The following is a 144,179-nucleotide window of genomic DNA, read 5'->3' on the forward strand; positions in this document are numbered from 1 at the left end:
CTTACCTAATTCCACTCACTTTGCAAACAAAATACTACCCTCCTTGAGTTGAGTTAGAGATAAGAAAGCTGTCAAAGCAAAAACACAGTTCTCACTTCAGAGGTAAGAGCTTGCTCACTTGCCTCCCCCCCCCCCCATTTCCTCTCTTCCTCCCTTGCTCCCTTTCCTGTACTAGTGTTTTGTCTGCATGTTAAGTATGTACACTTCACATGTATGCAGTGCCCTCAGAGGCAGAAGAGGGCATTGGACTCCTGGAACTATCGTTCCGGGCAGTTGTGAGCTGTCACGTGGGTGCTAGGAATCAAACCTGGACCCTGTGGAAGAGCAGCCAGATCGCTTAATGGCTGAGCCATCTATGCAGCCAGAGATAGCTTATACTTGTTATGTAAGTAACCTTAGTCCATGTTTCTAGTTCTTATGAATATGAATGGTGATGATCTAGAAAAAAGGATTGAAGTTGTCACCAAAGACATGTTCTGCAATGGAATGGGGTACATGAAATTTTATTACTTACATAACAAAGACCAAATTAAGGCATATACCAGATACACTGGCACATGATAGCAAAACAGGCAAACCATTACAAGTGTCAAATGCTGTCTGGTGCCATTCTTAGGAGTAGTAGAAGTTTGTGGTCTGTTAAGAAAGCATTCTAATGGTTTTGAGAACGACAATGATGTTAGGTCAGATATAGGTGTGGTTGTTAAATGGCTTTCAAATGAGCTAAAAATGGCCAAGATAATTTTTTTCTGGTCTATAACATTTAAGGTCTCTACAATCAAGAAGTTCATCATTTGACCTGTAGAGTCTGACATAGTTGTGACTTTTTTTTTCTGAAAATTTCCCCTGTTGGCTAATCACATTATATGTATGTAGGAGCCAGTCTTTTATGTCTCATGGTGCTGAAAAGGCTCACTCTTAGAGTTTGATTTAAAAAAAAAAAAATGGAGCTGGGTAGGCAGCAAAGCAGTCTTCAGGAGAGAGAAACAGTTGCCTAAGTCGTGTAGGAATAAATCCCTGGATCATATCAAATTTATGAGCTATTATAGTAGGGTCTGATTTTTCTTTTTCCTGTCCTCTGTATCTGAATTAACATTCACCTGTGACATCATAGGAATACTAGGCCTAAAGTAATCAAGAAACAGTATTACCTAAAGAAGTAAAAAGTAAAAAGGGGTATGTCTCCACTTGTGTCTACAGTTATTTGTATTCTGTAAAATATTTTATTTGATGTTAGGAAGATATGCTGTTATCTTTTAATTCCTACTTTTCTCCTAGCTAGTTCGATTCCATAGCTATACTCTTCTGTGATGGTTAGTTCTAATTTTAGGATAGATTTTAAAAATAAAAATATTATCAGAACTCCAATGGTTCACAGTCTAAGATCAAGAATTGATAAACGGGACCTCATGAAACTGTACCTTCTGTAAAGCAAAGGACATAGTCAATAGGACAAATCGGCAATCTACAGATTGGAAAAAAATTCTTCACGAATCCCACATCCAATACAGGGCTAATATTCAAAATATATAAAGAACTCAAGAAGATAACCACCAAAAAAACCCAAACAACCCAATCAAAAACTGGGATATAGAACTAAACAGGAGGAATAACAATGGAGGAATCTGGAAGGGCTGAGAAGCACTTAAAGAAATGTTCAAAGTTCTTAGTGATCAGGGAAATGGAAATAAAAATGACCCTGAGATTCCATCTCACATCAAACAGAATGGCTAAGATCAAAACCTCTGTGACAACAAGCTTTGGCAAGGATGTAGAGAAAGAGGAACACTCCTCCATTGCTGGTGGAATTGCAAACTGGTACAACCACTCTGGAAATCAATCTGGAGATTCCTCAGAAAATTGGAAATACATCTACCTGAAGACTCAGCAATACCACTCTTGGGAATATACCCAAAAGATGTCCCACCATACCACAGGGGCACGTGCTCCACTATGTTCATAGCAGCCTTGTTTGTGATGGCCAGAAGCTGGAAACAACCCAGATGTCCCACAACAGAAGAATGGATACAGAAAATGTGGTTCATTTACACAATGGGATATTATTCAGCTATTAAGAAGTAGGATGTCATGAGTTTTGCAGGCAAATGGATGGAAGTAGAAAATATCACCCTGGATAAGGTAACTCAGACCCAAAAGGACATGTAGGGTATGTACTCACTAATAAGTGGATATTAGTCAAAAAAGTACAAAATACCCAGGATACAGTCCACAGAACTCAAAAGGTTAACAAGCCAAAGGGCCCAAGGGGGGAGGGAGGGAGGGAGGAAACTAGGTGGGAAAGGGGACAGGGAGGGGAAGAGGGGAACAAGATTAGGTATTGGGCGTTGGGGGGAGGGGAGAAAGGACTGAAGTCCTGAGGGCCAGAAGAAAGAATGAAAATAGGCAACCTTGGGAGGTAGGAGGTGGGGGTGACCCTCCAGAATGTGCCAGAGACCTGGAAGATGAGAGATTCCCAGGACTCAAAGGGAGGGACCTTAGATGAAATGCCCAACAGTGGGGAGAGGGACTTGTAGAGTCCACCTCCAGCAGAAAGCCAGGGTATCAAGTGAGGGATGGTGTTGTGTTGCCAACCCACAGTCAGAAACTCTGACCCATAACTGTTCCTTTCTGAAAGAACTGTAGGGATGGAAATGGAGAAGAGCTTGAGGAAAGGAAGGTCCAGTGATAGGCCCAAAGTGGGATCCAGCTCAAGGGAGACCCCAAGACTGACACTATGACTGAGGCTATGGAGTGCTCACAAAAAAGGGACCTATCATGACTGCCCTCCGAAAGACCCAACAAGCAACTGAAAGAGTCAGATGCAGATATATATGCCCAACCAAATGAACAGAAGCTGTTGACCCCTGTGGTTGAATTAGGGAAAAGCTGGAAGAAGCTGAGGAGGAGGGCGACCCTGTAGGAGGACCAGCAGTCTCAATTAACTTGGATCCCCAAGATCTCTCAAACACTAAACCACCAACCAGGCAGCATACACTAGCTGATATGAGGCGCCCCCCACCCCCCAACACATATACAGCAGAGGACTGGTGGGTTTGGGTTCAGTCAGAAAAGATTCACCTAACCCTCAAGAAACTGGAGGTTCCAGGGAGTGGAGAGGTCTGATGGGGTGAGGGGTGTGTGTGGGGGACATCCTTGTGGAGACAGGGACAGGGGGTTGGTGGGTGGAGGGGGTAGGAGGTATGGGATGTGGAACAAAGAGTGGACCAGGAGGGGGATAAAATCTGGACTGTAAAAAAAGATAAAATAAAAATTTAAAAATTATAACTTCTTGTGACACATAATTTTGTAACAAACTATTATTCTGTTATCATATTAGGTTCCTGTTTGGGAATGTAAATGGATAGTAACATTACAGAAGAAATCAGAAATCGACCGGGCAGTGGTGGCACACACCTTTAATCCCAGCACTTGGGAGGCAGAGGCAGGCAGTTCCTGTTTGGGAATGTAAATGGATAGTAACATTACAGAAGAAATCAGAAATCGACCGGGCAGTGGTGGCACACGCCTTTAATCCCAGCACTTGGGAGGCAGAGGCAGGCAGATTTCTAAATTCAAGGCCAGCCTGGTCTATAGAGTGAGTTCCAGGACAGTCAGGACTACACAGAGAAACCCTGTCTTGAAAAACAAAAACAAAAACAAAAAACAAAAAAACCCAACAACAACAACAACAAAAGAAATCAGAAATCCTAGTAGCACTTTAAAAATTTTAACATAGAATTATCCGTTCCCAGATATCAAATAGTGACAGAGATGAAAAGATTAAACTTGTGAGAAGTCAGGTTTTTCCATAGATTTTGTGAACATAGCCAAATCATATTTCTTTTTTTATATTTAGAAAAGAAACTGGAACCACAATAGAAGTAATTTTGTAATATTGCCATTTATTTTCATTGGCAAAACATAAATATTATTCAATTAAAAGTTCTGGGTAACTGTGACACTCTAATGACTCGATCAAGAAACATGAACTCTTACAAAGTAAAAAAACACAATGAGATTTGTTATCACTGGAGACTTTTTATACAACTGAAATAAAAGGGGTCAACCCAGAGCTGGAGAAGTTTCAGTAGTAGGAGTTCTTGAAGCTTTTGTTAAATCTAACATTTTAATATGCATAGTGACACAGTTAAGCACTTAGTTGGACCCAGATATTCTATTTCTTTTTTTATTAGCAGGAAGTAGTGCTTTACCCCCTCTGCACATTTGTATTTAAAATAAAGATATCCCCAAAATGGCGTTCCTTTTGGAAACTTTAAGGTCTCAACCATTTAAAATGATTTATTAAAGTCCAAATCATACTGTATGATGAGAAAATTACTTTATGAAGGCAGTGATATTTGAACCATTTAAAAATGAATTTTTGAGTTAAGTAAAACAAGATCTTGGTAAGCTGTCCCAGAAAACCACGATTAACGAAAGGGCATACCACTATCATTTTTAGTTTTACCAAAAGCACCATTACTTCTTACAATAGAAAAACATACCAAGAAAAAATTTAAAGATCTCATTTAAAACATAACTAAATTTAAAAGGTTTTAGAGACATATAAGGTGAGTGTTAGTGGTGAAGTATGAGTTCATGTGGATATGCTTTCACAAGTTGGCACAAGTTTGAGATAAGAAATCTAAGTTTATATACTTCAGTTTTATAGCAAAGGGGGTAGTCAGATGTACCCAATAAAATTCTTTTCCTCCAGGCTGAAGAGATTTTTAAAAATTTTTTATTTAAAATTTAATTACTGTGTGTCTGCATGTTTGTGTGTACATGAGTGCAGGTGCTTGTGGAGGCCAGAAAAGGGTATTAAGCCGCTGGGAACCAGTTACAGGAGGCAGTTTTAACAGCCTGACATAGGTGTTGGAAACTGAATTATGGTGTTAACTGATTTTTAATATCTATCTCTATATATACACATACATGCATGCATATATATACATATGCATGTATGTGTATATATGTGTATGTATGCTTTTTTTTCACAACAGGGTTTTTCTGTGTAGCCCTGGCTAACCAGAAACTGATTCTGTAGACCAGGCTGGCCTCGAACTCAGAGATCTGCCTGCCTTTGTCTCTGGAGTGCTGAGATTAAAGGTGTGTGCTATCATAGCCAAGTTGACTTTTAATTTTTTTTTAGTTTTTATTTTTATTTATCCTTCTCTCATAACATTGCAAAGTTTCCCCTCCCTTCTCTCATTCCAGTTTCTCCTCCCCAAACCTTCCATTTTCCTGAATTTTAATATTTTTAACTATGGTAAACTAATATATGTATATCTTTCTACTAATCTTAGTCTTTTGTAAACCTTTTAATAACATAATTAATCTTTTAGTTTTGTTTTTACCCTTTTCTGTTAAAAACCCTTTTACTTTAGGAAAGAAAATTTACCGTAGAAACCTCCATATTAATACCACGAGACAAAGTAACATAAGAATATTTATTAACTTAATCCAGATTACATTTGTGGCACAAGGTAACAACCTAGGAAAACTGTTCACATACAGTTGAAAGCTCTTGTAGGACTTAGGCAGACTTCATTGCTGGTTAGGTTTTTTTATTTTTTACTTTTTATATTTTTAAATTTTACGTGTATGGATGTTTTGTCTTCATGATACATCACATGCATGTAGTGCCCACAGAGGGCAGAAGAGGACACTGGATTCTTAAGTCTGGATTTACAGACGGTTGTGAATTGCTATGTGGATGCTGGAAATTGAACCTGGACCCTCTGGAGGAGCACTCAGAGCACTTAACCACTAGCTCCTAGCTCCTGCCTAGATAAAAAAAAAAAAAAAAGAAAAAGAAAAAGAAAAAAGGAAAAAGAAAAAGAAAAAAAAAAAGAAAAAAGCCAAGATTCTTTACTTTTTTTTTTTTTTTTAAAATCTTTGAAGACCCTGAGAGTTACAGAACACAAAGTTCTAGGAGAGCCTAGCTGAGGTACCAGATGACTTTGAACAATTATTTTACTTTAGTAGAAAAGGCAGACAGAAAATACACAGCTAAATTTCTTCATGCTAACCCTTTAATTAGTTATGGATACAAAAGCTTCCTTTGGGGGGGGGGGAGGAGGTTCGAGACAGGGTTTCTCTGTGTAGCCCTGGCTGTCCTGGAACTCTGTAGACCAGGCTGGCCTCAAACTCAGAAATCTGCCTGCCTTTGCCTCCCAAGTGCTGGGATTAAAGGTGTGTGCCACCACAAAAGCTTTCTGTTCCTCTGAAAAACTAAGGGGGTTAGCAAATGGTTAGTTTCATTCTCTAGGCTAAACAGGAGTATCTGTTGAAAACACTGGATGCAGACCAGACCTACAATACTTGTATATTTATGTAGTTTTTTAAAAGCATATTTGAAAATTTGTATCGTATTCTGCAACATTACATCATGTTGAATATGTCAGAAACCCACTCATATAGCACTGTCTTACCTGCAACAGAAGAACATTTTCTGCTAAGACAAATATATATTTAACTTTTCAGACATTATTATTATTGTTATGCTATGTATGTGAGTGGGATATCAGAATGCCACTGTGCATGTGGGAGACATCTCTCCTTCCACTGTGCTTCTGGTGATAGAATTCAGGTGTCTCAGGCTCGCACAGCAAATGCTTTTATCTGCTGAGCTATCTCACCATCTGTAAAACATCAATATCGAATCTAATGACTTAATAGAGATTCTTAAATCTAATATTATTTTTTGTAAACAATATTAGTTTTACTTTGATAACTTTAGCATATAATATTCTCTAGCTATTAAAATATCTAATTTTATAACATTTATAATAGAATGCACTAACTCTTAAAAATGAATGTTGAGTAATGCTTTAGTTTGCTTACCATTTCTAAGATAAACAGCATGACCAAAAGATCTTGGAATGAAAAGGTATATTTCAGCCTGTATGTTGTTTTTATGTTTGTTTGGGGTTTTTGTTTTGTTTTTCATGTTTTTTTTTGAGGCAGGACTTCATTATGTAGTTTTTACTGTACTGTAATTAGCTATGTAGACCAGGCTGTTCTTGAACTTACAGAGAATTCTGCTTGCTTCTGCCTCTAAAAGGCTGGGATTATGTTTTAAAATGTGCATTACCATACTGGGTGGGTGGGCTTTAGCTTGTATTTTATAGTCCATCTCTGAGGGAAGCAGGCAGGAACTTGAGGCAGGAGCTACAGCAGAAGCTCTGAAAGAGAGCTGCCTATTGGCTTGTTCCTCACGGCTTGCTCAGTTTGCTTCATCATACAACCTTCCCAGCGAAGGCACTGCCCACCATAGGATGGGCCTTTTCATGTCAACTGTAAATCAAAAAAAAAAAAAAAAAAAAAAAAAAAAAAAAAAAAAAAAAAAAAAAAAAAAAAGAAAGAAAGAAAAAAAGCCCCATAGTCTTTTCTACAGGCAGTTTATAGAGGTAGTTTCTCAACAGAGGTTCTCTCTTCCCAGCTTGTATCATATGAGAAAAAAATAATAACCATGAGAGACAACTTTATCTTCCAAATAGCAAAAGTAGCAAGCTCAACCTTAAAAAAAAATGCATATTCCATATGTAAAGCCAGAAGCCATGTAAAAGTGTCTCTACATATAAGCTGGTTCCTTCATTTCTTTTTAAATCTTTTAAATTCCACCAAATCTAACCAGGCAGTGGTGGTACATACCTTTAATCCAGCACTTGGGAGGCAGAGGCAGGCGAATTTCTGAGTTTGAGGCCAACCTGGTCTACAGAGTGAGTTCCAGGACAGCCAGGGCTACACAGAGAAACCCTGTCTTGAAAACAAACAAACAAAAAAATCCACCAAATCTGACTCAGTTTTTCAGTCCAGATGTGCAAACTTAGGTTCCTTAGAATTTATCTTTAGTTTGATTGTCTATAGATTTTAGTTATTTACAATCCTTTTTTTTTTTTTTTTTTGATAGACTGACCTAACTCTCTTTGTAGACTTGACTAACCTCAAACTCAGAAATATGACTGCCTCTGTCTCCTGAACACGGGGATTAAAGGTGTGCGCTACCACTTCTGACCTCTTTTTAGGTTTTCCTAATGAATACCACAACATCTGTTCCTTTGACATAGATCTACTTCTGTCTGGCATCTCTAGAGAAGAGAGTGCAATGAGCTAGAGATGAACCAGCTCCAGGTTCGCTGCTGGAGGACAGGAAGACAGAAACAGGTGAACAGAAGATGTCTGAAAAATAATGCTCCTTACATTTTCTCTTTGACAGTTTATGAATTTTTATTTCTAATTTTTAAATATATTCCTTGAATTCTGGTAATTTTCTAAACTCATTAATCTCTTGTGAGCTGTCAACTTTTATCATTTCTTCTTGGATGCCCTTAAATTCTGAATAAAGCAGATTGCTCATTACCATCTATAACTTCACTACATATAACAAACTGCTCAGTTACCACCTATAACTCTATTACACAGGATAAAGCGACTGCTCACTTACCATCTATAATTCTAGTACACAGACCTGATTGTTTAGAGTGCAAACACCCAAACCAACCAGCCAAATGTAAAGAAAAAACTAGTTACAGAACAAGGAAAAGTATATATCAAAGCATGTACCAAAAGTACTTGTGGGGACAAGTGGCAAGTTACAGCAAAGGAGGGGAATCTGTGCTACTGATACACTATGTGGTACAATTCTTAGATTTTGGATTAGTGGAAGCTAATTTTAAAGGTCTTTTTTTGTTTGTTTTGTTTTTTGTTGTTTTTTTTTTTTTTTTTTTTTTTTTTTTTTTTTTTTTTTTTTTTTTTTTTTTTTTTTTTTTTTTTTTTTTCCGAGACAGGGTTTCTCTGTGTAGCCCTGGCTGTCCTGGAACTCACTCTGTAGACCAGGCTGGCCTCGAACTCAGAAATCCACCTGCCTCTGCCTCCCAAGTGTTAGGATTAAAGGCATGCGCCACCACTGCTCTGCTTTAAAGGTCTTAATTGTCACAAAAATGTTAGGTCAGACACAGAAGTGAATAATGAATGGCAAAGTACCTAAAATTAGCCCAGATAATTTCTCGGGTCTGCAACATTTTTACTCTCCATAATCAGTCATTTGGCCTTGACAAGTCTCTAGAACAGGTGCAGCTTCTAGTCAGTGTGTGTGTGGGGGGGACAGGGTGTGGGTGGGGTGGTGCTTCAGTTTATAAAACCCTAGGACTGGGATTACAAGTGAGTGCCACCACACCCAGTTCTCTTCTGTTCTTTTAAAAAACACAAAAGAATCAGAAAACTTCCTCTTGAGGTTTCCATAATCTTGTTACTTTTTCTATTAAACAGCTTTTCACTTAAATATTTTCAGGTATATACCAGGTAGCGTTCATTTTAGTGTAAAACAATAATATTATATAGGAAATGGTGTAAAAATAGGTTAAGTGCCAGTTGTAGGTATTGAATCCTGGGGCAGTCTAGGCTTTAGGGGTGAAAAAGTGTAATCATATAATGATTGTGTCAGAAATCTCAGAAAAGATCTTCCTGACAAAGTTAAATTTAAGCAAAGACCACAAAGAGGGCTAATAAGGGTAGGACAATATGTAACTTTAATTTTTTTTCAAATCCTATTTTTAATGATGGTTCTTAAATGCTTTAACCTCCCTTGTAGCCCACCACCTACCTGAGGTAGTGGAAAGGAAAGAATGGGGGTGGGTAGTGGACTTGTTTAGAAAGGTTCTTTGGAGCAACTCCTGTCTGTGTTGTCTGGAAGTCAGCAGTTCAGTTCATTGGAGTCATGTTAGCAACAGCGGTAGCGTGTTAACATGACCTAGCAGAGACGGCCAGCCAGGCCTTAGCTTCGGCTAGAGTCAACAGGAGGGACCCAAAGGAACACCAGGAGAAATTTTCAGCTGTACCTCTCTCAAGATCAGCGAAGACCCACAAGTGCTGCACAGCTAGCTGTACCAGCAAGCCATGAGGGCTCCTTAGTTCTTTTCTAGAATACTGTTTCACCCATGTCCTTCGAGCTACTTATCTGTGGTTCCTGCAAACCCAAAGAGAAAATCCCTATCTCTTACCTGGAGCTCCTTCCATGAAGGCTCTTCCAAACAAAAATGAGAATAGGAGGCAGAGGGAGAGGAGGGAGAAGGAGAGGGAAAGGAGGGGGAGAGAAAAGGAGATCCCTCTCTATGGAAGGTCCAATCATGTATAAGGCAGTCTCTAGCTCCTATTCAACACCCTTGGCAGGCTGAACCCTGTGACAGTGGTGGTGGTGCTAGTGGTAGGTGGTGCTTAGAGACAAGTCAGTAGGGGCTGAACCATTTTACCTTTAGGGTGGGGTAGCTTGAGGTCATCCTGTTGATTTTACCTCGGGTCATACATCAAAAATCACAAACAAGACCTCTCCTAAGCAACGTGCCTTAAAATAATCGGGAACTTTCCATCTTTTAACATTATCTATCTATGGAGGCTCTTAGAGCCACACCAGAATTGCATCTCTTCAGGATACACCTAACTGCATTTGACAAATGCAGCATCTATTTAAACTTCTATATTTTGCTAACAATTAGGTTTCTCTATGTAAAACAAACAAATATACTGTAACAGCAATAGTGCAAAAGTTCTGAGGCAGATATCTTCTTGGCATACTGAAGAAGTAGCGAGAACAATGTAAAGAAAAATGAATCACCGAGTAAAAAATCAAATCATGAAATGACAAGCCAGATGACACCAAGGTTACCTTCTGACATAGGAACCACTGGTGTGTTAGGTTTGGAGTGATACAAAGTTTTTGTTAGGTTTTTGAGACAAGTCTCACTATAAAGCTGAGGGTGGTTTAAAAATTTGCCATGTTATCTAGGCTGATCACATATTTATGATCCTGCTGTAGTCTATGTGCTGGGATTACAAGATGAACTGTGAAAACCAGGGCACTACATATACAGTGTTAAAGGACAGTCTACAGTATGAGGCATCAACTCCTGAGGCAGACAATGTTGTCAGGTATGCCATTCTCACATGTACATTGGTGCATGCTGATGTGGGGGTGACAAATTTTACTGTGTAAGTTTGCAAACACAATAACGAACATCATTGCTACATCTGGACATTTCCTCCATAGCGTTACCTCATCAGAAGGGAACAAGGAATAAGAATAATGATGCCAGTCTTTAGAATTTCTGTGCAAGAAATTCCCCCTCTTCCAACATGGTGTTTGGGACTGGACCAAAGGACCCTTACAGGAAAGATCTGACTATCCCCACCAAGGATATTTTAATTGCTTCTTGTGTTTAATCAGTGCTAAAAAAATGCTTATAATGATGTCTCCCTTTAGCCCTCCCCTGTCACTTCAGGCACCAATAACCTTTTTTCTTAGTTACTGAGAGCTTCCGTGGGCATTAAGCCGGATTTTACTAGTTGCCACAATAATCATCTTACTATTTGACAAGTGGATCTGACAAACCGACGCTGTCATGATTTAAAAATATTTTTCAACTATGATTTCAAGGTCTCTTCTCGTATTATGTACAATTAACACTATTTTAACTTTTTGGATACCAAATAGTCCTTTCGATGTTTTTTTTTTTTAAACCCTGAAGGGGTATTGTTGTTTTCCTTATGTGTTTTATCCTGCTCTCTATTTTGTTTACTGCAATCCCTCCTGTTAAGCCCATGTTCCAGTAAATAATAATAAACCAGTCGACTGCCACCAAGGAAAGATTGTCACTGATACGTTTCCTCCCCGGGTATCGCAAATAATTCATCTCAACCTCACTCACTACGCCGCACGCTTTCTTTGACACCGGTACTCTCGAAAGAATTTCCTTCCAGGGAGAGGATGAACTAGCAGGGACCCAGGAGTCGAGCTAGGAAGGCTCCGTGGCGCGGTGGTGCGGCCGGCCACTTACGTCGTCTGCAGGGCCGAGGCTAGTGGCACGGCGCACGCTCCGCGCTGGTGGGTGACAGCACCGGGCCGCCGTTCTGGGTTCTCCTGGCCGGCTGAGGGTGACTTCCGCCGCGGCCCGCCGAGGCTCCGCGACAACGGTCCGGGCCGCCCAATTAGGGGCTTTCCGACCCCCGCACAGAGCCGGAGGGGCGGGGGCCGCGGCCGCCTCGCGGAGAGCACCCCGCCCCCGCCGCCGTTGCGCCTCTGGGCGCACGCGCAGCTACCGCCGCTCCGCATTTAGTCCGAGATGGCGTCCCTCGCGCCCCACGGTTCTCCTCCCGAAGGCGGCTCCCACCCCGCGCAGCCCGGAGGCCCCGGGGCCCGCCTCACGCAGGCTCCCGAGCACGACTACCCCTAAAGTGGAACGGGAGTGGCCGGATTCGAGTGTGAGGCAAAGCAGCGACCGGAAGGGCTTGACGGGTCGCGGGGCTAAGGAGCCCAGGCCTCGGAGGAAGAGGAGGGCGGGAGCAAGCCGAGGTTTGCCGAAGGCGGCGTTCTCGAGCCGCGCGGGGTGGGGAGGAGGGGGTGTGGCGGAAACTGCCGAGCTTTCCCGAAGGCGGCCGCGTCCGAGTAGCCCGGATGTAGTTGGTGGAGCGGCGGCGGCTGTAGCAGCGGCAGGAGGCGGCGAGAAGGACCCGGCGGCGGCGGCGGGGGGAGGAGGGCAGGCGGCGGCGGAGCAGGAGGAGGGAAGGTGCTGGAGGCGTTCGCTCTCCGCGGGGACCGGAACACGGCCTCTCGCCCCCCTCCCCCCGGCTCGCGCTGCCGCCCTGTAGTTGGCACCTCTGCCCCGGCCGACCCTAAGCGGTAGTGACGGAGGGAGATGGCCCGGGACCGCCGGCGCCAGTAACGGGGAGGTGCCGCGAGCCGCCGAGGGTGCGCCGAGTCCTGGTGCCGGGGCTGCCCGCCGCCCGCCCGCCGCCCGCGCGCGCGCCCGCCCGCCTCGCGGCCGCTCTCCCCCCTCCCCGACACACACACACAGCCGGGCATTGATGGTAATGTATGCGAGGAAACAGCAGAGACTCAGTGATGGGTAAATCGTCTTTTCGTTTCGGGCCGGGCTGCGGCGGAGGGCGGGCGGGCGGGCGGGCGGGCGGGCTGGCTGGCGTCCTTATCGGGAGCTGGCCGCGCCGCCATTTTTGTTGTTAACCCTGATCGGGATCGGTCGGAGGAGGCGGCGGGCCGGGCCGGGCCGGGCAGACAGGCGGGCGCCCTGGGGATCTGGAGGGCTTGGCGAGCGGGCTGCGGTTGCGGCCCAAGTGCGAACCCGGGCCTCTGAGCCCCGGGAGCGTCCACGGCGCGCAGTTCCGCGCCGGTACGTTTGTCGCCGGCCCGTGGGGAGGGGCGGCCGGGGGACCCGCTTTCTTCCTTTCCCGCGATGTCTTACACGACGGTCCTTTACTGTTTTTCAGCTGTCACGACCGGAGGGGGGACTCTCAGCCTTTCCAGGTACCAGCCGATCCTGGGGTGGAGGGATTGAAGGGGCTGGAGGGGGAAGGGAGGGACTGCTACTCGAGCGCAGGCTTCAGAAGTCGCTACAGGCCCTTTGGTGCAACAAATCTGAAAGTAGCACCACTGGTCCGCTTAAAATTCGGTATTGGGTTTTATTAGCATTCCCCAAGCACATGTAAGAACTTATCTTGAGAGGCGACTAGAGGAAGTTCAGCATTTTGTTTTGTTTCGCCTTTTGTTTTTTTTTGATTGCTTGTTTGTTTTTAAGGAAAAAAAAAATACCCGAAGCGGGAAGACCTGTCTTGGTTTCGTTGTGAAGGAGTCACTTGAATCGTAGTGATAGGTGACTTCAGAGGCCCATTTACTTACTATCCTATTGGGGCGCTGAGAGATGAATGTGAAAGTTTTAAAAGTAGATGAACGGCTAAGAGAGAAGTAACTTGAGTTACTCTCAGTAATGATACTCTTGCCATTTTGTTTATTTTTAGTTCAGATTATTCTATTTCGAGGGAAAGGTTTTGTTTTTGCTAAAGTTAATTTAAACCTTCCTTTATTTAGTACTTCATGCTAATAGAAACGATTCTGGGTGTCTATTCCACTAAAAGTTTTGCAGGTGAAGTTTTAAAGGTTTGCTGAAGTGTCCTCAGGATACTGTCTGAAGACAACAGAAGTAAACACTTTATCCCCCTAATCACTTTTAAAAGAGAAAAGAATAGGAACAGGGCTGTGTCCCCTTCAAGGTTCTGTGGTCTAGGCTTGCTTCCAGTTTTACTCCTGTCTAGTCTTTTGAATGCTGGATCACACGTGGGAGCCACTGGCCTGGCAAGAGTGCAAGCAGGTTTCCAACCTGCTACTTGTTAACTTGTTACTTACTGTACAGGAGCTTCTGGGACGTGGGATATTTGCATCTGTCAAACATTAACCTCCCCCTTCCTCCCTCCCTCTGGGACTGATACAATGTGTTCATCTTCAGACACTGTATTGTAAAACTGTTTTTTGAAGGGCATTTAGAGTTATGCCTTCTTAGAAACACTGTTCATATATCAGTTTGTTTTGGCACATATTGTTACATTTTGAAAAGTATTTTATTCCTGAAAGAGTTTATAAATTAGGGATAGAGCTTTATTTGAATCAAAAAAGAGGAAAATATTTTTTTTAAAATACAGTTATTAAAATATGCTTATTTATAGATGTGCTTGGATGCATTAGTTGTAGAGATTAAATGGATAGTAATTTAAGCTGTCAAAAAGTGATTTTTAGTTTTGAAGTTTTTTTTTTTCCTGGAGGATCAGTATGCCAAAATACTGTTTAAAAAAAGTTTACATAATCGAATAGTTTTGTTCTTTCTTTTTTTGTGTGTTTTGTGGTTGCATTTGTTATTAGGGGTTGCAGGGTAACTGAGAGCGTTTACATCTTTGAATAAGGGAAGTACTGAAAATGGAAGTTTTGAGTTTTGATGTAAGGGAACTTGACTTACTAAAATTGGTAATTTAAATTGGGAATTGAATTTAAATTTTCAATTTTTCTCCCTCTTTGGGGGGGTGATGTTTTACAGGCACTTAAGTATTCGTCAAAGAGTCACCCCAGTAGTGGTGATCACAGACATGAAAAGATGCGAGACGCCGCAGATCCTTCACCACCAAACAAAATGTTGCGGAGATCTAATAGTCCTGAGAACAAATACAGTGACAGCACAGGTCACAATAAGGCCAAAAATGTGCACACTCAGAGAGTTAGAGAGAGGGAAGGTGGTAAGTAGCTCTGGCCTAAACTATCCTGTACTTTGAGAGTTAAAATAGTGCATTCAAGAAAGTCCCCATATGCTAGTGTTAGCACTTTGAATCCGTTTTGTTTTGTTTTATTTCTGAATTTAGCAGGCACTATGGGAGGTGTTAGTGTTAGCTCAGGCACACAGTGGTTTTTTTTTTTTTTTTTTTTTTTAAATTGGATATTTTATTTATTTACATTTCAATGTCCCCTTTCCCAGTTTCTCCTCCGGAATCCCCTATCCCATCCTTCCTCTCCCATCCCACCTACCCTCTCCCACCTCACCACCCTGGCATTCCTCTACACTGGGGCATTGAGCCTTCACAGGACCAAGGACCTCTCTTCCCATTGATGATCCACAAGGCCATCTGCTACATATGCAGCTGGAAGTCATGGGTCCCCTCATGTATACTCTTTGTTTGGTGGTTTAGTGCCTGAGAGCTCTGGGGGGATTGGGGCCTGGTTGGTTGATATTGTTCTTCCTATGGGTTGCAGATACCTTCAGCTCCTTCAGTCCTTTCTCTAACTCCTCCATTGGGGACCCCAGAGCACACATTGTTTGATAGTGCATTTACAGATACAGTCTTCTAAATGTTTACTAATGAATGGAGAGTTTCTTAACAGTTTCCCAAGAAAGAAACTTGAGTTAAGAATTTCGGTTTTAGTTTGAAATCATTGCTCCTTCAAATTATTTCCTAAGGTGTTCAGGCATTAATTGTAATTGTGAATTATACACTTAAAGAGGAGGTTTTTTTTTTTTTTTTTTTTTTTAAATCAAGATAGCTAACCATTAAAGGCTTTTTGAAATTCACGAAATTAGTTTTTGTTGTAACCATTTAAAATTTTATAACACCCCCCACCCCACCCCTCGCCTGTCCTGTTGATGTTTAGATGAAACACTCAGTCTTTTTTTTTTTTCAATTTTTATTTTGCCTTTTGTTTTGAGGCTGGCCTCAGATGAGCTCTACAACTGAGGAAGATGTAAGCTAGCCTTATTGTTTGTACAGTGCTGATATCTGCTTGCTACCTGCTCACAAACAGTGGTGGGGACTGGGAATAAGTACATTCTCGGGCTGACTTCGCTTACAGTTTATGAATGTAACATTTACTTATAAAGCCTACATTGCAGGATAAAATAATTTCTCTAAGGTAATTAAAAGCTGCATATTTTTCTTTGACAGTAAGACCTCATGTTGCTTAAGTAGATAACATTTACTCACAGTATTGCTTGAACACTGGAGGAGAATCACAGTAGACTGCCAGGGGCTTATTATTTTTGTTTATGACTAGTTCTAAATGTCTTTAATTTTTGAAAATATTTTGCATCTTCTGTTTCACTTTTTGTTTCTGTATTTTGCCGCTTAGGATAGAATTAGCTTTCCTCACTGTGATCATATATATTGAGAAACACTGGCCTCTGCATAATTAGTTACTGGATTGAGGAATTATTAATAATCAGAAGATTGCTTTGGGATGGAGTAATTGGAAGGGAGGAAGATGGTTGTATTGAATATAGATATCACTTTGTGGTGCTTATGCAGATAAACTTACATGCTTATAAGTGTAGCAGGTAGCACATTAAATGTTAGAAAACTCTGGGTACTAATATGATTGTCAGTTTTACGGGTGAATTTTCTGTAGTTTTTCATGCATCCTGGGGTGTTGAGGATAATATTTTAAAATCCAGTCTGGCTTGTTCATCTGGGGCCCCCATGTTCCCGACTAGACAAGGCCTGAGGCCAAGAGCGGCATGCTCTCTCTCTGCTGTCACCGAAGCTCAGGCCAGCCCTGCAGCACTGCCCCTGGCACCCATGGCCCCTGGCAGAGCCATCTCCCATGCTGTCTCCACAAAGCTTGGCTGAGCCCAGATGATACCTGCCATCCTGTGGTACCCAGTAGAATGAAGACTTAATGGCTATCCAATTGGTACATATATTTGGTAATGCTCAATTAACAAGATGCCCACACAATTAACGTTGTTACCCAATACCTTACCCAATACCTAACCTAGATATTATAGCTACCTCAGACTGCTAGAGACCCGTGCACATCCTCAGCCATCTTTTGCTCCTCCCTCGTTCCTCTTCCTTTCTCTCTCTTCCCACATTAGCTCCTCCCCAATCACCGTGCTTATTCCAAATCAAGTAGGAAATAACAACAGGAAACTATCCTGCTACACCGGGGTAGTACTATTTATTGATCAGTCACTCTTCTGTGTTTATTTTACTTGTTAACTAGTGGAAGACAAAACTAATTATACTTTTAGTGTGCTTTATATCGAGCCATTTTGGTAATTGACACAATAAGAAATGGTACTTGATCAGATAGACTCACAAGTTTTTATAACTTGACCCATTTAGGCCATCCATCCCGAAATTAAGGAAGAAATTATTTTTACGCACTCAATAAAGTTTCTGTAAATGATTTCATCTCCTTATAGTGAGGCAGTGAATTCCTTTAGAGTTGAAATAATCTTCATCAAATTCTGTTGTTTATTCTTTCAACAATTGTTGGATATATATTATGTGCCAAGAGTTGTGTGATATTCTTGGAAGTCAAGCTATGATGAGATCCTTTGCCCTGGAGCCTTCCTTAGCGTTTTTGACTTGACACTCAGGCCTAGTCTAGTGGTTTAGTTGCTTGCCTTCTGTGTTTTTTTTTTTTTCTTTATTCACTTTTTCATTCCCCTTCATAAATGAACTCAAATACTCATTGGCTTTTAAAAACTTTTTATTTGTGTCTTTGTTGATTAGTTCCATTTGCAAGCAGTTTGTTAGTAATTTTTCTCCCTAGTTACTTGCTAAATTCCTTACTTTGTAATTCACTTCCACTTTTTATCTGACTTCTCCTGGAGCATAACTGATACCGTAACTATTCTTTCATAGTCCTTTACAGCAGGAATGGAACATACCATAAAATAATCTTTTTTTTTTTTTTTTTTTTTAATTAAAATTTTTGTTTTTTTTTGAGTGTGACTCACTGGCTTGGAATTTGATACAGACCAGCCTGGCCCCAAATCCACAGAGGTTCATCTCCTTTTCATAAACTCAATCTTTAGTTCAGAGTACATCTTTGGAAGTTCATTATACATGTGTATATAGTGTATACTTTTTTTTCTTTCTTTGAGCTAGGGCTTTATGTGATTACCTTACTGCCTCAGCCTCCTCCTGAGTGCTGGGAGTTGAGTGATCCACAGTTTCTGGATCTGTTTTTGTTTTCATTGTGTTCAAAAACAAGAAAAAAAATCTTTGAGAGAATCCTTAAGAGTTTTAAGTAATTAAAAAAAAAAAACAAACCCTTAATGGTACAAATAACTTAGGGTATATTATCTTTGTAGTGATTCTATGAAACGTCACAGAACTTCAGTCTTAGAATATTCCTGTCTTCCATGAGTGAAAGTATATTTGGAGTCCTTGGTTAGATGAAATATGTACGTATGGATGTACATATGTATTTATGAATGTATGTATGTATATACCTACACGTGTGTGAACTTAGTAAAATTGCACAATTACATATTTTGTTCAAGTTGGAAATTGTTTTTAGTAGAAAGGAAAACTGCTTTAACGAGTAAGTTAAGTACTGCTTCTAAGGATTTGAAGTGCCTAGCTATATGTTCTGTTTATCCATCCCATCAGTTCTGGAAATGCTCTCATCTTATAATCTATTCAGTGTGTATGTTGAGCATGCTTCATCAGGAAATCTGAAATCCTTCTGGATGATGGTACATGCTCAGCTGGTAAACTCTAAAAAAGACTCCCCACACTTCAGAAGGTACTAGACATTTTGGGTAACATTCTAATATGTTGAAGAATTACTCACTACTGATCACTGGAAATTTTAAGTTTTCTAGTTGTAGTTTAATAATGTCTGTATCTTTTTATGAAATCCTATTCCATTTGATCCTATGTTCATCATGGTACGTTTTAGACAGCGTTTTCCATCATTAATAAAAAGCTCTGAGTTGTACTTGGGCCTCATTTTGACATTGGAAAGTACCACAAATAGTTTTTGCTATTTTTACAATTCTACAAAAAAGGAAATAAAACAGAAAACTATTGATAGGCATGTCTTGAAATTGTCTCTTTCTGCTGGTTCTAAACTCAGAAGTGAGACCAAATTAAAAATTTATTTGATAGTGTTTAATATGGAATAATAGGTTAGTTTAAAACTTGGCCTTTTATCATCTTTGTACCTTTGTTAAGCTTTTCTTAGTGGTTAGTTTTTACCTAATTTGTAATATCAAAGGTAGGACTGGACATTATAGTCCACTATACTTGTATAGCTCTAGGCTAAGTTGTTACATGCTAGTGTTTTCTATTTACCAAAAATTTCTGTAGGAAGAAACTATAGTTTGCCACCTGTGAATTAAGCTTGTTTTTCTTTTGCAGAGTGAGTTTGTCTAATGAAAACAACTTTTTCTTTCAAAAGCCATCTTATGTAGTATAGATAGAAATGTAGTCATTGAATCTTTTTAGGTGAGTTAAAAAAACACGAAATATTTTGTGATCAACAGAGTAAGGTTAAAAGGTAAGCAGTCTGATTTTTGTTTTTTTTCTTTTGGTGACATAGGGTTTCAATGTAGTACCCTTATCTAGTCTTGATGATCATGCATCAGCATCCCTACTTTTTTTTTTTTTAATTTGCATTCATATTCTTGTGTGGGGAGCATGTAAGAAGGTCAGAAATTCTTTCTCTCCTATTATGTGGAGCCTGGGGTTTGGACTCAAGCCAGGATTGGCAGCAAGCACCGCTATCCTGAGCCTTCTCATCAGCTCCTAATGTTTTTATTTTTTGATCATTTTGAAAAGGTGGCCCATGCTGGCCTTGAATTCCTGATTCTCCTGCCTACACTTTTGTAGTGCTGGAACATACCTGCAATCTACAGTCTCAATGTCTTACTGTTTCAACTCTGGTACTTTCCCCTTAATTTGAGAAAACACCCAACTGTGCTCTGTCAAAGCATGTGTGATTCTAAATCTTTTTTTTTTTTTTTTTTTTGGTTTTTTGAGACAGGGTTTCTCTGTGTAGCCCTGGCTGTCCTGGAACTAACTCTGTAGACCAGGCTGACCTCGAACTCAGAAATCCATCTGCCTCTGCCTCCCAAGTGCTGGGATTAAAGGCGTGCGCCACCACCACCCGGTGTGATTGTAAATCTTGATTAAAAAAATTATAACAAGTTATTTCTCTTACATTTTTTTTGTCATGTCATTGTTTTTCTCTTCTGCTTTACTTTTAAAAGCAATCACTATCTAGTGAGGGTTTTTTTGCATTTCTATTTCATAATATAAACATTTGGATGGTCCATTTTGACTGTTTAAGATAATCTCTTACTCAAACTAATCAATCTACTTAGCTGGTGTTAACACACCAGTGACTTTGGCTTTATAAGTTATAGGAAAGTTATGATTGTGTTGGCTGAAAATATACCTCTTCCTCTGTGTGTATGCAGTGTGGCTTTGGGGTAACATTTCAGTTAACTGATGCTAAAGAGAAGATGACATTGAGCTGGTACCTGTGAGACACTGTAACAAGTGATAGGACACTTACTCTCTATCATTCCAGAGCCTGGTATTTTAAGTTTATATGTTCATCTCTTTTAAGGACTTCTGTGATACCTTAATCTGAAATCAGTTCATAGTGTATCCTGGTGTGCTGATGAAATGAATTAAAACCTTAGGCCCTGCTGTTGAAAGCAGTAAGCTAGAGTTTTCCCTGTACATAAAACTTTATTTCTGCCCTCAGATTATACTTCAAGTGGAGTTCTCCTACTACTTAGAAGATGATTTTGTGCTCACTGCCACTTTCTGAGCCCCTGAGTGGTGTTTTTTCCTTTTTGTTAAATAGTTCTTTCCCATATAGGAAGTAGAGTCAATCTAGTTAAAGTGCTGTTACGCTCATGCTGCTCTGAGATTTAAGATTTTTTCAGCAACTTGAAATTCTTAGGCCTGCTCTTACTATTCTGAGAAGGCTTTTCAGTTTTTACTTGCTTGATTGCTTGTTTTTAAGATAGTGTCTTGTATGCCCAGGCTAGCCTCTGACTCATGGTAATTTGCCTGCCAGCTTCTGTGATGGGGTTATATGCCATGCACTCCTGAATACTTGAAAGTTAGTGTCAATATCAAAGAGCTAGAAAAAAAGGAGAGCGGTGGATAGTTGAATAAAGAGAGCTATAAGACAGACTGGAGAGACTGATAACGTTTGTTCACATCCATTGTGCCATTTGCAAATTTGGGTGGGGGTGTTGATAAATAAAAACCAGTGAGTGTGGAGAAATGGTAACCAAATGCTTGTCAGGATTGCAAGAAGAGCATGCTGCAGTTTATTTGATAACATCTGAATTACTCTAAGTCATAGGAGTTAGGAGCTGGAACCTAGAAAATTGAATTTTAAATAAAACTAGTTTAATGTATTTATAATATGAAGTTCTGGGGTTTCCAACTCTTGACAACGTGAGGAACCTGCATGTTAGAGTGATTATTTGCTAGGACATGTATTCTGCATACAGCTTAAGGACTTCTCTGTGTCACCTTCCTATATAAATGGATGGTATTGTAATTTGTATGCTTCTTAAATAACCAACTTAATGTCTAGTGGCAAAGGTATCTAGCTAATGTCTGCCAGTAGAGAGATTTCTAATTGGTATTAGCAACTGCATAGATCAGTGGATATACCAAATTTGGGTAATTGTAGCCACTGTTAAATTAGATAAAATTATTTTAAGCACTAGAACAGTTCAGTAGTAAATTTGAGTTCTTGCTGGTTTGAAAAACAAGCATATAGGTTAGCATATTTAGGTGCCAGCAATTCATATAATTTATTTATTGTATATTTGTGAGACATAAAATGAGACATCAGATCAAAGCACTTTATAGCACAAGCCAAACAACAAGGTTGATCCTGGGAACCCGTGGTAGAAAGAGCTCAATCTTGAAAGTTGTTCATTGACTGGTACACTTAAAGTGTAGTATGAACCTGAACTAAGTTATCTCACACACTGACCCACACATAAGCTTTCAAGGTAGTAGCACTTAAAGAATACTTCGGATATGTATGGTTGATAAATTAATAGGCCTAAATTTTAAAAAATTTGTGAGTTTTTAATTTGAATTTGTATGATGTAACATTTTCTGAAAAATTCTAACCTATTTTAACCTCATAGAACTTATCGGGTAATGATTAAAAACAATATTTGCAAAGTATGATCTTAGAATATTATGCCTAGTATGAGAAAAGGATGCATAAAATATTTTTTGCATTCAGCATTTGTGATTTATAACAATACATTTGAATCTTTATCAATACCAAAGAAAGCTGTGCCTGTTGGAGACAGTTGAGTTGTACAGACGCTTGAGCATTGTCCAGTAATAAAGAATGCTAATATTTTGGCATAATGAAAAAAGACATCATTTTTGTTTCATTTTGGTAATTGGAAATTTTCTTTATGTATCCCTGACTGTCCTCAAAGTTGCATTGTACTGGCTGGCCTTGAACTCAGATCTTTCTGCTTCTGCCTCCCAAGTGCTGGCAGTAAAAGCTTATTCCACCAGACCTGGCCATGTATTTAGTTTAGGTTTGTTTGTTTTGTGTTTGTTTTGTTTTTCTTTTCTTTTCTTTTCTTTTCTTTTCTTTTCTTTTCTTTTCTTTTCTTTCTTTTTTTGACAAAGTCTCAATATCTATCCTTGGCTGGCTTGAAACTTGCTGTGTAGAGCAGGCTGGTTTCAAACTCAAAGATCCCCTTGTCTCTGCCTCCAAGTGCTGAGATTAAAGGTGTATGCCACCACACCTGGCAGAGAACTTTCTTATATGATCGGTATATGTTGTGCTTTGAAAGCTGGTTGTGTTTTGAAAATTAACATATGTAGAATTAACATATGGGCTAAAAAAAAATTGGGGCTGAAGTTATTTTGAGACCTGATCTTAAAGTAGGCTAGAGTAACTTGTCTTGATTCCCTTTTCCCCCATATAATAGCTTTTATTGGAATATGTTAAATATGAAAGTGTTGCTGCTTTGTCTATATTGTATAGGCTTTGATTCAGAGTCCAAGGTTATCTTTTTTATTTGTATCTATGTGATTTCAGTTTGCTTTTTGACTTTTTTCGCCCATGTCTACATTGATTAGTTTGTCTTTTATTTATTTATTTATTTATTTATTTATTTATTTATTTTTGCCCTTGTCTACATGAATTCTAAATTGTCATTATTTAGTTTTCTTTTTATTAAGCTTTACTGGTACTTGCAATTAATGATTCTTTGCATATCATAGATTCTTTGCTATCCTAGATGCTTTTTATGTTTCATTATACTAGATACTTTTTGTGTTGGGAGTGAAACCCAGGCAGGGACTCATACTAGGCAGTCGCTGTACCACTGAATTACACCCTTCCTTAGAAATAATTTGATGTTTGAAAATATTTTTTCATTGCAAGGTTTTTTGTAAATAGATCAAGCTCTTTGCTAAGTATCTTTTGTATTAATTTGTATTTGATTCATGGGTTTCCTTACAGTGGGAAAATTGTACAGTTAGATTTCATTTCTCAGTTTTTAAACATTACTTATTTATTTTATACTTATGAGTACACTGTAGCAGATACACCAGAAGAGGGTGTCAGTTCCCATTACAGATGGTTGTGAGCCACCATGTGGTTGCTGGGAATTGAACCCAGGACCTCTGGAAGAGCGGTCAGTGCTCTCAACCTCTGAGCCATCTCTCCAGCCCCATTTCTCAGTTTTTAAGGCATATTTTGTCGTATGTATTCTGTCTTTGAGAATACATAGAACACAGAAGTCAAGCTTTTTTCCTGGATAGTAATGAGACTGCATATGAGGAAGGTCTTGTCATCAAGCTTTAAAAAATGAGTTGCTTAAGTTACATTAATCTTGTTTTAAAATTTTAATTAATGAGTTGATATTTTGAGCTTATTTGCTAGGTGTAGTTTTACTTAGCAATTCCTCTATGTAGACTAGGCTGCTCTTACCAATTGGGGTAATCCTTCTGTCTTTCAAGTGCTATGAGTACAGGTGTGTGCCAGTAAAATACTTATCAAGTTATTTTCTCCTACAGTGCAGATAAATCAATGATTGTGCATTGATACAAATGGGCGAAATCTGCTATTTAATGCAAATGGCCATTGACCCCAGTGTCTCCTTCTCAGATGGAAGTTAGGATTCTTGAGTTTAAATGAGTTTAAATTAAATTTTTAGTCCTTTGTAAGATTCTAGACATTATGTGTGCTTATGCTAAATGAAGCTCTTACTAGTTTCGTCCAACAGTAACAACACATCAGGAAGGACCACGCATACAAATTAAGGAATAGAGTTTTCCTACAGTCCTAGACTGTGTTTAGGACACTGAGAACAAGATATGCTCTTTGTGTGGGGAAACTAAGTGCCTTGTTGACCTACTAGCCAGCTTGGCTTTTAGGGTCAGGTTGCTGTTTGCTGTGAGTGCATGTAGGGGCCCTGGATTAACAATGATGTAAGCAAGAGACTGGATATTGCTAGAGTCTAGGACTGTCCTGAGCAGTCTGTCAGGCCATGATGTCAGTGCTTGCTCTGCTTTTTGCCTTTTCCAAATGTTCCTTTTCTGTCATCCTTCTCTAATTCACCTTATTAAAACTGCATATATAAGCCTGGTATGTGTTTTTATATTGTCCCTTTATCTTTATATCTTAAACTGTCATGCTGCAACTCCTGTCCGACTTGGCTAAGAAAATAATGTCTAGTTGGTTTTTTTTCCCTATGTTTATATCTGTTTGCCATGTCTGATTGTACAGAAGAGGAGGCCAGAAGAGAATGTCTGATTTTCTGCAGCTAGATTTAAAGATGGTTGTGCACATTGATAAGCCATTTAGCTTTATTATCTATGGCTGTGGGTTTCCATTGAGGGTTGAGAAGTTCACTTATATATGGGTATAAAGACAGTTAAATATACTTTGTGTATTCAGCTAAGCAATAAGAGGTTCTTGGGGTTGGGTCATGCCCTAGCCAGCTACTGTTTTAAAAGTAGTTGGTAACTCCCATAATATTTGTGTCACTATTACACTAGTGGGCATGTCTCTCCAGGTTAGTCATTATTGTAGCATACAAGGGTCCTAAAGCATACAGTGAAAGCCAGCCAGTTGGTACCACCTTGGTTTCTCCATGTCCTATGGCTCAAGTATGTGGTATCTTCAGTAGAGGTCTTAGCAGTGATGCTTAGAGGGCAAGAAGGGGTGTTGTTTATGGATCCCACTGATTAACAACTCAAAAAAAGGTAACTGGAAGCTATCACTGGGCTTTTTATTTGATAAGCTTTGGTTTGGAGGTGGGAAGAGACAATGTCTACAATTAAACTTCACATATAAAACTAGCATACAGTAGTTAGAACAACATGCAGTAATTTTTTTTTTTTTTCTTTTCTAGTTCTGGGTTACCTCTCTCAGAATGATAATTTCCAATTCATACATTTACTTGGAAATTCCATGATGTTTCCTTCTTTTTTAGATAATTCATTGTATAACGTGAACATGTCAGTGTATTTATAAGATATTTATATATGTATTAAGCTTATGTAAATTATTTTAGGAAGCTTCTGTGGTTTTCCATATGGTATTTTAAAATACATTTAGTGTCTTTCCCCTTTTATTTTGTTCCTCTTTATATCACATCCCCATCAACCTTACCATGAAGCCTTATTAGTTTCCTGCTTTTGGGTACTTCAACTTAACTAAACATACAAGGCTAGGTAGCATCTGTATGTGAGAGTAACTGCGGCTTTTTGTTTTTCTCATACTGAGTTACCTTCCTCAGAATGAGACTTTTTCAGTATCAAAAATTTACTTGGAAATTAGGTGAATAATACTCATAGTGTATATAAACCATATTTTCATTGTTCATTAGTAGATGGATATCTAGGTGGCTTCCATTTCCTGGCTATTGTGAATAGAGCAGCAGTGAACACAAATGAGCAAATAGCTGTGTAGTAGTATATAGAGTCCTTTGGAACACAGCTGGTATAATAACTATGCACAAGAACGGTTTTAAGCTGCATCTAAATGTGTCTCTAGATTCTTACGTCAAATGTATAGCTGCTGAAGTCTTTGGCCCCTCCCATTCTGTAAGCTGCCTTTTCACTCAAGTGACTGTATCCTTTGTTTATGGGGTCCCATTTGTCAGTTGTTGGTTTTAATACCTGGACTACCAATGTCCTGTTCAGATAGTCCTTTCTTGTGATGCACATTCCACATTTTCTTTAAGATTCAGGGATCAGGAATAAATGTTACATATTTTAAAGTTGAGTTTTGTGTAGCAGTCCTGTATCTTTAACGTGTTATGTACTTTAGCTTTTCATTTGGTATCATTTATGTTGGTGTCAGTGGAAGAGGACATGTATATGGAGTTCTTGGGTTTTAGAAGACTAATTAGTTGATCTGTGGGTCTGTAATGTACATGCTTGAGTATCAGTTAGGAACGAACAATGAAGAAGAAAATGTTGAAGGACTGAGGATCTAACTCAGTGCAACAATGCTTGTGTGATACTCTGTCCACAGTATTGAGGGCAGGAAAGTTGAACTCATATAGCCAGAAATCTTTGAGTCCTGACTGGATTCTGACATTGTGAAAAGAGTCCCTTTTGAGCTTGGCAATGTGTGTGGAGGTAAAGAATTAAGTGGAAAAAACATTAGGCAGGTTTTAATTAAAATTTGGAGGTTAACTGTTTGCTAGATTTTTAGCATTTTGATTGAACACGTAACCTCTTGGTTACTATTTAACAAAATACAGAATCAGATTGTAATGGATAATTACAAAACTCCCTTGTAAATAAATAAAAAAGTAAATCAGGAGAAACGAAACTTCTTTTGCTTGATTTTCTGCTTTACATGGTTTTGCTATATATCCCAACAGCACATGCTAACTAAAACTTGTAGCCAGAAGTATATAGTGTTTCTAGTGGTTATATCTTGGTTTTACTTGTGGGTGTGGAGATGTTTATGTAGTATTTTTAGTAGGTAATGAAATGAACAGCAGACACCAAAACAGATACCTTTGGTATTTTCAAGTTTAAATTGATGAAGACTTAAAGTTTCAAGAATACTGTAGACAGAATTCAGTTTAGGTTTTCCTATAGGTGCCAAGTAAACTTAAAAAGACTGAAAATATTCTGCTTTGGGATATACTTCTTTAATCCCAACAGTTAAGAGGCAAGGATAGGTGAGTAACATTACTTTAGTTCTATCAGTGTAACTTTTAGTTTGGCTTGTCTGTTAAGTTTAGTAATCATTTTCAAAAAGAGAGGTTTCTCAAGTCCCCAAGCTACCTCCCAAAACTAGAACCAACTGTTTCTCCTGGGCATACATCCAGAGGATTCTATTCTACCACAGAGATTGTTAAATTTGCCATTTGAAAAAAATTGAAATGTAATTGAATCATTATCTCTGTACTGTTTCAACCTCCAAACTCACAATAATGATATGGAGACTTTTTATTATTTGTGAAAGCTTAGGCTTTATATATACTAACGTATATAACCTAATAATGATTCTGTCTATACTAGACCCTGTTTGCCATGTGGTCCATTACCTCTCATTCTGTCCCCGAAAGTCCAAATTTCTCTGATCCTGATTCCTTCCCAGAGTTCCAGCTCTGCCTGGAAGTTGTTGTCAGCTCTTTATTAAAACCAGTCACAAAGTGCTGGAGAAGAATGTTTACAAAAGACTCAGGCAGGTATTGATCCAGTAAAAGTAACAATACCAAGGTCAACCCTGTACACAACTCTGACAGTTCAGAAATCAACATTTGAATAATACAGGGAACCTTTACATGGTGCACAAAATGATTATCTTAACAAATAATTTCTCCCTCTTACTCCTCTAACCATTCATTCATTGCCCACCCTTCACCCCCAACTCATTCATGTTCTTTAATTATTACAGTTATATTTATATGTCTGTCTATATACACACATACACATATATACATGCATACATAAATATATAGATAAAACCTGCTAAATCCATTTGGTGTTGCTTGTTTGTATGTTTTCAGGGCTTAGAATTGGATTTAGGGGCTCATCCCTGGGGAAGACTTAAATCTCCCTCAGTCAGCACAGAGCACTAACTCTAGGGGTGGGACCCATGAGATTTAGCATGTCTGGTGTCATCTTTCAGGTCTTGTTAGGCTATCATGTTGAGCCGCGGATACAGCTTCCCTGTCATTTCTAGGAAACCGTCTCACGGCAGACTTCCTGGTCCTCTGTTCCTAAAATCTTTTCTGCCCCATCTATAGATGTTCCTTGAGCCTTAGTTTGTGGCTCATCTTGTAAGTTCATACCATTTGGAGTTGAGTACCCCATCATCAGTTGTTTTCTTTTTATCAGTTGTGGCTTTTGGTAATGATTTTTACTCCTCAAAGAGAAGCTTTGATGAAGGATGAGAGCTGCGTTTCTGTTGCCACAGATTCTTGCACATTCATGTTCTGTTTAGAATCGTATGGAAATGGAATCATCTTCAGTGTAAATCAACTGATGAATGATGATAAATAAATGCTTCATGAGCATAATGGAATTTTATTCAGTCACAAAGTGAAGTTTCATAGAAAATGGATTAAGTGTAGAAATAATAAATGAAGTAACCCTGACTCTGGAAGTAAAATGCTACACGTTCTCTTTTATATAGTCATATATGTGTGTGTGTGTGTGTGTGTGTGTGTGTATGTATGTATGTATGTGTATATATATATACACACACACACACACATACATACATACATACATCCTAGGTTTTTGTATTTTTTTCATTGCCCTGGAATTCTAGTAGATTTTATTGGGTGGCCAGCACCTCATTTGTTCCTCCTAGTTGCATGATCAAAATCTCAGACCACCATGCCCACCTTCTTTTTAAATTGATTCTGAAGTAGAACTAAGGTCTTTTGCTTGTACAGCAAGTACTTTACTAGCCAAGCTATCTCCTTAGTTCCTAGATCCTAGCCTTTTATATATGTATTTGTATCAGTGACTGTGGCTATAGTTGGGTCATGAGCCTATAAGGGAGAAAGGAAATATAGCCTATAAGGAAGAAAGGGAATATAGGTCTCTTGAATGAGATTGAGAGGATCATAAAAGAATGCTGGTTACATGAAAACAGAGAAAGTCTTATTGGGGAAGGAAAGTCACAAACGGGTGAAAATGTGGGGCCAGGATTTTGAAAAACAACTTGTATTTTTAAAAACACTACAAAGAAACCTAATACTTGGCATGCCAATCAAAAAATACTTAATATCAGAATGAGTAGCTTTTACCCTCAAAAATTCTGGCTATTAATCACATACTAATTTTTGTTTCTCATAGGTTTAAGTTTAAACTCAAAATACTAGGGTGCTGGTGGTGGTTCAGAGGGTGGAGGCACTTGCCACCAAGCTTGAGATCCTAAGTTTTGTCTCTAGGATGTTTATTGTGAATGGAAGGATCTGACTGACAAGTTCTCCTCTGGCATCCTTAGGCACACACACATGTTATTGTAATATAAAAAAGTATAAGAAGGCATTATGCAGCTTTTATAAATTATTTTAATGGTTTTATACATGAGCATGCTATACTTGGATTGTTTCCATGGCTACCCCCTCCAGCTCCTTCAGTCTTCATGTAGGTTTTAGATTTTTATTTTGTGTGTATGAGGGTTTTGCCTGCATATGTTTATGTGCACCAGTTGTGTGCCATATTGGTGCTGGAGATCAAATCCATGTCCTTTGTAAGAACAAAAACAGCAACTGTCTTAATCTCTGTCACCTGTTTGGACCTAATCTTTCTATGTTTATTAAAATTAAAAAATTACTTGAGGATGTTGTATATGAATATACTGGGTTTGCATTATTTGTATCTCACTCTATTTAGTTCCTTCCATATTCTTCCAGCCACCCCTTTTCAGAGTTGTGATTTATTTCATTTGTGTTTGCTTTATATATACTTAACACACACATAACCTGAGTTCAGTTAAGTTGTCCTGATTGGCATGTGTGTTGGGCTGATCACTGAAGAGTGAGATAAGTTTCTTATCTTGTTATTCCTTGTTGTAAATATTAAAACCTAAATTTCATTATTGATTTTTAGAAATGGATATTTCAAATAGCTAGGATTAGTATAAGTTGCAGGCTTCTCTGTAACTCTTGAGTTGAGGGTACTGAGGTTTAACTTAGTTATCTTATCGTGTTATTGATGTTTGCTTAGCCAGATGTAACCGTCTGTATAGCTGAGGCTGGCCTTCAGTTCCTGATTCACAAGCTTCCACAGTTTAGACCTTGATTTTTGATGTCTTTATCTATCTTTGTCCATACCATTCACCACTGTTCTTACCTGTTTGATGTGTGCCATGTACTTTTCCCTTTGTTTTTGGCATGGTCAGTAATGTTATACAGTTGTTTTTTAAAGTTTGGTTTATGATTGCTTGAGTTATATAGAAATGGCCACTAGTTTAAGGCCAAGTGTGTGCAAAGTTGTGGGTGGTAGGAATTTGATGCATGCAGATTTATCATGCTTCCAAAATCACAGTGTTTCTTTCTCAGAGAAGTTTGCAAATTGCTTAGCATTCTTACGACACTAGGAATTATTGGAGTTCAGGAACTAAGTTAAATCTCATGGTGATTATTGGTGGGACATCTGAGATAGACATTAAATTAAAGCCTAAAAAATATTTAAATGTGTTTAAAACTATAGTTTAGATACTTGATGGTAAGAAAACATTGGCCCTTATTGTCCAGAGAAGTACAATAATCTTGGTCTTCCTGGGGATTTTGGTTCTGTGTTTCTCTCAGATTAGCGCCTTCCCTATTTTAAGTTCTTTATAGAAAATATATTTAGAATACTGTACACAGATCACTACAGAATATTGTTATGTATGTAGTGTAGTATAACATTGCTATGCAGTACAGTAAGCAGTTGCTATGCTGTACTGCTGAGGAAGTGGTAGCAAGAGAAAGTCTGTGTGCATGTTCAGTATGACTCCCAACTTTTAAAATGCTTATTTTGTGTGTATGATTGGAGTATGCTATGGTGTGTACATGTGACATTTACATTTAGGACAGCATTTAGGGAATTCTCCTTCCACTGGATTTTTTTTAGGTGCCTAGATAATGTGGTAAGCAGCTTTACCAGCTGACCATCTTACTGGTCCTGTTACCCCTCAATACTTCTGTGCTATGATTGGGTGAAGATAAGGAACCCCCAGATACTGAGGTCTGACTTGTATCCTCCTCTTTTTCCTTGTTATAAGCAATTCTAATTAGATCTAGACGGACCCATTTGACCCATTTGCAGTTCATTTGCCTTTTCATTCTTAGTGACATCCTGACTCCTGAATCATTTACCTTGGGGTAACATTTTGATTCAAATGATAGAAAGGTGCCTATGGTATTGTAAGATTGCTACAAACTCCACTCTCTAGGAAACACCCCTTGTTTATAGTCTTGAATAAACTGCTAAAACAATAGTTTTTAATTTAATTTTTTTAACTTGGGTGGGAAACTTCCTAGATTTGTAGTGTTTTTTTTTAAATATTAGATTTTTAGTAATAGCTGTCAGTTGTTAAATTTTAAATATTTAATTGGCCAACATGGAGTGTTTTAAAATTATCTAGTGTGATGATTTGATAAATGGTAGTTTATATAATATAGTTGAAAAATTAAGCCGGGCGGTGATGGTGCACACCTTTAATCACAGCACTTGGGAGGCAGAGCAGGCGGATATCTGAGTTCGAGGCCAGCCTGGTCTACAGAGTGAGTTCAGCCTAGTCTACAGAGTGAGTGAGTTCCAGGACAGCCAGGGCTACACAGAGAAACCCTGTCTCGGAAAAACCAAAAAAAAAAAAAGAAAAAAAGAAAAATTAATATGCTCATTACTGTGCTCTTGCATTAGACTCACAGAATTTATTACTGTTTTCAAAATGAAAGTTTGTGGTTTTTGACCAACCCCTTCTACAACCCGGCCCCACCCTGTTTTTTGTGTTCTATCAGTTTAGCTAAAGTTTCCACATGGAAATAGTATGTCATACATTATTTTTCTGTCTTTATATAGCAAAGTGGCCTTTAGGTTCATCTGTGTTCGTTCAAATGATAGTCTCTACCTTTGGCAAGTAGATGAATAATAATATTCTTTTGTATGTATGCACCACATTTAGTGACTACTTAGGACCATATATTCTGGCATTTGCAAGCAATGCATGAATAGTAGCTGAGGTATAGATAACCTGACTTGGTTTTCTCTGGTTGTTTGTACATATGTAAATAGAGATTCCTTACATATTGTAGATATTTGAGAGACTTTTATATATGAGTATTGTTTATTTCCACCCCATTCTCACCCCTTTCAACACTTCTCATATCCTGGACTCCCTTTCTAATTCATGACCTCTTTGTTGTTACATACATATGTGTATTTAACATACATACATATACACATGTGTATATATGCTCTGTAGCAGTTTTTGTTATATTGCTTTGTGTTTCTGGCCGGTCCCACACACACATCTACCTATGAGCTGTTTTGGATCTGTGAATAGAAAATGCACATGCACGTACACGCCAGTTATTCTTAAAATGCCTTGGCATTGAGTTCAGTGGGTACTCCTAAATCTTCCCCTGCTACCCCAGGCTCAGTCAGGGAAATGGTCAGAAGCCACTTACCAGAAAACTCAAATGGCTTGATGGCTTTTCTCTTGTCACTACTATGTCCCCTTCTCTCTCCAGTCCTCCCGATTCTGTCTGCCTGGTTATAATTTTGAACACAGGAAATAGATGGGATGGGTTGCTGAATTTTCTTAAACATTGTGTAGCCATAGTCTTACATTGGTAGAAATCTTTGTTAATTGATGTAAAAAAAAATTTTTTTTTTTTTCGTTTTTCCGTGTAGCCCTGGCTGTCCTGGAACTCACTCTGTAGACCAGGCTGGCCTCGAACTCAGAAATCCACCTGCCTCTGTCTTAATTGATGTAAAATTAAAGTTATAATCTCTTACATTGTTACAGAATTTATATATTGATATAAAATTAAGGATTTCATTAACATGAATCTGTATGTTGATACAAAATTTAAAATTAACATTGTTACTCTTTAACATTGTGCCTGTGCAACTCATTTAAGAACAAGATGATTAAATAACACAAGTTAAGGGTCAGATGTTAAACTCATGGTTAGATTAGATTCTAATTTAATTATAATAAGGTGCTTTCAATTTACTCAAATAGAAATGATTAAGAATAGCTAAGATTTAACAGTTCAAATATACATAAATACATAAAATATATAATCTTTAAAAACATCTGAAATCCACAACAATTAATCGTTTCATCATTATTAAGTTTTGACTAGAGACATGTCTCCTCCTGACAGCACTCCCTTCATAGATCAGAAAAGATAATGCACATCTTTACCTCCACTTTTTGTGGCAAGGTAGCCATGAAGCAAAAATTGCCTACTTCATCCACAAACAAAATAGTGCCCCAAATGAACACACTATGTGGAATAGTTGATTGATAGCTCTGTCTAGACAGGGTAAACAGTCCTTTAATTCTGCTTTACAAAGGTCTGTCATGAACCACGGCCAAAAGGCTCCAACGTTTTGAGGAATAGGAGACGCTCCAAGTAGTCAGCTGTCTGTCTCTACAATTGTTTACATTTGAGAAGCTATGTTTGGTGCTTCCTGTATACTCAGGTAATGTTTAATTCATTCTCAGATTTCTGACAGGGTTGAGGACTACTTACAGTCCCATAAACAAACTTAAATTGTTTACCATTAGAGACATTATATAGAGTAGAAAACATAGTTTTCAGATGGTGTTACAGGCTAAAATCTAAACATAATTGAGGGATAGAATAGTTAGGAATCATGGTAGACTACTTTAATTGACAAGTATGATAGACTGGATTTTAATTATATATCAGACTTTGTAGTTTACATGACTGTTATGGTTCTGCTCAGTTTATGTCTGAGAGGAGTTCTTTTAGTTGGATAGAAAGGGTAAGATGCAGAGGGGTGGTTCTGATGCTTTGATTTAATCGGGAATCTGTTTATTGATGAAAGTGGTTGCCAGTAGCCAATGGCTGAGCACAGGGTAGGACACCGAGAGTTGCAGGGCAATCAGAGACAGGGAAAATAGAAGGGGACACAGTAGCAAAGGAGATAAGGCCAATCAGCCACGTGAGTTTTTGGGTAAGTGGCCTCTGTCTACTTCTACTGGGTCTCTGGTAGCAGGGGAAGATTTAGGAGTTCCCAGTAATTGAGTTAGCCAAGAATTTTAAAAACAACTGTCCTGTGCACAGGCACGTGTGTGTGTGTGTGTGTGTGTGTGTGTGTGTGTGTGTGTGTGTGTGTGTGTGGTGTGTGTGTGTGTGTGGTGTGTGTATGTATGTGTATGTATGTGTATACGTATGTGTATGCATGTGTGCGAGTACACACCTGTAACAAATAGCTCCTGGGTGGGTGCACACGTGGGATTGGCCTGAAGCACCAAGCAGAGTAAGGAAACTATACACAGTGCTCTGTCCATTTAGGGTTTGTATGTGATGTCTTTAGGGCTTCTCATTTGTGATTGGATAGCCTATATATAGCCTATTAGGGCCTTGTTCCGGAAGAAGAATGACTCTCAGAGGCTATTAGTTGCTTGGAGCTCATCAAATAGGAGTGGGTCCTAAGATTTCTCTCTTTATTATTGGCATGTTATCTGGCATCGAGTGGGTCTTGTTTAGGAGCCTTATTGAGGCTTTATGAATGCAGTTTTTTTGTCATGTATAGAAGACATTGTTGTAGTGGCACCTTGGAACTCTGGCTATTAAAATCATTTCTGCTACCTCTTCTGCAGTGTCCTATGGTTGAGGAGGGTGAGCTCTATACTTACCTCTGCACATACAAGTACATATTTAGAGTGCAGTTAGAGAGCATACTGGTTTGGAAACTGCCAGTATATTAAGATTTCTTGAAGTCTGTAAAAAAAAAAAATCAGGTAGTGAACTGGATTTATATTACCAGGATAAATTATTTCTTTTTGAGAGTGCCTTAAGTCCAGTTAGACAGTTGGTGCTTAATCCAAGATATACTTGCTACTATTCCACCCCATGGGGGATTTCTTAAGTTTTCTGGTCATTGTTGTGCTTCATAGGCATCATGGCTGGTAGGACTATTTACTTTCTTCCTTGGCAGCTTGGACAGCACCTGTGGATATTGTGAGAGCTAGTTCTCAAGACAGGAGACTTCCAGGTTATTTTCAGCTTGATTCCTCTAAGTGCTGTGTTATAAGTGTGGCATCTTCAGCAGAGAGTCAACCAAGGGCGAGGGCAGAAGCCTATACACTATTTTGCTAGTTCTTCAAACCCCCTGATCAACTTGAAGGGAGGTTCCCCATGCCTGACACTGTGTTTTTATTATCTGGCTTCGTTTTTTGCATTTTGAGTCAAGTGGGGTAGTTTCTTTCAAAGTGCATGTATACTAAAATAAATGTGTTTAAAAATGTTTCCTTATATCTTTTCAAAGTCCTTAATGTTATTTATCGCACACTCATTTCTCTCCCTTTGGATTTCCCTGCTTTCCATATTTGCAGTTAAGATATTTTACTACACCCACCCCCTAATACCTACCCCCCCACCAGCCTAGTTTTTCCAGTTTCTCTCCTTCATAGAGCCTGTGTTCTACCATGCCTTCACTAGAGCTTCTTGTACCCCACTCTGTCTACAGGACTGTTGCACTTTCCTGGTTTCTGCAGGTAATCCATGTTTTGTACTCACATCAAGACTGCAGGCTGGAATCTATGAATAAGAGAACATTCTTCTGATCTGGTGTACTTGACTCTATATAATACATTCATCATATTTTATATGTTTGAATTTTATGAGGTACTTGACACAAAACCACTTGTTCCCATTTTGCGGGACAGCGTCTGCTGTTGCTGTCTCCGCCGCTGCCTCTGCACAGAGGGTGTTTTGTGCTGTGATCCCAGTGAATTTGTATGTTGTTTGTGTGCTCATGTCATACTCAAAATTATCACCAAGAGACGTTTCAATCAGTATTACTAACTTTTCACTTAAGTATTTAACTTTTTTGCATATGTTTTAAAATTTATTAGTTTCCTTCCTTCTTGCAGTTGTTTAGGATCTCCTGTTATTCATTGTTCCTTATAATGTATTTCTCAATGGCATTTGCTTTGTGTGTGTGGTTTTTTTTTTGTTTGTTTGTTTGTTTTTGTTTTTGTTTTTGTTTTTTTTTTTGTATATGTCTTAGTGGCAGACCCATACTAACTGGGTTACTATATTTTTGTTTTAAAGTTTTATAATTAAAAGTGTGATTACTGCTGTTTTCTTCGTTAAAAATGTTTATTTAGTATGTTTTATGAGTGCATTCAAATTTTAGAAGATTTTATTTTTTGAGAAAGGATAGTTAATGGCATATAAGGATGACTCAGATTGAGGTGATCTTTGTCTAATAAGCAGTTATTTCTTGCATGAAAATGGCCTTACATAGTCAATTATGATAAATAGCTAATAGGTTTATAGCTGATACTCACTTGTGACTACTGTGAATATGGCTTTTTGTGTCAGCGCCTCATCTGTGTCACTCCGTGTCCCCAGTCTATGAGGCTACATCCCAGAACTCAATGATGGAACAATCATCATCACTTCTGCCCAAGTCCTAGGAGTTAGAATGGCAGAGGCCTTCAGTGTCTCCGCAGCCTCCTTTACCCACTGCTTCTCTCCCCCTACTCCCACAGCCAGCTCACTGGCTGCAGTTCACTGGCCACGTTTTCCTTGTTCTTAAGAGCCAAGCAAGTAGGACAGCTCATGGTAGAGTTTACTCAGTGTCATCCTGGGGCTTTAGGCTTCAATTCAAAAGCAATGTGCTCTGTTTCATTTTCTGGATTCCCTTTTGTTAACCACCCTGCTCTGACTGTTACATTGAACATTTGTTATGGTTTCTGACAGGAACTTATATAATTGGCTGATAAACTGTTGGCCAAACTTAATGTGTTTCCATTGCCAACAGAAGTACCTACTTAGACAATGTAGCAGTAGTAGTATAAAATTAGTAATATACAGTGCCACCATTAGGTGAATGAAAGATTTTTTTTGTTTTGTTTTGTTTTTTGAGAAGTTTTTTTTAAAAGCATTCCTAATTAAAAAAACTTTTTTTTAAAAAGCATTCCTAATTAAAAAAAAAAAAAACTTGAATAGCTTCAAAATAGTTCAGATCTCAGAAAAATGTTCTTTTGGCCTATTTTTCACTTTTGCTCCTTGCCCTTACCCTTCCCTGCTTGGAAGGGAGAAGTGAGGGTCCCCTAAGAGACTTCAGTGCACCAGATGGAGGGCCTGGCTTGTGGTGAGGGTTTGATGGAAGTTGAGTAATCTGAACATGACTCTTGGAGGAATTTGAACATTAGTTTCTGTGCTGCAGTCAAAAGTATTGGAAGAATCAAAGAAATAGAGGTGTTTTGTATTTTTGTATTTTTGTTTGTCTTATATCAGATTGGTAGCCAGTGTCCTGAAGGCAGAGCATTGGAGTGGATTTACTAACACAAAGATTTAGAGTTTAAGGGAATCAACTTAAGACTCTAGAAGATGAATGAATACTAGGGGTTAGCAGAATTTTTTTTTTTTTTTTTTTTTTTTTTGTAAAGGTCAGATAGTAAATTTGGGCATTGCAGATACTGCACTGTAAAATATTATAAGTCAAATGACTTTAGTGTATCTATCTGGGTTGTAATGTGGCTGATTAGGATTTACAGATTGACTAGAGAGTCCATGTACTAATACCCTGGAAAAAGATAAATATTTGAAGTATAATTTCTACTGAATTTATATTAATTTCATACCATTATAAAATCATTAAGTGTAACCATTGCTAGTTGGGGAACTTGAACTTATACTAATAAAACAACCATAGGCAGGATGGGTGTGACCTGATTTAAATAAGGGTTTGCCAATACATATTGTACATAAAGAAGTGAGGGTTAGGGATTTGCCCTGGAAGTTAAGTCAAAGTTTGGAAACAAAACTTATCACAGGAGAGTGAGCTGCTATTGATAGAACAAGGAGAATGTCTGGGAAAGTTATCTCCTGGAGTCTCAGTGAGGAAAGCATTTAAGAACTGTGGGTGGGTCAGCCCATGTTAGTGGGTGGAAATTGTGAGAATTGGTATCTTGGAGACCTGCAGGACATGGGCCACAATAAGAGAAGAGTGAGTGGATATGGGCTTTTGACACCCCCCCCCCCATCTGTCTGTCTGTCTGTCTGTCTGTCTGTGGTGTTAGATGAAAAATAAGTACTTGAGACTCTGCAAGTCTCTTAAGGTATAAAGAAAAAATGTATTTTAATGTCTTGCAATTCTTAGCTGATAATTTTGACCCATCAACATACTTGCCCTGCCTGTTTAATGATACTATGTGTAAGTGAAAAGTCTAGATTTATGAAAAAGGAAAGTTGCAGAGATTAAATTGTTTTTTCCCCCATGTACTTATTTTGTGTGTGGCTGTTTGCATGCTATATAGTGAATAGAACACAACTTGGATTGATTTTTTTTTTTTTTTTTCCTAGGGGATCACAGTCATCACTGTTTACCTGCTGCCTATCTCAATGGTCTCAGGGTTTTTGTCAAAGTCTGATGTTGTCTAAACCTGTTTTAACAGCATCTAGGCAACCAAGGCTGAGGCCTGAGAAGTGTCTTACCTTAGTCATGCTAAGGATGTGCCAAAATCCTGTCACCAAAAGCAGCTCAGGGTTTCTTCCCCGAAAGGGTTTATTTGGCTTACAGTCTGTCATGCAGGCAAGTCAGTCAGGAACTCAAGGCAGAACTAGAGGATGGAACTGAAATAAAGATGCCAGGGGAGTGCACTTTACTGACCTGCTCTTCCTGGCTTCCCTAGTTTTCTTTTCTGTTTCTTTTTTTCTTTTTTTAATTGATAATAGATTTTTATACTATATATTTTGATCCTGGTTTTATCTTCCCCAATTCCTTCCAGATCTTCCCTTCCATCCTAATCTCTAGCATTTCTTTGACTCATTAGCAAATAAGCAGACATCTAAGAATTCTCTTTGTGTTTCTATTCATAGCACCACCTACACAGTGATGGTAATGCCTCTTCCCAAATAACTCAAGGTTATATCATGTTGACAAAAACAAAACAAAACAGCCCAGCTAGGAAAAGTGACTGAGTTATTAACTGGAGCCAGTCTGGGCTGTGGAGTGAGGCCCTATCTCAAATTAAAATCAAATAAAATAACAGCAACAAACCCTCTCTTAATTACTTACCTTTAAGCATATTCTTTTCAAATAATTTGATTGTTTTCATCAGCACTTTTTAAGATCTGGTTATAAGAGTACCTAGTATTTTTATCTATTGTGTGGAATTTGGCTTTTAAGCCAAGCTTGATGCTTTTGTTGAGATATGTATAACTGGGAAGTTTTGGGCATGGGTAGGACCTGCTTCAGGTGTTATACTTTGCTCTTTATTTCTGAAGCAAATCTTAGGATGACACCTAAGAATGACAAAGTTGTCCTCTGTCCTCTTCATTAACATTGCACCTTACACACATGTGTGTGCCTTTCTATGAATACACATACACAACAGAAAGAATGAATAAAGACTAGGAATAGTGGAAAGTGAAAATGTCATTAATTTGACTGATTTTTATAGCTATAGGGAACTTACTTAAATGGGGTGATTGGAGTTGGAGAGGGAATAAGATTCAGAAGAGCCATTAAATTAACAGAGTTAATAAGAATGATTAGTAGTTAGCAGTGTCTATGGAGTGTCAGAAAGTGACTTTTCTTTAAGCAAAAAGCATACTACTACTTTTGTGAATGTATGTGCATGTTTTAATGGTCTGCTTTTTTTAAATTTTTAGCTTGGTAACATTTGTTTTGTGTTGTGTGTTTGTGTGTGCACGTGCGTGCTCTCTTGCCTCCTTATGTCTGTGAGATCCCTAAGCCTGGGCAGGTTGGTATAGGTGTCCCATTTGGGACTGAGCACACAACAGTCACTTCTTAGCCCTTTGACCAATTTTACCTTCCTGTCTACATCAACTGATGCTGAGAACAGCAGAAACTCAGGAGGTATAAACATAAATACTTAGAAGGCATTTTTGTAATATTATTTAGCTAAATGACATTAGTAGATCTCCTAGAAGCTATAACCCTGTAAGCTGAGGTCTTTCACCAGGTTTATCCTAGTCAAATTTAGGAATTGCTTACCTCATAACCTTTTCAAGTTCCTGACAGGCAACAGTAATTTTTATTTTTATGTTGTTTTTTGTGACCAGAATCAGATCGTACCCTACCACTGACCTTTACTTCCCAGTCCTCTTTGATTATTTATTGGGTGCTATTTTTTTTTTTTTTTGATTATATCATTAGTTGGTGGGGAGGAAAATCTTTGCTTCTGAGATTTCTTTGAAATGTATTTTCTTGACTGGTTTATGTTGTAAATCTTTTAGTCTCTGTTACTAAGGTTATGTGTACTTCCTATATTCTTGTACATTTAAATGTATTTGTATATTGGTTTTTTTTTTAATTGTCTTTCATTCTTATTTTTTTCGGTATTTTTTTTTTATGTCCTTAAAGTCTGTTTTTATAATATCATACAAATACAGAAGAAAGTTTGAGAAATTTATTGGAGTAGGCTGTCAGTGGAGAGATTGTTTTCTCTCAAGTTATGATTTGTTATCCTCTCAGACAAGGACTTAGTTATATAAGATATCTTGTGGTTCAGGAAGTTCTTCATTACACTTAAAAAATATCTTAAGGAGACAGCTCTTTTCTTCCATTTTGGTTTTGGGCGGGCACATTTTATGTGTGTCATTCAGCAGCTATGTGCGTTTTTCTGTATTTTTTTAAACAAAGTTTAAAAATATTACTTATTTAATGTGTATTGGTGTTTTGTGTTTATGCTTGTGTAACCACATGTGTTCTTGGTACCAAAGGAAGCTAGAAGGAGGTGTGTTGGAATCGTTGGGCCTGTGTTTGTAGATGATTCCTCTGAAGAGCAGCTACAGTTCTTAACTGCTGAGCCTGCTCTCCAGGGCTGGTTGTTGGGAGCTGACTTCTAGCAGAAAGCAGCTATCAAGTTTGCAGCCATCTCGAGCCATATACCCTGACAAGAGACTTGTTTTCCAACAGCCTATAACAGCTGAGCACACTCTGATAAACATCTTGTTTATCCCACATATCTTGTTTTGCTGTTTAGTGCCCCCAGCTGCATGGTGCACGTGGTAAAGAGTCTTCAGCTGTGTTCTCCTGCTTGTGCGTATAAATACCCAGGATTTCCTTGCACTAAGAGAGAGGAGACAATAAGAGGGAGACTAGAGAGAGGAGACAGTAAATGAGACAAGAGACAATAAGAGGGAGACAATAAGAAAGAGAAGAGACAAGAGACAGTAAACGAGACTTGACTACACACCCTGTCTTGTCTTCATTCTTTGCATCTCTTCCCCTTCTTCCCCCCACTCTGTCTCTTGCTAGACCCCGACCCACGGACCAGAGCAGCAGAGCAGTCCGGGACATTGTGGCCCCCAAGCGTGGGGCAGCTCGGGCCGGGACAGCTGATTTCTCGTGATTTTTTAATTGGGTTATTTTTACTAAGCTGTAACATTTCTTGTTATTACAGCAGTTGAAAGTCATTTTCATATACTGCTTGGTTGTAAAAGATGTCATATCCGTCCTTATTACCAAAATCTGGATAGAGTTCTGTGTATAAAATGGCATAGTTTTTGCATATGGTCTATACTCATCTGCTTTATCATAATTTCTACTATAATTCAAGTATTATGCAATTAAAATAGTTTTACCATATATGGTTTAGTTAAATTTTGTACTTTTTGATTGATTAGTATGAATATCATATATACAACACACACACACACACTATAAAGCTCAATTCATGACCTTTGTTTTAAGTGTTTACTAACTGGTGGCTGTCATTAAAATGGTCACTGATCCCAAAGTGATCACCGACTATCAAGTGCAGTTCTTGTTAATTTATCTTCTAATCTACTCATTAAGAGACATTGGTTCAGTTTTGGTTTGACATCTCACTACTAATCAGCTACTGAGTATTTTGTAAATTACAGTATAATCCAAAGTTATCTTACCTTGGTTCATGCATTGAAACATCTTTTCAAGTCAGAGAAGATCAGTATTTAAATATACCATTTAAAGAGCATAAAGCAAAAGTTCATTGCTGAGCAGTCAAGAGTTTAATCAGAAAGCAGTACAGATCCATGTCATATCTCTATGCTTCTTGGGATAAACATTGAAGAGGGTAGAACTTTGCTTATCTTCTTCAAATTACAAATATAAATGTCACCTTCCCACCCCCAGTATTCCCTTGTGAAGGAATCCTTAAAGTGCTTTACTGTTCGGTGATTTTATTTTTTTAAAAAAGAGATTGTAGGTTGATGATTCTTGGGTCTTAACTTTGTGAGACATGCACAAAATACTATGTTCATAGAGTAAAACCATTGTGTCTTTAACAAAGCTTTTATTTGATCCTTCTGTAGATTTAACATAGCTTTTTCTTTAAGAAAACTAACAAATATCAAAGATCATCTTAATTCATCCTTATTACTAGATTATATTCGTTTCAGACAATAGCAGTAGTTTTTTTCTTCTATTATTTTTGGCATTATTGTATGGAAATCCATGTAAGCAACAAGTTGATGAATAGTGCATAAAGACACTAATGGCCTGTGCTAATTGTTGCATGATTTTTCTGTAAGTGGAAATTTTAGCATATATTTAGAATTCTCTTAAAACCCTGGTGTAATAATTGGTAACTGTTATTATATATTTATTTGTAATAACTTTGTACGGCATTGGTTCTCAACCTGTGGGTCATGATTCTTTGGGGTCAAAACAACCTTTTTACAGGGGTAGCCTAAGACAATTGGAAAATAGAGGTATTTGCATTAAAATTCAGAGTAGCAAAATTACGGTTATGAAGTAACAACAAAAATAATTTTATGGTGGGAGGTCACCACAACATGAGGAACTGTATTAAAGGGTTGGCAGCATAAGGGAGGGGTGAGTACCACTGTCATATTGAGTTCCTTGAATACAAAGATCCACGTGTTGCAGTGTGGCAGATTCCGGGTTATGCTTCCAAGTGTCTTCTACCAAGTAACCCCCGAAAAATACCCTTCATTCTTCCAGAACGCTGTCGCTAGCATCCTCAAATTGGATTTAAATTAAGTTTTTAAATAAGATTGGAATAGTTTTATCCTTACACATGAGAAAATTTACACTCTTAGCGGGAAACTGATGGTCAACACGAGCTGTATTTTGGGCATGCAGGTTAGAATCGGTGAGCAGCACTTAGTAGAGTTAGGAAAATTTCTTGAATATAGGTTTTCTCATGAATATGTGATTATACTGTGTATGGCCTGAAACTTGGATATTTGCCTATTTCTGTCCAGCTCTGGGCCTAATTGGTTTGTTTCTGATTCTATTGGGTTGTTAGATTTATTTATTACCTACTATATCTAGAAAAAAATAGTTTAATACCATATAAGAAGTGCAGTATATAAAAGTACATGTAAAAGTCACTAGGCTTCCCCACTGTTAGACTTATGGGGCGAATTTCTTTTATTAAATTCCTCACATTGGTGTAGTTTGGTTAACTGTATTAATGCTTAAGTGATCCTCATATCATGTGTGACATCAGTAGATTTTTTTTTTTTAAGCTTTTGAGTCTGTTCATAACTTCACTTATAAAGTGAAGGATCCATATCCAAAAATAAATCTCGGCCTGTTGCTGATTGCTGTTTGTTCCTGCACAATGAATATGTATTAATTCCCAGGGCAAATTCATCTACTTTTGATCTCATACACTGGCTCCCTCTCTTCTGTTTTTGAGTAGATCAACTGATGGTTTCTGAGTTTTTCCTTATTTAAATTTGTGTAGCTTGGATTCATTTCCCCTGTGCTAGCAGTTAAACCTGTTGTTTGCCTTGGTGTGAGTGACAAGAATTCTGTACTGAATTACATTCTCAAGGCTCTACATTGGCTTTTCCTAAAACAGTATTGAGAAACTGTTATTTCTGGTGATTGTTGGGATGTATAGATTATTGGTTACAACTCACATTATTTTTAAGAACTTCTAGGTTGAGTTGGGCCTGTCAAGAGGAAACATTTGATTTCATCTTTACCAACCAGAGAATAGGTTCCTCACTTAGATTTCAAACTCTTAAAAACTTTAAGTTATTTTAGCTTAAAAATTTTTTTAAGACAATTAATTAAAAAGCAAGTTTAGAGATTATCTTTTAAAAATCAGATTTCAAAAGTATTGAAAACAGCTAGTTCTGTCTCTTGTCTTGATTTGAGTTTTTATACTCCTTTCATTTTTCTTTTAAAAACAGTCTGATATGATTCTTTCATATCATAGCTTCAAACTCCTAGAGATCACACTGCTCTGCCTATAGAGTTTCTGAATTAAAGACATACCATTATGCTTAGCTGTGCAGTGTTATTTTTAAGCCATGAAGGATCAGACATTTTGTGGAGTATGAGCTGTTAGGTCATATGCTTGTAGTTTCAGCTGTCCTGTGCTCAGGCTATATGAATTAAGTGCCACTCTGGACTAAACAGGGATTACATGTTTTTATTTATGTTCATAGGATATGATACTCAAACAGTATTTACAGTTGCATAAAAAAAAAATAGATGATATTTAACTGTGCTTATTCTTTGTTCTTTCTATTTAAGGGACCAGTTACTCTCCACAAGAAAATTCACATAACCACAGTGCTCTTCATAGTTCAAATTCACATTCTTCTAATCCAAGCAATAATCCAAGCAAAACTTCAGATGCAGTAAGTATTAGAATGATGCTAGACTGCAAATATTCTTAGATGTTGTCTTAATTTTTAAAATATTTCAATTGGAATTGAGCTTAATATATTTGTTTTCCTTTGTTATATATGAAGTACAAAAAATATTAGACCAACACATTTCTAAAGTTATTTAAGGTTTAATTTCTTTTAGATTTACATAAGTTTCTTATTTATTCTCTCCTCTGTACTTTGTACTTTATTAGACAGTGAGGACAATATCCTGGTCCACAAAGGCATAAAAAAAAAACAAACATAATTTTAAATACTTAGGCAGGTTTAGATTAATGAAATAGCTGGATATTTTTTAGTGTTGTGGGTTCAAATGAGATTTTTTTAATATATATTCACTTAGCAAAAAATACTTTAAACAAATATTTGCTAAAGTGTCATAAAACGAGTGTGCCTCATTTTATTGGAGCTTATTGGTGTTTGGTGTTGACAGAAATGCCTTCAATTTAGAATGTTCTTGTGCTAGAGAGATTACTCAGTGGTTAAGAGCACTGAGTGCTTTTACAGAGGTCCTGAGTTCAATTCCCAGCACCCACATAGTGGCTGACAACCATCTGTAATGGGATCTGATGCCCTCTTCTAGTGTCTGAAGACAGCTGCAGGGTACTTATAAATACAAAATAAGTAAATCTTTCTTTTAAATAAGAATGTTGTTAAAACTGGTGGTATCATTAAGATGGCTTCTCATCTCTTCCAAAAGTTGAGTATAGCTTAGGGAGCTCAAGATCCCGTTTGCTATTAAAGAGATACAGCAGCACTTAGAAAGACATGTAAAACTGATGGACAGGATGGCACAGGCCAATAATGCCAGAACTTTGGATTAACTTGCCATAATTAGCAAGACCTTTGAAGTCAGGTGTCAATAATAAAATTGTGTTTTTTTACTAAAGAAAGTGAATTTCATACAAAAGAGTGTGAATGAAGGACATAATGTATAGCAAACACAGATTTGCAATTTCAAAACTTATCAAAAGTGTTAAAATACAGGAAAGAGGAAATAAAAGGAAAAGTGTTTTTGTAGAGATTCCTCAGAGGTCCCAACAGTTTACAAACTAACTGATGCTGCCTTTTAGCTCTGGGCACCTGCATGCACATAATATATACATGCAAACAAAACACAAAATATGAGTCTTAAAATATTCTTTAAGAACTTAAGATAAATTTCAGCAAATTTTCCTTGGGTGACCCTCATGTTTTAGCTGGCATGGGAAGACAGGTCTTAGCAGTGTATTTTTTCTTCCTCTGGTCAAATACCATAGGTGTATAGAACATTGGGATATTATAAAATTCTAAAATGTAATTTTAGATAATGTGCCAGATAAAGGAGGAAATAGATCATGCTAATTTTAAAATCACTAATTAAATACATCTATATGTAGACTTTAAACAAAGGCTTTTCTGACTTTGCTCCTTTAGAAAAAAAAAATGGGTCTGGAAAGATGATTCAGTGTTTATTTAAGACCAGGATCACAACCAAAGTGATAGAAAAAAAATGCAGTCCTACTTAGGAGCAACACTATGATAGAGGACTTGGAGAAAAGGCTCAGTAGGTAAAGACACTTGCTGTGCACCCTGAAGACCTGAGTTAAATCCCTCCCCAGGAAAGAAGGAAAGGTGAAAAGAGAACTGACTCCACAGCATCCTCTGTCATCCACAAGCTCACCATGGCATTCCTGCCTGTGGCCCTAATGCACAGGCTTGTGTGTGCGTGCACATGGGCAACAAAACCAAATCCTACCTCCCACCCCCAAGGATCCTTTGCTGATGTTGTGTGGCTGGAAAGTGCTGTAAACGCAACTTTTTGACTTTTTACATTCATGTAACAGCTCTCTTGTTATCAACTAAGTAGCCTTTATAATAATTTTGGAGCATTTGTTTATCCTAGATCTTTGCAATCCTCCCCTTTGAGACAGGGTTTTGCTTTGGTGCTCCACCAGGCAGGCCTACAACCTATGTAGACCAGGGTGGACTAGAATTCAAGAGTTATAACTGCTTTGTCTTCTAAGTGCTGGGATTAAAGATATGTGGAACCATGCAGCCAGTTTTGCAGAGACAATCTCCTTTATTTACAAAAAGAAGGAAATTAAATTACTAGAACTTTATGAAATTCTTTGTTATAGGAAAGGCCATGTGTGTTAATGAGCTGATGGTAACTGATGAGTTAATTTTAGTGTTACTACATTTCTGTACTTTTAGGAAAGTTGATAATGTGAACAACTAAGAAAATGGAGATATTTTTGAAGAAACATCTGCATTCATGTCAGAGATCTACCCAAATTTGAATTTAAGGAGAGAATAGATAGGTGTCTTGTACCTTTTTGTGGGGATGGTTGAGACTCTCTCATTATGTAACCTCAGCTGGCCTGGAAGTTGCTATATAGACAGGCTGGCTTCAAAGTTTTAGAAAACACCTTTCCTGTTAGAGGGTACTTTTCAAAGTCACATATTCTTATGCACTTTCCTTGGACAGTTTATAAGCTTGATGCATATTATATTGAAGATAAGAGTATTTTACAAACTTAAATCATTCAGAGTGCCAATTAATAAGTCCACCATGTGTTAATATATGTAATATTTAATAAAATGTAACCTTTTTAGAGAAAAAAATACATTAAAATCTGTGATTTTGTTGGAAGTATCATAGAATTTCATATATGTCTCCTACGGCATGCACGTGTGTGCATGCGTGGGCGGGGGAGGACTGTGTGTGTGTGTATGTGTGTGTGAGATCACTCGTCCTGTGTGGCTTCTGGGTGAATGCCCATTTTCTTATGATAGATGAAGGAAGAAAAAGGCCAACTCATTAATGTTAAGAAATATTTTAGTCATGTGAAAGAAGTTCAAGTTACCTCAAGTGTAATATATTTCATAATATTTGAAAACTGATTGTCTGTAACTACATGTTAAGTAAATTAGAAGGTGTTATATGTATGTAGGATTTGAGTTGTCAATTTTATATATTCTTTTTGTAAAGTCAGTAAGCTTGGCTACTGCCTGTCATTCATTGCACATTGGTATTTTAAAATTATATACAGTATTACTGGATGGTATCTCATTAACTCTTTACTAGAAATGGATGGAGATGATGATTTCGAAAGTGTCTTGCATTTTGTAAAATAAGATATCCCATTTGTTAAGCTGAGATTTGATGTAGTGTTGTAGGCTACTATATTCCATGGCTATGCATGTTGTATGGTGGGTTTACTGTATAGCCAGTGAAGATTATATGTTAAGTAATTTTGGAGCTAGCTTATATATAAACAGACATTTGCTTTAGGGGAAAAACAAAACAAAACAAAAAGATTGAAACAGCTAACAATTTGCAGACTATTTCTTGACGCACACCAGTTGTTTAGACACTGGTATATATCTGCCTAATCTGTTCTAATGTTCTTTTATTATTAGCCTGGAATCTTAGTTTGTTTCTCTGATCAGTCTCCTCAGTCACACTTTACTTCTGGCTAATGCTAGCCTCTTAACAAATATTTACTGGAGAAGGATTTCTAAAGCCAAAATACTTGAAAGGTTCTATATACCATAGGGTTGTTCAAACAAGTTACTTTTAACTTGTCTTTCTTATCTTAGACACTAATTCCATGGAATCGCCCCCTAAGATTTTTCTGATTTCATCATCAGAACTTTACAGGCCTATCCAATATTTGTGTAAGACCAACTGAAAAGTTTAAAAGAACAGTGCTAGTTGTAGAATTATACTGTTACCTTCTGTTTTTCATTTTTTTCTTTCTAAATTCAAGATGTTAATAAGTTCATGTTCTTCATATGCTTAATACAGTCTATATACACTATACTATACAATATACTATCTTTCTCAGATACTCTTAATGCATAAAGGTTTTAATAGAGTCTGTTTATATATATATTTGTATGTTTGGTATGAAAATTATTAAAATTTTTAATATTTCATGTCAAATGCTTAAATGGCAGACTAATTTTTAAAATGTATTTTTAAGCCTTATGATTCTGCAGATGATTGGTCTGAGCACATTAGCTCATCTGGAAAAAAATACTACTACAATTGTCGCACAGAAGTTTCACAGTGGGAGAAACCAAAAGAGTGGCTTGAAAGGTATTTGCTTTTAACCTAGTAATGCTTTCTACTTAATTCTGCAGGTTAGCATTCTGTGGCATTAAACAATATCTTTAGGTTTTGTACAATAAGCCCCTTCATTTTTCAGTTTTAGTCATGGTCATATTTCTGTATCTTCCCTTACATAAAAATATCTTTTGGATATAAGAGCAATCATGTATAGGTCTGGGAATACTCAGTAGGCTATGGAATTAGTAGTGTGAAGAGCTGGCAGTTTTCCTTTCAGTGAGAACCATTCTTAGTCTGTTTGCTGTATCCCATTTTCCAGATTAGCTTCAGTCGTAAACCATGTTCCTTTTTATCCATGTACAGTCTTGTGGAGTATTTGGCAAGAATAGTACAGACTCAAGTACTTAATGTCATTTTTATTCATAAAGTGATGTTTACTTATTCTTTTACTTCTAGAGAACAGAGACAAAAAGAAGCAAATAAGTTGGCAGTTAATAGTTTCCCAAAAGACAGGGATTACAGAAGAGAGGTGATGCAAGCAACAGCCACTAGTGGGTTCAGCAGTGGAAGTAAGTGTTTTCTTCCCCCTTCCCCTTCCCCCTTCCCCCTTCTCCATTCCCTTCTTCCCTTCCTTCACCTTCTCCTTTCCCTTCCCCTTTCCCTGTCTCTGAAACAGTGTGTTCGCTTTGTTACTATTGTTTCAATTTAACAACTCCTAAGTTCCATCTGCACATGGAAATTGGCATGAAAACATTCGTGATTTCTATTATGCTGAATGTCTTTTCAGCTCTCTCTTTTTCAGCTTTCTGGAAAGGGAAACAGGTGCAGGGTGGAATAGGGATCTGTGTGTTTCTCATTATTCATGTTGTCTATAGTACAGACTTGGTAAAGAGGAATGGCTTATAGTCATAATAGGTAATACATAATTAAGCCCTAGCTGTACACATTGATAACATTCATGGAGGTTTAGGCTGTAGGGGCAGTATGAGTAGCTGACAGCTTTCCCGTTTAGTGAGAAAAGAAACATTCTTAGTAGTCTGTTTTCTGTATCCCACTGTGCACTACTGTTATTTTGGTTATCAATGAGAAGAAATCAGTATGTAGGTGATCTCTTAAAATGGATATTGTTTGACATTATGATGATGTGAGAGTATATGTAAACAACTCTTCTGTTTTTCATTTTCATGATAATACTAGAAAATCACGTCAGGTAGTAATTGTAATAAATTTCATGATAGATGTTGTACTGCGTTCACATCATGTTGGTTAGGCTATATTCCCCCTCCCCTCCTCCAGTAGCTTACATGTGGTAAGTGTGTTTTCAACATCTCTGGTTTACAATAGTATTGTTGAGGCCTAAAACCCCGTTTTCCATACTTAGGTGTTAATTCCACTGTGTTTAGAGATCTTTATAAGCTGAGTACTGAGGCTTTGCAGAAACACATAAATCTTTTCAAAATTATTTTTCAACCCTTGTTTAGGGGATCCTTGATCTATATGATAAACTGAGGTTATACCATAATGTTTTATTGATATTTATCCATTGATGTGGGTAATTGATTCTCAATAAGGGGTATTGATTCTTTTTTGTTTGTTTTTCAAGACAGGGTTTCTCTGTATAGCTCGGGCTGTCCTGGAACTCACTCTGTAGACCAGGCTGGCCTCAAACTCAGAAATCTGCTTGCCTCTTCCTCCCATGTGCTGGGATTAAAGGCATGTGCCACCACTGCCCGGCAGGGGTATTGAGTCTTTAATGCCAAATTTATTTAGTGTGATCTTGGAATATAGTAGCAACATTAAAATTCAAAATATAAGTAAAGTTATTCTTAATTTTATTGATTGATTTGTTAATACTATTTATTAAGTATTAATGCATTTATTATTAAGTATTAAGTTAGGAAATTGTTGAACATTATATTTTAAGATGTACGACATGGAGGTTGTGTTGCCCCTTATCTCAGGTTACTAGATGACAAAAAGAATCCAAGGTTTTTATTTTGAGGTAATTAAATAGCATATAATTTACTGTTGCTAGTGCAGTTGGTGGGCAGGGAGCATGGAGGAGAAACAAGGAAAGCTGTTGTTCTTGTGAACTAGATACTAGAATTAGTGCTGAATTGGACCAGGTGGTTGCCACTAGGCTTAAGCTAGTAGTTCCCCAAGAGGGAAGTCTGTGACTCCTTGTTTTCCAGAAATATTGGATGGCTTTCATTAATTTCACAGTCTGATTTATATCCGCTCCTTAACCGAATTCATATATGTACAAATAATGAGTCCATAGGTCTGTAGCTGGATTGTTTAATAACTTCTTAAAGTTTTTCTATACTAATCACCCTTTAAAGTCATTCTTCTCTAAGGTTATAAAGGAAAACTAAGAGACTTAATTCTGAACAAGAGATGGGGAGAGTTTTGAATGTTTTTTATATGTTGGCATATATCCAAAGTTTAAATGTTTATAATTTTAAGAGTTAGAAAAGTCTAATATGTGCAATTCTTGAATTACTGTATTAGGCAAACATAAGTGGATCTATGTAAGTTAGAGTGACCTCATGATCCAGGAACATTTTGATGTACATGCTTTGTTTACTATATATATGTGTATAGAAATCAGACCTGTTTAGAACCAAAAAATGAGATTATTTCTTGTTTTAGCCTATTTGTTGTTCAGCAGTAGTTCTGGGATCTCCTTTATTTTGCTTCTACATCTGTTAAATTATTGTCTGCACCATTCTGCTTCATTATACCATCCATAAGTAGTCTTCTGTCTGAATATTGGGTGGATTTTTCAGGTATTTTACACTCTGATTCATATCTGTTCCTTAATGAAACTAAATGCCTATGTGCACAAATGATGAGTCAGTAGATTTGTGGCTGAAGTAATAGTTTGTATATTTTTTTTTCTTATTTTTAAAGTTTTAGTAATGGTTGAGAAAGATTTTAGCTTTTATGTTGAATTTCTCCACTAAGTCATATAATGTGCCGTAGTAAGAAAATCAGTGTCTCATTTAATTATTTGACATTGTCAAAAACTTTTGGGTGTTTATTAGCATTTGGGTAGAATAATGGTTGGAGTGTGTTTCTTTCAAGAAATGAAAGGAGTAGGAAGATTCTCACAAATAAAGAGATAGTAGAAATGTTACCGCAATCTGAATCTCAGAAAAGTATGGATACAATTTTTCTTTTCATATTTTTCATATTTCTTTTCATACTAGACTTGATAGTATGATTCTTCTAAGCTCAGAAAATTCTCCCCTGGGATTTCTTATAGCATTGGTGACATTTTGGATCAGGCAATTCTTTGCTGGAGAGACTGTCCTGTATTTTAAATTGTTACACCTGCTAAGTTAGCTAGTCACACACCACCCTCCATGGCCTTGAAATGAGTGGGGAGTGGTAGTGCAGATAGAGGCACTTGTATAAATTCCTTCTGTCTAGGGATGGTAGGAATCAGTTGCAGCTCCGCCTTCCCCAGTCCTATAATCTGCTGTTCTTTTGACTTAACAGGTATTTAATTATCATTTTATGTCATCTTCTGAACATTTTGACTTTTACATATTTTGCTTTAGCCATATACAACTAGAGAATTTTCTAGGTTAATGAAATAAAAATTGTAGGTAATTAAGTGGTGTTATGTTGTTAGGCATAGGGTTATTCCTGATGTTTCAGGTAGAGTAGTATTCTTTGTATCAATAAACTAGAATATGATTCTAATAGTGCTGTGTCCATATAAGATGGAACTATATATATGTATGTATCTATATAGGATTTTGGATACCACTGTCACAGTTGAATCTATATTTAGTATTGGCTCAATGTATAACATACTGAGTTATATTAGATAATTGGAGAGTTTCTTTTGATACAATTGAGGTCTTTTTGGTGGTAAGCTACTGTTTTAAAGGTATTGTTGTAGTTCTATAGTGGCAAGGTGAAAACTGACTCCTAGAAATCTGCTCTTTGTACCCTCTTTATCTTACAAAGTAGAAGAATTATGAATAGGGAAAGACATGCATATTCACTGGTGGACATTCTTTGCAAAACTGTTATGATCAAAGGGTACACACATTCTTTTAATCATGTGGTTTTTCTTTTTTGGGAATATTAGAGGGTTTTGTTTTTTTTTTTAAACAAATAACCTTTGTCCACATAATTGTTTAAAAATTTCCTCCTTTTGTATTACTTTGTAGAAGCAAAGTACTAGCATTTAGACTGTTGGCAGAGTTTTAGCTATTTTCAGTACCTCCTTTCTGAGCTTAAATGCTGGTATTTATTGCCAGTTATTCTGGCAATAAGCACATTTTCCCCCATTATGCCTGCATACATATCTTGGATTTCTCTTTTCAGAATAACAAGTGAAATATGATTGTTACTTTTGTCAGCATTATTTAAAAATCTTTTATTGATTTTGTTTTTGATGCACAATTCAGTATATGTTGGACCATTTTGTATCATTGAAAGACCTACAATAAAACACTTTAGAGCCCACATTAGCTAGCTGCTTAGGTATTCAAAAATCTGGAAGTAATGAAACCAGTGGTCCTTTGTAATTGAACTACTGGATAGTTATTTGACCCTGTGATGGATATTTTAAAAGAAACAAGATGTTTGACTTTTTTTTTTTTTTTTTAGAAACATTTTTTTTTAGTAAAATGTAGACTAGAATCTGAGTACAGATTAATTCTCTATAGTTGTTAAAAATCTTGCTGTATTGCTGTTTATATGTCATTGTTAAAGTTGCAGCCATTAACTGGGCTTGCAGTTTTATGGAAAGGAAATTAAGTTCAGGTGTGTTGTTCAATTAGCTGATGTTCATGACGTAGGATTCTAACAGCATTTGTTTTTTTTCCCCTTCTGTCATTCCAACATCTCTTTTGGGAACTGTGAACTACAGTGGAAGACAAGCATTCCAGCGATGCCAGTAGTTTGCTCCCACAGAATATTTTGTCTCAAACAAGCAGACACAATGACAAAGACTACAGACTGCCAAGAGCAGAGACTCACAGTAGCTCTACGCCAGTACAGCACCCCATCAAACCAGTGGTTCATCCAACCGCTACCCCAAGCACTGTTCCTTCTAGTCCATTTACGCTTCAGTCTGATCACCAGCCAAAGAAATCATTTGATGCTAATGGAGCATCTACTTTATCAAAACTGCCTACACCCACAGCTTCTCTCCCTGCACAGAAAACAGAGAGAAAAGGTATGCTGTTACTGCTACACACTGCATGTTGAACTGTAGTTGTAAAATAGTCTTTCCTTTGGCTCAAATAAGATTCTTAACTCTAAATTTTTTTTCAGATTTTCAGAGTTTAGGTAGGCTTAGGTCTAAAATTAGTAGTTTAGTTTTTCTATTAATTTATAATTCTCAGAACTCCTTTTTTTGCGTTTTGTTTTTTCTTTTCGTTTGTGAAACCAAGTGTATTTAGTTTGTAACGCTTAGTAGATGTTTTAAGATGTTAAACTCAGATGGCACAATGGATTCCCGTTTACATAAAATTATTTCTCGGTTTTTGCGGATATTATCTTCATAGTTCAGGAGTTTCTGGTCTCACCTTGTGTATTAGAGGGCTAAGGTGTAAAGCAGAAAATAAAAAAAGGAATCATACCTCATTTCTAATTAGACCTCAGATCTAAGAACTGGAAGTAAACATTGCAACACAAATTTCCTTCATACAGCATATGTTACATTGTGGCAACAGTGTTACAAGAGTTACATTGTGGCAACAGCTGCTTGGGGTGGTAGACAACATAAACAGCATCAAAAGTCCTCATGTATAAGGACTTCATAATTTAATCTGAAAACAATCCCAATTACATCTATATTAGAATTGCTGCTTCACATCAGGTTAATCTGTTGGTTTGTGGTAGTGTGCAATGTTAAATGATGTATGAAACAGGTCTTATACTCCTAGTCACTTTCCTCCGTTCCTGGGCCTTGACAAACAGTAAGACATTTCTGGTTTGTTTTACATGGTGGAACAGGGTGCCTGGAATAATGGTAATATGTTTTGAGTTGGAGAAATAACTTCACTGGCTGTGGTTTTAAAATGTACTTAGAATCTGAGAGGAGTATATTTGTTGCACATGTAATTAAAGGATCTCACAATATGTGTAGATCTATTTAATGTCATATCATTTGAGAGAAAGCCATTTGTATTTATCTCAGGACAGAAGTGTAGAGAAAAGTGAACCTCATCAGTTTTGCAGGTTATGTTGGTATGTATGTGAAACAACGGAGTCAACTTGTCTTGTGTGTGTGTGTGTGTGTGTACGTGTGTGTGTGTGTGTGTGTGTACGTACATGGTACGCACGCACGCACGCACACGCTCCTCTACCTATTTAGGTGAGATTGAACATTTCTTGGTTATCTTGTCTTAAAACAAATAGTAAGTGATAGATATACCAGAAAATTTTCTTTTATCAAGTAGCACACAATGACCTTTCTTAATTGCTCTCATGTCCCTTCTAGTTGTAAATTCCTTTCTAGAGTTGCAAAATCACAAAACAAGCAATAGATACAAGCCCCTCGTACCTTACTCTGTTCAAGTAAGCCCATGTTAGAAGAGTTTACTGGATTTAAATAAATTGGCAGTTTCATCTTGTAAGTAAAGGTATAATGTGTTTTATGTTGTTTTGCTAAAACAAAACAGCTATAAATGCTGACCTGTTCATAGGGAGCTCTTAGTACAACTAAGTCTAATAGCTAAGAGTCTGGTTCAGAACTGGAGCAGGTAGTCAGTCATGGATCTGCTGGGTGAATCAGGCACTTAGTGTAAAATTCCTGACTGTTTTATGTTCTCCCCGAACACGGATGAGCCATAGATTTACTGTGTGTTTAGCAGTAATGCTGGTTTGTTGCTGACATAAAGTATACATTAACTACAGTGGACCTTCCTCAGTCTTATGCTCCTTGTTTTTAATATTTTTAAAAGGATCCTAAGTATTTGCATAAGAATTGAGAGACTGGTTTAGACAAACATCATTGTTAAGTATATATTAGTCAACATGGTAAAGTAAATGTTATTTGTAATTAGTTTACATTTGATCAACTTAATATTTGCAACATTTCAGAAAAAATGCTTACCATGTCCATTTTAGGTGAAAAGTATAACAGAAACAACCTTGTAAAAAGAATATTAGAAAATAATTCTCATAATGGGAGCAAGGAATATACCAAAAAATGTTTTTTTGCTTTTTGCTGTTCTAGACATTAATAAATGTCTACGGGGAAAAAAAAAACCAAGATGGGAAATACCAATCGGATTTTTTTCAGTTTAATGATAGTAACAATTGCAAGCATTTTATGCATGTTTATACATGTGTAGAAAAAAGTATGTGTGCCTACACATGTCTCTGCGCGCACATACATACACCTGTACCTGCACTTAACAGCCATTACTGTCACATTATCATGTTGTTTTTCTGCCATATATGTTGGTCAAGAAACACTTGAGTTCCATGTGCCGTGTTGTTAGAACACTACAGGAAATTGATCAGTAGTGTATTACCTGAGTCTTAAAATCTTACCGTGTGCCAGACCAGAAAAGTATGGATCAGAATTACATTTTGACCAGTGTTTTCTTTGTTTGGTAGCTTGGAATAGCTAGGAGTAGAAGGTACTTTTTTTTAAGTTCTTCCCCCTTCTGGCAAAAGTAGGAAGTACAAGTCAACAATTTATAAGTAAAAGCATAAAGGAAGGGGGAGTTGGTGTCTCTCCTTTGGACATATAGTTTAAAATTTGAAGCATGCCCTGCTCTGTATTTCAGTACAAATTACATAATTAAGGTGATGCTGATAAGCAGCCTATTTAAAGATCTAGCATTCAGAAGCAAACACTGGCTTTGCATTTTGTGGATCTAGTCTCATTTATGTCACTTTGGCTGGCCTGGAACTTACTAGGTCACCTATGCTGCTCGCAGACTCAGCTACATCTGCCCCTACCTCCTGTGTATTGGACTGTACACTAACTTATACCCAAATCAGACTAGAGAATTCAAGCCTTAAGGGATGTCACTTGCCCACTTACATAAATTGTAAGTGGGAACCACTCATCTCCCAGTCACACTGTTCAGTCTCACAAAACTATATACATCTAGTCTTAGTAAATAATCCTATTAAATTTAGAAGTTAAAGCTTTCCATAGCTTTAAGGATATTTTCTAGTGGTGATTTATACTTCATTCCCCTTATAATCTTTATAGTGATAATTACTACTGTCACTCTTTGCTGATTTTCAGTTCAAAACTGGAAACTTTTTGTGTCTTCAAAAACATTACCCTGCCTATTCGGTGGCAGTCTAATAATGAAAGGAGAGGGTAATGCCATAGGAATATAAGTACTGATGTAGTAATTTATACATTAAATAAAATAGCATTTGTGTCTTTCTGAAGGTGAAGAAAGTGGGTTTAAGGGGTAGGACCTAAAGAAAATTATAAATTATACAAAATTTGAATATACGAATAAGTTTCAGGTTTAATCAACTTAAAATTAAACCAAAATTGGTGACAACAGATTTTCCTGAAGAGAAATTATTTCAGTAATTAATGTTTCTTTCCTTTGTCTAAGGACCCAAAGCAGCAATGCTTAAAAGTGATAGGTAGTCTTCTATCACTGAAGGGTTTGAAAAACAGTTCAGAACTTCTGAGCCAAAAGTTCCTTAGCATGTCCATAAAATGTATTTATCATAGTTTTAGAATTTATACATTAGAAAGATGTCATTCCTAGGTATTTGACCATGGAGGTGACATTGTGAAAAGACTGACACTCAGTAAGCTTGAAGCAATTCTTAGCTTCTTTGGGGCCATGAAGGTTCCTTTTTTAGTTTCTAGAATTAAATGCAGATGTTTATGATCATATTAGTTGACAGTGTAATTCTCATGCAGCTCTCTGGAATCTTACACTTGGACTCTTGGCTTTATTTGTGCAGCCTCAACAGTCATAACATGTATATAATTCTTACAAATAAGCGTATAGAGAGTGATGCGTTAGCAAATGTTGATAGTCTTTTTATGTCAGTTTTTTTTTTTTTTTTTAAAGATTTATTTATTATATGTGATTACACTATTGCTATCTTCAGACACATCAGAAGAGGGCATCGGATTCCATTACAGATGGTTGTGAGCCACCATGTGGTTGCTGGGAATTGAACTCAGGACCTCTGGAAGAGCAGTCAGTGCTCTTAGCTGCTGAGCCATCTCTCCAGCCCTTATGTCAGTTTTAATAGGGTACGAAAACCAAACATTTTGAATTGTCTAATCTGCTGTTATTTAAGTGCCCATATTTCTAAAACCTTTTACACGATTAATGTTGTGTGAATTGAACTAGATAATCACAAAAGGAACAGTTTTGGTTAATGTTGTATGAATTGAACTACATAGTATAAAAGGAACAGTTACCTTGTTGGTAAACTTGAGTTATTACCATTTTTGAGCTAAAATAATAGTGCTTAGTTATGATTGTGATGTATACTCATACATGCACATGTACATAAGTATGTGTATCTGCATCACAGTTTCTGTGAAAGCCATCAAGGAAGTTTATGGTCACCTGATGACATGAGTTATATTCAGTGTGACTGAGTTTAGTCTCCTTCATAAATGTTAAGTAAATGCTTCTTGTTCTATAAAAATCTAGTATATTACTTGGCTTAAATTGTGTCAATGTGATAAGTTCATTTTTTCTAAGTTGGCATTTTTCTCTCTGTTTAATGAAATGTAGTGGTATACTATTCCTATGTGACAGGGCCTCGCTAAAATAGCCCACGGACCTTGAAATCATTCTTACTCACATTCTCATCCAGCTCTCATTATTTTAAAGACACACACAGTCACACAACTTAAATTGGGTTGATAGTAATCTTGCAGGGTATGGCTTGCTGGTGTTTACTCTTTCATCAGTGGTTGATAAAGTCTTCAGGATTTATATTTCCAGTTTGTCAGATACAATAAAGATTACAGTATTATTGGTGCTTTGCATTCAGGTGCATTGAATGTACACATAAGATGAACTCACAGCTTTCTGTGCATGGTCATGTATCTTTTGTTACCAAATCCTAGGACATGGGGTGCTCCTTTATTTTTACTATTTAATTAAAGGCCTTGTTGATACATAGTGATGCTCATTGCAAAATTTTTAAGTCTTAACCACCATAAAATGTATCCTGGATCTTCTCATTCGCCTACTTTATACCCTATCTTTTAAGGTCATTGTTCGTTGGTTATTACTGTGGTCCTGGCACTTTTTGTTTGTTTGTTTGTTTTTTTGATACAGCGCATAAGTCCTGTAGCCTTGTTATCTTCAATTAACTTCCTTGTGTGTATGCTTGGTGTGTAACCATATAGCAGTGTGATTTTCAAATCATACATGAAGATGATGATCATTCATCAGCCCTTTAAAGTTAAGCAACTAGAATCTTACATGCTGTAGCTTCTCACTGATAAATAGGGTTATAAAATTATCTACTTCCGTATGTTACAGGCAGACAAGTTTCCTGAGGTTCAAATACAGTTAGTTAAGTGTAGCACATGGGAGGTGTTGCTGTGGTATGGTTTGTTTGGTTTCTGATGTTGAAACATTTTTTTTCTTCTCTCTCTTTTTCTCTCTTTCTTCCTTCCTTTCTTTTTTTTTATGAGCCTTCTCTCCCTGTCATTTAGAATCTGCTCCAGGAGACAAGTCGGTATCACATTCTTGTACAACTCCTTCCACATCTTCAGCCTCTGGCCTGAACCCTACATCTGCGCCTCCAACATCTGCTTCAACAGTACCTGTTTCTCCCGTTCCACAATCAACAATACCTCCGTTACTTCAGGACCCAAATCTTTTTAGACAGTTGCTTCCTGCTTTGCAAGCCACGCTACAGCTTAATAATTCTAATGTGGACATATCCAAAATAAATGAAGGTGAATATCCATATTTACAGTTTTCAACATTATTATCTGCATTATACAAAGTTATTTATATAATTCTCAACTCAAGGAATGACTCTTAGTTTTCCAAATTTATGTTGTAATTTTCTGCTTTAGTATCTCCACCTTCAATGTGCTTGGTTGTATGATTGAGTTAGTGATGTTTGTAGACAATTTTCAGGTCTGTTAATATGACGGTCTTAGAAAGATAGTTACTTGGTAAAACTGCTAGGTTGGTTTTAGAAAAGTAGTTACTTGGTAAAACTGCTAGGTTGGGTTTTTTTGTTTTGGTTGTTTTGCTTTTAGTAGTGTGTTAATCATATGAATTTGATATTTATTTCATTATTACCACCGTTTCTAAAGTATATGGACCAACACCTCAGAGAGAAGCCTAGTCAAAGTGGATTTGGTTTTAATTTGAAGCCATTACAATTCAAATGTTAAATCTCTGTTTATGCATTTTCTTATAATACAAGGTGTTAAGTGATTTTTACTCCCCCAGAAGCTAGAGCCTTCTCAAACTGCTTGGTTTTCTTTTTACTCTCAACTTCAGTGTATTTATTTTATTCTTTAAGGTAACTGTGATTCCTTAGTTTTCTTGGCTGAGTGTTTTATAAGTAGTCTGAAATTATAAAGCCATCTTAGGTATCAAAAATACATGGTATTCCTAAATACCAGCGGTTTTGGTATCCCTTTTTAAGATATGGTAAGTGTTGGTATACAAGGCTTTATTGATTAGCTGTTAAAAATAGTCATGTAATAAAGCATCCATTCCTTCAGTCTTGCTGATAAAGCAACTAAGGACTAGCTTGCATAGGCTGCTGCTGCCTTTAACATGTCTTGGCAGCTTTAGAGTTAATTATCAAGTTACCTTTATTGTTAACCTGTTCTCTTCCTCTTTTTCAAGTTTTTTTTTTTTAATTATGGAATTTATTTATTTGTAAATGCTTTTATGTTTTGCCTGCATGGTGCTTTGCATTCAGGTGCATTGAATGTACACATAAGATGAACTCACAGCTTTCCGTGCATGGTCATGTATCTTTTGTTATTAAATCCTAGGACATGGGGTGTTCCTTTATTTTTACTATTTAATTAAAGGTCCTGTTTATAGATAGTGATGCTCATTGCAAAACATCACTACCTGCATGTTTTCTATGTGAGGGGGTCGGAGCCTGGAGTGACAGCTATGTGGGTGCTCGGAATTGAACCTGGGTTGGGTCCTGTGGAAGAGTAACCAGCACTCTTAACCACTGTGCCATTTTTCCAGATCCCATTTCAAGTTTTTGTGCCCATTGATTTATTGTATGCTAAGCTTTCATTTTAAAAATTTCATGAAACCAATTTGTATTTTTACTATTGCTATTTGTTAGCTATGTGTTTCAAGTTAGGAATGTAAGATGAATTTCTTTGTTTTGATTGGATTTTGAATGTTTTAAGTTCTTACAGCAGCTGTAACACAAGCTTCCCTGCAGTCTATCATCCACAAGTTTCTTACTGCTGGACCATCTGCTTTCAACATCACCTCGCTGATTTCTCAAGCTGCCCAGCTTTCTACACAAGGTAGTCTTTCTTCCTCTTGGGTTACTCAAAGATGGTCTTTCCTTTTTGTTTTGTTTTGAAATTAAGGGAAAGTTTTGTTTTAGTTCAAGAAAATATTTGCTATAATGATTTTGTTTGACTTTCAATATTTGAGTGTTCTCAGGTCTATTTATTTCCTTCACTATAGACTTTGGTATTCATTTGACTGTACGTGTCAGATGAAAATATAAATGTATTGATAAATTTTACTGAAAGCATAAAAGCAAACCATAGTGTACACCGTATCTTTTTGAAACATCTCACATATTTGAGGTGGAAATTTGCTTTGGATTGTTGCTGGAAGCTTTTTGAGTGGAGGAAGTAGAAATAACTTACACATTTGAATTGTGTCTCTTCTCAAATGTATGCAAAAGGGGAGATGTTGCAGTATAAGGGTCTCTGTCAGAAAGTCCACAAACAAAGCAGACACAGCATATTGAAGACTAGAAGTTTAATGGTAGAACATCATAACTCTTTGGCTAGCCCAATGAGGTAAGGGACTATAGACAGTCGGTATGCTTATACAGAGAGTAAGTATGAACTAAGGATGTTCAGGAGGCTACTATATGAGAATAGGTACCGGCTTGGTTTTTTAGTGTGAGAAAAAGCCATCTTGGAGCTTTGTTTGTTCCATAAAGACATCAGATTCTCATAGATTCAACTGTATGTATCTTTGTATGGAGTGACAAAGCAAACCGCACTGCGTACATGAAATTTTGGGGTCATTTGAAATTAATTACATTATTCTATTGCAGCCCAGCCATCTAATCAGTCTCCAATGTCTCTAACGTCTGATGCTTCATCCCCAAGATCCTATGTGTCTCCAAGAATAAGCACACCTCAAACTAACACAGTCCCCATTAAACCTTTGATCAGTACTCCACCTGTTTCATCACAGCCAAAGGTATGTCATCAATGTACTAATTATGGAATTGACTAATGTTTAGAAATGATAGCATTTTTGAATCTATAGGCCCAGGAAATGCCCTTTGAGAATGAGGTAGTGATGGAATGAGGCAGATGTCTGACATTCAATGGGGCAGTAGGGGTGAGTTGAATCTGAACTAGTTTTGCGTACTTTGTGATTTATTCCTGATTGTTTTGGGGACTGGTGACATGTAGGTTATTTCTCCCATGATTTCATTTTAAAACTGAACGAGCTTCTCATAATAAGAATATGACATTTTAAAATTTTTGCTTGAGAATTACATGCTTTTTGCTTTTTTGAATTTTTATGTAAATCTAGCTTTTGTAATAGTAGGCATGAATTTATTTAGGTAAGGAAAACCTATAAATTCCTACTTAGTACACGGTTGTCGATTTTACTAATGTTACATCAACTTTGGCTCTATTATATATCTAATCATGACCACTATTGACTGATTTTGTTTTTGTGGGTATGAATGTATATGTTTGGGTGTGTTTTAATAGGCTTATGTATGTGGGCTGTTGAGTACATGTGTGGGCTCTTCAGTTGTTTTCTTACCTTATTTATTGTGGCAGTGTCTTTCAGTTGAAGCAAGAGAGTATGAGTAAGGCTAGTCAGGGTAGCCAATTTAATCTGGGAGTCCTGTCTCTCTGCCTTTTGAGTGCTGATTTTATAGGTTGGCTGTTCTGCTAGTCTGGCATTTACATAAGTTCTGGGGGGGTGGGGCTTCTAAGTTTTGTTGTATAGGAAGGGCTTTCTCCATTGAGTTATCTCCCCAACTTTTTTTAAAATTAAAGTTCTATCCATTAGTAAGTAAAGTTTAGAGCTTGCCATGTATTTGGGCTTGTGTTTTGTTGTTTTTAATGATAAAGGTAAGAAATCTCTGAGAATTATTAAAACTATCTTTTGTGTAGGACATCTGAATATGTGTATGTGCATGTTATATACATATATATAAATCAGTCATTGTCGTGTGTGTGTATGTGTGTGTGTATTCATATGTCTATCCACCATTTTCAGTCATGGGCCTTTTTTATCTGTCTGTAGGGCAACATTTTTTTTAATGATATATCAAATAGAATACATATGCATTATACATACTTGCAAACATGAAATCAGAGTATCTGTGTACCAGTAATGTGTCTTCTTTTTAGAATTCATAAAAAGAAATGCTGTATTAGAAAACAACTGGCATTAGTAATACGCTTTTATGATTTTTACTTTAAGATGTTTTGTAAAAAATGATTTTAAAATTTAACTTTAGGGTAGAGACATGGCTAAGTTGTTAAGAGTAATTACTGAAGTGAGATGGGAGTTTGGATCTCAGCATTTAAGTTCTGTGACTTTCAGATACCCAGAACTAGGTCCAAAGGATCTAATACTTATATCACACATACATGCTCAAGAGTGCACATAAAGCAACTTTAATTTAACTTTGTGAAATCTGCTAATTTTATACTTAAAAAGTAAAAAAGTAGATGTGTGGATATATGTATAACTAAAAATGTTTGAGTCATCAGTATTAATGTAATGAAACAAGATTTGAGAACTATTCACCTCTGCAGAATGTTACTGGTATTAGATTTTTTTTAATTTAATTTTCTCATGTGATAAAAGTCTGTCTCACTAGATTTTGACATTTTAGGTTAGTACTCCAGTAGTTAAGCAAGGACCAGTGTCTCATTCGGCTACACAGCAGCCTGTAACTGCTGACAAGCAGCAGGGTCATGATCCTGTCTCTCCACGAAGTCTTCAGCGCTTAAGGTTAGTTGGTTGAGACTGTTATTATTTGTTTATAATATGGCATCCAGTGTTGTTTGAGCAAGATGTACCTGATAGTACTTCATCACAGAAGAATTTGTTGACCGGTCCATGGATGACTTTACCGAACAAGTCACATAGTTTACAAAGACTGGCTTCTTTAAAATGTAACTAGATGGGAATAAAATGTGTGGTACTTGTACAAGAAAGGCACATGATATCATGTTTGCCACTGTTTCATTTACTCATAGAAATGTTGAGAGTATTGATGAAGTAAAAGGAAAAAACCCTCACCTCCAAAATTGATGTCACACATCCCTGAAGTCTTTAAGTCTGACCTTATTCAGATCACTTTTCATGTTATTATAAATGATTGTAATGTGTTTGTACTTTTTTGTGTTCATTTTGATTGGTTTTTGTATATATACTTGCTTTCATTTATACATTGAAATGAAAATTTCTTCATTCAAAATGATACCTTCAGAAGTCAGCAATGTTGCTATTGCTATTGCTCAGAACAGTTTTGGGAAACTCTTATTTAAATAATGTTTAGAGGATGCAGTGATGAAAATTTTTTCAGAAATTTAGTTTTGGGGTAATTACTGAAATCTGTTCAAAGCCAAGTCTGGTGAAGAAGTTAGGAAATAATAAATATGGTGATTTTGAGATTCTGATTTTCCGCACTATGTGTCCCCATACCCTGGCCCAAAGCATTCAGATTTCAAGGAAGACAGCTAATGTCAGTGTGTTCCTTTTTTGGTCTCATTCTATCAATTGTTCACTCAGAGTTCTCCAGTGGCATGCTTGTGTTTTGCCTGATGTTATTTCATAGTCTTGATTCAAGAATATTTTCCTACTGAACAGACACAAAAGTGCTGTTAATTAGATGTCTATAAAATAAAATATTCACATGTGCCTTATATTTGTGACTGAAAGTTTATTTGACCTTCGTTTTGTGTTGGATTTGAGGTTAACTGTTCTGCTGTTATTTGAAGTTTCAGTTTTAAATAAAACTATGTTTCAAAGGCTGTTGAGTAATACTTGATATACTTTGGATCAGCAGTTCTATTTGATAGTTAAATATATATATTTAACTTACTGTGTGTGTGTGTTAAGAATCTGGATATTTTAAAGAATATATAGTGTTTTCTAGGACTTTTTCCATGCTATCTAGAAAGACACTATACATCCACTTGTTTGTCTTGCAGTAGCCAGAGAAGTCCATCACCTGGTCCAAATCATACTTGTAGTAGTAACGCATCAACTGCAACTGTTGTACCACAGAATGCATCTGCTAGGCCTGCGTGCTCATTAACACCTACTCTAGCAGCACACTTCAATGATAATCTCATAAAACATGTTCAAGGGTGGCCTGCAGACCATGCAGAGAAACAGGTATGTCTCTCTCTTGTTTCTTCTTCCTCTCCCCGCTTTTTTACTTTTTTCCCTCTCTCCCTCTCCCTCTCCCCCTCTCCCTCTCCCTCTCCCTCTCCCTCTCCCTCTCCCTCTCTCCCTCTCCCTCTCCCTCTCCCTCTCCCTCTCCCTCTCTCCCCGTCCCCCTCCCCCTCTTCCCTCTTCCCTCTTCCCTCTTCCCTCTTCCCTCTTCCCTCTTCCCTCTTCCCTCTTCCCTCTTCCCTCTTCCCTCCCCCCTCCCTCTTCCCTCTTCCCTCTTCTTCCCTCTTTCTTCCCTCTTTCTTCCCTCTTCCCTCTTCCCTCTTCTCTTCCCTCTTCCCTCTTCCCTCTTCCCTCTTCCCTCTCCCTCTCTCTCTGTGTAATTATCGTCTGAAAGTTACTGTGTAATATAAAGCTGGGTTGGAATTTAATATCTTAATCACTTCTTCTGCTAGAGTGCTGGGATTTATTATTCCTTTAGTGTAAGTTCTTACATTCTTTTGTGTATGTATGTTCATATTTTATGTGAGCTTCAATTCATTAACTGCAGGCATCAAGATTGCGTGAAGAAGCCCATAATATGGGAAGTGTACACATGTCAGAAATATGTACTGAGTTAAAAAATTTGAGATCATTAGTTCGAGTATGTGAAATTCAAGCAACTTTGCGAGAGCAGAGGTAAGTTTTTCACTCTGTGTGAGAGTGTGTGTGTGTTTATTTGTTTGTATAATACATATATATATATCTCATAGTTTTTGGTTTTGAATGACCTTAGGAAGTCAGATTTGGCCAGCAAACCTGAGAGATTCTCCTGTCTCTTCCTCACCAATACTGGAATCACAGATATATACTGTCACACCTGGCTTTTTAATATGTGTGCTTGGAATATAAAATCAGATTCTTTTATTTGTACAGTTGGTGCTTTCTTAACGGACCCATAGTTGTCTTTTTAGAATTAAGTATGTTTTTTTCTCTGCCCATATCTGCTGAAAGTACATTGTAAGATTCCCCATTAAATATCTATAACTGGTTAGTGGGAAACCAATTAACTTAATGCCTTCAATATTACCCACACAGGTGTTAGCTGACTTCATAGCTTTTGCAATTTGGGTTCCAACAGTAAAATTAGCATGATTCTTATTTACTTGCAAGTCAATTTTCTAGAAAGAAAATGCTTTTTAAAGCTTACTTAATTTTTTTTTGTTGTTTTCCTTTTTTTTTTTTTTTTTTTTTTTTTTGTTGATCAACCTTATCTTTTTTATTCATATATTGAGCAGTTTGTGACTTGGTAGTGTCCTGTTTCAGGATCCGTATGTGTAATGGACCTTCCAGCATCATTCCTGTGGTAGCGTTATTATTTAGGAAAACAATAGCTTTTGAATACAAGCATTTGAATATTTCAAAGGTCAATCGGATACTCAAGAGAAGGGATGAGTAGTGGGGGATACCATGTGCAGCTTGTTTATGTTGTACAAGTTGATGCTTTATGCCCTGGGGAGAGGCAGGGCAGGAGGGACATGAAGGGACCGATGCAGCAAAGAACACTGAAGTTTCAACTATTGTTCATTTCCTGAGTTTTTTGAGATTTAAAAATAACACAAAAGGTCTAGGTGATTTGATTGCACAGTTGTTTGATTAGGGTGCCTTTGTTGGTGTTGAGTTTTTAAGCCTAAAGAAGGGACAGATTGTGAGTGAATGACTTCAGATAAGACTTCAGATAAGATAAGCATGTGAACAGAAAGTTTATGGGAAGAACCACATCCACCCACTTCAGGATGGTGAAGTTCATGTGGACGTGGTTTTGGATTAGTTGTGGGAATCATGTAAGAGTCAAATTATAATCTGTGTAATGTAATCATATCATGTTCTACCAATATTTTCATAACATAGTTGGTCTTTGGTATGCTACAGTGTCTTGGTTTCTTGTTAACTCATAGCTGCTTTATTGGGGTTTTTCTTCTTAAGTTTACAACTCTATACTCCTTCCTTCATAACTCTATGTTCTACTAGGATATGTTTAAAAATGAGATGTTGCTGGTAGCTAATTAAAAGTGCTACTCTTGATTTAAGTTACATATGCATCGTGTGATTAAATTGGCTCAGTAAAATTTTAGATTACTGTTTATATTCTTAGATCCTTTGAAAATAAAGACGGTGCCGGGTAGTGGTGGCACATGCCTTTTATCCCAGCACTTGGGAGGCAGAGGCAGGCAGATTTCTGAGTTGGAGGCCAGCCTGGTCTACGGAGTGAGTTCCAGGACAGCCAGGGCTACACAGAGAAACCCTGTCTCAAAAAACCAAGAAAGAAAATAAGGACGATGTTATCTAGCCAAATGGAGTGTATCTGCAATCTTAGCTTTTCCATGTGCTGGTATTAGATGTTATCTGGTATTAGACAGCTTAGGTATATTTGAAACATGTGCTTTAGGAGCAAACTTCTAGTGACATTATAGCTTGTCTTTATACATCATGATTCAGGGGAAATACTTACTGTTGTCTCCAATCCATAAATATACATTGGGTTGTGATTTATACAGTTAACTTGGAATCTTGATTTTTTTTTTTTTTTTTTTTTAGTTTTTATTAATCTAGTGATATTTATTATGTTTGTAAATATCAGCTGGAATTCTTTTGTTGTAGGATTGCTTAGGAATTAGCTCTGCCACTGAAATAGCATTGTGATTTAATGACAGACATTTGACTTTTTCATTTGGTTAATGTGTCTTAAAACCATTTCCCTGGGGGCTGGATAGATGGCTTAGTGTTAAGAGCACTGACTGCTCTTCCAGAGGTCCTCAGTTCAATTTCCAGCAAACACATGGTGGCTCACAACCACCTGTAATGGAATCTGATGCCTTCTTGTGGTATGTCTGAAGACAGGGATAGTGCACACACACACACACACACACACAAACACACACACACACACACACATATATATATATGGAATTGTTTTTTTTTTTTTAAAAAAAAAAGAATTTCCCTGGTCAGATATTAAGTCAGTACATAATTCAGTGTTACTACAGGTAGTCAATACTGTAATCCACATGAGAGAATAAATACTATCATATTTGTGACTGTCTAACTGGAATTTGTGTTTTATCTTGTGTGTGTGTGTGTCTGTTTGTCTGTCTGTCTCAATTAGTGTTTCACTTTAAAAGTATAGATGGGAGAATGATTAAAGATTAATTCCAGGCACTCAACCTTACCATGAGTTACAGTCCCAGAATTGTTTTTCATTTTTAATTGTTGTAATTTAATTGTATGTGTTCTTGGGCTACATTGTGACATATTGACGTTCATTGAATGTTTCCCTGATGTCTAGCTTAGGATAACTTGTCACACTCAAAATACCTCAACTAGCAATTTTGAAATGATAGACATGTTATTTGGCATCAGCTTTATATAGCTACATCTACGGTAATTACTTTGTAGTAATTTTGGCCTCTCTGTTTAATTCTAATCTTAACAATATTATAAGTGTTTTATAAAAAGATAAGGAAAAAAGGAATATGGTTGGTGGATGTACAGTCAGGTGTGGGGGAAGTGTGTGTCTCAGCAGGCCCATGCTGAGGCATCCCTTTCCCCTGAGGGACCAAGTACACTATGGTATAGTATAGAACAGAGTTTATTGAGGAGAGTTGAGAGGGTAATGGAGACAGAGAAAGGCAGAGAAAGTAGAGGAATAGAGGCCAGGTATGAGCACATAGAGGGAGAGGAAGGAGGGGAATGGGGACAGAGTGTAAGGGGTAAGAGGACAGCAAGAAAGCAAAAGAGAGGGGAGGCTAAGCAGTCCCTTTTATACCATGAGTCAGGTTCGCCTGGCTGTTGCCAGGTAACTGGGGGGTTGGGGGAGAGTAGAAATTGTCAGTGGTGGAGCAGCAATAGGGCTGTGGTGATCTTTTGCTACTTCTGCTGACGGTGAAGTGTTTCCGAGGAACCTAGGAAAATGAGTATGGAGATAGGATAGATGTTGGTCCAGTCTCAGGAGAGTCTCATTTTTCCTTGCTGTCCAGGGTCTGTGGAACTATCTGCGGATACATAGGAAGGAGCAGGTCCAGTAGAAGCATATGTGTCTGTGAGAGTAGATTGGAGCATCTGGGGGTGGCTTCTCTCGGCTGTCCTGGATGTAGTAAACACTTGGACTTCATAAGGTGTTGAAACACACACACACACACACACACACACACACACACACACACACACACGTAGAGAATGAAGTTAAGTACATTTGGGAGAAAAAAATTTTTTCCCCTTAGTTGTACATTTGAAACAATAAGCAAGAGTAAATGAGGTATAGATTTCCTCCATACTTAAACTACCTGACTTCTTTTTAATGCATATACTACAATTTCAAATTGTTCTCTGTATTTGAGGCAAATATTAAAAAATTGTTAAGAAATTAAGAAAATTTCTAGCTTGCTTTTTTCAGTATTTAATACATGTGTTAAATACTCTCAACTATAAACTAAGATGTTTTTATTATTCAGTATAAAGACTCATTAATATTCACAAAGTTTTTTTTGTTACATATAGATGTTCATATCTACTTTTATTTTCCAGGATACTATTTTTGAGACAACAAATTAAGGAACTCGAAAAGCTAAAAAATCAGAATTCCTTCATGGTCTGAAGATGTGAATAATTGCACATGATCTCATAGAGGAACTGTAAATCTGTTGCCCGGTCATAACATATTGAGCTGCATTTAAGTAGACCATGGACTGTTAAGCTGGGCAAATGAAATGACATGGGGACGGGGTCTGTGAGAGTCAATTCAGGGGAAAGATACAAGATTGATTTGTAAAACCCTTGAAATGTAGATTTCTTGTAGATGTATCTTCACGTTGTAAATATGTTTTGTAGAGTGAAGCCATGGGAAGCCATGTGTAACAGAGCCTAGACATCTGAAACTAATCAATGCTGAGGTGGCTAAATACCTAGCCTTTTACATGGAAACCTGTCTGCAAAATTAGCTTTTTTAAAAAAAAATAAAAATTTGGGGGGTTAATTTATCATTCAGAAATCTTGCATTTTCAAAAGTCCAGTGCAAGCGCCAGGTGATCTGTGTCTGAGGATGCGATTTTGAACCTTATGAGCAGTGTACAAATATCATGAGACAACTGATCAGCACTTGCACCTCATCGAGAGCAGTGCTGCTCCGTTTGTTTTGCAAAGAAATGTTTTCATTTCCTGTATGTTCCATTCCCTCTGAAGTCCCTTGGCCTGATTTTATCCATTTTTTTAAAGGTGCCCCCTTTCCTTTCTTAGGGCACTGTTGCTGTGGCACTTTTCTATAACCTTCTCATTCCTATGTACAGTAGCTGGAAGTTGCAGTGATCGAGCATAACCCACGTTTGTATAAATTATTGAAATCCATTTTCACCCTGTAAGAATGGACTTAAAAGTACTGCTGGGCAAGTGTGCTGAAAGTACATTGACTGCTCAAATACAAGGAAGTGGCCCAGTGAACATGGTTGTGGGAGGGGAAAGGAGAAACAAAGCTAGTCAGATGTGAATTGTATCTGTTGTAATAAACATGTTTAAACAAACACATTTTGTTACATTTTTTTCCTTCGGTCAGTACATATTAGAATTTGAACTATGAGGATTCTTTATCAAAACTATTCTTGTTGAATATATCTTATTACAAATAATAATTCCTTATAGGGAGGTTTTGTTTAAAGCACATTAATGATAAATTGTGTAAAAGATATTTAATGAATGTGAAATTCAACAAGAATTAGGAATCACTTCCCAAGTGGTGTCATTTGTTCAACTTGGTTTACCTGTCTTGCTATTCTGACACTTCATTTTGAAGGATTGTCTGTGTTGTACCTAACTCTTCAAGTCTGGTGCTGACTGCTCTTCTTAGCATCACAAAACAGTTTGTGTCATTGAGTTTCCTTCTGTTCCACAGAAACAGCGGGAAGGCTCAGCTTTGTATAGTGTTTCCTAAAGTATATTACAATAAAAAAGAAACTATTGCTACTATAAAGCTACCTTGGCTTTTTTTTTAAAACCCGCTTGCTTAAAAATTTTAGTCAACATGGCCTTAACATGACACTGCCAGGATTCTACCAGATCGTAGAGTTTTTTGTATGCATCAAAATTGTAACATTTGACTTCACAATTGCCATTGTTGGGGCAGATGTGTACTTCAGATCTACAATCACCAAGGGATGATTTTTGTTTTACACCAGAATCAGTGTTGACTTTCTGAAACACTGAAAGCTATACGTTACTTCTTTGCTTTGTCTATATTATATTTAAGCTACAGAAGGCAACATTAAAACTTTGTCTAATAAACATCTGAAATGATAGTATTGGTGTTTGCTGAAGCACAGATTTTATGGTGTGATGGAGAGGAGGGATAGCCTCATACAGGAAGCTGACTTCCTCTTGTTACTTTCAAGTACTTCTTAAACATTAAAAAAAGACATGTCATGATGAAATGTCCAAACATGTTCCATTATTTGCTGAACTGTGCTTTATGTGTTAATGGTATTTTGAAGAGCTATGTCGAGCTAAATTCTGTACAGAGTCTTTTTGGGCAAAGGGCTACAGGTTTATAGTGTAAGGGGACCATTTCCTGGTCTGGTGCAGTTGACTTGTGAGTTGCATAAGTCATTCCATTCATCTATGTCACTCAATCCCTGTTTGTTTTAATGTTTACAGCCCTAAGTAGATTAGTTAAATATTTTAGAAAAAAATGCTTAATTTGAAATTTCCTGAAGTATTTTGTAATATTTGATTCAATTACATTTTTGTAGTAAAATTTGTGTCTGGCTCCTAAATCTTTAAGTGACTAAGGCATATCTTTTAGATCAAGTTCAGTATCCTGGGTTATCTTCAGGTGCCATGAATTTGAACATGTAACCAGGTTTAGGGAATTTGAAAATAAAAATTTTGCATAGCTCTAGAAAACCTTACTCTTTCTTCTATTTAAAATGTGAGTATTTAAACTTTTAGTTGCTCTTACCACATGGGGTTGTGATTAATTTGTTAGAAAAATCTTCCCCAAAGAACCAGCATGTCTCCTTATTTTTCTCATTCTATTTAGTCTTAAAATTTATTTAGTTTTAAAACTTGGGACTAATTTTTTAAAAACAAAATGCAGAATACTCTATACTCAAACTTTTTAAAAAAGATTTTTGCTCCCTAAATAGATGGCATTATGTTTATTTCACGCTTGTAAAATAATCTTATAGTGGAAGTGCTGAAAACAAGCCTTTTCTATTTAATATGCTGTGTATAAATACCTTAGCTCTAAGGGAATTTTTCAAAGAGGAACATGCAGGAAAGACCATTTACTCGCCTACCAGACCCTTGGAGTTCCTGCTTCAAGCAACTGTGTTTAGGTGCTGAGTTTAAATATCCAGAGTTCTTTTCAATACCTGTAAATACTGCTTTTATTCTTGTATTTGTACAGAAGTGTGCAAAATGATACGGGAAAGTAATAAAAATGTTTTGACTCTATGGTGCAGTTATTTCAGAACTGTGAAAAAAGACTTCAGGACAAAATTTTGTATTTCTGGAGGAAATTTAAAACACTTGTTCTAAATAGCTACTCAAAATGTTAGTAATTGTGTTTAAATGTTCTTCCACAGTTTGAAAATTTCTGGAACTATAGACGCACACGTCCAGTACAGTTCTTTTATTGTATGTATGAATCCAGACTTTGATTTCCATCTCTTCCCCGTCCCCCAAAGGGCTTGATCAGACTTAACTTTAGAGGTCTTGTACTTTTATTGTCTGTCCTGAACTCTCGAGCTTTGGGGTATGCTGTATCCAACTTGTCTAGATTGTTTATCCCTTGGAGAAACTCAGTTACATTCAGATGGCTTCCGAACTGGGTCTGTGAGTTCCTGATCACAATCTGTAGATAATTTGCCTTCATGAGGTGAGTATCTATAAAAATTCTCTTTAGGATAGGTTCCCTGTAAGTTTTGCCCCTTGCCATGTATAACCTACCCATCAGCTTTGCCTTACAAAATGCATTCAGTGCCACTCATCACTGACCATAGCAGTCCTCTCTGCTGTCATCAGTCAAGATTCTGGCACATCCTGACCTTTCTGCTTTAGGTTCTGTTGCCTCTCATTTTATGCCTCTGTACATACATTGCCTGTTAATCTATACCTTTGCCTGCATGGGAAGTAAACCACACCCTGCATGTTTAAATAATCTGCCAAATCTACTACTCAGTCTAAAGCACCAACTCAGTGGTTCTCTTGCTTGCTGCAGGCAGTACACACTAGAAGTAGGAAATTTTGCTGTCTCTTCATTGTCCAGTTCACTAATTAAAATAGCACCCTATACATTTTGTCGGGTACATAATAGTTCCTTAATGCTTGAGTGAATTACAGCTGTTAGAGGCTTTAGGACAGAACCAGAATTCAGAATTGCAAAGGTTACTAAAATCGATTTCAAGTACTGGTAAAGCAAGAAGGAACAATAAAGAGATGAGGTAACTACCTCATTGAATCTAACAAGGTATTTCCTTGGGGCAAGAGCAGAAGCCTGTGAACACAGTGTTAGCCAATGAGAAGTAAGACACTGACTGCTACTTCTGGGACCACCCTTGGGGGCATGAACCAGGAGGTCTTGGACCACCTTGGGTAGGATGGTGTGAGGCATGGAAGGAGGTGGTGGCTCTGTTTCCCAAGATAATGGACTTAAATGAGTTCAGGTGATTTCCCATTCACCCAACCAGTTCCTTCTGACACTGAGGATGACATTGACCTTGTGGATGAGAACAGTATATTCATTTTTAAATTATCTTTAATCCTTTTACTGTTCAGTCATTAGTCCCCATCCCAGTCCACCCTCCAACAGTTTCTCATTCCATTCCTCCCCTAAGCACATGGCCAAGCTCAACAGGTGTATGTGCTCAATGTTTTGGAAAACATAAAATTCACTATTAGAATAAATAGTACCATGGGCAAGTTCAAACCAAGACTCACCTTTGTTCTTGGCCATTTTAAGTCACACATAGAAAATAGACCAGAGAACACTCACTGCCAATGCTGTGTCAGGCTGTATTTCTGTGGTCCAGAAGTGGGTCTCCAAAGGTCCTACTACCTAAAATAATTGATGATTGATGCTGAAACTGAAGGTGGCTTCAGGTTTTAAAGTGGCAGAACATTCTCCCACACACAAATGAGAAGCATCCAGCCTTCCTCTGATCCAAGAACTGATGACCATAGTGAGCGGAATGTAAGAGCACATAAGTGCAAGCAAGCACATTCCCTAATCACCCCCCAGGCAGTCTCATGGGTTAAGAGGGGAATTAAAATTAGGAAGCTGGACCTGTGGGTAGGTAGCACATGAGGATAAAAGTCACTACTAACCAGGATGCCCACTGAAGCTGACAGAATCTTCATCTTCCCTCAGTGCCTGTATTAGCAGACCTTAGGTGGGAACACTGGGGCCATTTCCTGCAACACCAGAAGGGAAGAGAATTGTTTTAAAATGTTTTTGTTTATGCAAAGGAGGATTTTATAACCTTATTATACATTCCATAGCTGGTTAATCTGTTTCTCATTCATTTTTCCCCTTACCCAGGTAGTGTCCCCTTCCGTTTATGCATTTCACAACTCCTCCCATATACAAGTGTCTCCCTCTTCTCATGTTAACTTTCTTTTTTAGTTTTGCTTGTGAGCTTAGCCTTTAGTAACTGGTCCTTCTCACCATTCCTAACTATTCCCTTTTAATTTGTATTTACTAGTTGTATATGGGTATGCATGTGCCATGCTCACGTGTGGAGGACACCACTGTGGTGTCAGTTCTTCCCTACCTCTAGGTGAGCTCCAGGATTTGGACTTGTGCCTCAAGCACCTTCACCCTTTGGGTCATATCCTTCCACCCATAACTTTTTAAGCCGAAGAGGCAGACATAAGCTGCTGTGACCTCTGGTGACCTCTGGCAGAGATGAGGGAAAAATGTGTAATTTGAATGTTTACTTTTTTAGATTTAGTTATTTTATGTATGTTAGTACTCTGACACTGTCTAATGACACACCAGAAGAGGGCATCGGATCCCATTACAGATGGTTGTGAGCCACCATGTGGTTGCTGGGAATGGACCTCTGGAAGAGCAGTACTCTTAACCACTGAGCTATCTCTTCAGCCCAAATGTTTATTTTTATTCTAAAAATTTAGTTCCAGTTAAATTCAGTAGAATTATTTTTTATATTCTAAGTTTTGGTGTATTTATTTACATGTGTTTATATGTATGTGGAGGTCAGAGAACAAATAAGGGGAGTATGCTTTCTCCTAGAAATCCAGCACTGTCAACCTTGGCAGCCAATGCCTTTACTTGCTGAGCCATCTTGCTCGCTCTCTCTCGCTCTCTCTTTCTCTCTCTCTCTCAAGTCTGCATTTTTATTTGTTTGAGGACTGGGGTGGTAGCTTCCTTTGAGAGACAAGAATTACTTGAACATTTTTTTTTTTTTTAGATTTATGTATTTGTTTAATGTATATGAGTACTGCAGCTGCCTTCAGAAACACCAGAAGAAGGCATTGGATCCCATTACAGATGGCTGTGAGCCACCATGTGGTTGCTGGGAATTGAACTCAGGACTCCTGGAAGAGCAGTCAGTGCTCTTAACTGCTGAGCCAGCTCTCCAATCCCGATGCTGGCTCTCTTACCTCATTTTCCTTTGTGGGCCGTTTCTCTTAGTTGTATGCAATATGTCATGGTCATACTCCTACCCCTATTGCCTTTTCTTATTTTCCCTCCACACGTATTAACTCCTATAGAGAGACTACCTTGTGCGTTTTATGGTTGCATCACCTGTCAGTTAGAAACCTCATGAGTTGGGCAGGAAATAGAAGGTGGGACATTAGGGAGGCAGAAAGAATTCTGGGATAAAGCCAGGCGCTGAGAGATCAGCCAGGGAAGATGTGATGAGTGCATGGTAACTGAGTCTAGGTAACCAGCCATGTAGCAGAATCTAGTTAAGAATAAATGGGGTATTTTATGTTTAATCTAGTCAGAGAAGAGCCTAGCTATATGGCTAAAGTATTTGTAAATGTATTTTGAGTCATATTTCTGGGAACATGGGGCTGGGAGGAAGAACCCGGGCCCAAATTAAGGCAATTAGAACCTAAGTTTACAGTCTAAAAACACCCAGGTTAAAGGTGGGGAAGAGTCAGGCTAGCAGGAAAAGATGCTTGGTCTATCTAAAAAAAGAACAAAATCAGAGCAAAGCCAAAGTTTCCCAGAAGAACACAAGAGAATGGGAATGAGATTTCCTAGCCAAGGAGCAGGAACCTGCAGAGAAATAGTACAGAAGAAGGCTTTTTAAAAGGAGCCTCTACGAAGTTTAAAATCAGAACACAGAGGTTTGGCCTTCTCCCAAGGTCAGAGCACAGCAGCCAAAGGGGAAGAATCAGCACCAGGTTACACACAGGATGCCAGTATAACGGTGGATGGCAAAACCGGTGGAGAGTGGTTCCCTGAGACCACAACTGTGCTGTAACTCACTTCAGGTTCTCCCAAGCTTCACACAGCAGGTCAACCTTGTCCTGTCCTATGGGAATCAATGCTCTGCACTCATGGCGAGCACTCAGTGAAGCACTAGGTTGGGTGCTGCAGTCAGAATCAGTTGGAAGGTGTGGAGTCATTTTTCCCTGTAAACAAAGAGGTGGGGGCATGGCCAGGTACAGCACAGACACAGGAGACAGAAACAGGCAGATCTCTGTGAATTCTACACCAACCTGATCTACACAAAAAAGTCAGGCGAGAGTTCCTGCTGATACAGCCGTAGATACTGCAAAGGACAGTCTAAAATTCAAAATGATACATTTTTTCCCTTAAAGAAAAAAATGTTTTTGCTTAGTAAAAGTAATTAGGAATGTCCTTAGTAATTTAAAAATAAATATGCATCAATCTTAAATTTATATAAAGAAAAAGGGCAATATAGATTATTTACAAAAGTTTATCCACATAAGAATGTCTATAATTTCAAATTGAAAGATAATGCTTCTTCTGTTGTCAAAAAGCACTTTGCCCTAGGAAAGATATGTTCTGTTAGTCAATGTAGGAACCTCGAGTTAGGGTTGAGGCAGGTAAGGAATCCAGAAACCACTGGACAAGAGAAACTTCTAAAGAATAATACTGTTAAGCCTATTAGCTGTATTGCACATTAATTATCAGCTTGGCAATACAGTATAAAATGGGAGATAAATACACATGTCATAGAGAATATTATATTGTTTTAAATTTAACAAGACAAAGGATTAATGGCAATTGAAGACTAAATGCCATCATAGCATCCAATTTGCTACACTAACAGACAATAGTCTAATGAAAAATGACATAGACTGGGGGCTTGCTACACCCAGTGAAGTAGGGTGTCAGTACTAGTCTAAGCAACTAAGCTCTTTAAATGTGGGCTGTCATGGGACAACTGGTTACAGCTCACCCTAGCACATGACACATAGACCTAAGGCAAAAACCTCTAAGCAGATGCAATTTTACTTGGGAATATAATTATACACTAAAATGGAAGGGAATATGAATAAATTTGAATATAGACAAGAATATTAAATTAAGAGAGAAAAAAATAAAATAAAAAATTCACATATATAATAATCTCCAAAGAAAGGAGAAATAAAAATTGATATGTTTTTAAGGATACACAGACACTAAATAAATATATCCATCCCTTTGAGCTCAATACTTGGCAGTAAAACGCAGGGACATATAGATTCCTTGTGAGTTCGAGGCCAGCCTAATTTATGAAACTAATCCAAGTTAGGCTGTTGCCTGGAGAAAATTTATGTCAATAAAAAATAAGTTTTAAATTATCAAAATAAAGATGCTTATATGTTCAGTGGTTAGAATGATATTGCACATCCTCTTTGAGAGAGGTCAAAATGGATCAGACCTGAGTAGAAAGGGGTGTGCTGGGTTAAATCAGTCTGTACTTCCAATCATTTTAAACTGCTGGACAAAGAACATGCTATACTGGGAGAGAGGCTCTATGTTTGTGTTAATGGGAAAAAAGAAAAGGTTTTGGATTCTTTCCAAAATGATAAAGATCATATTTGATATAGGGAGACCGTCTTCAGAAAGAAAGGAGAAAATGAAAAGGACCAAATGGGCCAGAAAGATATAATGCTAAACCCTCTATTGAAACAACTCTGAAACGGACTGGGACATATATGTCTCCAGCCAGAATTTCAGCTTACATGGCCAATAAAGCTTGTTGGCTACAGAATTCTCATAGTGTTGCATGCCATCCTTTCATATGGCATGAATGAAGATTTATAGTGAAGTTTGATTATATGATCAAACTATTACCTGCTCATAGAGCAAGAAATCATCTTTAATTTATCCATGCACCCTGCACATTCCATACAAATATCTTTATCGAACTATATATTGATTGTAAAATTTGTATGTTGCAGAATGGAAGGTCAAAAAAGCAGTCTAGGCAAGATCACCCCTTGAGGATGCTGGGGTGCCTGATCCTACCTCAATCACATTGATGCTATTTCCTCTAAATATGTGCTTCTTGGACAGCTTCAGAACAGCTAGTTCACTTGGTTTAGCCTTTCAGACTCTTCCAATTGGGACTTCATTTAAGACTGCACTTTCTCAGCATATGGAGACTGGACAACAAACACTACAGCTAGCTTTCTTTTCAATTAATTATTTTATTTATTTACATTCCAGACATTGCCTTCCTCCAAGTTCCCCTCCCACACTGGTTCATCCCCTCCCCTCCTTTGCCTTTGAGAGAGTGCCCCCACCCCACCCCAAGGCATTCCCTTTCCCTGGGGCCTCAAGCCTATACAGTATTAGGCACATCCTTTCCAACTGAGGCCAGACATGGGGAGACATATGTGCAGGGGGCCTTAGCCCAGCCTGTGTATGCTCTTTGGTTGGTCTCTGAGAGCTCTGAGGGGTCTGGGTATGTTGATCTTCCTATGGGGTTGCCATTCCCTTCAGCTCCTTCAGTCCTTCCCCTAACTCTTCCATAGGGGTCCCCAACCTCAGGGCAATGGTTGGCTGTAAGTATCTGTATATAAATCAGTCAGCTGCTGGCAAAGGAGAGCTGGCTTAGAGGAGAGCCGTGCTAGGCTCCTGTTTGTAAGTACAGTGTAGCATCAGTAATAGTGTCAGGGTTTGGTGTCCACCAATGACAAGGGTCCCAAGTTGGTCCTGTCACTAGACAGCCTTTTCTTCCGTCTCTGCTCCATTATTGTCCCTGCGGTTCTTTTAGACAGGAACACGAGTGGGTCAGAAATTTTGACAGTGGGTTGGTAACCCTGTTCTTCCACGTGGTCCCTATCTTTGGAGGTGGTCTCTTCAGGTTCCCTCTCCACACTGTTGGGCATTTTGGCCAAGGTCACCCTCATTGAGTCCTGGGAGTCTCTCACACTCCAGGTCTCTTGGACTTTCTAGAGGTTACCCTTAACCCCCACCCCCTGAGGCTGCATATTTCCATTCATTCTTCTAACCCTCTGGGTTTGTCTACCATCCCCTACCCCCCATATCTGATCCTTCCCCCTTTCTCCCTCCCCCTCCTCTCTCGAACACAGGTCCCTCCCTCTGTCCCACTGCCTCCCATGATTATGGTCATAAAATTTTATGGAGGTAGGAAAGGTAAGTGAGAAATGTTGTAATTAAATTAGTCTCAAAAATTAAAAATACATAAAGATGTTACCAGAATCTTGCAAAGTGGACATGAGGAGGGTATAGTATAAACATATGAGAAATACTTCCTTACTAGGTTTCCAACTCCGAGCTGAAATGGCCATAAGCTTGGTACACAGTGAATAGCTGGCTGTATAGAAAACATTACAAAGGAAGTCACAAAGCAGGATCTCACCCACTAAAATGTTAAATATGGGTATACATGGGGATTTTTCAGTGACAGTGCTGTCATTTGCACAAACAAAAAACATGGATAACTAGACTGAAGAAAAGCAATTGCAAGGTCTTTCCACTTACTTTGTAACCCTACTTGGACTGGGTGACTGGTATGGAAGAATGGATTATTAAAACAGCAGCTAAGGGGCTGAAGAAATATAGGAGCCATTAAACCTATGCAGAGCGTTTTTGAGTACTCGAGCTCAGTTCCCAGAACTCAGGCTAGACAGTTCACAGCTACCTATTATTCCAGCTCCAAGAGACTGAAAGATCTTTTTAGGACCCCACAGGTATCCATGCTTCTACACACTAACCCATACTCAAATACTATGGAAGTTTCATAAGAATTGCACCCATGGGCTCATTATTTGAAAGCTTAGTGACTAAGCTTTCAAATGGAGTAGCACTATCTGAGAAACATTAGGAAGTGTGATCTTGTTTAAGGAAGTGTGTCACTCACTGAAGATGGGATTGAGGGTTGCAGAACCCCAATTCAGGCCCAGTGTCCCCCTCTATCTCTGCCTATGTATCAAGATGTAGCTTTCAGCTCCTTCTACAGCATCATGGCTACCTGCATGCTGCTATTCTCCCCACTACGAGGATCATGGGCTAAATTTCTGAAACTGTAAGCTAGTACCCAATTAAATGCTTCCTCATGCCTTGGTCATTGTGTGTCCTCACAGAAATAGACAAGGGACTAAGACACATACATGTAATTACAAATTTAAAAAAATATATCTTCAAAAACAAAATGATTCAAAAAGAAACAAGTAATGATTATTGTGATGGTTTGTATATGCTTGGGCCAGGGAGTGGCACTATTAGGAGGTGTGGCCTTGTTGGAGTAGGTGTGTTACTGTGGTTGTGGGCTTTAATATTCTAGTCCTAGCTGCCTGGAAGTCTGTACTCTGCTAGATGAAGACATAGAACTCTCAGCTCCTCCTGCACCATGCCTTCCTGGATGCTGCTATGTTCCTGCCTTGATGATAATGAATTGAACTTCTGAAACTGTAAGCCAGCCCCAATTAAATGTTGTCCTTATAAGAGTTGCCTTGGTCATGGTGTCTATTGACAGCAGTAAAACCCTAACTAAGGAAACACTGCTATGTGAAAAAAGGTACTCCCAGATATGATCGGGTTGTTGAATGAAAATCCTGGTGACTCAATGTTGTTGGCTAGGGGACTCTCTAAGGCCTCACAAAGCTAAAAGGATATGGCCTTTGTTGCATTTCAGAAGCAGGAAGTAACACTTCATTGTTGAAGACACCACATAATTTGGTTTTAGGATATGGGGAAATAAAGTTGGGAATGGGTTTCATACTCCATTGTACTAGCTAGCTTTCAGAGGACTGGCTGTTTCTGTGTGGCTTGCTAGGGACTATCACCAACAGTGCTGCCTGTTTGTGGGTCCTGTGTGCTACAGTACCAGAATTCCAGGCATGATATGGCTGCTAGTTCAATACAAGCCATTAATTTTCTAATGGAACTCTACTGTGATAATATCTCAGGTCCTTCTGTATGTAAATCCTTGCTTCTGTTCCTTCTGATTCTCTTATTATCAATAGAAGGTACTAGTCAATGATGTGACAGCACAATGTTACATTAATTACTCTACATACATAGATAACTCTTCCTGTTCAATAAAATACTTGAAATCTTACTATAGCATTGAGGCAAGTCAAGGAAAGGAAGGGAAAATTATGAGGGGAAGAAATGAAACAAGTGAAATAAGTTATATGGACAAATGAAATGCTTCTATCCAAGAAAGAACCTACTGGTTCCAGGTGCAAACATCTGATAAATACATTTGGAATGTATCTGATAAATACATTTGGGTGATAAATACATTTGGAGCAGCCCCAAGATATACATTTTAGGTAGAAAAAAAAGCACCCCCTATGTGTATGGTCTGCAAACATACTAAGACAGATCAATGGGAAAATATCATTCAAATAGCTTCAAATGATAATAATAAATTGAAACACACTAATCAAAATCATCCAACTGTAAAGTGAAAACATAAATATCAATGTGCAGGCATTATCAGAAGTTGGCACAATTGGAATGAGCAGTGCTGTAATATGGCCCTTTAAAAAAAAAAAAACAAAAAACAAAAAACTTAACAGCTTCCTCCTCAGAATTATAGTAAATATTCACAAGAATTGTAACCACAATCTTGATTTTGTATGGATACATTAAATAACAGGAATAGTCAAACCAATAAGCAACACTGAAACACACACACACACACACACACACACACACACACACACACACGATAATAATGTTAAAAAATAATGACACAAAGTGTGGTATATGTGTCAGTATAGCAGATTTCAAGTTGCATTTACAGAACAGCAAATCATCATGGCACTGGACTGAAATTTAGAAGTGTTGATAAATAACAGAACATTTCATTCTCTCAAACCATCCAGAGTTCCATATCTAGTTGTTTTTTTTGTTTTTGTTTTTGTTTTTTTTTTAAATATACCAACAATTCCTACTGAAGAAGGATGGCACAGTCAAAGAATGGTGAGGGACAAACTGGATAGTAACATTTAAAAGACTGCAGCTGGACCCTTCTCTCCACTTTCTACAAACCTCAATTCCAAGTGCATCTTATCTGTCAAATTAGAACTGAAACTTTGAATATACCATAGGAGAATGCATTATATAAACATAACTCCTTGACACACTAAAGATCTTTCTGAACAAGGCACTGGAAACACATGCAGTAAGATTGAAAGTTCATAAATGGGGCTACAGGAAACTAAACAACTTCTGAGAAGACCAGGATACCACTACTCAATGGAGAGACATGCTATAGCACCAATAACTCATTCACCACCAGGACTTGTGACAAGGATATGTAAGAATACTGGGGTATAGTTTCATTCATTTCCCACCATGACAATAAATATCTTAAGACCATAGCCTATGACAATGGACTATCTCTCTTCCTTGGGACCCACCATGGGGAACTGTGGAGAAGGGTTTCAACTACAGAGCCTCCATCTACTCTCCTGCTGACGGCCTCTCTAAGCTTCCAGTCATGGAGGCCACCAACTCAAGCAAGCCAGTCAAGCCAGCCATGACCCAGCTAAGTGAGTATCTGTGACCCAAAAGTCTCATCCCTGCAGAATGCAGTCTGTGCTTCTCCCCCTCCCCCTTTTGGCTGCGGGCCGATCTAGCTTGTGTGCCCCATCTTGGTCCTTCCACGGCCTCTCAGCAATGCCTGAGAGCCCAAGGGCCGGAGAACCAGTTGGTTCCCGCTCACCTCTTGGCCTGGGGACCCCCAACTCAAGAGCTCTGGCTCCCCATGGGACCTCAGACTGTGTTTCCCACCCCTGGAGCAGAGTCCTGCAGCTTCACACAGCCCATGTCTGCCTGGTGCTGGCCTGCAGTGAGCTTAGTCAAATTCCTGCATCTCTGCCTCTCTGAGCTGCAGCCTGAGCCCCTTGGAGACAGCAGACACAGATCCCACAGTTTAATACAACAGGACCCATCCTTGCACATGCCACAACCCAACACATGTGTATGGGCTTTCTGTTGTATTTGTTGTTATTGAAGACCAGCCTTAGTCCATGGTGATCTGATAGGATGCATGGGATTATTTCAATCTTCTTGTATCTGTTGAGGCCTGTTTTGTGACTGATTATATGGTCAGTTTTGGAGAAGATACCATGAGGTGCTGAGAAGAAGGTGTATTCTTTTGTTTTAGGATGAAATGTCCTATAAGCATCTGTTAAATTCATTTGGGTCATAACTTCTGTTAGTATCACCATGTCTTTGTTTAGTTTCTGTTTCCATGATCTGTCCATTTCTGAGAGTGGGGTGTTGAAGTTTCCCACTATTATTGTGAGGTGCAAGGTGTGCTTTGAGCTTTAATAAAGTTTCCTTTATGAATGTGGGTATCCTTGAATTTGGAGCATAAATGTTCAAAATTGAGAGTTCTTATTGGTAGATATTTCTTTGACCAGTGTGAAGTACTCTTCCTTATCTTTTTTGATAACTTTTGGTTGAAAATCAATTTTATTCTCTATCAGAATGGCTATCCCAGCTTGTTTTTTGGAACCATTTTCTTGGAAAATTGTTTTCCAGCTTTTTACTCTGATGAACTGTCTGTCTTTGTCACTGAGGTGCATTTCCTGTATGCAGTAAAATTCTGAGTCCTGTTTACATAGCCAGTCTGTTAGTCTTTGTCTTTTTATTAGGTAATTGAGTCCATTGATGTTTAGCGATATTAATTAATAGTTATTGTTGCTTTCTGCTATTTTGTTGTTTGTGGTGGAATTATGTTTGTATGGCTATTTTCTTTTGGGTTTGTTGAAAGAAGATTACTTTCTTGCTTTTTCTAGGATATAGTTTTGCTCCTTGTGTTGAAGTTTTTCATCTATTATCCTTTGTAGGGCTAGATTTGTGGACAGACATTGTGTAAATTTGGAATATCTTTGTTTTCTCCATCTATGGTAATTGATAGTTTTGCTGGGTATAGTAGCATGGGCTGGCATTTGTGTTCTCTTAGGTCTGTATGACATCTCCCCAGGATCTTCTATCTTTCATAGTTTCTCTTGAGAAATCTGGTGTAATTCTGCTAGGTCTGCCTTTACATGTTACTCAACATTTTCCCCTACAGCTTTTTATATTTTTTCTTTGTTTTGTGCATTTGGTGTTTTGGCCTTTATGTGACAGGAGGGATTTCTTTTCTTGTCCAATCTATTTGGAGTTCTGTAGGTTTCTTATACGGTGATGGAAGTCTCTTTCTTTAGGTTAGGGAAGTTTTCCTCTATAATTTTTGCTGAAGATATTTACTAGCCCTTTAAGTTGGGAATCTTTGCTCTGTTCTATACTTATTATCCTTAGGTTTGGTCTTCTCATTGTGTCCTGGATTTCCTGGATGTTTTGGGTTATAAGCTTTTTGCATTTTGCATTTTCTTTGACTGTTGTGTAAATGTTTCCTATGTATCTTTTGCACCTGACATTCTCTCTTCTATTTCTTATATTCTGTTGGTGATGCTTGCATCTATGACTCCTGATCTTTTTCCTAAGTTATCCATCTCCAAGGTTGTCTCTCTTTGTGATTTCTTTATTATTTCTATTTTTATATCCTGGATGGTATTGTTAAATTCCTTAACCTCTTTGTTTGTCTTTTCTTGTATTTTTTTAAGGTACTCATGTGTTTCTTCTTTAAGGGCTTCTACCTGTTTACCTGTGTTCTCTTGTGTTTCTTTAAAGGTGTTATTTATGTCCTTCTTTAAGTCCTGTCTCATAATCATGAAGTGTGATTTTAAATCAGAGTCTTGTTTTTCCAGTGTGTTGGTTATCCAGGGCTTGCTGTGGTTGGATAAATGGGTTCTGTTGATGTTGGTTTCTGTTGCTTATGTTTTGTGCTTTCTTCTCCCCATCTTATCTCTGGTGTTAGCTGGTTTGCTGTCTCTGACTGAAGCTTGTCCCTCCTGAGAGCTTGTGAACCTGTGGTCTTAGGTGTGTCAGGACTCCTGGGAGGCAAGCTCTCTCAGTGTTGGATTGTTTTGCTATTAGCTGTGATCTTATGTGTGTTAGCACTCTTGGTGACCTGTGAGTCTCTTTTCATAGTGTCCAAAATTTCCTGGATGTTTTGAGTTAGGAACTTTTTATATTTCACATTTTCTTTGATTCCTTCTATGGTATCTTCTACACCTGAGATTCTCTGTTATATTTCCTGTATTTTGTTGATGATTCTTATGTCTATAGTTCCTAATTTCTTTCCTATGTTTTCCATCTCCAGTGAGCCTCCATTTCTGTTTTCTCTATTACTTCCATTTTCATTTTTAGTTCTTGAAAGATTTTATTCAATTGCTTTGCATGTTTTATTGAATTTTTCTCTATTTCTTCAAGGGACCAATTTGTTTCCTCTTTAAGGGTTTCTGCTTGTTTGATTGTGTTTTCTTGTATTTCTTTAAGGGAATTATTTATATTTTCTTTAAAAGCCTCTATTATGTTTATGAAATAGGATTTAAGGTCACCCTCTTGCTCATAAGGTTTGTTAGGATACTATGGGTATGCTATACTAGGAGAACTGGATTCTGAAGGTGTCATGTTGCATCAGCTTCTGTTGTTTATTTTCTTGTGCTTTTTCTTTTGCTGTCTGGTTGTCTCTGGAGTTAGTTGGCCTAAGTTTACCCTATTGGATTGGGCCTCCCTGGAGACTGATGAAGCTGTGTGTCCAGAGCAGGCCTCCTGGAAGTCAGGTAGAGTTGTGGGATGGGGAAAGTTGTGCTGATCTGCAACTGCTGGGTGTGTTGGGGTAGATCTTGCCTTTTGGGAGGCAGGCAGAACTGTGGAGTGGGGTGCAGTGCTTTACTCTGTGTCCTCCAGTGGTGCTGGTGCAGACTAGAACCCTGTACTTTGATTTTGAATGAGGGAATTAGTGAGTTTAGTAATAATATTGCAAGCATAACTCAAAGGAGTAAGCAGCAGATATGTCAATAACAAAAGAGCAAATCAGTGATGAGTTTCTTATTGTGAGATTTTCATACAAAGGAGTATGCATTCCAGGGATGAGTTTCTACCCTTGATTCCTCCTATAGGCATTTCATACCATGGGATAAACAGTAAGTCACTTGAATTGGGAATAGATAACATTCAGATAGTTTTGACAGAGTTGGGAGCTTGCCTGCCTCATGAAAGGTAAGACTCAAGACACTTGAATGAAATGTTCTAATAGCTTAAACAGCGTATGGCAACCAATATACTATATATTATCTATGTGTTTGTGTGTGTGTGGTGTGTGTGTGTGGTGTGTGTGGTGTGTGTGTGTGGTATGTGTGTGTGTGGTGTGTGTGTGGTGTGTGTGTGTGGTGTGTGTGTGTCGTGTGTGTGTGTGGTGTGTGTGCGTGGTATGTGTGTGTGTGTGGTGTGTGTGTGGTGTGTGTGTGTGGTGTGTGTGTGTGTGTGGTGTGTGTGTGTGTGTGTGTGGTGTGTGTGTGGCGTGTGTGTGTGTGGTGTGTGTGTGTGGTGTGTGTGTGTGGTATGTGTGTGTGTGGTGTGTGTATGTGTGTGGTGTGTGTGTGTGTGTGTGCGGTGTGTGTGTGGTGTGTGTGTGATGTGTGTGTGTGTGGCGTGTGTGTGTGGCGTGTGTGTGTGGTATGTGTGTGTGTGTGTGGTGTGTGTGTGGTGTGTGTGTGTGTGGCGTGTGTGTGTGGCGTGTGTGTGTGTGTGTGGTGTGTGTGTGGTGTGTGTGTGTGTGTTTACCATGAGCTGACATGATATCTGGTGTCTTCTCAGTTGCTTTCAACCTTCTGTTTTTGAGGCATGGTCTCATTGACCATAGAGGAAAAATTTGGTCAGAAATCCCCAGAGATCCTTCTGTCCCTGCTTCTCCAATACTGAGATTACAGATACATGTTTTCATACCTGACTCTTTAATATTCCTGCACACAATACAAAGTAAGATTCTCATACTTGGACAGCAAGCACTTCCTTGACTATATTCCTGGTTCTGAAGTAACTGTCTTGTAAGAATTATGTATAGTGTCTTTCTCTGCCCATATCTGTCAGAAGTACATTTTGAGACCATCAATTGCGGTAAAAAATGATTTGGAGCCTTCAGTATTACCCAGGTAGGTGTTAGGCTCGTGAATAGCTTTTGCAGTTTGAATTGCAATAATGGCATTAGCAAGACTTTATTTTTATTTACCTGGTACCCAATTTGATAGAAAAAATTCAATCTTTCTACAGCTAATCAACTTAAGTTTCTGAAAATTTTTGAGCTGATAAGTTTTCCCTTATACATATTTAAGGGAGCATTTTGTTAGTTATCAATATCCTGTTAGACATTTCTGGATCTGTATGTACAGTAAAACTTCCAGCGTCATGCCTATGTTAAGGATTTTCCTAGGGTTTTACTGATGTGAACAGATACATTATCAAGGTCACTCTCATAAAAGACAACATTTAATTCCGGCTAGCTTACAGGTTCAGAGGTTCAGGATGTTATAATTAAGGTGGGAGCATGGCAGTGTCCAGACAAACATAGGGCTTGAGGAGCTGAGAGTTATATCTCTTATTCTGAAGGAAGCTACAGGAAGACTGAATTTCAGGTAGCTAGGACAAAGGTCTTAAAACGCACACCCAGCCCAGACTACTATACCCAGCAAAACTCTCAATCAATATTGATGGAGAAACCAAAATATCCCATGACAAATCCAAATTTACACAATATCTTACCACAAATCCAGCACTTCAAAGGATAATTGGTGGAAAACTCCAACACAAGGAGGGAAACTACAACCTAGAAAAAAAAAAAAAAGAAATTAATCTTCCAACAACCCTAAAAGAAGGTAGCTATACAAACATAACCCCACTGCCAATAACAAAAATAACAGGAAACAACACTCATTTTTCCTTAATATCTCTTAATATCAATGGACTCAATTCTCCAATAAAAAGACATAGACTATCAGATTGGATACATAAACAGGACCCAACATTCTGCTGCATACAGGAAACGCACCTTTGTGAAAAAGACAGACACTACCTCAGAGTAAAGGTTGGAAAACAATCTTCCAAGCAAATGGCCCCAAGAAACAAGCTGGAGTAGTGATTCTAATATCAAATAAAATCGTTTTTCAACCAAAAGTAATCGAAAGAGATAAAGAAGGACACTTCATATTCATCAAAGGAAAAATGTACCAAGAGGAACTTGTAATTCTGAACATCTGTGCTCCAAATATAAGGGCACCCACATACATAAAAGAAACTTTACTAAAGCTTAAAGCATATATTGCACCTCACACAGTAATAGTGGGAGATTTCAACACCCCACTCTCAGGTATGGACAGGTCGTGGAAACAGAAACTAAACTGAGACACAATGAAACTAACAGAAGTTATGAACCAATTGAACTTAACTGACATCTATAGAACATTTCATCCTAAAACAAAAGAATATACCCTTTTCTCAGCACCTCATGGTACCTTCTCCAAAACAGACCATATAATCAGTCACGAAACAGGCCTCAACAGATACAAAAAGATTGAAATAATCCCTTGTACCCTATCAGACCACCATGGACTAAGACTCATCTTTGACATGGACAAAAACAACGGAAAGCCCACATACACGTGGAACCTGAACAATGCTCTACTCAATGATAACTTGGTCAAGGAAGAAATAAAGAAAGAAATTAAAGACTTTTTAGAATTCAATGAAAATGAGGACACATCATATCAAAACTTGTGGGACTCCATGAGCGCAGTGCTAAGAGGAAAACTCATAGCTCTAAGTGCCCACAAAAAGAAAATGGAAAGAGCATACATTAACAACTTGACAGCACACCTGAAAGCATTAGAACAAAATGAAGCAAATATACCCAAGAGGAGTAGATGGTAGGAAATAATCAAACTCAGGGCTGAAATCAACCAAGTTGAAACAAAAAGAACTATACAAAATATCAACAAAACCAGGAGCTGGTTCTTTGAGAAAATCAACAAGATAGACAAACCCTTAGCCAGACTAACCCAAGGGCACAGAGACAGTACTCAAATTAATAAAATCAGAACTGAAAAGGGAGACATAACAACAGAAATAGAGGAAATTTAAAAAATTGTCAGATCCTACTACAAAGGCCTATACTCAACAAAATTGTAAACTCTGGATGAAATGGACAATTTTCTAGACAGATACCAGGTACCAAAGTTAAATGAGGAGCAGATAAACCATCTAAACAGTCCCATAACCCCTAAAGAAACAGAAGCAGTCATTAAAAATCTCCCCACCAAAAGAAGTCCAGGGCCAGATGGTTTTAGTGCAGAATTCTATCAGACCTTCAAGGAAGACCTAATACCAATTCTCTTCAAACTATTCTACAGAATAGAAACAGAAGGAACAATATCCAATCCATTCTATGAAGCTACAATTAAGCTCATACCTAAACCTCACAAAGACCCAACAAAGAAAGAGAACTACAGACCAATCTCTCTTATGAATATTGATGCAAAAATACTCAATAAAATTCTCGCAAACTGAATCCAAGAACACATCAAAGCAATCATCCATCATGATCAAGTAGGCTTTATCCCAGGAATGCAGGGATGGTTCAATATTGGGGAATCCATCAATGTAATCCACTACATAAATAAACTCAAAGAAAAATACCACATGATCATCTCACTAGACGCTGAGAAAGCATTTGACAAAATTCAACATCCCTTCATGTTAAAAGTCTTGGAAAGATCAGGAATTCAAGGCTCATACCTAAACATAGTAATAGCAATATACAGCAAGCCAGTAGCCAACATCAAACTAAATGGAGAGAAACTTGAAGCAATCCCACTAAGATCAGGAACTAGACAAGGCTGCCTACTCTCACCCTACCTATTCAATATAGTACTGGAAGTCCTAGCTAGAGTGATTAGACAACAAAAGGAAGTCAAAGGGATACAAATAAGAAAAGAAGAAGTCAAAATATCACTATTTGCAGATGATATGATAGTATACTTAAGTGACCCTAAAACTTCCACCAGAGAACTCCTAAACCTGATAAACAACTTCAGTAAAGTGGCTGGATATAAAATCAACTTAAACAAATCAGTAGCCTTCCTATACTCAAAAGATAAATAGGCTGAGAACAAAATTAGTGAAATGACACCCTTCACAATAGTCACAAATAATATAAAATATCTTGGAGTGAATCTAACCAAGCAAGTGAAAGATCTGTATGACAAGAACTTCAAGTCTCTGAAGAAAGAAATCGCGGAAGATCCCAGAAGATGGAAAGATCTCCCATGCTCAAGGATTGGCCAGATTAATATAGTAAAAATAGCCATCTTGCTTAAAGCAATCTACAGATTCAATGCAATCCTCAAACTTAATTCTTTATAGAGATAGAAAGAGCAATTTGCAAATTTATTTGGAACAACAAAAAACCCAGGATAGGGAGAACTATTCAACAACAAAAGACCTTCTGGGGGAATCACCATCCCTGACCTCAAACTATAATATAGGGCAATGGTAATAAAAGCTGCATGGTATTGGTACAGAGACAGGCAGGAAGATCAATGGAATAGAATTGAAGATCCAGAAATGAGCCCACACACCTACGGTCACTTGATGTTTGACAAAGGAGCTAAAACCATTTTTGGAAAAAGGACAGCATTTTCAGCAAATGGTTCTGGTTCAACTGGAGGTCAACATGTAGAAGGATGCAAATCAATCCATTCATATCTCCTTGTAGAAAGCTCAATTACAAGTGAATAAAAGACCTTCACTTAAAAGCAGATACACTGAAACTAATAGAAGAGAAGGTGGGAAAGACACTTGAATAACTAGGCACAGGGGAAAAGTTCCTGAACAGAACACCAGTGGCTTATGCTCTAATATCAAGAATTGACAAATGGGACCTCATAAAATTGCAAAACTTCTGTAAGGCAAAGAATATTGTCAATAAGACAATTCGGCAACCAACAGATTGAGAAAAGATCTTAACCAATCCTACATCCGATAGAGGGCTAATATCCAAGATATACAAAGAACTCAAGAAATTATACTCCAGACAACCATATAACCCTATTGAAAAATGGGGTACAGAGCTAAACAAAGAATTCTCAACTGAGGAAACTCGAATGGCTGAGAAGCACCTTAAGAAATGCTCAACATCCTTAGTCATCAGGGAAATGTAAATCAAAACAACCCTGAGATACCACCTCACACCAGTCAGAATGGCTAAGATCAAAAACTCAGGTGATAGTAGATGCTGGCGAGGATTCGGAGAAAGAGGAACACTCCTCCATTGTTGGTGTGATTGCAAGCTGGTATAACCACTCTGGAAATCAGTCTGGTGGTTCCTCAGAAAACTGGACATAGCATTACCAGAGGATCCAGCTATACCACTCCTGGGCATATACCCAGAAGATGCTCCAACATATAATAAGGATATATGCTCCACTATGTTCATAACAGCCTTATTTATAACAGCCAGAAGCTGGAAAGAACCAAGATGTCCCTCAACAGAGGAATGGATACAAAAAAATGTGGTACATCTACACAATGGAGTATTACTCAGCTATTAAAAATAATGAATTCGAGAAACTTTTAGGTAAATGGCTGTATATAGAAATTCTCATCCTGATCGAGTTAACCCAATCAGAAAAGAACACACATGGTATTTACTCACTGTTAAGCGGATGTTAGCCCAAAAGCTTGGAATAGCGAAGACTCAACCCGCAGACCACATGAAGCTCATAAAAAACAAACAAACAAACAAACAAAAAACAAAAAAACCCCAAAAACCAACCAACCAAACAAACAAAACCCGCACACCCAGACTTCATTCAACAGGGCCAAACCTCCAAATAGTTCCATTCCATGGGCCAAGCATATTCAACTACTATATTCTACTTTCTATCCCTCAACTATGGGCTTGTTCAAACATATGAGTTTATGGGGGTCATAATTAGCTATAGCGAAATAAAAACTACATTTATTCCAACTTCCACAGTCCCCATAGTCTATAGCCAAAGAGAGACAGGAAACCAGCTGGAAAAACTTCTGCATTTCCATGTCTGATGTTCAAGCAGTCTTCAGATCTTCAACTCCGTTTTCATCTTTGTTGACTGCAACAAAGTTCTTTTGCCTGAGCTGGTTCCAATTCCTATTATCAGCTTTCCTCAGCAGATATCTCATAGCTCTCACATCTTTAATATCTTGGGGCTTCCAAGTGAACTTCAACTTCACAGCTTCTTGGTTCAATGTCTCGAATGCATGCATGATCTTCTGGGCTTCTCCAAAGGACTTGAATCACTTCTTTAGCTCTGCCCTCTGTAGCACTCTAGGCTCTGGTTGACTTCTCTCCTATTGCTGCTGTTGGTGGTGGTGGTCAACTCAGCTACTGGCATCTCCAATATGCTGGTTCTTCTGCTGCAACTAGGCTTCATCAGTAGCCTCTCATGGGCTGATTTTATGGAGTCAAAACACAACTTCTTTGAATGACCCCTCATGTCTTCAAAACCAGTGAATCTTACACATTTTCAAGTACAGCTGCTGCATGGGGTACAACCTTGGCTATCTCTGGAACAGAGCTTCTTTGTGCTCTCAGAAAACAGTTTCCAGAAGATTTTCCTCAGTGATGTTGGTCTCTTCTTAATCACCACTAATCTCTTAGCTCCAGCTAACCAGCATCAGTTGTCCCAGTAGTCCCTTCTATTCTTGACATTAAAGCCAGTGCCACATAGCTGATGCTGATCCTTGCTGGGAATTGAACATGCCCCCTTATTATATTACCAACTTTTCTTTTTTTCCAAATTCCTCACTGCCTAAGCTTGGCTGTCCTGAGTCTTGCTCTGTAAACTGACTTTGAATCCAGTGATTTGCAAGTATCTAATACTGAGATTAATGGCATGTATCACCATGCCTGGACTTATAGTCTTCTTTACCTAGAACTGGTGCCCCTTTATTACTAAAACCATGCATTTTATATTTTTTTCTCAGTTTTCTCCTTTTCATTAAAACACTCTTCATAAGACTAAACCAGAGATCAGAGTCTCTACTGGGCTTTTTTGAGACTTCTCATACTGACCTTGTACTCAGAGATCTATTTGACTTTGTTTCCTGGGATTAAAGGTATGTACTACTATGTCTGGGCCTAAATTTTTATAGCCATGTTCCTCAAGGTCTGGATCAAAAGCCTGTGTCACCAGCCTTAAGATCTGGATCATAAGTATGGTCTCCATATCTAGATTGTAGTTAATTTCAGATTAAAAGTCTAAATGAAAACAATAACCAAGTAATTAGCCTAGATATAACTATCCCTTGTTCAACCACAAAAGCATATACAATAAGCTTATCTGGGTGAGATCTTGCTTGAAAGTCATTACTTTCTAAACCTGTTCATTTCCTGAAACATGGAATTCGGCTCCATTTCATCTGCTGGTGCTCCTTTCTTACTAAAACCATACAGTTTATATTTCTTTCTCAGTTTGCTCCTTTTCATTAAAACACTTTTCATAAGACTAAACCAGAAAACAGAGTCTCTATTGGGCTTTTTTGAGGCTTCTTTTGTTAAAGCAATTAATATAAATCTGTTTACCTTAGCCTCAGGTAGACTCTTCAGACAAGGGCAAAACCAGCCACATTCTTCACCAAAGAACTGTAATCAGTCATTAGTTCACATACTAAAGTTCTGCTCCATCTTGGTCTAAGTCTGCATAGTTCAAATCACTCTCAGCAACAAGGTCCTACAAATTCCTACAAGGATAGCCCATTAATTCCCACATATATCATTACACAGCTCTTCAAATCCAAAGTTCCTAAATCCACATTACTCTAAACAAAAGCATGGTCAGGCCTATCACAGCAATACCCTAACCCCTGGTTCCAACTTCTGTCTTATTTAAGGTTTTACTGCTGTGAACAGACACCATGACCAAGGCAACTCTTATAAAGGACAACATTTAATTGAGGCTGGCTTACAGGTTCAGAGGTTCAGTCCATTATCATCAAGGCAGGTGCATGGCAGCATCTAGGCAGACATGGAACTGGAAGAGCTGAATGTTCCTACTCTTCTTCTGAAGATAGCTAGGAGAAGACTGGCTTCCAGGCAACTAGGATAAGTGCTTAAAGTCCACACTCACAATGACACACTTCCTCCAAAAAGGCAACACCTCCAAATATTGACAGTCCCTGTGCCAATCATATTCAACCTATCACATGGGTGTTATTTATAAAAATAATAGCTTCTTGAATGTAAGCATTTCAATATCGCAACAGTAAATCTGATAAGAAAGAGACTACGTGTGTAATAGGTGGGGCAATACCATGTGCAGCTTGTTTATACTATACAAGATGATTCTCCACATCCTGTGTAGGATTAGGACAAGAGGAACATGAAGAGATCCATGCATCAAAGAACACTGAAGTTTCAACTTGGAAATTGGTAATTTCCTTAGTTTCTGTGTTTAAAAATAACACAAAATGTCTGGGTGATTTGATATAGCAGTTGTTTTGCTAGGGTGTCCTTGTTGGTGTCAAGTTTTTAACCCTAACAAAACAGCGTGTGAGTGAATGACTTCAGATGAGATAAACATGTGAGCCGAAAGTTTATGGGAAGACCTACATGATTGTCTACTTTAGTAACGTGAAATTCACCTGCATTTGGATCAATTGTGTCAAAATTGAAATCTTCATTATCTGTAATGAAATCATGTTCTAGAACTATTCTTGCAGCTTAATCTGTATGCTGAGTAAGATGGTGCCTTGGTTTCCCATTAACTCATAATTGCATTATTGGTGTTGTTCCTCCTAGGTTTACAGATCTGTATTCCTTCATGAAAATGCTACAAAGTAATATGTAACATGCTTTACAATAGCCATGAATCACATAAAACACCTCAGGGCAACCCTAACCAAGTAATTGAAAGACTTGTATGAGAGAATCGAAGAAGATATCAGAATATGGAAAGACGTCCCATGCTCATGAATCAGTAGAATTGACATAGTAAACATGGCCACACTAACAAACCAATCTGAGGATTCAATACAAATGAATTCCCTTTTATACTAAGTCTGTTCTATTGCTGATTCCTCAGGGGGATGCCTTGGCATCAACCCACTGAGATGCTCTCTGCTGACACATTATACTGATTTTTATAAAGCACAACATTCACCACCCTTGATTTCAAGCTATACTACAGAGATATAGGAATAAGAATAACATGTTGCTGGCATTGTTGATCAATTGATTTGAATCAAAGCCTGAGAGAGAAATCCATCTAGTTTCTGATAAAGAAACGAGAAATCCACAATGGAAAAAGAAAACATGTTCAACAAGTACAGCTCATCTAATGTGATGCCTGCACGTAGAAGAATGCAAATAGATCCATATATATCACACTGCATAAACTCAAAATAAAGGTAGATCAAAGGCCTCAACATAAAATCGGATAAGCTGAACCTGATAGAAGAGAAAGCGGTAAACAGCCTTGAAAGCTTCAGCACAGAAGACAACTACCTGAACAAAACACCAATAGTACAGGCACAACAATCAAAATTAATGAATGGGACATGAGAAAACTAATGAACTAATTGTAAGGCAAAGGGCAATGTGAGTAGGATGAAGCTGTACCCTACAGAATGGGTAAAGATTTTCAGTAACCCCATGTCAGACAGAGGGCTAATATCCAAGATGTATAAAAATCTCAACTAACTAGATATTTAAAAATAAACAGGCCAATCAAAAATGAGGAACAGAAAAAAATGAGGAACAGATCTAAACAGATTATTCTCAATAGAGGAATATCAAAGGGTGAGAAACACTTTAAAATGTTCAGCATCTTTTGCCATCTGGGAAGTGTAAATCTAAACCTCAATGAGATTCATCTTACACTCTGTCAGAATGGCTTAACTCAATAATTCAAGTGAGAGCTTATGCTGAGAAGAATGACTGGTGGTCATGCTGCCTTGGTCAGCCACTAGGAAAATCATTATGGCTGTTCTCAGAAAATGGGGAATCTATCTACCAGAAGACCCAGCTATATCACTCTTGGACGTTAGCCTCTTTTCTATTATAAAGAAACTTACTCTTCTATGTTCATGTTCTATGTTCATGGCTTTATTCATGATAGCCAGAAACTGGAAACAACCTAGATGTCCCTTAACCAAAGGATGGATTAAGAAATGTGGTACATTTACACAAAAGAGTATTACTCATTTGGTTAAACTCCAAGGAACATATGAGGGTGATGAATGAATATGATTAATGGCAATTCCTGGTAACAGGAAGGAAGGAGCACCAACAGGCCATCATTTTCTGTATCCAGGCAAGGTTTCCAGTGATGGGAATGAGATATCAACCAAGATATCAAACTTTCAACCTACGATATGTCCTGCTTGCAAGATGTACTGAATTATGCTGCAGAAAAACTTGTGGGAGTGACCAACCAATGACCGGTTTAAATTGAGGCCCACACCACTAGAGGGAGCCAATGCTCAATACTGTCTGGATGGCCAGGAACTGAAAGTTGACCAAAGACCAGAGACCAAACAGAATTGAAAGTGGGGGGATGGGATAGGGGGTTTCTGGGTGTGTGTGTGGGGGGGAATGGGGAAAGGGGATAACATCTGAAATGTAAGTAAAATATCCAATAAAATTAATTTTAAAAAAGGAAGTAAAAAATGAATTCTAATGATATTCTGGTACACTCATAGATCAGTGTCTAGCCCAATTGTCATCTGAGAGGCTTCCTCTGCCAGATGGGGGGAGCAGATGCTCATAGCAGCCTTATTTATAATAGCCAGAAGCTGGAAAGAACCCAGATGTCCTTCAACAGAGGAATGGATACAAAAAAATGTGGTACATTTACACAATGAAGTATTACTCAGCTATTAAAAATAATGAATTCGCTGGGCAGTGGTGGCGCATGCCTTTAATACCAGCACTTGGGAGGCAGAGGCAGGTAGATTTCTGAGTTCAAGGCCAGCCTAGTCTACAGAGTGAGTTCCAGGACAGCCAGGGCTACACAGAGAAATCCTGTCTTGGAAAAAGAAAAAAAAAAGAAGGAAGAAAAAGATAATGAATTTGAGAAATTCTTAGGTAAATGGATGGAATATCATCCTGAGTGAGGTAACCCAATCACAATAAAACATACATGGTATTTACTCACTGATGAGTGGATATTAGCCACAAAGCTTGAAAAAGCCAAGATTCAACTAACAGACCACATGAAGCTCATGAAGAAGGAAGACCAAGTGTGGATACATCGGCCCTACTTAGAAGAAGTAACAAAAATACTCAAGGGAGCACATATGGAGACAAAGTGTGGGACAGAAACTGAAGGAGGGGCCGTTTGGAGACCATTCCACCTGGGTATCCATCCCATGTGCAGTCACCAAAGGTAGATGCTGATGTGGATGTCAGGAAGTGCATGCTGACAGGAGCCTGATATAGCTGTCTCCTTAGAGGTCTGCAAGAGTCTGACATATTCAGAGGCAAATGCTCACAGCTCACCATTGATCTGATCAAGGGTTTCCCAATGGAGAAGTTAGAGAGAAGACTGAAGGAGCTGAAAGGGTTTGTGGCCCCATGAGGAGAGCAACAATACCAACCAAGCAGAGCTCCCCAGGGTCTCAGCCTGGGAACACATAGGGAGGGACCCATGACTCTATCTGTATATGTAGGGGAGGATGGCCTTGTCAGGCATAGGTGGGAGAGGAGATCCTTGGTCCCAGGAAGGCTGAACACCAAATGTGGGGGAATTTGAGGGTGGGGAGGTGGAGAGGGGGGTAGGTGGGGACACATCCTCATAGAAGCAGGAGGAAGGGGGATGGGATAGGGAGTTCCTGGGTGGTGGGGGGAATGGGATAAGAAGATAAAATCTGAAATGTAAATATCCAGTAAAAAAGTGTGACTTTAAGAAGACAACAAGAATGTTTCTCACAATAAATGTCATCTTCAAACTGCATTCAGCACACTCTGCTCAGAATTGCTTTATTGTGGTATGGGAAATACAGTTTATTATTACTTTCATGTATTTTCTCATATACATTTCACAGAATGCCATACAATTCCTTATAGATGATAGAAAAGTTTATTCATTTGAGAGGAGTCCTACTAATTTTGATTTTGCCCTACTCAGTGACACCTACACCCTTGCTGGATTATCTTTTTACAGCTCATCCTTCCAGTGTATTTCCCAATAACAGGGCTGTTCTTGGTAGCAATAGAGGTGAACTTTTCTACGTCAGACACTTTTAAAGGTTGGATACATGTTATGTCCTTGAATATTTGCAATGAACTATAATGAATTTCTTATTCTCATTCATAAAAATATGGAGGACAGATGACAGCTAACTAAAGGTCACCCATAGCTACCGAGTTGTAATCCTTAAAGGGCAAGATGCCAGGTGGGAGGCAAGAGAGTCATTGCTAGTATTTTTCTTCCTCCTTCCATCTTCCTTTTCCTCCTCTTTCTCCTGACTCCTTCTTCTCTTCTCTTTTCTCAGCCTTTGTCTCACTATGAAGCTCAAGCTATTTTCAAATTTATGGACATTTTTGCCTTGTTTTCTAGAGTACTGGGATTATAGTTGAGGGAGACCATATTAGAGAAGCACAATATTTCAGGATATTATTCTTGTATTCCTGTCATGGCTGGACTTTCTCATAATACCTATAATCTAAATTTTAATAATAGAAGTCACAAGATATGGTACTAGGACAAATCAGATTTTGAAGAGCATGTGATCTAGACAGGCTTTGTGGCAGGGCTGCAGTGATATGGGGTAATAGTACACTTCTGGACAGCAATGTCAAGCCAGAGGCCATTTCCAGGCATAGGAAACAGGTTTTGTGGAATATGAAAGCTATTGGAAGTACAGCTGGGGTTCTAGAAATCCTTAGCTAAACACCAGGGAGGCTTTGATTCTGGGTCCAGAAACAGAAATGCATTCAGATGGAGGGTCTTGGATTCTATGATGGCTAATCATCACTGTCATGTTGACTAGACTTAGAATTGCCTAAGACACACACCTCTGGGCATGGTTGTGATGCATATTTCCAGTAAGTTTAACAGGATGAAAGACCCATAATGAATGTAGTTAACAGCATCAATGGACTGGGGTCCTAGGCTAGATAAGACAGGGAGAGTCACCTCAGCAATAGCCTTCATCTCTCTGTGTCTCCTGGTAGTGGATGAGATGTGACCCTCATGGTCACATCACAAACAATGGTACCCTCAAGTCTTTACCCCAAACAAACCTTTCCTTCTTTAAATTGCTTTGGCCAGGTGTGCTTTGGCAGTGTGAAAAGTTAATGCATGAAGCCCCTCAAGACACTTTTCTCGTGGGCTTTTAGATGAGGAAGAATGAAACACGCCTTCTCTCTGCCTCCCTCGTATATTGTCCACACCTCTATTTCAAAGTCAGCCATGTTATTCCTCATTTTAAAGTTTGTTAGCCACACTAGAAAGCTGCAAGATTAAACTCAGACTCTCAAATTCAACTTCCAGTGACCTCCATGGTCCAGCCTTGGGTATCACTCTCAGCATCTTTTCATCTCAGCCTGTTTTCTCCTCCTTATCATATTTCTTTCATCTCTTCAATCCATATCACCACAGTTCCCTCTCATCCTCTGATATCACAGATATAAGCAAGATAAAGCATGTGACCTCTTAAGGGTACTTAGACCTGTGGAACAGACAATTGCCAATGGTCCAGCCCTTCCCCTGTTAAGAGAGGGTAAAAGCATTCTAAGAGATGTTTTCTTGGAGCATGCAGGGAAAGCAAAGGCTAAACATACTAGAGGATTTGGTGGAGAAAACGCTAGAGGAAGACTCATTCCTGAGGGTTGAGCCAGTTCTATATTTCTTGTTAACCCATAAGCCCAGGTATTTATCTTTTTCCTCTGCATGCAGGCACTGCTAATATTAGGGATGCTGGAGGAGGTAGGAGAGCTGGGTTCCCAGACCACAGATGCCCATACAGACTGAAAGACTGTGGGCATCAATATCCTGTGTAGAAAAAAAAAGAGGGAAACAAGAAACAGAATGTGGGGTTCTGTTGACAGAGTTAGGCATTGCCCATCATTCTGAAGCTGTGTGTTCCTAGGCATGTTTTGAGAAGTGATAATCCTGTATACGCTATGGGCTATAGTATGATTTCATAGTGAAAATGCCAGAAGAATATAAAAAAAGATATAAAAAGTAAGAGACATAAAAAGTGAGGGGAAAGATAACCAAGGTGTGCTCAGGCACATGTTACTGCCCTTGAAGGGTTGTAATGGGCATTGAAAAGACATGTGGTCACAATGAACATTGAAAAGACATGTGCAGGCTGAAATAAGAGGGGAGCAGATTTGTTCTACAGGTATGAGTTTCTGGTTCACCAGTAGGACAGTAATGGAACGTCAATGGAGACAAGATATTTGGAAGGGCCATTAACAGTTATGTCATTTTCCAAGCAAGGGGTGATGGATGGACCTTGGATTCTGTCACTAGCTATGGGAGGCTGGAAACCATTGGCATTTTGTTCTCTTCTGCAGATGCAGTCATTAGCAGTGGTGGGGTCACTTGTGGGTGAATGAGCTTTGGGTATCTGTACATAGCTTCTTAGGAAGAAAACTGACCACCAGGTGCAATCTATATTCTTCACACAGATGAAAACCAGTGTCAAAGCATTGGGCCCTGGCTTGTAGATGCCGGCATGTATCTTTTAAAACACAACCTAAGTCTTCTTAAAACCCTTCACGAGTCTCTTGTGACTTTTAGAATAAAGCCTGGCTCTTTGGGCACTTAAGGCTTTGTGTAGCCTGCTTTTACCTCTCTAATTTTACTGCTTCCTCAATAAAGCATAGATTGGTACCCAAATTTATCTGTATGTGTCAATAACCTGGGGATTAACTTAGAAATTGTCAGGCCTAGACCATTCCTGAGACCAACTCAGTCATCAGGAGTTCAGTGCTGCTTGCTAGGAGGTAAGGTGCATACAAGTTCCAGTTACTGTGGATATATTTGCCAAGTTTGTGTTCTTATGACATTGCTGATGGACTGTGATTTTGCTGTGTGCAGGCAGTAGCTCTGTGTTTGGCTACAGATCAGCTGGGCTTGTCTTCAAGCTCCTCCATTCATTTAGGAGCCCTCAGCTCTCTCATCTTTTTGAGAGTAAGATCTTTCCCAATGTAAGCTTTCAAGGTGATGATACAAGTCATTTTTATTGGATATTATATTTACATTTCAGATTTTATCCCCTTACTCCATTCCCCCCACCACCCAGGAACCCCTTATCCTGTCCCCCTCCTCCTGCTTCTATGAGGGTGTGCCCCCACCTACCCCCACTCCCACCTCCCCACCCTCGAATTCCTCCACGATCAGTGTTCAGCCTTCATGGGACCAAGGATCTCTTCTCCCACCTATGCACGGCAAGGCCATCCTCCCCTACATATACAGATGAAGTCATGGGTCCCTCCCTATGTGCTCCCAGGCTGGTGGTTTAGATCCTGGGGAGCTCTGGTTGGTTGGTATTGTTGCTCTCCTCTTGGGGCCACCGACCCTTTCAGCTCCTTCAGTCTTCTAACTTCTCCATTGGGAACCCTTGATCAGATCAATGATTAGCTGTGAGCATCTGCCTCTGGATATGTCAGACTCTGGTAGACCACTGAGGAGATAGCTATATAAGGCTCCTGTCAGCATGCACTTCCTGACATCCATATCAGCATCTATTTTTGGTGACAGCACATGGGATGGATACCAAGGTAGAATGGTCTCCAGACGATCCCTCCTTCAGTTTCTGTCCCATACTTTGTCTCCATATTTGCTCCCTTGAGTATTTTGTTACTCCTTCTAAGAAGGATCGAGGCATCCACACTTGATCTTCCTTCTTCATGAGCTTCATGTGGTCTGTTAGTTGAATCTTGGGTATTTCAAGCTTCTGGGCTAATATCCAATTATCACTGAGTGAATACCATGTGTGTTCTTTTGTGATTAGGTTACCTCACTCAGGATGATATTTTCTAGTTCCATCCATTTACCTAAGAATTTCTCAAATTCATTATTTTTAACAGCTGAGTAATACTCCATTGTGTAAATGTACCACATTTTCTGTATCCATTCCTCTGTTGAAGGACATCTGGGTTCTTTCCAGCTTCTGGCTATTATAAATAAGGCTGCTATGAACACAGTAGAGCATATGTCCTTGTTATATGTTGGAGCATCTTCTGGGTATATGCTCAGGAGTAGTATAGGTGGGTCCTCAGGTAGTGCTATGTTCAATTTTCTGAGGAACTGCCAGATTGATTTCCAGAGTAGTTGTACCAGCTTGCAATCCCAACAATGGAGGAGTGTTCCTCTTTCTCCACATCCTCACCAGCATCTACTATCACCTGAATTTTTGATCTTGGCCATTTTGACTGGTGTGAGGTAGTATCTCAGGGTTGTTTTGATTTGCATTTCCCTGATGACTAAGGATGTTGAGCATTTCTTAAGGTGCTTTTCGGCCATTTGAATTTCCTCAATTGAGAATTATTTGTTTAGCTGTGTACCCCATATTTTAATAGGGTTATTTGGTTGTCTGGAGTCTAATTTCTTGAGTTCTTTGTATATGTTGGATATTAGCCCTCTATCAGATGTCAGATTGGTAATAATCTTTTCCCAATCTGTTGTTTGCTGTTTTGTCTTATTGACCGTGTCCTTTGCCTTACAGAAGCGTTGCAATTTTATGAGGTCCCATTTGTCAATTCTTGATTTTAGAGCATAAGCCATTGGTGTTCTGTTCAGGAACTTTTCCCCTGTGCCTAGATATTCAAGGGTCTTCCCCACCTTCTCTTCTATTAGTTTCAGTGTATCTGCTTTTATGTGAAGGTCCTTTATCTACTTTGACTTGAGCTTTGTACAAGGGGATACGAATGGATTAATTTGCTTTCTTCTACATGCTGACCTCCAGTTGAGCCAGCACCATTTACTGAAAATACTGTCCTTTTCCCACTGGTTGGTTTTAGCTTCTTTGTCAAAGATCAAGTGACCATAGGTGTGTGGGTTCATTTCTGGATCTTCAATTTTATTCCATTGATCTTCCTGCCTGTATGTGTACCAATACCATGCAGTTTTTATCACTACTGCTCTGTAGTACAGTTTGAGGTCAAGGATGGTGTTTCCTCCAGAAGTTTTTTTATTGTAGAGAATGGTTCTCACTATCCCGGGTTTTTTGTTATTCTAAATGAATTTGCAAATTGCTCTTTCTATCTCTATAAAGAATTGATTTCGAATTTTGATGAGGATTGTATTGAATCTGTAGATTGCTTTTGGCAAGATGGCCATTTTTACTGTTAATCCTGCCAATCCAGGAGCATGGAAGATCTTTCCATCTTCTGAGATCTTCTTCAATTTCTTTCTTCAGAGACTTGAAGTTCTTGTCATACAAATCATTTGCTTGCTTGGTTAGATTCACTCCAAGATATTTTATATTATTTGTGACTATTGTGAAGGGTATCATTTCCATAATTTCTTTTTCAGGCTGTTTATCCTTTGAGTAGAGGAAGGCTACTGATTTGTTTGAGTTGATTTTATATCCAGCCACTTTGCTGAAGTTGTTTATCAGGTTTGAGTTCTCTGGTGGAAGTTTTAGGGTCACTTATGTATACTACCATGTTATCTGCAAATCGTGATATTTTGAGTTCTTCCTTTACAATTTGTATCTCTTTGACTTCCTTTTGTTGTCTAATTGTTCTGGCTAGGACTTCCAGTACTATATTGAATAGATAGAATGAGAGTGGGCAGCCTTGTCTAGTCCCTGATCTTAGTGGGATTACTTCAAGTTTCTCTTCATTTAGTTTGATGTTGGCTACTGGCTTGCTGTATATTGCTTTTACTATGTTTAGCTATGGGACTTGAATTCCTGATTTTTCCAAGACTTTTAACATGAAGGGATATTGAATTTTGTCAAATGCTTTCTCATCATCTAGTGAGATGATCATATGGTTTTTTTCTTTGAGTTTATTTATGTAGTGGATTGCATTGATGGATTCCCGAATATCAAACCATCCCTGCATTCCTGGGATAAAGCCTACTTGATCATGATGGATGATTGTTTTGATGTGTTCTTGGGTTTGGTTTGTGAGAATTTTATTGAGTATTTTTGCATCAATATTCATAAGAGAGATTGGTCTGTAGTTCTCCTTCTTTCTTGGGTCTTTGTGAGGTTTAGGTATAAGCTTAATTGTAGCTTCATAGAACAAATTGGGTATTGTTCCTTCTGTTTCTATTCTGTGGAATAGTTTGAAGAGAATTGGTATTAGGTCTTCCTGGAAGGTCTGATAGAATTCTGCACTAAAACCATCTGGTCCTGGACTTTTTTTGGTGGGAAGACTTTTAATGACTGCTTCTGTTTCTTTAGGGGTTATGGGACTGTTTAGATGGTTTATATGCTCCTTGTTTAACTTTGGTACCTGGTGTCTGTCTAGAAAATTGTCCATTTCATCCAGATTATCCAATTTTGTTGAGTATAGGCCTTTGTAGTAGGATCTGATGATTTTTTAAATTTCCTCAGTTTCTGTTGTTATGTCTCCCTTTTCAGTTCTTATTTTATTAATTTGGATAGTGTCTCTGTGCCCTTTGGTTAGTCTGGCTAAGGGTCTATCTATTTTGTTGATTTTCTCAAAGAACCAGCTACTGGTTTTGTTGATATTTTGTATAGTTCTTTCTGTTTCTACTTGGTTGATTTCAGCTCTGAGGTTGATTATTTCCTGCCATCTACTCCTCTTGGGTATATTTGCTTCTTTTTGTTCTAAGGCTTTCAGGTGTGCTGTCAAGTTGTTAGTGTATGCTCTCTCCAGTTTCTTTTTGTAGGCACTTAGAGCTATGAGTTTTCCTCTTAGCACTGCGTTCATGGAGTCCCACAAGTTTTGGTATGATGTGTCCTCATTTTCATTAAATTCTAAAAAGTCTTTAATTTCTTTCTTTACTTCTTCCTTCACCAAGTCATCCTTGAGTAGAGCGTTGTTCAGTTTCCACCTGTATGTGGGCTTTCCATTGTTTTTGTCATTATTATAGACCAGTCTTAGTCCATGGTGGTCTGATAGGGTACAAGGGATTATTTCAATCATTTTTTTATCTGTTGAGGCCTGTTTTGTGACCAATTATATGGTCTATTTTGGAGAAGGTACCATGAGGTGCTGAGAAAAAGGTATATTCTTTTGTTTTATGATGAAATATTCTATATTTATCAGTTAAATCCATTTGGTTCATAACTTCTGTTAGTTTCATTGTGTCTTGGTTTAGTTTCTGTTTCCATGATGTGTCCATTGCTGAGAATGGGGTGTTGAAATCCCCCACTATTATTGTGTGAGGTATAATGTATGCTTTGAGCTTTAATAAAGTTTCTTTTATGTATGTGGGTGCCCTTGCATTTGGGGCATAGATGTTCAGAATTGAGAGTTCATCTTGGTACATTTTTCCTTTGATGAGTATGAAGTGTCCTTCCTTATTGTTTTTGATTACTTTTGGTTCAAACTTGATTTTATTTGATATGAGAATTGCTACTCCAGCTTGTTTCTTGGGACCATTTGCTTGGAGGATTGTTTTTAATCCTTTTACTCTGAGGTATCTTCTGTCTTTGTCACAGAGGTGCGTTTCCTGTATTCAGCAAAATTCTGTGTCCTGTTTATGTATCCAATCATAGTCTATGTCTTTTTATTGGAGAATAGAATTCATTGATATTAAGGAAAAATGATTGTTGCTTCCTGTTATTTTTGTTATTAGAGGTGGAATTATGTTTGTGTAACTATCTTCTTTTGGGGTTGTTGGAAGACTACTTTCTTGTTTTTTCTACATTGTAATTTTCCTCCTTGTGTTGGAATTTTTCATCAATTATACTTTGAAGTGCTGGATTTGTGGGAAGATATTGTGCAAATTTGGTTTTGTCATGGAATATCTTGGTTTCTCCATCAATAGTGATTGAGAGTTTTCCTGGGTAGAGTAGTCTGGGCTGGCATTTGTGATCTCTTAGGGTCTGGATGATATCAGTCCAGGATCTTCTGGCTTTTATAGTCTCTGGTGAGAAGTCTGGTGTAATTCTTATAGGTCTGCCTTTATATGTTACTTTGCCTTTTCCCCTTGCTGCTTTTAGTATTTTTTCTTTGTTTTGTCTATTTGATGTTTTGATTATTATGTGACTGGAGGTATTTCTTTTTTGGTCTAGATTATTTGGGGTTCTGTAGGCTTCTTGTATATTTATGGACATCTCTTTCTGTAGGTTAGGAAAGTTTTCCTCTATAATTTTGTTGAAGATATTTACTGGCTCTTTAACTTGGGAGTCTTCACCCTCATCTATACCTGTTATCCTTAGGTTTGGCCTTCTCATTGTGTCCTGGATTTCCTGGACGTTTGTGTTAGGAGCTTTTTGCATTTCACTTTTTCTTTGACAGTTGTGTCAATGTCTTCCATGGTATCTTCTGTGCATGAGATTTTCTCTTCTATCTCTTGTCTTCTGTTGGTGATGCTTGTGTCTATGACTCCTGATCTTTTTCCTAGGTTTTCTATCTCCAGTGTAGTCTTCCTTTGAGATTTCTTTATTGTTTTTACTTCCATTTTTAGGTCCTGGATGGTTTTGTTTAATTCCTTCACCTGTTTGGTTGTGTTTTCTTGCATTTCTTTAAGGGCTTCTACCTCTTTACCTGCATTCTCAAATTCTTTGAGAGTGTTATTCATGTCCCTTTTAAAGTCCTCTATCATCCTCATGAGAAGTGATTTTAATTCTGAATCCTGCTTTTCCAGTGTGGTGTGGTGTTCAGGACTTGCTGTGGTGGGAGAACTGGGTTCTGGTGATGCCAAGTAACTTTGGTTTCTGTTGTTTATGTTCTTGCGCTTGCCTTTCGCCGTTTGGTTAGCTCTAGTGCTACCTGCACTCACTGGTTCTGACTGGAGCCTGCCATTCTAGTTATCTTGCTTGTGTCAGAACTCCTCAGGCTCCAGATGTCTCTGTGATCCTGTGATCCTGAGCTCCAGCTGCTCTGGGTACACTGGCTCCTCTAGGATGTCTCAGCATGATATGGTGTCTGCTACTCTGAGTTCAGTGGCTCCTCTAGGATGCCTCAGGACATGGTGTCCTCTGCTCTGAGGTCAGTGGCCTCTCTAGGATGTCTCAGAGTACAGTTTCCAGAGGGGAGCAGACCAGCTGGGTGTCTGCTCCAGCCACAGGGATTGGGCCAATACAAGCCATTTTGATTCCTTGCCAATTTGCTTCTGGCTTGCAACTATTTCATTCTATTTCCAACGGATGAGTCAAAATAAGTTCCATGGTATATATGTTAGTTATACTTCTTGTTGCTAAGATAAAATATCTAACTAAAGCAACTTAAGGAATTAGGGGTTTATTTTGGCTTGCATTTTGAGGGTACAATCTATTATGGTGGAGAAGGCATATCCACAGAAGCATAAGGTAGATTTTCATATTATATCTGCCATCAGGAAGCAGAGAAAGGGATGCGTCAACTTGCTTTCTCCCTCTTTTTTAGTCTGGGAGTTGGAGAGTAGAATGGTGCTTTCACCATTTGGGATATATGTTATTTCCTCACTTAGACCAATTTAGCAACACCCACATACCCAGAGCCTTGTCTTCTCCATGATTCTAGATCCTATCAAGTTCACACTATTGATCATCACACATGGTCAAAGTTCATAACAGCAGGGCAGAGAAATAGATGGGCTACCCTCAAGCTCTATGCTGTGGCTTGAGTATAAAATGCTGTCTCAATAGACTTATGTGTTTGACCTACTGGAATCCCAGTTGATGGTGCTGTTGTGAGAGATTGAGGAACTTTTAAGAGGGGAGATCTGGATGGAGGAAGTGGGTAACCTTCTTCCTTTTTTCCTCTCTACTTCTTCTTCCTGTTCTGCAGAGACCTGAATAATCCCAATTATGTACTGGAGGACAGGAATCTTGGTGCTTGCTTTCCATGCAGCTCCCTGCTGCCATGCCATCCTCTCCATACTAGTCTGTGTCATGGCAAACTGTACAAAGAAAGATAAATTTTCCCTCTTTTAAATTGCTTTTTCAGGTACCTGGTCAGAGTAAGAAGAAACGTAATCAATATGCTTCCCAAGGTAGTTGCAGGAGGAAGAGTGGATCTGAGAATTATCTGATCTGATTCAGAGGTAATCTTGTGGCCAGAAAGTGAACTACAGTGTCCTGGATGGTTTCATTGTCCCATAAGGGCTCCAGACATCATTGCTGTCCACCTAGTTCTTCTTATGCAGACCTATATATGCACATGCATAGCCACCCACTTGTATCCACACTGCATGTTTTAAACATGACTCTTATTTTTAAGTATTACATAATTTCCAAAAGGCTTTTCACTCACACTTAGGCTATATATTCATCTGCTATTGCATATTTTTGCACATATAGTCCAACATACACATATACTAATTGCTTTTCAAACATCATCATGTGGACACACTTCATAGGCATATGTTCATATGTTCACACGTTCATATGTTCACTCAAATGCATACATGTTCCTGTGTACTCAACCACACTCATACACTAGTATATCCCGTGTACTCTCAGGCATGTTTAGTTGCAAATGCATCTCCTCCTGCACTTGTGTACCCTCACCCCTGGCTCACATATACATGTCCCATACCTCTGTGTGCACAGCTGCTTAATCAGAATCAGGGTCTGCTGATGAGGCTGCTGTGTTTCCTCCCAAGCTTGCTCCTACTCCTCATGAAGGATATGCAAAACATTTATCATCAAATACAGGCAGCTCTGAGAACAAAAGGAACACCTAAGGAAAACTTCTGGTAGTCACTAGTGATCTAGGATGTGTGGCATTACTAGTTAGGATAGACAGATTTGACATAAGCCTAACTTAAGGATAACCCAGACTGAAATAACCTTTAATGATGAATGTGCTCATTTGGCAGTGGAAGGCATAAAGAGAAGCTGGTCTGTGTTACCATGGTTGCCATTGGTAACAAAACAGGGTGTAGATCTCCCAGACCTGCTGTCTTCCTGGTCCCAGGTTCTTTGGGAGCAGACTCTAAGATTATATTAGTAGTTACTGGGAGAGGATGAAAGCATGCATGTACCTACAGAGGAACTATGGCCTTAGCTGATCCAGTGAATAGTTCCAGAGATGGAATGGACCATTGTCATTTCTCCAAATGTGGTCGAGTAGAGCCAGGCTTTGAGACTCCAAGGAGAAGCTATGACCTCAAGATAGACAGTATCTTTGTATCTTGCCATTGAGAACAATTCCCAGACCTCTCAGAAACCAAGCCAATGAAGGAAGCAAGTGCCTTTGTGCTTGTTATGGTTTGGATATAAGATGTCTGTTACAAACTCAAGTGAATGAATACTTGGGTGTTCCCAGTTGTCCTTCAGTCTTCTCTCTAACTTCTCCATTGGGAAATCCTTGATCAGGTCAGTGGTTAGCTGTGAGCATCTGCCTCTGAATGTGTCAGCTTTTGGCAGGCCTCTAAGGAGACAGCTATATCAGACTCTTGTCAGCATGCACTTCCTGCCATCCACATCAGCATCTACCTTTGGTGACTGCACATTGGATGGATACCCAGGTGGAATGGTCTCCAGGTGGCTCCTCCTTCAGTTTCTGTCCCACACTTTGTTTCCATATTTGCTCCCTTGATTATTTTTGTTACTCCTTCTAAGTAGGACCAAAGCACCCACACTTGGTCTTTCTTCTTCATGAGCTTCATGTGGTTGGTGGGTTGAGTCTTGGCTATTCCAAACTTTTGGGCTAACATCTGCTTATCAGTGAGTAAATACCATGTGTGTTCTTTTGTGATTGGGTTAACTCACTCAGGATGATAATTTCTAGTTCCATCCATCTACCTAAGAATTTCTCGAATTTATTATTTTTAATAGCTGAGTAATACTCCCTTGTGTAAATATACCACATTTTTTGTAACCATTCCTCTGTTGAAGGACGTCTGGGTTCTTTCCAGCTTCTGGCTATTATAAATGAGGCTGCTATGAACATAATGGAGCATATGTCCTTGTTATATGTTGGAGCATCTTTTGGGTATATGCCCAGGAGTGGTATAGCTGGGTCCTCAGGTAATGGCATGAACAATTTTCTGAGGAACCGCCAGACTGATTTCCAGAGTGGTTGTACCAGCTTGCAATCCCACCAACAATGGAGGAGTGTTCCTCTTTCTCCAAATCCTTGCCAGCATCTACTATCACCTGAGTTTTTGATCTTAGCCATTCTGACTGGTGTGAGGTAGTATCTCAGGGTTGTTTTGATTTGCATTTCCCTGATGACTAAGGATGTTGAGTATTTCTTGAGGTGCTTCTCAGCCATTTGAGTTTCCTCAGTTGAGAATTCTTTGTTTAGCTCTGTAGCCCATTTTTTAATAGGGTCATTTGGTTGTCTGGAGTATAATTTCTCCATCTGTACATGAAGGGGAGGATGGCCTTGTCAGGCATAGGTGGGAGAGGAGATTCTTGGTCCCATGAAGGATGAATACCCAGTGTGTGTGTGGGGAATTCGAGGGTGGGGAGGTGGGAGTGGGGGGTAGGTGGGGGCACATCCTCATACAAGCATGAGGAGGGGGATGGGATAGGAAGTCCCTGGGTGGTGGGGGGAGGGAGGCTAGGGGATAAAATCTGAAATGTAAATATAATATCCAATAAAAAAATACAATAAAATATACAACTCAGCATTGACATTTTTTAAAAAATCACCAAAATAATTTAAAATAGTTAAATGCCTCTTAAATATACATGATATCTTCTGAGCACTCAACCAGTCTTTAAAGATCTATTTGGAATATTAAACATGATAGAAATAGAAAAAAAAACTCTTATGAAGTCATCTCTGAAAGGCAATTGTGACAAGTTCTAATTAGAAAGAAACCATTCCATCTCCAAGTGAGAATACACACTGTAACTGTGGCTTCATAGAATGAATTGGACACTGTTCCTTTGGTTTCTATTTTGTGGACTAATTTGAAAAGTATTGGTATTAGGTCTTTTTTGAAGGTCTGATAGAATTCTGCATTAAACCCACATAATCTTGGGCTTTTCTTTTTGGTTGGGAGACTTTTAATCACTGCTTCTATTTCTTTAAGTGGTTATGGGACTGTTTAGATGTTTTATGTGATCCTGATTTAACATTAGTACCTGGTATTTGTCTAGAAAATTGTCCATTTCATCCAGATTTTCCAGTTTTGTTCGATATAGGCTTTTTTAAAGTAGGATCTGATGATTTTTTTTGAATTTCCTTGTATATATATCTCCCTTTTCATTTCAGATTTTGTTAATTTGGATACCATCTCTGTGCACTCTGGTTCATCTGACTAGATCTTGCTGATTTTCTCAAAAAACCAGCTCCTGGTTTTGTTGATTCTTTGTAGAGTTCTTTTTGTTTCTACTTGGTTGATTTCAGCCCCATGTTTGATTATTTCTTACCATCTACTCCTCTTGGGTGTATTTGCATTTTGTTCTAGAGCTTTCAGATGTGCTGTTAAGTTGCCAGTGTATGCTCTCTCCAGTTTCTTTTTGGAGGTACCCAGAGCTGAATTTTCCTCTTAGCACTACTTTGGTTATGTCCCATAAGTTTGGGTATGTTGTGCTTTCATTTTCATTGAATTCTAAAAAGTCTTTAATTTCTTTCTTTATTTCTTCCTTGACCAAGTTATCATTGAGTAGGGCATTGTTCAGCTTCCATGTGTTTTTGTCATTATTGAAGACCAGCCTTAGTACATGGTGATCTTATAGGATGCATGGGATTATTTTAATCTTCTTGTATCTGATGAGGCCTATTTTGTGACGAATTATACGGTTGGGAGAAGGTAACATGAGGTACTGAGAAGAAGGTATATTTTTTTGGTTTAGGATGAAATGTTCTATAGATATCTGTTAAATCCATTTGGTTCATGACTTCTGTTAGCTTCAATGTGTCTCTGTTTAGTTTGTGTTTCCATGCTCTGTTCATTGATGAGAGTGGAGTGTTAAAGTCTCCCACTATTAGTATGTGAGGTACAATGTGTGCTTTAAGCCTTAGTAAAGTTTCTTTTATGAATGTGGGTGCCTTTTTATTTGGAGCATAGATGTTCAGAAACGAGAGTTCTTCTTGGTAGATTTTTTTCTTTGATGAGTATGAAGTGTCCTTCCTTATTTTTTTTTTTGATAACTTTTGGATGAATGTCTATTCTATTCAATATTAGAATGACTACTCCAGCTTGTTTCTTGGGACCATTTGCTTGAAAAATTGTTTTCCAGCCCTTTACTCTGAGGTGGTATCTGTCTTTGACACTGAGGTGAGTATCCTGTATGCAGCAAAATGCTGGGTTTTGTTTACATAACCAGTCTGTTAGTCTATGTCTTTTTATTAGGGAATTGAGTCCATTGATCTTAAGAGATATTAAGTAATAGTGGTTGTTGCTTTCTGTTATCTTTGATGTTATTTTTATGTTTCTGTGTTTATCTTCTTTTGGGTTTGTTGAAATAAGATTACTTTCTTGCTTTTTCTAGAGTGTAATTTCCCTCCTTGTGTTGGCATTTTCTATCCATTATCCCTTGTAGGGCTGGATTTGTGGAAAGATATTGTGTAAACTTGATTTTGTTATGGAATATCTTGGTTTCTCCATCTATGGTAATTGAGAGGTTTGCTGCGTATAGTATCCTGGGCTGGCATTTATGTTCTCTTAGGGTCTGTATGACATCTGTCCAGGATCTTCTGGCTTATATAGTATCTGGTGAGAAGTCTGGTGTAATTCTGATAGGTCTGCCTTTATATGTTACTTGGCCTTTTCCCCTTACTGCTTTTAGTATTTTTTCTTTGTTTTGTGCATTTGATGCTTTGATTATTATTAAGATGGGAGAAGACACAACATACTCATCAATGGAAAAATCTACCAAAATGAACTCTCAATTCTGAACTTTTATGCCCCAAATGCAAGGGTACCCACATTTGTAAAAGAAACATTACTGAAGCTCAAATTACACATTGAACCTCACACAATAATAGTAGGATATTTCAACACCCTACTCTCACCAATGGACAGATCATGGAAACAGAAACTAAACAAAGACACAGTGAAACGAAAACAGTTGTGAACCAAATGGATTTAACAGATATCTACAGAACATTTCACCCTAAAACAAAAGAATATACCTTCTTCTCAGCACCTCATGATACTTTCTCAAAAATCGACCATATTATCTGACACAAAACAAACCTCAACAAATACAAGAACATTGCATTAATCCCATATATTCTATTGGACCACCACAGACTAAGGCTGATCTTCAATAACAACAAAAACAACAGAAATCCCACATACAAATGGAAGCTGAACTACTCTCTACTCAATGATAACTTTTGGTCAGGAAAGAAATAAAGAAATCAAAGGCCTTTTAGAATTTAATGAAAATAAAGGCACAAAATATCCAACCTTATGAGACACAGTGACAGCAGTGCTAAAAACAAAACAAAACAAAACAAAACAAAACCGTGTAGCTCTGAGTGTCTCAATAAAGAAATTGGAGATCTCATACACTAACAGCTTAACAGCACTAGTTTGTTTTAGAGCTTTTAATTGCTCTGGCTAGACATAACAACAGAAACTGAGGAAATTCAAAAAATCATCAGACCCTACTACAAAAGTCTATATGCAACAAAACTGGAGAATCTAGATGAAGTGAATGATTTTCTAGACAGATACAAAACACCAAAGTTAAATCAGGAGCAGATAAACCATGTAAAGTGTCCTATAACCCCCACAAAAATAGAAGCAGTCATTAGAAGTCTCCCAACCAACAAAGCCCAGGCACAGATGGTTCTAGTGCAGAATTCTATCAGACCTTCAAAAAAGACCTAATATCAATGTTTCTCAAACTATTCCATAAAATAGAAACAGAAGGAACACTACCCAATTCGTTCTATGAAGCCATAGTTATGCTTATACCTAAACCACAAAAGGACCCAACAAAGAAAGAGTACATTAGACCAATTTCCCTTATGAATATGATGCAAGAATACTCAATAAAATTCTTGTAAACAGCAGGGCGGTGGTGGCTCACGCCTTTAATCCCAGCACTTGGGAGGCAGAGGCAGGCGGATTTCTGAGTTCGAGGCCAGCCTGATCTACAGAGTGAGTTCCAGGACAGCCAGGGCTACACAGAGAAACCCTGTCTCGAAAAACAAAAACAAACAAACAAAAAAACCCAAACCAAGCAAAAAAAAATTCTTGTAAACTGAATTCAAGAACATCAAAACAATCCTTTCAATGATCAAGTAGGCTTCATCCCAGGGATGCAGGGATGGTTTAATATACAGAAATCCATCAATGTAATCCACTATATAAACAACTGAAAGAAAAAAAAAACCCACAAGATTATCTCATTAGATGCTGAAAAAGCCTTTGACAACATACAACACCCATTCATATAAAAAGTATTAGAGGGATCAGGAATTCCAGGTTCATATCTCAATATAATAAAAACAACATACAGGAAATCAGTAGTCAGCATCAAACTAAGTGGATGTGTAAGTCAATCCCATTAAAATCTGGGGTAAGACAAGACTGCCTACTCTCTCTCTACCTATTCAATATAATATTCAAAGTTCTAGCCAGAGCAATTAAGCAACAAAAGGAGATCAAGGGGATAAAACTTGGGAAGGAGGAAGTCAAGATATCACCTGTGTTATTAGTCAGGGTTCTCTAGAGTCACAGAACTTATGGGTAGTGTTTTTATAGTAGGGGAATTAGTTGATAAGTTACAGTCTCGAGTCCAACTCCCCAACAATGGCCAGCGGCTAGCAGCAGCTGTGAATGGAAGTCCAAGGATCTAGCAGTTGCTCAGTCCCACAAAGCAGGCAGGTGAAGAGGAGCAATCTTCCTTCTTCCTATGTTTTTATGTAGGTCTCCAGCAGAAGGTGTGGCCTAGATTAAAGGTGTGTACTAACACACCTGGATCTGAATTAAAGGTGTGTACTACCTTGCCTGGGCCTACGCTTTTCATAGCCACTATGCCTCAAGATCAGGATCACAAGTGAGCCTTCCAATTCTGGATTGTAGTTCATTACAGATATAGTCAACTTGACAACCAGAAAGAGCCACCACATCACTATTTGCAAATGATATGATAGTATACATAAGTGACCACAAAACAATTCTACCACAGAGCTCCTACTGCTGATAAACAACTTCAGCAAAGTGGCTGAATATAAAATTAACCCTAACAAATCAGTAGCCTTCCTCTACTCAAAGGATAAATGGGCTAAGAAAGAAATTAGGGAAACAACACCCTTTACAATAATAACAAATAACATAAAATAACTTGGTGTGACTCTAACCAAGCAAGTGAAAGATCTGTATGACAAGATCTTCAGGTCTCTGAAGAAAGAAATTGAAGAAGACCTCAGAAGATGGGAAGATCTGCAATGTTCATGAATCAGCAGAATTAACCTAGTAAACCATGGCCATCTTACCAAATGCAATCTACAGATTCAATGCAATACTCATCAAAATTCCAACTCAATTATGCACAGAGTTAGAAAGAGCAATTCTCAAAATCATTTGGAATAACCAAAAAACAACAAATAAACAACAATTTACAAATGGGACCTCATAATAAAAGTTATTTTCTTTTTTTCATATTTTTTATTGGATATTATGTTTACATTTCAGATTTTATCCCCTCACCCCATTCTCCCACCACCCAGGAACCCCCTATTCCATCCCCCCTTCCTGCCTCCACAAGAATGTTCCCCCACCTACTCCCCACTCCTCCCTCCCCACCCTCAAATTCTTCCCCACTTGGTGTTCAGCCATAAAAGCTATTTTCAACAATAAAAGAACTTCTTGGGTAATCTTTATCCCTGACCTCAAGCTATACTATAGAGCAATAGTTATAAAAACTGCACAGTATTTGTGCAGAGACAGACAGGTAAATCAGTGGAATAGAATTGAAGACCCAGAAATTAACCCACACACCTATGGTCACTTGATCTTTGACAAAAGACCTAAAACCATTCAGTGGATAGAAGACATTTCAACAAGTGGTACTGGTTCAATTTGTGGTCAGCATGTAGAAGAATGTAAATTGATCCATTCTTATCTTCTTGTACAAAGCTCAAGTTCCAGTGGATCAAGGTCCTTCACAGAAAACCAGATAAGCAAAATCTAATAGAAAGTAGGGAAGAGCCTTGAACACATGGGCACAGGGGAAAAATTTTCAAATAGAACACAAGTGGTTTATGACTTAGGATCAACAATTTACAAATGGGACCTCATAAAATTGAAAAGCTTCTGTAAGGCAAAGGGACAGGAGTCTGTAAGAGCAATCAAAAGGAAAGGTATAAGACTGACTTGTAAAACATTTGGAATATAGATTTCTTGTGGATATACTTTCATGTTGTAAATATGTTTTGTAGGGTGAAGCCATGGGAAGCCATGTGTAACAGAGCCTAGACATCTGAAACTAATCAATGCTGAGGTGGCTAAATACTTAGCCTTTTACATGGAAACCTGTCTGCAAAATTAGCTTTAAACACAACAGAAGGAATTTTTGTGAGGGGCAAGGTACAAAATATTTGACTTAGGACAATTGGTTGATCACACTGTCCGACCTGACAAGCCATGAACCCTTCAGGCCTCAGTCAAGGAGCCCTAGAAACCAGGATCAGGGGCCAAGGGTCAGGGGCTAATTGGGAAATAGATTATGAAGAAATAAAGCCAGGTGTATATAGATATAATTATAGCTACTTTTTATAGATGCCTTTTCAGGATGAGTAAATGCCTATGCTACAAAGAAAGAGACTGCCAACATAGCGGCAAAGAAGATTCTGGAAGATGTAACACTGAGGTATGGTTTGCCTACCCTGCTTGGGTCCAACAATGGAGCAGCATTAATATCTAAGGTAACTCAATCTTTAGCACAGGTTCTGGGGACCAGTTGGAAATTAAATTGTGCATACAGAATCCAGAGTTCAAGACAGGTAAAGAGAATGAATCAGGCCCAACTGGCAGTGACTGGGTGTCCCTCCTACTATATGCCTTATTTAGAACTAGGAACATACCACACTTTGGGTATTGCTCTCTTTGAAATCCTACATGAGATGCCCCCTCTCATGTTGCCTAACATCCATTCTGATATTCTAGCTGAATATGATCAACCAACGTAAGTTCTAAAAATACTTGGAGGCTTTCCCTAATGTCCAGAAGCAACTCTGGTCTGGTGTCTGCCAGGCAGATGAGTCTGTTCTTTCCCCTAACCCACATTGCTTTGAACCAGGTGACAGAAGTCTGGGTTAAGAGACATAACTACATGACTATAGACCCTTGCTAGAAAGGACCTCATACCATGATTCTGGTTGTTTCTTGGACCTGTTTGCTTAGAAAACCTTTGTCTAGCCTTTTATTCTGAGTTGTGTTTCTTGTATGAAGCAGACTGATGGATCCTGTTTATATATCCAGTGGGCTAGCCTGTATCTTTTTAGTGATGAATTGAATCCATTGATGTTCAGAGATATTAATGACTAATCGTTGTTAGTTCCTGTTTTGTTGTTGTTGGAAGTGGTACTATGTGTTTGTGATTCTCTGCTTAGGGGTTTGCTGTGAGATTATTAATTTCTTGGGTAAAGTTGCCCTCTTTGTGTTGGAGTTTTCCTTCTTTTATCCTCTGTAGGGATGGATTAGTAGAAAGATACTGTTCAAATTGGTTTTCTTATGGAATATTTTGGTTTCTCCTTCTATGATAATTGAAAGATTTGCTGGGTATAGTAGAGTTAGCAACTGTGGTCTCTTAAGGTCTGCAAGACATCTTTCCACGATCATCTGGTTCTTAGAGTTTCTGTTGAGAAGTCAGGTATAATTCTGTTAAATCTGCCTTTATATATTAGTTGTCCTTTTTCCCTTGCAGCTTTTAACATTTGTCCTTTATTCTGTACATTTAGTGTTTTGATTTTCTTTTCTGGTCCCATGTATTTGGTGTTCTGTAGACGTATGTTTAGCCATCTCTTTCTCTAGAATATGGAAGTTTTCTTCTACAATTTTGTTGAAGATACAGTATTTGGGTGCTGGGAACACAGCTTTGTTTTGGCTCTGATCTGAATAGCCTATATATTTTTTTTATCTGACCAGTGTGTGTGTATACTGAACATGGGTACTAATATTGCATGTTGTGGGGCCGTGATATAGAATTGAATCAGAGCCTATGTGGTTTCCAGCATGAGCTTGGAGATATGCAAGTGGGTAGTGTCATAGGTCATAGGTTTCTAATCTTCATAGAATCATCTACAGTCCCAACATACTCTAGCATGACCCTTATTGTGTTCAAGATTTATAAACAACCACAGGTATTTTAAAATCATGTGTGCAATATCTGTGTCAGGTAATCTGGGTAACTTATAGCATTTTACATCCCTTCTTTCTATATTCCTGTTTTTCCAGTCTTGGAGTATTTCCCACTTGCAATGTTTTCTGAGCCCAAGAGGTGATGATTTAAAAGTTCAGGGGTGAGCACTCGACTGTAATTTTCTAAGTACTTTGAGCAATTACTAGAGTTTACATCCCATACCATTTGCTATAAAGAAAAACTCATTGAATGAAGTATGTGTAAAACATAAACATTGATAATGCAGTTTGAAGAATTACCCTATTCTAGGTAAGAACTTCCTAACTGCATGCTCTGAAAACACATACAAGCAGCCAAACACTCAGCAGTCTTGTGTGTGTGTATTCATGCATGTATATTTATATACATATATACTTATATGTAAAACAATATTAATTGAATAAAGATGTGGAATTGGAGTGCAGGAAGGAAGGGAAAGGGAAGTGATGTAATCATATTTTAATTAAACTGTATTTAAAATCATAGAAGGAATTTTAAAAAAATTCAGTGTTTGCACTTCATAGGAATGAATACTCAAATGGTATAGATGTCAGCAAATATTAACTGCTAAGTATGTCGTTTTGTCATTGATTAAATTGGATATCCACATCAATTACCAACCCCCACACTCACAGAACATCACAGGAGAGTGGGGAAAATGCAACAGTTGAAAGATAGGCAGGATTTTTGTGACAAGCTGTCTTCTGGATATGACATGGCTGGTTCACTTGTGAATAACAGCAGATCTGGTTATTTTGCATGATGTCAAGGGAGTCAACATTCCAGCTTGAATCTGGAAGGGACTTTGAGGCCTTAACCCTAGCTAAGGAGCAACTGTATTTATTTATTTATTTATTTATTTATTTATTTATTTATTATAGAATATTTTATTTATTTACAATACAGATGTCATTCCCATCCTCCCTAGAACCTCCATCCCACCTCCCCTTCTCTTTTATGCTTTTATACCATTTTGATTACATCCATGTATTAAGGTCAGTTCTAGATTGAGGGTCTAGGAATATAATATGTGCAAATAGTCAAGGAATAAGCAACACAATAAACACAAATAGTCAAAGAAAAAGCAAGGCATTAAGCCCAATTACACAAACACTCCCATGATCACTGTTTCTAAGGGCTTATCAGGATGACCAAAGTATCTGAGCCTACTTCCCTATCCTAGCCTAAGGTAATTTTCATGTCTGAAGCCTAGTTCCTTGTTCTAGCCTAAAATTTAGATTCCTGCCTGAGATTATTTCTTTGTTCTAGCCCAAGATTTATATTCCTACCTGAAATTACTTCTTTGTTTTTAGCCAAATGTCATGTTTCTGCCTGAAGCCTACTTCCTTGTCCTTGGCCAATGTCAGATTCTTACCAAGCAGCCCCAAAGGCTCTCCACCTCTCCCAATTTTTATTTGGTTAACAAGACTGAGCCTGTCTTAGATCATTCTGACAAGAATGCCTTTCTTACCCGTCATGGAATATGTATCATCAAAACCAATTCACTTCTGTCTTAGGCTGGTAAGGCTCTGTGCAGAATCTTAATTGTCCTTGGCTTGCCAGCCTGTTAATTTAATAGCTCTGTCTGGGGATCCATTTTCAGGTTTAAGCCATGTACTGGGCTGCCAACATGTTGATGTTGTTGAAGAGGAGCTTTAACACAATGGGCAGGGATAAAAGTATTCCCAGGACAAAATGGGCTAGCATGATCAAGCTATATATGCCATTCTTGAAGCTTGACCAAAATAGAAATACTGACCACAGGCCATGTGTAATTTTATCTGCAGCATCTACCGAATCAATGCTCAGCAGAGCAGCATTTTTGAGATTCATAAGCTCCCTATGTATCCTAAAACATCCAGAGAGGTGTTAGAATTATGCCAAATACACTGTATGTGTCATTAAACTTCTTCCTAATTATAATGACTACCACTGTAAATTGTAGAACTAACATGGATCCAATGGTATTTGGCATGACACTCAAGATGGCTCTTTACCCTTAAATTCTGAACCTCCTTCCAGTAATTTGAATAGAATAAAGAGCATCAATTCATTCTTCCAAATGCCTATCTAAATCCTCTGGTATATTCAACATATTAGTAACATTTTTTTGCTAAATGATTAACAAAAGTAGCTGTCTAACCTTCTTGTGTCACAGCAATTGCAGAAACAGTGATGCTAGCAATTAATGGAATTAAAGCTGTTATACCAGCAATAATCAAGCCCACTACCCTCTTGCTTCTGCTTAAAGCCTGACTCATTTCTTCCAGTACTTGCAAGCTATTTTTAGAATACCAAGGTCCTATGATACTCAGGGCATTAAAACAAAAGCTGGTTGATAGACCTCTATAATTCACATTTGAGACTCTTTAGCAGCAATTTAACATTACCCGTATAACAGGGATTCCTTATAATTGTTAAGGAAAAGAAACTGTGGAATGGGCTCATGGAAATTTAAAACAATATCTTCATAAAATAAAAAAGGGGGAGATCTACCCCTGTACACCACAAATTTATTTAAATCGTATTCTTTTTATTTTAAAGTTTTTTTTTTTTAAATTTGAATGCACAAGGAACTTTCTGCTGAGTGTCTATGGCACTCTACAACTAGGCATACTTATGCATAGGTGAAAGGGAAGGATTCACTTACTGGCATATGGCATGATCCTGGTCAGGTATTAAATATGGGGAAGAGGGTATGTTTGTGGTTTTTTTTTTCTGCAGGCTGCTGAAGGAGCATGGTGGCCGCCAGAATGACAGGCGAGACATGCTGATGCCAGAACAAAAAATGATTCTGACCTGTGAGCTTGCTGAGTGCCCTGACAATGGTGACTGGGAAGCTGTATTGGACATATGTTCCCAACCCACCATTGCTTGACTATACCCCTGATGGGACAAGCTGACTTCCTAAAGTTTTTAGACCTTGTGGAACAGAGAATAAAAAAGAGAAGTTATAATGACTCTTGTATTGTTCTTAAAGGTGACCAATTATTCAGATTCAATCATGGGCTGATCTAGAAATCAATCCAATATTGCAAATAACAGTCTTCATTTGAAAGTCTTGTTCTGGACATTTTCAGAGACATATATGGAAATTAGCTGCAGTTTTCTATGATGTTATGTTAGCAAGAGATAAAATTGGGGCAGGATCTGGATTTCAAACAGGTATTAGCATATGTATTAAGGCTCTTTTAATTGTCAAGTTAAAAAACTTTTGTTTCTTCCACAGTATTTAATGTAAGTTGCATTGATTGTACACCTTCTAATTGTGTTTGTGTTTTGAAAGGAGCAACTTTTATTTTTTTATTTGTGGCTTGGGGGTTAGGGTGGAAGGAAACCGTTTCTCTTTGGAATGTGGCTACTGGTAGGTTGTCTGTGCTCCAGTAGATGGCGCCATATCCTCGTGCACTAGAGCATCAATTAAAAATAATCACAATACTTCATAATAATAAAAACATTTATATCACACACACATGAAAGTGGGACGGGGAAGTGGTTAGTGTCTGGAATAAAACTGAAAGGGAGATTTCAGGGGGATATGATCAAAGCATAAGTACACATGAAACTGTAAAAGAATAAAAATTTCTTAGGGAATATTTCAAAAACCAAAGTAAACTAAAAAACAAAACAAAACTAATTTTTCTCAGACAATACTGTTTCAGATAGAAAAGACTACACATAATTAATTTCTTAATTTTGCCTCTTATTATTAAGAAAGACATGAAAAAAAATTAAAATTTGTCTTTTCAACTGAAGCTTTCCTATTTTGCATTTAGTATCTGGAGTAAAAGTACCAAGAATATTGATATGAGAAGTCTTACCTGGATTTCTCTCCTGTAAACTTTGTGTAGGTTCCATTCATACTCAAAAAGTATTGTTCTCTTGACATGTTAAAAACGAGGGGAGAACATAAAATTATCTTACTGTTGACACAAATCTATCAAATGCATTTAATATTTGTGTATTTAACAACAGCAACATCTCGCAGTCATGAAATTAAATTAGAGCTCAGAAATGTGTTGAGTGCATCATTGGTCAATTGGGTGAACATGATTTTACCTTCACCTGAGATCATCTTGGTGGATGGGTTGAGAATCTGAGACCAGCATGGCTCAGTTTCAGCGAAAGGAGGGCTGGCTTCATGTTCCTGGCTCTTGTATCATTCCTGTCTTAGAGGACCAGGTCTGCTTTCCCAGAGTGGCATGGCTGATGGCTGTCCTGTTTTCCCCACTGCTCCTGATTTCCCCTGTGTAAGCTGCTCAAGCACAAGACCACCAAGTTCTGTCTTCAGTGCTGCTGTTACCATGGGATCCCCTGGCCTTCTGAGTCGGAGTAGGAAAATGTTTGTGGGAGGACTGTGGGATATTGCATCTGTGTGAAATTGCTGGGGGCATGTGTAGGAGGAAATTTTATGGGGTGTGTCTGTTAGGACATGTCCTGTGGCATGTCTGTGTCTGTGATTGCTGGAGGTATGTTGTGAGGGCACAAGAGGGAATCCAGGGTGGTGCCTGAGCCTGTATAACCAACTTGGCCTTATTGGTCAGCTTGGATTTATCTTCATAGGTGACTAGTAGAGCTGAACATAGAAAGTAATCTTTCCTTTCTCTCATGAGCATCACCCTGAGAGCTGTGTGCCTTGGTATTGCAGAGAGGTGTGTCAGCAGCCCTGAACCTGGTACCTGGAGATCCTTGAATCAAGCTGTACAGGAGGATGATGATAGAGCCCAGGGAGGAGGAGGCCATGCTGCAACCTCAGCAGGTATGTGAGGATGTTGGGAACAGCCTGCAGACAGGACTCTTTGGCCATAAAGATGAACAATGGAACATAGCTGAGGGCCAATTTGGTGTCCAGCTGGCTGCCTTCAAGAACCTTCTTCAAACCTAGTGGCATTCCAGACCCTTCCCTTTGCCCACTTGTCTTCCCTACAGTTTTCCAAATCCTGTTGCCTTTGCTGAATCACTGGAATTAATGGCTAGTTCTCAGGGGTAATATGCTACCTAAAGCTAATATAGTATTATAAAGTACACTAACTCATATCTGTTGTTTTGAGTTCCCTCTCCTATGGTAAAAAGATTAGTTATAATGGAATCATCAGACTCATGGAGGCTGTTGTTAGTGCTACCAATTGCTATTATACTTATGTCTAAATTGATTTATATACGCAATAACTGTAGTTAATATAACAGTTAAGCTGTCTGATGCAATCACAGTTTAAATAATGAACTAAGAGACATACTAGCATGGAAACAGTACTCTATTAGCACTTCTGGTTCCATCTGCCCCCTCCACCTCCAGGAGATGACCCTGTGCCACAGCTCTCTGCACCCCAGTTGGGCCCTACCTGGAGATACCTTGTCCCCCAGCAGTGCTGACACAGCTAAGCTCACAAGTGAGACCACCACTATTGCCCCAATACCGGGCCCAGATTGGACCCACCTGGGGCCCACAGGACCCAGGAACCACCGAGCAGTCAGAGACATGATCCTTCTGATTTCTATCTGCCCCACAGAAAATGAATTGGTGCCACAGCTCTTGCATCCTAATCCTGCCAGGAGATACCTTGTCTCCCAGGAGTGCTGACACATCTAAGATCACAAGAGTGGCGACGCACCCAGGCTCATAGGCTCATAGGAGGGATGAGCTACTGTCAGAGATAGCAAGACCAGCTAACACCAGAGATAACCAGATGGCAAGAGGCAAGTGCAAGAACATAAGCAAAAGAAACTAAGGCTACTTGGCATCATCAGAACCCAGTTCTTCCACCACAGCAAGCCCTGGATATACCAACACACCGGAAAAGCAAGACTGTTCCTCCTGGGTATCCATCCCTTGTGCAGTCACCAAAGACACATGCTGATGTGGATGTCATGAAGTGCATGCTGACAGAAGCCAGCTGTCTTCCTTAGAGGTCTGCCAGAGCCTGACATATACAGAGGTAGATGCTCACAGCTAACCATTGAACTGATCATGGGGTTCCCAATGGAGGAGTTAGAAAGAAGACTGAAGGAGCTGAAAGGGTTTGTGGCCCCATGAGGAGAGCAACAATACCAACCAACCAGAGCTCCCAGGGTCTAAACCACCAGCCTGGGAGCACATAGGGAGGGACCCATGACTCCAGCTGTATGTGTAGGGGAGGATGGCCTTGTCAGGCATAGATGGGTTGAAGGCTGGATGCCCCAGTGTGGTGGAATTCGAGGGCAGGGAGGCAGGAGTGGGTGGGTAGGTGGGGGCACATCCTCATAGAAGCAGGGGGAAGTGGGATGGGATGGGAGTTTCTGGGTAGGAGGAAATGGGAAAAGGGAATAACATTTGAAATGTAAATGAAATATCCAATAAAAAAGATTCTGATTTAAAATCACTAACTTCCCAAACCTAAAGAAAGAGATGCTCACAAACATACAAGAAGCTTACAGAACTCCAAATAGATTGGGCCAGAAAAAAATTCCTCCTGTTACATATTAATCAAAACAACAAATCAACAGAACAAAGAAAGAGTATTAAAAGCTGAAAGGGAAAATGACCAGTACAGCTATGGATGCTCGCAACCAACCATCAGACTGAGCATGGGGATCACAATGGAGGCATTTGGGGGAAGGACTGAAGAAGCTGAAAGGGTTTGCAACCCCATAGGAAGAACCATGTTATCCAGGAAGCAGATCCCCCAGTGCTCTCAGGGACTAAACCACCAAGCAAAGAGTACACATGGAGGGACCCATGGCTCCAGCCTCTTATGTGGCAGAGCATAGCCTTGTCTGACATCAGTGGGAGGGGAGGCCCTTGGTGGAGACCAGATGCCCTAATGTAGGAGATGCTACGGTGGTGAGGGGGCAGTGGGTGGTTTAGCTCCCTCATAGAAGGAGAGGGGAGGGGAAATAGGATCGGGACTTTGCTGAAGGGAGACTGGGAAGGGGGAAATCATTTAAAATGTAAATAAATAAAATAACTAATAAAAAGAAAAGAAAAAAATTAAAAAAGAACATAATTATCCTCCCACCCTACATCCTCTACAGTGAGGTGTAATTTCGACAATTAAATGAGTGTGAAGAAATGATTGACAGTTTTAAAAATAATTATCAAGTTAAAAAGGGAGAGTAAACAAATTGGTCAAAATCTACATGAAATTTAGGTTTAATATTTGTTGTCATTTACTATGGAAACAGTCATGACATCATATTTCAAATCATGACACCATATTTAAATCTATTTAAAAATCAACCTTCTGAACTCAGAGAGTAACTCTCTCTCTCTGTCTCTCTCTCTCTCTGTCTCTCTCTCTCTCTGTCTTTCTCTGTGTGTGTGTCTTCTGTAATTTTATTTTGTGACTAAAATATAATTATTTCTATATAAAATATATAGAAATATTTCTATATATTTCCTATATAAAATATAATTATGGTAAATCCCTCAATATATCCTGCTTTGTTTTCTTTCATATTCAAGGCTTCTTTTTCATTGATTCTTTTTCATGAGTATACTTATATAATTACACTTCTATATCCTACTCAGTCTGTATATTATTTCTCTGTGTTATTTTTATTGATTGGGAATCTCACATCATGCATTCCAATTACACTCATCTCTCAGTCCTCCAATGTCTGCCCCCCTAACTCCTGACTCCCCCGCCACCACCAAAAGAAGAAGAAAAAAAAGTCCATTTTGTATTGTACATATACTTACTGGAGTGTGGTTAGATCCCTAGTTTGCCAGCCCTGAAGGGAAGATGAGTCCCCAACTGCATCTGAACAAGAAACTGTCAACTGAGTAGAGCCATGCAGTGATCAGAGAGGGGTGAGGCCATCTCTCTTGCTCCCACAGGCATCAACATGGCTTCAAGTGGCTGCCCAAACCTCAGATGTTTGGACATCTGAATGGGCTTTTGTGGTAGCACAGACTGGAGATATCAACAAGGCCCCTGGTTGATTCAGTACCACCCACAAAGTCATGGCTCTCAGGTACTACATAGACCATGGACCTCAACATGGTCTCAGTTGTCTACACATGACCCCTCCATCTGCATCCATGTCACTGCACCCAACCCCCAGGAAATTACCAAGGCATCAGTCACCAACGCAGACTATATGCATCTAGATGTAATTTCGGCTTTATCCTGGCCTATGGCAGATGCACAGACCAAGACACTAACATGGTCTCCAGTGTCATCATGGACAATGAAGACCTTTGAGGAGGTCCAGTCCAGAAAGTGAAACTTTTCTCATCTCAGGCCTCTGTTGTTGCCTGAAACCAGGGAAATCCCCTGGCCAGGTGGCAGGTTCTGGGGCTGAGTGTGCATCTGCATAAACTCAAGGCTGTACACCACCCCACCCACCCTGCTGGACAATAACAGCATGTTGACCGCAGCCTTCTCGTTTATCTCCACCATATCTCCAGTTCTGCCTTTCTCCATAGCACACACACCTCTCCATTTTCTTTGGTTTCCTAATTCCCCATCATATATTTAGTCATCATTGTAGCACCTGACACCCTTGTGCCATGAAGCAGAACAGCTTGTATGTTTTTAGAGCTGATCTTTTAGATAGCCAATAGGTGTGTACTTCCCTGGGGAAGACAATTTCTCCCATTCTGAGCATCTGTCAGTTGCCTGCAATTCTTTGGAGACAACTTGTAAGGGAATGGAAGGTACATGAAGCTTTCAGGGAATTCTACTCACTACTCACCTTCAAAAGTAGAAAGAAACTAAAGAGTAAACTAGAAAATAAACAACTCTGTTTCTGTTGGACAGCTATTAGAACATTGAGCTAATTAACCGAAAGAATCAAAATAATGTCTAAATTAGTCTTCATTTTCTGTTTCCCCTTCTCTTTTTCATTCCTGAAAAAGAACACTCTATAATAAAAAATGAACAAAATGCTTTTGGATATTGACAGTACTTAAGAATTAACAGTCAACAAACCTGAAATGTATGTCTGACTTAGCTAAGGAAAAAAAGAGAAACCCTTCAAGACAAGCCCAAATACTAGAATATATACGTGTGTGTGTGTGTGTGTGTGTGTAATACGCTGTATTTATATAGAAGGTGATTGTGGAACCAATGCATTTACTTGCCCCTGTGAACTAAGGGTTTGCATTCCTTTCCAGCAGTGGGATTAGATTTTCCCTCACATGCCTTAGGAAATTGAAAGAAAACTAAACGTGGCTGTATTAGTCAGGAGACAAAAAGCATTAAAAGAAAAGAGAAAGTGTAACTAAAAGAAATATATTTTTGTGATGGGCTTTATTTTGTATGTATGTCCTTAATAGGATGATGAAAATATTGAAATGAACTTTTATTAAAAAGCCCACTGATTCTCTTTAGAGTCATTAAAATGGAAAGAAATCCGGGGTAAAAAAGAAGTGACTGGAATATTTTGTATGGTTCTTCAGGTGATTCATAGCTATAAAGCTTACAAGAGCAAAAATAAAACTAAGTAGCTGAGAAAATTTCTTGTGACTAGTTTTACATGACTAAATGTTCTGTTCCATGTCTGTGTTTGTTTGCCTTCGTGTGCTGGTGTGTGTGAGGTGGTGTATGTCTGAGATGGATGGGAGATAGAGAAAAAGTCAGCAGGTCACCCTGAAAGTACAAATTGGAAAGGAAAAAGTCAAGATATCATTATTTGCAGATACATAAGTGACCCAAAAAAGTCCACAAGAGAACTCATACAGTTGATAAACAACTTCAACAAAGTGCCTGGATACAAAATTAACTCAAACAAATCAATAGCCTTCCTCTACTCAAAGGATAAATGGGCAGAAAAAGAAATTAGGGAAACAACACCCTTTTTACAATAATAACAAATAACATAAAATACCTTGGTGTGACTCTAACCAAGCAAGTGAAAGATCTGTATGACAAGAACTTCAAGTCTCTGAAGAAAGAAATTGAAGAAGACCTCAGAAGATGGAAAGATCTGCAGTGTTCATGAATCAGCAGAATTAACCTAGTAAACCATGGCCATCTTACCAAACGCAATCTACAGATTCAATGCAATGCTCATCAAAATTCCAACTCAATTATTCACAGAGTTAGAAAGAGCAACTCTCAAATTCATTTGGAATAACAAAAATACCAGGATATCAAAAACTGTTCTCCACAATAACAGAACTTCTGAGGGAATCACCATCCTTGACCTCAAGCTGTATTATGGAGCAATAGTGATAAAAACTGCATGGTATTGGTACAGAGACTGGCAATGGAATAGAATAGAATTGAAGACCCAGAAATGAACCCACATACATTTGGTCACTTGATCTTTGACAAAGGACCCAAAATCATCCAGTGGAAAAAAGAGAGTATTTTCAACAAATGGTGCTAGTTCAACTGGTGGTCAGTATGTAGAACACAAATTGACTTGATTTTCAACTCATTGTACAGAGCTCAAGTCCAAGTGGATCAAGTGGATAAAACCAGATATACTGAATCTAATAGAGGAAAAAATGGGAAAGAACCTCGAACACATTGGCACAGGGGAAAATTTCCTGAGCAGAACACTAATGGCTTATGCTCTAAGAACAAGAATTGACAAATGAGACTTTATAAAAGTGAAAAGCTTCTGTAAGGCAAAGGACACTGTCAACATGACAAAATGGAAACCCACAGATTGGGAAAAGATCTTTACCAACCCTACATCCAATAGAGGGCTAACATCCAAAATATACATAGAATTCAAGAACCAAAGACTCCAGAGAACCAAATAGCACTATTAAAAAATGGGGTACAGAGCTAACCAGATAATTCTCAACTGAGGAATCTTGAATTGCTGAGACACTCTTAAAGGAAATGTTCAGCATCCTTAGTCATCAGTAAAAGTAAGTTTTTAAACATATAGAAACACTGCTTCTCTGTTTACACTTATATTTCTTTAGAAAAGAATTTATGCAATGAACTCTAAAGAATGTGAAATTAGGAAAAAAATCTGAGAGAGCAAGTATCTTCTTTCCTTTACTTTCTGTAAAGAACAGATTCTAGGAATGAGTAGATGGCCTAATTGGTAAGGTGCCTGCTATGAAGGCATGGAGTTCTATGTTTGGAGCCCCATAAGAAGCCAGGCATGGGGATGGAAACAGAGGCTTGCTGACAAATAAGTATAGCTCCATCAGTAATTTCTATGTTCAATGAGATTTTCTGAAAATGTAACATGGTGAGTGATCAGGTGGACACCCAATGTCAGTTTCTAGCCTCTGCTTACTCATACATCATGAAAGCATACATGCATACTAAGAAATCTCCTTCCCACACATAAAAAAATAAATTCTTAGATATGATTATGTTTTCAATATTATGTCACTTACACTTGCAATTATCATATTCTATTTTTAATAGCCAATAACTGCTGTTTCAACTCTTGCTCTATTGTTACATTTTGCCTGTTGTGTAACTGATTTAAGTTCTTACAGAAACCCCATTGTGACTATCAAGTGTACCTTGAAACTTTAATTTATCAACATTCCATTGCATCTTTTAATTTGTGGCTATTTAAGATGAAATTAACTTCCTGAGTGTACTCTGGGCCTCTATTCAAATTCTGCCTCCAAAATTCTGTCACCTTCCATTTCTGTTTTACAACTGAAACTAAGTTCTTTGTTTTCTTTATTACAAAATCCCACTATTGAGGCCACTTAACATTATTCTGTATAGGTGGCTGTTGTTACCAAACAGGCCAAGTGGTATGCCATGAGTATCTTCACTACTGCTAAATTCTGGAGTTTTAACATTAATACCATGTGCAAATACCTGATTTTTCTCACCTCAAAGAAAATAGTATTTCTCTATTCTTATTGTCTGGCAATTGTTTCAAATGAGTAACATTTACCTTTGTTCACATTTAGATTGTATGTTTCTTGGACATACTTTTGTTTTCCTTGGAATTTGGGATTGTTTTAGAGTTCTCCGTTAGAAAGATGAAATTGGTACCATACTTATTGCAAATATCATCTATGTTTTACAAAGTACAATCTTTCTTTTTTACTTCACTATTTTCTGATGTTGAAACACTTCCTTCTTGAAGTTCAGCTAGTATAAATTTAAAAAGATTAACGAATAAGCCTCCTGAATAGCTAAGAATTTTAAAAACTGATCTTGAACAGTTCTAACCAACTCTTCCTGCAACCGAAGTCTTTTTTTCATGTCACAGAACACAGTAAAATAAACAAACAAAGAAAATAGCACATGATAAGTCAAATTTTTTGAGGTAGAAGACCTTGCTTTGTTGGGGGCGTGCGCGCACACACACACACACATACACACTCACAAACACACACACACACACACACACACACACACACGCATGCACAATCTTGTATATTCTTTGTAGTTTTGTTTAAACATACATACTCCAATGATATCTGAGCACAAATATGAGTTTTTCATGTATGCTACTCGCATGTATGTTCATGTAGGTGTACACACATGTGTGTGCTGGAACATTCTTTCATGCATGGTTGTATCTTTGGAAGCTAGGGTTCAATATTGTATGTTTTTTTTTTGAATCACTTTCTTCTTATTTTGTTGAAACAGGTTTTCTCTTGAACTTGGAGCTCATTGATTCATCTAGGTTGGCTGACCAAAGTACTCCAGGATCTATTTGTTTCTGTGACCTTTGAACATTTCCCAGCACTGATTATAGATGCATGTCCTCATAATTGATTTAACTTTGGTGTTGGGGATCTGATCTCACTCTTCACAGGCATGTGCAATAAGCACTTTACCTGACAAAGCCATCTCTCTAGCTTCAAGTCGAGCTGTTATTTACAGAATTTAGGAGAAGAGAAAGGAATTCCCCTGCAAGGAAATGTTAGAAAAGGAGACCTTCAGAACACAGCTCAGTCCTGTGAGAGTCTTGGAGAGGCTCCTCTAGCTGCAGAAGCTTCTGGAACCCTGAAAGAAAGCATGAGAAAGAGTGCAGTGTTTCTAGATAAAGGTGATGGTCAAGACTCAAAAGAGTAATTGTTCATGTCAGGGATCTGGACACTGCAAAAGATGTATTCAATGGTATTTTTGCAGTGCTCATATAACCTTACTCACAGCTGTCACCTTGGAGATGTATCACCCTTTTAGTCTGGCCCTCCTCCAGTTTTAATGACCCACCCAGAAGGGGAAAAGGGAGTTTTGCTGGAAGGAGCTCATCAGACTGTCTTCCTCTGTCTGTCTCCTGCTTAAAGTCACATATGTTGAACACATTTATTAAAGCAAAAAACAAGCAAAGAATCACACACATAGCCCGTCACCTCTGCTCTCCCCTCAGCACCTTTCTCATGAAGGGAGAGCTGAATACACAGAAGTGTGTGGTTGGACAGCAGCCCAGAAATCTGGAAAGTGTATTATGTGGAATCCTCATGGGAAAGCACAGAGCTTCCAGCAGCTCTGGCTCTGGGCTTCCACACACCATCAATCCAGTGCCTGGCAGTCTCTGCTCCCCTCTTCCCCTCACCTCATGCAGAGAGCAGACAGGAATAACTATGAATCTCAAGTTGCAGTAGCCAAGCCATGTGAGGAAGAGAAGGAAAGGGGAGAAAGGGGATACAGGAGTTCTGGAAAGCTGTAACCTTCCAATAGTACTGACAACTCCATTTTGTGTTCAGGCTTTTTCTTACTAGTTTTGTATGGGGCATTTGGATATAGATGGTTTGAGGGAGAAATTAGTGTTTTTAGGTGCTGGCAGAGCTGGCATGCTGATCTGCCTTCAAGAACCATCTCACAAAAGGAAATGAAAATTCAGGTGTTTTGTCAAGGAGGCTATGCTTGGAAATAACCAAGAATCATTTTTTTTTTTTTTTTTTAAATTCAGGGTCTTGTGTAGCACAAAACTGTCCACAAACTCTACTGTGTATTTAGCCAAGAATCCTTCTGCCTCCACTTTCTCAAGTATTTGGCGTGGTGCTAGAGAATCAAACCCAGGGCTCCCTTCACACTAGCCTGGGACTTGACCATTGGAGTGACATCTCCAGCCCCCTGAAGATACCCTTTGCTAGTGAGAGAAACAGCTGAGGACCTCATTAAACTCCTGAAGGCTCCAAATTCACTGGATAGAATTTTGTGAATCTCATTTGAGAACAGAATCTGAATTGTAGATGACCAGTGTAAAATTAACAGTCACAATGTGTGGAAGCAATTGGAGAGAATGGGAGGAATACTGGGTATTTCTTCTGATAACAAAAGATGTACACTTCTATATTCCTTCATTGCCTTCATAAAACAAGGTGGTATTCAAAAAATTAAATGTTTTCAATGTCTAAAAGGGGTACACAAGAATGTCGATTCGACTTTGAAAAACTGTTCCACAGAAATGAATGCTTAATGATACTTTTTTTTGTGTGTATTTGCTTGCATGAAATATAAGTATGTGTGTGTATGTTTTTGTGTGTTCTTCTACTCTCAGGTACCATTCCTCTGAATTCATCTGTGCCCTCTTCTCATTTTTTTTTTAAATATAGAATTTTTCTTTGGTCCGGGCTTTTCGATTCTGGTATACGCTATACAAGCCCCAAGTATATGCTAGTCCATACCTCCCCAGGTCTGGGATTAGAAGTATGTGCCAGAATGACAGGATTTCTGTTTTGTTTTTATGAGGCTTTCATTGTTTAGACTTTAGTGATTAAATTTCGGTTATCATGTAGCAAGAATCTTACTGACTGAGATATCTTTCCAACCCCTCAAACATGTTTGTTTTCTTTTTTTTCCCTTTTTTTGTTTTGTTTTTCTGAAACTCCAGTTTGTGGTTTCTTGACTCATCCTAGGTGTTGTTCCTTTCTTAAAATGTGCACAGCCTCTCCTTGTGTCTTCTGACCCCCATGAGAGTGCATTTTTCATTCCCATCCTGGAGGCTCACTTTGTCTCGTTAGATTTCAGTGAAGTTTCATTGTTGCCTTAAAATGGCTTATTCAGAGGTTACTTAGCCTCTTGTGAAGACAGGACAATTGGAGGGCTTGGATAAAATGTACAAATGTTCGATACCCTGAGTTTGTGGTGCCTTCAGTTTCCAAGAATCTCACAGAGGTTTATGTGCTTTGGAGCTTGGCAGTGTAGTCTGTTTAGAGTTTCAATCTGGCAGTCAACCTGGAGCAATGAATCTATAAAAGCAGCACACAGCAAGAAATGGCTCCTGGACTCTAGGCTTCACTTATTCCAAAGAAAAGAGCAATGCTATTGAACAAAGTTGAGCAGCATTTGTGTCCTATTATAGAATATATAGTATAGAATATATTATAGAGTACATAATTCTCATGTGAGTGAAGTGGAAATAAATTAGATGTAATTGTTAAAGGAGAAAGGCCCTTTAACCTGTTAGAATTTTTTGCTTTTGTTTTTTTTTAAAGCTACTATGTTTTCTAGTTTTTACACTAGTCTTTAAACTAGAACAGTTATAGTCTGGAAGTTCTTGTCTTCCTAGCCAAAAACCAGTAAAATGATTATTTCATTCCTTATTACCAGAGGACTGGGAACTAATGATTAAGAAAGAATGTAGACTGGACTAGAGGCTGTAGCTTGGTTGGTAGAGCACTTGCCTAACATGTATGAAGTCCTAAGTTCTATTATCAGCACATGCCTCTAATCATAGTGATAAGGAGGTGAAACTCACCTTCTGCTATATGCTGAGTTCAAGGCCAGCCTGGATTACATGAGATCGTTATCTAAAATAAAAAGTGATAGTCTTTCTTCATATGTTTATGATTTCTCCATTCTAGGCCTATTTTGATATTTCTTGTTATCTAAATCAGATCTTTTATTAATATCCATATCTTGTCTGATCATATTGTTTCTAAATTTTTTTCCTAGTCTAGAAAAGTATTTTAGCTTAGTATTATAAATACTAAGAATCAGAAAAAAGACTTGAACCATTTACTCAAGTCATACAAGGTCCAAAACAAACCTCTCCTGACTCTTTGCAAAGGCTAACCTCAGCTGTGGAAAGGAGTGTTTCAGATCCAACAGCAAGAAAGGCAATAATTGAGTCTTTAGCCTTTGAAAATGCAAATGCTGAATGCAAGGAAGTAATCAGACCACTGAGGACAAGGTCAGCATCAATAGATGAGTGGATTAGATATACAGGTAATATGATGGTAATAGGAGTAGCTGCCATTAAATACCCAGAGATAACCCAAGATTTCAAAAGTTTTAATTGTGGTGAGCAGGGTCATCTCAGAAGTGACTGTAGGAAAAACCAAAGTAATACAAAAAGGAGATATATGGCTTTTGGAATATGTCAAAGATGTAGCAAAGGCCGCCATTTGACTAGGGAATGTAGAACAACAGACAAATGGGGCAATACCCTGCCAAAAAACTCCCAGGGGGGCCTCTTGCAGGCCCCAATGCCGGGCAGGGAGAATTCTCTTCCTCAGGATGATTAAAAGTCACTGCTTTAAACACAGATGTTTTGACACTAGACAAGGCTGAGGCAAATACTATAGGTAATTCAAAAGGCCTCTCAGGGAGCCAAAAATGAATATTTTGGCAAACTTCTATAGAGGATCAAAGGCCAAAACTAAGAATACTAGTGAACAATACTGAGATTGAAGAGATGGTGGACACTGGTGCAGATGTCACCATTATCTCTCCAAAATCTTGGCCTGAAAGTTGGTTACTTCAAGAAGTAGACATCTAGTTTCAAGGAATTGGGACCTTATTCCAAATAAAACAAAGTACCAGACAGCTTAAATGTATAGGACCAGAAAGTCGGGTAGGAAAATTGAGGCCATACATGGCTGACATAGCCATTAACTTATCTATTACAGTAGTGGAAAACCAAATTAATATCCCCTCAGTTTCAGTGTCTAGCCATGAAACCCATCAGGCTCCTAATAAAAATTTAAAATTAGTTAGGGAAGATTATCAAAGGCAGTCACAGAATGTCCAAGCTGTCCATAAACAAGACACAGCAGAGGCCAACAATTTTTGCTTTACCCCAAGGATCCATTGCTGCCAAGACACCAACAGCCTTACCACTAAGGTGGTTGACTGACCAACCCATCTGGATTGATCAATGGTCTATGACAAAAGAAAAACTACAGGCATTAGAACAGCTAGTCCAGGAGCAGCTGGAGGCTCAACAGATAGAAGAGTCTACCAGTCCTTGGAATTCTCCAGTATCTGTCATCAAAAAGAAATCTGGCAGGTGGAGGATGTTGACAGTTCTCAGAGCGATTAATAAGTTTATTCAGACAATGGGTTCTTTGCAGCCTGGGAGCCTATTGCATTTCTTGTTGCCTAAGGAATGGCTTATCATAGTGATTGATCTGAAAGATTGTTTCTTCACTATTTCTGTACATGAGTGTGATAAGGAAAGGTTTGCTTTCTCAGTACCATACTATAGACACATATTCAGGATTCCAATGGGCAACTGCCTTAGCATCAGAAAAGGGTGATTCTGTAATTACACATTTGTTAGAAGTTATGGCCATTATTGGAATACCCATACAAATTAAAACAGACAATGATCAGTATATATCTCTAATAAGATGAAGAAGGTTTTTTTTGCATATTATAATATAAGCCATGTTACAGGCATATCACACAATCACACAGGACAAGTGATTGTGGAGCTAATTGAACTCTAAAAGAGATGCTTAGTAGGCAAAAGGGATCAACAAAAACCCCCAAAGATAGATTACAGTGTGATTTATTAACCTTAATTTTTTTTTTAAAATGTGAATGAACAAAATACCACAGCTGCTGAAAGACACGGGATGGTGGAAAAAAAACTATTGAAATAAACCATCCTGTTTATATTAAGGATATTCTGACATCAGAATGGAAAGTGGGAAAATGTGTTATGCTGGGGGAGGGGTTATGCCTATGTTTCCACAGAAAAGGAAAAGCTGTGGGTTCCTTCTAAGTTGATAAAAATTAGACATGACAAAGGAAGACCTTCTGAAGACCTTGGTGACACAGAAGAAAAGGGAGACTAACACAACCAACCAAATAAGTGATGCATATGTGGTGATATTTATGTCTCTTATATTGAGACAGCTCTGGAACAGACTGAGACTAAAATGTCTATACACAGCCAATAACACTTATTGTGTACTAATTTCTCATGACTTGTTATTACATGCCATCCTTTATGAGGGCATGTATACAAAGTTATATTGCAATTTGATTATGTGATCAAACTCATCTGAAGAAAGGCAGTCATCTTTCTTTATTGATCTTCATTGAACAATCTGTGTACCTTGCATGCTCCATGTGAATGTCCTTACAGAACTACCTGCTGCTTTTAAGTTTTATATACTGCAGGATGAAAGAAGAGAAAGACAGTCCTAAAAATATTCATACTCCAGGATGCTGAGACTCTGGGACCTTCTATTCCAGATTCACACTTGAACCTACTGCAAGTACATCCAAACTGCTTTTTTTTTTTATAGACTTGCTTTCAGAACTTTTCCAGAACAGCTAGCTTGCCTGTCCAGCCTTTCAGACTGTCACAGTCATGATGTCAGTGTAGCAATGAACTTTCTCAGCACATAGTGACTGCAAGGCAAATGATGCCAGCTAGCTCTCCTAACTAAGCCAATTTTCTTACTTTCCTTTGGGCCCCCAGATGAGAATTCTCTGCCACTATTCAGCCGAAAACAGACAAAAGAAGATCATCATCCCAGTTCCTTATGTTGGGATGGATGGTTCTGGTTATTTTAGAAATTATATATATGTTGTCTTTTAAAGGATACTTTACAAATGTAGTTTTGAACAGGAAGGAAACTTGAGGGCTTAAACTCAGGGACTTCCACCTTTCCTGTCCTCTTTTCTATCCTTCCTTCTTAGGCAAAAGGGAGGGGGTAGAAAAGAAAAGGGAGATATAGTAATCATAGAAATCATAGAAATAGGTAAATAGGGCTAGATTAGCAAATTTACTCTTAAGGAAAACATTACATAGGTATATCTTACATTGGTAGAGATCTTTACAATTGATACAAAGTTGAAGTTATAATCTTTTACATTAGTACAGAATTTATTTTGTACAAATTTAAAGTTTTCATTGACATGAGTTTCTTATTGATATAAAATTGGGATTAATCTTGTTACTCTCATATAAGCATTGTGCCTATATAACACACTTAAGAATACAAGGTTTAGACCCAGTCCTATAACTGCTATTAAAAACTGTTTCTAGATGATTAAGCAATACGAGTTAAGGTCCAGATTGCAAATTCATGGTCCTGAGTTAATTAAAAGGGTGTTTCTGAGACATTTAAATTAGAAATGGCTGTGAGTAGTCAAGGTTTAACAGTTCAGAGATGCTTCGGGTAGATTGATGGTCTTCAAAGGTGTCAGAAGTCCACCGAATATGATATTTATGGATATCTCTTTATTAAAGATCACTTAACTAGAGACTTATCTGTCCCTGACAGCACCCCTTCTTGGATTCAAAAAAGAAATTGAACACTTATGGAGTTACTTCAGTACTCGTGAGACAGCCGCTAGGCAAGAATTGTCTCATTTCATCTACAGACAGTACTGTCCAGAAATAGGACACACTATATGGAATAGTCGACTGATAATCTATGCCTAGACAGGGAAATGAGCCCTTAAAAATTCTGCATACTAGATCTGTCAGATGATCGTAGGCCAGAAGGCTGAAGACTGGATGCTCCAACGTTTTGAAGTATAGGGACTGTCCAGGTGTTCAGCGGTCTCTATAAATTGGCTAAGTTTTGGAAGCTATGCTTTGTGCTGCCCATATTTTCAGTTAATTCAGTCATTCTGGATTTCTGATGGGGTTGAAGACTTATAGTCTCATAGCCAACTCAGGCTCTTTACTTTAAGAGAACAGATTTGAGAGGATGGGTTTCAGATGAAAAAAAAAAAAAAAAAAAAAAAAACAACAAAAAAAAAAAAAACAAACCCAGGACATAAGCCAGGTGCAGAACTTAGGTCTTTTAGTTAGGATAGATGACAGAGGTTCTATTTAGTTGACAAAAAATGATGGACTGGGTGTTAGGATTATCTTGTACTTTATAAATTACAGTATGGTAATAGTTGTGCTCAATTTATATCTGAGATAAAAGAGTCTTTTAATCGGACAGAAAGGGGGAAGTGTTGTGGATAGCCCTGGTCTTGTATTTTGATGCTAATTCCACTTTCCAGGGAGGGGCTGCAGATGAGAATCCAATCAGTACACAGGTGACTTTTTGTGAACCTTCTGCCCACCTTAATTTGTAAAATAAAGGCTAGAGCTGGTGATTGGGCAGTAGAAGGGGAGGTGGAGCGGAAAGGGTTTGGAAGAGAGAGGAAGTGGTGGGAGGACAACTGGAGGAGAAGGATGTGGCCTGGAAAAACTGCAAGTTATGGGGAATCTCATTGCTGGGGAATAGAGTAGTGTAGTGGTGAATCTGCCCAATCTAGGCGTGCAGTTTGCATTCATAATTATTGAGTTGTGTGTTCTTTGACCAATCCTACTTGGGTTGGAGATTTACTTCAACATATTAATCTTTATTTCTCATTGAATGAGAAATGGTTAAGAATACTTTGTTTATTTTATTTTTTAAAAGTACTTTTGAGTCTATTTACTCTTCTATATTTTTTTTATTTTATTTATGACTGCAGCAATTTTTATTACTTTATTCCTCTTTTTTTTTTTTTTTTTTTTTTTTTTACAATGGAGTAGAAACATTTTACTAAAAGAGATGGCCAAAGGAATTTTTTGTATCGGAAGATGTATGTTCATATATCCAAAGACAACACAGAATACATAAGATTGGGCTCAAAACATATTAGAAAGTGAATAAATCACATTCCAGGTATAATCATAACACAAACCAGATAAAAAAAAGCCATAGCCATTTACAGATGTTTCCAAAACATGCAACCAGTCACAAAGACCTTCTGTAATGGTAATGATATATGTAACTCTTTTATCATCAGATATATCAGTTTCAGAATTATAATAGACTGTAGCTTGCATACATTAGTTACCTTTCTGCATCTGATGGTTTTTCTTATGTTTTAGCAACTTGACCATAACATCTGGAAGATATATTCAATGTTATGTTGTGTTATTTAAATTATTGAAAGCTCACCTCTACATCACTATCCATAACCTAAACAAAATGTTTAGATGTATATATGATTTCAAATAGCCATTTTCTAGTTTCTCATCAAGTATCCTGTTTCCCCTTTCAATCACAGTCAGGAGATTCAATTTCACCATTTAGTGCTGATGACATGTGTGGCCTCGGGAGAAGGCTAAGTGCCTCATCATATCTGTGGGACAGGCCATAGCCATGCACTTGGCTTTGGGACAGCAGAGGCAGCCCACAGCTGCCAAAAGCAGTGTATCCTAATATCCCAAACAAGGAATAAACCTGTATGTCACTCATTACACAATAAATGCAGCACTGAACCAAGCCTTCTCCTTGCATAAGCCATGTTCTAAGATGAAGGGAAGAAAATGTGATGTCTGTGCTAACAGCTGGAAGGCTTCCTATGGTGAGGGATGGTGTGTGCTGCCTCTCTCCCCATTCAGCTATGAGACAGCCTTCCTATGTCAGAAATATTATTTACCAAAGTGAGCTAAAAATTATTTCTGAAAGTCAGCTTATTGATGATGATATCACTGTCATTTATGAAGAAAAATATCACAATCTCTAAATGAAGAAAACTGAGCTGATATAATTCTGTTTCTTGCTTAGATATTCATGAAACATTTTGAATGATAGAAAAGTAATACTTCAGTCATTATGAGACATATATTATAGCTCCAATTCTTTAAAAAGAACATGGGTGGCACACTGTCAGATACCTTGTGGGAGGGCCAGACAAGCCAGTGGCTCAGTTTTTTCTTTTTATGGCTGTGACTTGGCCTAATGCACTGAGATTCTTGACTGGCTAGAATCTCTAAATTCTAAGGTAAGGCCTGGATGTTGGCACTGAATGTCCTGGCATCCACAGCAGCAGCAGCCTTGCACACTTGGATCTTTGCTTATTACATAGTAAGAAGAAAACAAGCCACGATGTCATAAATCAAGTCTAATGAACGGAGATCTGCACACCTCTTGTCTGGCTAGCACATCAACTTACCTCCTGATATTTGCATGCTTTGACATGCTTGGACTTTCCAAATACAGAATCCACATAGTTTTCTTTTATACTTTCATTGGCAACATCATGTCTATATGTATCTTACAACTACTCTTTAATAAATAGGGAAGACTATAATGCTTATGACAAATATAATATCACTCATTATCTCCAACCTGATCTTAAGTTGGCCTCATCCCTTCACTACACAGACTTTCATGCTTTGGTAGGACACAGCAGCAGGTCACTCAGGTGACATCCTACTGAAATGTAACTTCAAGTTAATATGATATGCCTTAGGTATAGAAAATAAATTAGCAGAGAGTTAACATTTGCCTACAAACAGTCATTTCTTAGTGGGTTATAAAAATAAAGACTTCCTTCACCTGAAATCCTTCAAATGCATCTTCAGGATTTTCCCTGATGATCAGCAAAGGCACTAAGTCTGGAAGCTGAAGTCTTCCTATTTAGTGAGACAGAGATAGACCGCAGGCTGTGCCACATGACTTTAGGGAGCAAGGTTACTTATAAAGCAGAGTATAGCAGCAAACTCAACACTGGAGATATATGTAGGACCAGGCCATGCATATATACATTTTTGGATCCATATTTTAACTACAAAAACTGCAAAGTTACTTTCTGCAGAAGAGAAAAAAAAGGTAGGGAAAGTGGAATAGAATGGAAAGCCAGGTTATTTAGTAAGTTTGAAAATAAAAATATTACCAATATTTTTGTATAATTAGTATATTTAGTCTTAGGATCGCATTAAAGGGCACTAATGATACAGTCTGACTCATCATCTTTGTAAGGAGGAGACATTCGGCTGAAATCCATTGACTGAAGATGCTGGAGTTGGTGGCAGGATTCTCCTCCAGGTATGATATGCTTCATGACACTGTCCATCTAAGTCCCCCTGCCATTGGTGGCCCTGATGTTTCCACCTGCTTTTTCTAATTGTTCCTTCTTCTTCTTCTTTGCTTCCACCGACTGAATGTTCAAAATTCCCCGAGATGCCGCCTCCTTCTGCCTTTGTTCTGCTGCCTCTGCGAGCTTTGCTCCTTTCTCTTCCAGGCTCAGGAAAAGGCTGTGCAGACTCTGCGCGGGATACAGGAAGGACAGCCCCATGGGGACTCAGGCACCCTGGGCCGGGCTACTTTATTCCTCTTTAATATTGTGTTTTGTTTGTTTTTCTGTAGCTCTCAGAGACATACTTCTAGACTTATCTGAGATTTTATTTTTAATGCAGAAGCATATTGCTATATATTCATTTTTAAAAGTGATATTACTATATTTTTAGAAGTGATTTTGATACATTTTATAGTTGTTACTGACTGAATCAAGTTTGCTTGAATGCTTTAATCTAGCTGTATAATGTTTTTATTTGTGAGTTCATTATATCAAAGTACATTTTTAGCCAAAAAAAGAGGTGAGATTAAGGCAATTTCTTGCGATATTTGTTAGGCTGAACTCAAAACTCTTGGGTTCAGCCTCCAAAATAGCTAGGACTAGAAGTAATTACACAGTAATACCCAGCTAACTTGTTTGAGTTTGTTTGTTTGTTTTTGTAATGTATGTAAGGGAAGGGCACCTGTGCTGGTGTGGGGAGCATACCTATGTGGAAGTTACAGAGTAATCCACTATAATTTCTAAGAAACCATCCACTTGGTTTTTTGAGAGAAAGTTTCCCATAGAGACATTTGGCTGCTTGTCTATTAGTCTGAGATGGCCGGGCAATGAGTCCTTGTAATTTTTCTGTCTCTGCCTTCCCAGTGCTAAGTGAATCACTGCATTTGGCGTTGTATATGAGTGCTGGAGATCAAACCCATGTCCTTCTGCTTAAAGAGCAAGTACTTCTTAACTGAACTGTCTCCCCAGGTCCCAGGTAAGATGTTTTTTAATAAAGTTTTCCCTGACTTCTTTTTTAACTCACTGGTTAATTGTAAAGAAATGTTTGTTTTGTTTTAATTCTATATAATTGTAAATTCCTTAAGGTTCACATAGTTATTGAATCAGAAAGTGTTGTAATCATAAACAATATGAGGCACAGCTTTAATCCTGTGTTTATTGTGACTTGTTTTGTGTATGGATATATGACCTGTCTTTAACATTCGGTTTGTAATAGAAAATAGTATGTGTCCCACTGCTGATGGAAGGAAATATCTATATGTGTAGACTAGGACCATTTGGTCTAAAGCACACTGTCAGTGAAGCGTAACCTTATTGGTGTTCTCTGTGGCTGGCTAGCCATGTTGAAGGTGAGGTGGAAGTCTCAACACTGTTATTGAATTGTCTATCTTCTCTAGTTTCATGTCTAACAATCTTGCTTTATATACTCAGCTGCTTCAGTATTTGCTGTATCATTTATGATTTGCTCCATTTATTGTACTTACATCTCACTGAAGAGTTGTCTCATTTATCATTAACTAAGGGCAATCTCTCTACTCACAATGTTACTCGAGTACACTTTATCTGAAGAAGTCACCTCTGGTCTCCTCAGGTTGTTATTTTTTTTATCAAATATCTGTTCCCATTCATACTTTCAGCATATGTGTTTTTGAAACATAGATGAGTCTATTGTAGGCAGCCAAATTAAATTTCTTGTTTGTTTTTAACTATTTTATTTTATTTATTTTATTCACTCATTTTGTTTCTTTTGGCTGAACAGTTATTCATTTGCATTTAAAATTATTACACATACCTGAGGGCTTACTTGTACCATCACCTTCTAATCCATTTTTTCATTCATTCATTCATTCATTCATTAGTATTTTGTAGCATTTTTTGCTCTTTCATTTCTCTTGTGTTTTCTACCCTGTGATTTGATGATTTTCTGACATCTCACTCTGCACCACTGTGAGAAACAAAGAGTTTAGTTAAGCTATGTGTCTATGCTATCTTTACTTT

At 38.2% G+C, this 144,179-nt stretch overlaps 1 protein-coding gene across 14 annotated transcripts; it reads left to right on the forward strand.

Annotated features, from left to right (window-relative positions):
* The first annotated feature begins 12,123 nt into the window (after nt 1-12,123).
* On the forward strand, nt 12,124-71,104 carry Wac (WW domain containing adaptor with coiled-coil). 14 transcript variants are annotated; one of them, XM_076939679.1, is made up of 14 exons: nt 12,124-12,258; nt 13,282-13,318; nt 14,877-15,072; nt 44,797-44,903; nt 48,905-49,020; nt 49,447-49,559; nt 53,882-54,190; nt 59,621-59,887; nt 61,331-61,453; nt 62,227-62,375; nt 64,045-64,163; nt 65,369-65,555; nt 66,103-66,230; nt 70,116-71,104. In XM_076939679.1, the coding sequence occupies exons 3-14, from the start codon at nt 14,934-14,936 to the stop codon at nt 70,183-70,185; spliced, it is 1,827 nt and encodes a 608-aa protein (XP_076795794.1). In that variant the 5' UTR covers nt 12,124-12,258; nt 13,282-13,318; nt 14,877-14,933; the 3' UTR covers nt 70,186-71,104. The 14 variants fall into 14 exon arrangements, with proteins under 14 accessions (XP_076795794.1, XP_076795791.1, XP_034365675.1 ...); XM_076939676.1 differs by having other exon boundaries at nt 12,209-12,349; XM_034509784.2 differs by having other exon boundaries at nt 12,209-12,349; nt 59,642-59,887.
* The last annotated feature ends 73,075 nt before the right edge of the window (nt 71,105-144,179 follow it).

Source organism: Arvicanthis niloticus, chromosome 8 (genome assembly GCF_011762505.2).
Source record: "Arvicanthis niloticus isolate mArvNil1 chromosome 8, mArvNil1.pat.X, whole genome shotgun sequence".
Lineage (NCBI taxonomy): Eukaryota > Metazoa > Chordata > Mammalia > Rodentia > Muridae > Arvicanthis > Arvicanthis niloticus.

Coding starts and splice junctions, on each gene's coding strand:
- Wac (XM_076939673.1), top strand. CDS start 12,862: ATGGTAATGTATGCGAGGAAACAGCAGAGACTCAGTGATGG. Junction 54,191..59,620: donor ACAGAAAACAGAGAGAAAAG/GTATGCTGTTAC, acceptor TTTTTTTATGAG/CCTTCTCTCCCTGTCATTTA. Junction 62,376..64,044: donor CTGTTTCATCACAGCCAAAG/GTATGTCATCAA, acceptor TTGACATTTTAG/GTTAGTACTCCAGTAGTTAA.